Genomic DNA, 135999 nt, shown 5'->3' on the forward strand with positions numbered 1-135999 from the left:
ATTAAAGGGCTTGAAAGGGCTGCTCCAGTGGCTCCACGTGCCTATTGTCTGCAGCCTCCGTCACTCTTTGGTCCTGCGGGCTCTTGCAGGCACCCACAGTCCCTCTGGTCAACCCCAAATCTCCTGTATGGGCCGCCCCTACCTGGCAGTCTGAGATTGGCCACTGGCCACTTTGTACATCTGGGATGTGTTAATTGGTGGCTCGAAAAATAAGAAGGGTAATCGCATTTCTGGTAAAGAGGCTTCACTAGGTACCCTTTGGGAGCCAGATGACTGGGGCCACGCCTGGTGGTGTGTGGTCTAGGAGCCTCTGGCTACCTTGCCCTTTCGAGACTCTGCCCAGAAACTGCTGGCAGTGCTGTGGGCTGATTTATGGTGGTTTCCTGTGGAGCCCGTGGCCCCCCTGTCTGCGGCCTCTTCGCCACCTTCTCATCAGACACAGCTAGCCGTGGGTCCGTATGAGTTCCCTGTGGTTGCTATAACAAATGACCACAAGCTGAGTCGCTTTCAACAGTAGAAACTTATTTGGTCTCAGAGGTTAGAAGTCTCAGATCTGTCTCCGTTGGGAAGGGAAGGTCTAGGTGTGGCAGGCTCCTGAAGTTCAGGCGTGAGTTCCTTTATCTTCCTTTTCCGGCTTCTGGAGGTGCTACCAGTAGCTCCTTCTCTCCCTTCAGCATGTTTTCCTCAAGCCCCTGTTTCTGCCATCACATCCTTCCCCCTGACTTTTCCCTCACACTCCCCTCTTAGAGGTGATGTGTATGAGATTCCATGTGACCCACTGTCTCCTTCAGGTCAGTCCTTACGATCCGCAGTCACCGTGCACGGAACAGCATCTCCAAACACTTGCATCCGGCAGGCACACAGCATAAGCTCTGTACATGTGACGTGCCTTTGTGTCCAAAGCTTTTCTATTGTGTGTCTGTCTGTATGTGCGTGCCCTTGTGCATGTGTGAAAACATCAGTGTGTGTGTGTGTGTGTGTGTCTGTGTGTGTGCATGCTATTGTAGCACAGTGCATATGTGGAGGGCCACCTTGGTGGTGAGGTTGGGGGTGGGGTGGGGGTCTGGTGGATGCGTCTTTCTTGTGTCTGCTGCCACGTTGCCTACTCTCCGCTAGCCAGCCCTTGAGCTTCTGGCTGATTCTGTCTCCACTTCCCATTCTTTCCATAGGAATTCTGGGATTATAGATGTGTGGGATTCAGGGTCAAATGTATGTCATCAGGCTTTCATAGCTACATCTGGAATTCTTCTACCCGGTGAGTCATCTCTCCGGCCCTCAGACATTTTCCTTTAGCTTTCATGCGTATATATGTGTTATAGGCACACAAATAAAGTATACTGACAAAAGTTTTCATAAAGAAAATAATTTTGAAACAAGTTTTTAAATTATTTGCTTATTTTATGAACATTGGTGTTTTGCCTGCATGTATGTCTGTGTGAGGGTGTCAGATCCCCTGGAACGGGAGTTACAGACACCAGTGAGCTGCCATGTCGATGCTGGAAATTGAACCCAGGTCCTCTAGAACAGCAGCCAGTGTTCTTAACTGCTGAGCCATCTCTCCAACCCTTTTAAAACAAGTTTATACATACGGCAGGGTGGCTCAGCAGGTAGGGTATTTGCAGTGCAAGACTTGCGTCCTGGGCCCAATCCCTGGAACACGCCTGGAAAAGGTGGAAGGGGAGCACTGACTCCACAGAGCTGTCCTCTGACTGCGCCACAACCCCTTTCCATTGCCCTCACACTGACAAGTAAAATTAGAAATTAAAACAAGCCGGGCGGTGGTGGCACACACCTTTAATCCCAGCCCTCCGGAGGCAGAGGCAGGTGGATCGCTGTGTGTTCGAGGCCAGCCTGGTCTACAAAGTGAGTCCAGGACAGTCAAGGCTACACAGAGAGACCCTGTCTTGAAAAACCAAAAAAAAAAAAAAAAAAGAAATTAAAAGAATTCTTTGGTATATGCATATACATACATAGTTTTACCAAACACGATATATGTGTGTGTGTCTGTGTGTGTAGTTTTATCATTGTAGACTAAGGTAAATTTGCATACTCATGAGACAGATGGGTTTGTTTTGCATAAAGCATTAAATCTTAGCTGAAAACTCAACACTGCAGCACAGGCCTCCAAAACATCCTCCATTGTCTCCCGGGCCTCAGACTGGCCTCTTCAGAGGCTGAGCCTCCTGTCCTGGCTCAGTTTCCTGATGGCCATGATAAGATATCCCAAGGAAAGCAACTTGAGGGGGTGAAAGGGTTGTTCTGCCTCACATTTCTTGGTATTGTCTGTCACGGACAGACGGGAAGTCCAGGTGTCAGGCAGGAAGTCAAGGAGGGAGGAGCTGGAGGCAGCGAGTGCAAACCAGGCCTCTGTTCTTTGTGTTATTAGCCCACGGTGGGCTAGCCTGTGAACCCACCCGCAACCCCACACACCCCGCCCCAAATGGCCAGAGGCTTATCTCCCACGTGGTCCTGGATTCTGTACATCCGACAGCACCATCATACCCCTTCTCAGTTCTGGGGAGCAGAAGTCTGCAGTGGGGTGCAGGCAGGAAGACACCCACCTAGGCTTGCTGGTAGCCTGTCCTTGCCTGTCTCCATCCCCTGCCGTGGGTTTGAATCCTTTATAAGACACTGGGCAGTTCAGGCCAGGAGCCCACATATGACTTCCTCTGGCCTTGTGCCTCTCTGTGCAAACAGCCACGTCCTGAGCTCCTGAGATCGGACAGGAGATTTGAGAACTCAAAGTCAGGGACAACAGAAGTCTAGCATGTTCTCCACTGTGTGTGTGTGTGTATGTGTGTATGCGGTGTCTGTGGGTGCCCATGTGGGTGTGGGGCACATTCATGAGTATACATGTATGTGTAGAGGCCCCAGGTTGACCCCAGGTGTCTTCCGCCATTACCTTACATTATTTAATGAGGACAGTGACATTAAACTATGACCCTGGAACTGGCTGATGGCACTAGTCTAAAATGGGGTTCCCTGTCTCATCCTCTCCAGTGCTGGGATTACAAGCAAGCTAGTGGCCATGCCAGCCTGGCTCCCACGGAGTCTAGGGATCGGAGTTCAGTCCCTGTTCTTGTACGGCAAGTCCTGCCTCGCCGAGCCATCTTCTCACACCTTCCTCAGAGCTTTAAGTGCAGAATTGGCTGTGCTGGAAGGGACATGTAGCTTCCAGAGAAGTCTGTCCTTAGTGTGGTTTGTGGTCACGTGTTATGGTCTCGGTTCCCAGATTGAACACACTGAAACCACACGTCCTCATGTTCTGAGGCTGGCGTCCTGGTAGTCCCCCTGCTGGTCTCACCGGGGCTCCTTCATGCTGCTGCCAGTTAGCTGACGTCTCAGCCGGGGGCGGGGACCGGGGTCCAAGGCGGCTCCTTGGACACAGACATTGGTTCTGGCTGTCAGTCCAGGGAGCGTGTTGGCTAGATGGGCGCAGAGGTCCCTTGAGAGCTTGAGCCAAGGCGCAAGTGCTCCTGCTCCAAGCTGAGAACTGACGCATGGTTTGTCCCGTTGCATTCCGTGGGCCAAAGTCACACGGCCTTTGTGGGCACGGTGGGGGTGGGGGTGGGTGTTCACACAGCAAAGGACGTTGCAGAGTAGAGGCAGAGGCAGAATCTCCCAGGGCTCTCTGATGTGTCACGTGATCACTACTCTCTGATGGGCCATGTGATCACTATTTTCTGGAAGAGCCATCACCAGCCTCAGTGAGCACGACCCATCCTACATGACTGATGGTGGCAATCTAGAGTCAATGCACAGGAAGAGTCAGGTGATGTCATCTTATATTCTCCAGGCCAGGTCTGTGGCCTCAGGTCATTTACTCACTCCACCTGTCTGAAAGCCGAGCCACCTTAGTTTGTCCTGACTTAAGACGGAAGGGGAGATGGAGCAGGAAGTTTGTGTGGAGGTCAGGGGACGACAACCTATGGAAATAAGTTCTCTCCTTTTACCATGTGGTTCTAGGGCAGTGGTTGGCCTCATGCTGCGGCCCTTTAATACCTCATCTTGTGGTGACCCTCAACCGTGCAATTACTCTGTTGCTGCTTTGCTACTCTTATGAATTGTAACATAAATATCTGAAATGCAGGACATCCTCTCTGTGCCTCCCGTGCAAGGGTCATTCAACCCCCAAAGGGGGCATGACCCACAAACTGAGAACTGCTCTTCTAGGGGCTTGAACTCAGGGTGTCAGGCTTGGCAGCAAGCGCTCACACTCCTGTCAGCCATCCTGCTGCGCACACTTCCTACAACAGAAAATCAGTTTTGCCTTTCTAGGTTTGGCTTATTTCCCTTACCTTGGTGATTTCTGGTTCCATCCATTTTCCGGGAAATGACAGGATTTTTCTTGAATCAGACTCCATTGTGGGGCCCGGTGGTGGTGGCACATGCCTTTAATCCCAGCACTTGGGAGGCAGAGGCAGAGGCGGGTAGATTGCTGTGAGTTTGAGGCCAGCCTGGTCTACAAAGTGAGTCCAGAACAGCCAAGGCTACACAGAGAAACCCTGTCTCAAAAAAAAAAAAAAAAAAAAAAAAAAAAAAAGATTCCATTGTGGCACTGGAGAGTGCTCAGAGGTAAAGAGCACTGACTGCTCTTCCATAGGTCCTGTGTTCAATTTCCAGCAACCACATGGCTCACAACCATCTATAATGTGATCTTGATGCTTTCTTCTGGCCTGCAGGTGTACATGCAGCCAGAGCACTGTATACTAATAAATCTTTAAAAAAAAAACTCCATTGGGAGTTGGGTGCAGTGGCGCAGGCCTGTAGTCCTAGCACTCAGAGAGGCAGAGGCAGGCAGGCAGATCTCTGTGAGTTCAAGGCCAGCTTGGTCTACAAAGGGAGATCCAGGAGAGCCAAGGCTATGCAGAGAAACTCTGTCTTGGAAAACAAAAACAAACAAACAAACAAATAAAACTCCATTGAGTACACATTCTTACTCTTTGTCCAGTCACCTGTTGAAAAGCGTCTAGGCCAGTCCCACTTCCCTACTCCCACGCATGCTGCAGCAGCCGGCACATAGGGTGTGAAGGGTGCCTGTGGCCTGTTGACACGGCTCCTTTGGGTACTTGGCAGCACTGGTAGCTGGGCCAGGGGTGGTTCTATTTTTAGTTATGTTTTCTTTTGGAATCTCCACACTGATTTCTGTAGTGGCTGTATCAGCCTACATTCTGAGGCCATTTTGTTTGTTTGTTTAACTTAAAAGTATTATTTTATATTTATATCTTATGTATAGGTGGTTTTTTTTTGCCTGTGTGTTACATGTGTGTAATGCTCAGAGACCTGAGGAGGACATTGGATCTCCTGGAACTGGAGTTACAGAAGGTTCTAGGTCACCATCTGGGTGCTAGGACTAGCACCCTAGACCTCTGCAAGAGCAGCTAGCACTCTGGACCTCTGTTCCATCTCCCCAGTCCCTCTGGCCATTAAAAAAAAAAAAAAAGACTTCAACATGTGGGCTAACCAAGCTGTCTCAGTAACCCCACACAACTGAAGGAGGCTAAGGGAGGCCTGGGCCCTGGACACTGGGCTGGGAGACCCTAGTGCTCTCCTCGGATCTGCTTCTGCAGTGGGAGTTCCCTCCCCCATTGTCCTATCCAGCCCTGTGCTCCATCCTGTCCTGGTGAGGTCCTCTCCGTGCTGGAAGAAGCCACCTGCAGCTGTGGGGTGCAGGTACTCTGTCCTTTCTGCCCAGGCCACACATTCCTTCGTCTCCCCTTGTCCCAATGCCTGCTCCACTGTCAAGTTCCAAGCCAGGGGAACATGAGGGCCACTTTCTTACTGCAGATGGTCCCTGCTGGCTAGCCCTAAAGCCCTAGTCACAGCAGTTCCCTGCTGTGGAAGTTTTGGTTTATATTATGTAAACATGTTTTTGTTTTAATCCCAGGTGTGGGACATGGGGGCTGCGCCAGTTTGTCCACAGCTGATAACAGCCTCCTGAGAGGGCGAGTGATGTTTGCCAGCTGTGAGGGGGGTGGGGGGCTGGGGAGCTGGGGAGCTGGGGGGGCTGTGGTCTTTGTCAGTGGGGATAAAAGCCAGACCCAAAGAGAGACTGGGGGCTCTGAGAAGGAAGAAGGCTGCTCGTGCTTCTCTCTGCTGCTCCTGGTTGCTGCTTATGCAGTATGAGGAGAAATCGGAGTTATCTTGAACTGAGGATTCGACTTTCCCCAAGGAACCCTGTGACTCAAAACAGCAGAAAGTAGCTAAGGAAAACTACACCCCCTCTCCCCACTAACCTTCCTTCTCCACTACCTGGTGTTGGGGTGTTGCAAGGGATTTGGGTGGATATGGAGAAAGAGATTTAAGAAACCCAAAATAAAAATAGTTTAAAAGAAGCTGGGCAGTGGTGGCGCACGCCTCTAATCCCAGCACTTGGAAGGCAGAGGCAGGTGGATTGCTGTGAGTTCAAGGCCCGCCTAGTCTACAAAGCGAGTCCAGGATAGTCAAGGCTACACAGAAACCCTGTCTCGAAAAACCAAAAAAAAAAAAAAAAAAAAAAAAAAAAAAAAAAATAATAATAATAATAAATAAATAAAAGGATGACAACAATGTTGGACAGACGGCTCAGCAGTTAAGAGCACTGTCTGTTCATCCAGAGGTCCTGAGTTCAATTCCCAGCAACCACATGGTGGCTCACAACCATCTATACCCTCTAACGCCCTCTTCTGGAGTGCAGGTGTACATGCAGATACAGCGCTTATATACATAAAGTAAATAAATAAAATCTGTAAAAAAAAAATAAAAAGTATGACAGCCGCGCGAGGTGGCCCACGCCTTTAATCCCAGCACTTGGGAGGCAGAGGCAGGCGGGTCGCTGTGAGTTCAAGGCCCGCCTGGTCTACAAAGTGAGTCTAGGACAGCCAAGGCCACACAGAGAAACCTTGTCTCAAAACAAACAAACACAAGCTCCCCCCCCACCCCCAATTACAACAATTTCCTTCTGCCAAGCCCTTGGCACAAGTTAACTTGGGTTGGGTTGGGTGGTAAAGTCTCTCCCCTCCCCCATAACCAGTTCCTGCTGACACCTGTCCATAACGTGGCCTTATTCAGACAGTATCTTCACAGGTGGAAGGGGCTGAGGTAAATAGGTTCATGCTGAGTCAGGCCTGAAGTTGGTGGGGTATGGGGCATGACAGGTGTCCTTGCAAAGTAACAGGGGATGCAAGGCCCCCACTCTGTGATAAAAAATTTAAAGGACTTTAAGTTGTGAAACGTGAGTTTTATTTTTGGTTCTGTGGAAGCTGGGGTCAGCCTGGGCAATAGGCAGAAACGGCTGGGGAGCCCTAGTGACCCGACCTTAACGGCATGTCCCTACCTCCTGTTAGTTCAGGGAGGTACAGTCTTCCCTGTGTCCAGGTCTCTCCTCCCCCAACTCCCATCCTAATGGTTCAGGATACAAAGCTTTATCTAATATGTATCCTGGACCTCAAGAGTCCCTCCTTTTCTGAAACATGGGCTCAGTCACAGAACTGCCTTTAACTTCCCTATTGTTTTTGAGACAGGGTCTCTCTATGTGCCTGTTTCTGCCACCCCACGCACTATCCTGCCTGGCCTTGTCCATAACTTTTCAACTTCAGGATGTCCTGAGAGGCCTAGTTACACAAGCAGGCATTGGCTGCCAGCGAAGTCCAGTGCTTCCTGCTTCTCTGTGATTCTCTAATGAGCTCTTAAATTTACTTCATTATTAAAGATGGGCTGTGATGATTTTTTTTCTTGCTTGCTTGATTATTTGAAAAAAATTTAAATTAATCCCACTCATTTTATTTTTATGTGTATTTGCCTATAAGCATGACCATATACTACATGCATGCCTGGTGTCCTTGAGGGGGGTCATCAAATCCCCCAGAACTAGAGTTATGGATGGTTGTGACACCACACCACCAGGTGGGTACTGAGAATCAGACCCAAGTCCTCTGCAAGAGCAACAAACGCTCCTAACCACTGAGCCATCTCTCTGCCCTTGACAATTTCTTACCGGTGAGAAGACCAAACAGAAAAGCCATTGGACCACCTGGCCAAAATTGGGGTGATACAGACACTAGCTGAGATGTGTCAGGACTGTAATTCCACCACCAGGACTGAGAGCTGCCCAGGCAGGCTCTGCCTGGGAACCCTCTCAGTGTGATCCCACTATGACCCCACCCACAGCTGGAGGGCAGACCTCTGGTCCCAGAAGCTGGAAGGAAGCACCCGAGTGCTGCATTTTGGGTATGGGGTGTGTACCCCAGCATGGATGCTGCGGCAATCTCAGAGCACAGGCTCTCTGTGGTGGGATGGTCTGGTGACCCACAAGAGATCATGCTTGGTAATTAGTCCTAGACAATGCTCAAAGTGAGGCTCGAACCCACGACCCTGAGATTAAGAGTTCCATGCTTTACTGACTGGGCTAGCCCAGCTGGCAGCTGTGGTACTTAGGCCTAGAGCTTTGACCACTCAGGGGTGAAGGAGGAAGGAGACATACCAGTGCTGAAGAATTCTCAGAGCTAACTCACATAGTACCTGGCTTTGGGTGTTGCATTCTTTTGTTTGTTTGTTTGTTGAGACAATGTCTCATTATGAAGCTAGGGCTAGCCTGGTACTCATTATGTAGCTCAGGCTGGCCTCAAACTCAGAGCTCCACCCCTCATGCCGAGATTAGAAGTGTGTACGCCAATGCACCTAGCTTTTGGGATTCACATACTAACACTCTGTCCATTTTCTAGATTCAGGGGGGCCTAGGATAGGTCAGTGTGTTAAGCCTGGAAGTGACCAAACTGTCTCTAGGCCTTAAGGGACTTGGGGACTGATTCCTAGTTGACAGCTTGAGGGAGGCCTTCTTTCTCACCCCTAAGATGGGATCGAAGTCAGAAATGCAGTGTTATGGGTTTGGGTCTGTAATCTAGAAATACAAGGTCAATGTGAAATCTAGGGCCATCCCCTGCCCCCCTCAGCTGCGCACCCTGCTGGTCCCAGGCAGGGCTGCAACAATTACACTGTCTCACCAGAGAGGCCCACAGTGGGGCGCCTTCCAGTGGACTCTGGTCCTGTCACCATCCTGCTGGACAGGTGTTGGGGTTCAAGAGCTAGAAACGGGGAGCTTTTGGGAAGACATGAGTCCAGGTGCATTTTCTGTAGGAGTTGAAGCTGTGCCAGAGGCAGCATGAGCTAGAAGCCTGGGATTTCCCAAGCCACCACCCCTTTCTGTGGAGATAAAATCAGATTTCCGTTTTGTGATTTTCCCCTTGAGGATGGAAAGGCAGAATGAGGAGTCAAAGGGAAAACCCAGAAGCAGGAAAAGAAAATTACTGCTCAAACACAAGACAGTTTTCCACTTTAAAAAAATCATTTGTAAGTTTTTATTTATATGTGTATATGTGTAGGTAAGTGTATGCCAGGTATGTGGGTGCCACAGAAAAAAGTGTTGGATCCCCTGAACCCGGGGTTACAGGTAGTCATGAGCTGCTATGTTGACGCCAGGAACCAAATCTGGGTCCTTTGCAAGAACAAGGGTTCTTAACTGCTGAGCTATCTCGAGCCCCAATTATCACTCTTTTGAAGACAGGGTCTTCATAGGTGATGAGGCTTCAAGGGGAGCCAAGGCTATCCAAGTCCAAGCTGGTTTTAGAGTCGTGGAGATCCACCTGCCTCAGCCTCTTGAGAGCTGAGGTCACAGGAATGTGGTCTGTGCGGTGCTAAAGATCAAACTCAGTTTCATGTACACCAGACCAACACTTAGCAGACCATGCCCCGGAGCAGCCCATTCTCACCTCTAACAGCTTACCAGGATTAGCCAGGCTGAGTACGAAAGCGCACCCCCACCCCCACCCCCCCACCCCCCCGCCACCATACACTCCTCTCCACCTGACTAGGGGTAGACATTTTCTCTCCTCATTGGCCCACACCACAATCGGTGGGGCAGATCCAAAGAACAAGAATGTTAGGGACTTAAAACTTCCTTTTCATAGCCGGGTGTGGTGGCGCACGCCTTGAATCCCAGCACTCGGGAGGCAGAGGCAGGTGGATCACTGTGAGTTCAAAGCCAGCCTGGTCTACAAAGAGAGTCTAGGACAGCCAAGGCTACACAGAGAAACCCTGTCTCAAAACAAAAACAAACAAACAAAAACCCCAAAACCTCCCTCTTTATGACTTCTAGTTCCCTAGCTCCTCATGGACCAATGTGGTTGCTCAGCTTCATCCCTCACAAATGTATCCCAGGTATTTAGGAAGCAATGAAGGCCGTGTCACCTGTCTTTCAAAGAGAAATCCCTGTGCTGGTGAGATGGCTCTGAGGTTAAGGGGGCTTGCCACCACACATGATGACCTGAGTTCAATCCTTGGGAACTCACATGGTAGAAGGAGCAACATTATTTCCTGCAGGTTGTTCTCTGATCTCCACATGAGCACCATTGCATGTGTGTGTGCACACACCGCCACACAAAATGTGATGATAACTTTTGTTTGTTTGTTTTTCGAGACAGGGCTTCTCCATGTAACCTTGACTGTCCTGTCCTGGACTCACTTTGCAGACCAGGCTGGCCTCGAACTCACAGCGTTCTGCCTGCCTCTGCCTCCCAAGTGCTGGGATTAAAGGCGTGCGCCACCACCACCTGACAATGATAACATTTTAAAAAAACTAGACACAGGGTGTATCCTCTATTCCTGGCACACATAGTGAGTTCCAAGGCAGCCAGAGCTACACAGTGAAATCCTGTCTATAAATGTAGATAAATAAGATGTATCCCAGTCCCGAGAGATGACTCAGCTGGAGTTTGGCTCCTCAGAACTCAAAAGCTAGATGGGTGTGCAGGCCACATCCCAGCACTTCAGGACAGAGAGAAAAGAGATCCCCAAGCAAGCTGGCCAACCAGACCCACCAAGCCTTTGAGCTCCAGGTTCAAGTGAGAGACCTATTTTTTTTTAATTTATTTATTTATTTATGGGGCTGGAGAGATGGCTCAGAGGTTAAGAGCATTGCCTGCACTTCCGAAGGTCCCGAGTTCAATTCCCAGCAACCACATGGTGGTTCACAACCATCTATCATGAGATCTGGTGCCCTCCTCTTCTGGCATGCAGGCACACATGGAGGCAGAATACTGTATAAATAATAAATAAATAAAATCTAAAAAAAAAAAACAAAAAACCTTCATATTTATTTATTTGTTTGTTTTTTTTGTTTTGTTTTTGTTTGTTTGTTTTGTTTTTTGAGAGACCTATTAAGGAAGACACCTGGCACCATCAACTTCTGGCCTTCACCACACACATGTACACACATGTGCCCTAACATATTTGAGCATGCATGCACATTACACAGACATGCACACTGCACAACGCAAAACAAAACACACAACTGTTTCATTCTCTCTTTTGCACTAAAACTTAGTTGCAGAGATGGGAGCAGCTGGAAAGGTCAGCGAGTGACCAGGTGTGAGTGAGTGAGTGAGTGAGTGAGTGAGTGAGTCAGGAAACAGGCAGAATATGCTAATGCAGCCCTCAAAGCCTCACACTCATTCTGCAGTTGACTCACTTTGGGGGGGGCAGGGTATTGGGGAGATCACAATTTTTATGTAGCTGCAAAACCCTAAGTCTCGCTCTCGTCTTTCTGGTGTCCTTTGTAAGAAGCCAGCCAACCTCTCTGTGTGACTGCTGACGCTTTCCTCCGGGCCTTTCTCAGTTCTGCCTTGTATAGAGCATCACCCTGCAGGCAGGACACACAAATGCATGCTGAGGTGTCCTCAGAGCATGCCTGGACTTCTGGGGTCCCGTCTTCAAGCTTTGGGGTTTTTTTTTGTTGTTGTTGTTCTAATTCCAGTAGCAGCCCCTGATCTGAGGATGTGCGGTCACTGGAGAGAGGCACATGGAATAGGGGATGTGGGTAGTGATATGGGGGTGGGGCGGGGTGGTGAGCAAGAGCTGACATGATGGGGTGCCTGCTCTGGAATCTAAGCTGTGGACGAGGTACAGCCCAGTGTTGCTGGACCGCTGTTAACTAAGGCGCTAGGGAAAATGAAGCCCAGGTCCCTGGGGCCACCGTGCTATGGGTTTGCCCTCTTCTGTCTGTTCTGTTAAAACAAAAGTACCAGCGACTAGACACTTAAAATGCTCTCAGGATTTATTTATTTTTACTAATAATGTATGTCTGTGCGTGTGCACATGCTTGCATGAGCGTGCCTGCTGAGACTGGAAGAGGACGTCCGATTCCCTTGGAACTAGAATTACTGGTGTTTATGAGCCACCGGATGTGGGTGCCTGGAACTGAACTCAAGTCCTCCACAAAAAGCAGCTGAGTATTCAATCTCTGAGCCATTTCTCCAGCTCCCAGAAGCTTTTTTTTGGGGGGGGGGCGGTTCAAGACAGGGTTTCTCCATGGTGTTACCCTTGGCTGTCCTGGACTCGCTTTGTAGATCAGGCTGACCTTGGATTCACAGCAATCCGCCTACCTCTGCCTCCCGAATGCTGGGATTAAAGGCATGTGCCGCCACGCCGAAGCTTATTTTTTTTTATTAAAAAATGTTTAGTGGTATTAGAATGCTAGAGTACACATACTAGGCAAATGTTTTCCCACTGAACTCCACTCCCCAGCCCCCAACAAACAGGACACGTGTATTTCTCATAGTTCTGAGGTCCAGGAAGGCCCAGCCAAGGCTATTTGGCAAGGGCTGCATGTGGCTTCCAAGGTGACACCTTGTTGCTGTGTCCTTTCTCGTGGTGGATGACAAAAGAAGTGAACTTTCTTCCTCAGCCCTTTTGGATGGTCTCTGCTCCCACCCCTGATGACTCCTGCCTCCCAATGCTCCCCCCCCCCCCCCTTGCTCCCGTCCTTGGCATCTGGAAGGATTTCAGGGCCTCTGGCACCTATCTGGGACCACCTCTAGTCCTTGGAGTGTCTTGGTGGGCTGGGGCCCCCTGCTATCCTATGTCTTCCCTGTGGCCCCACTGTGAAGCTTACTCGAGGGTTTCCAGCTCTTGAAAGTTTGATTTCATACGGTCTTGGTCCTAGTGTCTTCAGAGCTCCTGTCAAGGTGAGCTGTGGACCCCAACATGCACCCTCCTCTCCACCCAGCCAGTATCAGGGTTACCCAGAGGAACAAGCTCCGTGGATGTGGAAGCTCACCATCTCATCATCTTGGTCACTCTTCCTGAGTCATGCCCATCACAAAGTGGTACCCCATGTCTCTTTAACGCCAATCGTTGGTGGCTTTTGACGCAGTTGCGGCCTGGTGACGTCCTGCAGCTGCTCGGAGGCACACAGGGAGCAGTGGAACTCCCTGGCCTTGGTGCTCTGCATCCAGCTCAAAAACTCTGATAAAAATAGCTGGTAAACCAGAACTCAATTGAACGTGAGCCAGCAGGCAGAGGGTCAGGAGAGCCTGCGTCTTTGCACTGAAGTATCAGTCATTGACCACAGCCCATCTCTGTCTTACAGCCTCATGTGGCCCTTCATCGGCTCACTTGGTCCCTCGGAGGAGAGAGTGGGCTCAGGGTGGCCCCACATGTCTCTTCAGGCCTGAGCAGACTTTTCCAGATTCAGCTCCCTCAGGCTAGGAAGGACTTTCCCTTTGTCTCAACTTCCGCAGAAGCCAGCCCTCCCCCAGTCACAAGGGCACTCCTGCTAGGATTTCCCAGGATGTCCGGCCAGTCCCTCCCCTGGGGCCAGTTACATGTATCTTGGCCCTTTCTCTTCTGGGACCTTCCAGGCACCCACAACACCCACGTTACTATTATTCAAGTACAAAGGCTGTTAAGTTTTCTCTTTTCCTTTTTAAAGAAATTACATCCTGAGATTGCAAAATGATGGGAAATTTGGTTAGAGCCGAACTGCAGAGAGCCTTGTGGGCCTGGCAGCACCTGTGTTAATCCTTGATGTATGTGTGTGTGTGTGTGTGTGTGCCATTGGACAGATGGGGCCCTTAGCACAGAAGTTAACAACTTTCTCAATGCAACAGATGGGAGCTGCTGGGGTTTGAACTCAACTCTGACTGACTCAGGATGACACCAGCGAGCAAGCCAAAGACACCATTTGCGCGATGGGTGTTCCTCAGACAGGTCAGGTGACTTGAGCTGCCACACACAGCTGAGGTACGTGCTTGAGAGCTGATGCTCAGATCTGCCATGACTCAGAGATGGTACTCATTCCTAGCTCAAGTGCTCAGCCCCTTGGACTGACAGCTTGTTTTTAACTGAGCAGCCTATGGTGTCTGGTCATCTATGGAGGGTTCTCTTAAAAGCGCTGCGATTGCTAGGCGGGCGTGGTGGCACACGCTTTTAATCCCAGCACTCAGGAGGCAGAGGCAGGCGGATCACTGTGAGTTTGAGGTCAGCTTGGTCTACAAAGTGAGTCCAGGACAGCCAAGGCTACACAGAGAGACCCTGTCTCAAAAATCCAAAACCAAAACCAAAACCAAACCAAACCAAAACCAAAACCAAAACAAATCCGCTGCAAATGCCTTCATCTCCACTTGTGTAGGTGGTCTGTGCCCCACTCCTTGAAGCTGATTAGGCTCTGTGGTTTCAGCAAACCACAGAGTGAGGCGTGCCTCTAACACCAGGGCATCACAGGTTCTCTCAAGCCACCTGGCTCTCAAGGATGCTTGCTTTAGGGGCAGTTAGAAACCTCGGGAAAAGTCTGACCACCTAACACTGTCCACTGAAAAGGGCTGCAGCTACCACAACCAGCAGCCCGGCTGGGCTCCCTCCCATCCTACAGCCAGTGTCAAATACCATCCTCAGAGTCTAGCTCCAGTCAACAGCTGACTGCAGTCAATGAGGCCCCGAAGGAAGAAACCAATGGCATCTTCCCAGATTTCTTCATCTAGTACATATAGGCCAAAAAGGACTGCTAAAGATGTGTGTGTGTGTGTGTGTGTGTGTGTGTGTGTGTGTGTGCGCATGCGCGTGTGACTCACAATGCTGGGTATCAAAACATATACATGAGCACACACACATATGTCATTAGCACTAATAAATCACTATACAACCGGCCCATCCCTCACCAGGCCACTATAATATAGGACAGTTTGTTACACAGCAGTGCAAACTGTGGCATTCCATTTGAGAAATTTGTTTAGCTTCCTCGATAAATTAACAGGAAATGAAATAGTTCTGAAGTATCCAACGTGTTCATCTTGTACAAACACAAACTCCCTAATCTGCTCCAGCCACATGACTTAGATGCCAAGGTCATAGGCTGTTCTTGTCCGCTTGGGCTGCTCAGACAAAATACCACCGGCTGATGGGGTTATACACAGTGGATCCTGGGAAGTGAGGCTGTCAAAGGCTGCTTCTCAGTTAGTTCATAGACAGCCTTGCCTGGTGCGCTCACAAGTGGAAGGAGCAATGGAGCTCTCAGGTCGTCTTTACAAGTCCTGGGCATCTCACCACATCCCAACTCCTTTCCTCATATTTTCCCTGGGTAATTAGGTCTTGATGGAGTAATCTTGGGGAGATACATTAAGACATAGAGGCTTTGGCACAGGCTGCCTGGCTTGGGGTCCCAGCTCCACCAATGGAACAACTAGGTGACCCTAGTTGGACAAGTGCCTTCGCCTATGTGTTCTTAGTGTCCCCATCTGTAAGCAGAGCGCCTCTTTCCTTTGGGCTGTGAGAAGCTGACCAGAAGATGCCCTTGACGTTTCCGTGCATAGCTCCTGACACACAGAAATGATTTTTGATGAAGGAAAGAGGAGAAATGGGGAAGTTAGGAGAGAAGGCCATGGAGGGAAAGGAAAGGGGAAACTGAGGGATAGCGGATCTGAAGGTTCTAGAGCTGGGGCAAGGATGGGCAGGCGGAGGGAGACTTGGTATGGCAATTTGACCTGAAGATGACAGCTTGTAGGATGCTTGGGTGGGGAGGGGATGTCTAAGAGCCACACCATGCCATCAAGGAGCTTTGCAAGGTTGCCGTGAACTGCATCTGTAGGGAGGTGTGGTGGGGCCTGGCCAGCGCCTGGCACTTCTTATTAACAAGCTCCTCCCACACAAATGTTGGGTCCCAGAAGAACCCTGTCCCTCATCATTTCCTGTTCCTGGGTGAGTATGGAACCAGGACCCAGTTTATCCTGTTCTGCTGCACCCAAGGCTTAATGATCACAGGCAATGGCAGCAGAGTGAGCACGCGTACTTTGCAGGTCTGTGACTCAGGGATGCGCCAGAGATCTCTGTGCTGGCCAGTCCTTTTGTTTGGGATGCTGGCAACAGCACCAGGGTTCGAGGGTGGTCAAGCAGGGTGGGGGTTGGGGGGACCCTCCGTGTCTGAGAACAGGGTGTGGCACACAGCTCTGCTCTCACTGGCCGTGTTATTCAGCATGGATTCCTCAGGTACTTGGAAGAGAGCCCAAGATGTAGGTAGCATCAGGTGTTTACTAAGTATTGAGTGGGTGAGTGGGGGTGAGACAACAACGCTTCCAAAACTGAGAGCAGAAAGAGAAGGAATTAAAAAAAAAAAAGATATTAATGTATATCTAAATCTTTATCTGCACAATGCTGCATCAAGTACTTGGGAAAGAATCTCTGGTGGGAATCCAGGTTCCCCTGAGGGTCCCAGATCTGAGGACAGATCTGAGGGTCCCAGATCTGTCCTCTGCACCTGCTCCTGGCTGTACTTGTGGAGGTGTCAGTAGGGGTAAATGCTCCTAGTGGACACCTAGTGGACGGTGGTCCCTTCCAGCCTTGCTTTATGCGACTGAGTGTGCTCTTGGACGTCTCTTAGCTCTTCTGGTCCATTTCTTCACTTACCCTTGAGGATCTGGAACTCAGCCATTCCTAATGTAATTTCCCGGATTTCTGACCTCTGAAGATTTGCCCCAGGTAGGTGCCAAATGCCCTGGGGCACATGGTAATAAGCTTGCTGGAACCTGCCCCTGGGGGCTCTTGAGGAGGCGGGACAACCTCTGCACAAGTGAGATGTTGCCTCCTCCCTGGGTTGCTGGGAACCCCGAGATCCTGTGTTTCTGTCTCCTACTCTCCTAGCCTGGAAACTGGTTGTGGTGGATAAATGCGCACACCCGGGTTCAACATGCACCTCCCGGTGGTCCGTCCTGTCCTTCACTTGAGTGGCAGAGCGGGGTGGGGTCCGCGGGCCATCGCTTGCCCGAGAGTGCCCAGGCCGCCGCGCACAGAAAGCACCTAATGAAAACGACTTTTATGGTCACGGCTAGGGGCCGCGCGCTCCTTGCAAGCACCGTGGTCCTCCTGCCCGAAAGCAGCGGGGTGGGGCGGGGCGGGGCTAGTGCCGCGCAGCCCAATCAGCGCTGCCAGTGGGCCTGGGGGCGTGGTCCAGGATGCTTCAAGAAGTTACTAGGGGCCGAGCGCCTAGTCCCCGACCCACTCGCAGCGTCCACCACCCACAGGCTCCCAGCGCCGCAATTTGCTCGTCCAGCGCTGCTTAGGTTGAGACCAGAGTCCCGCGCAGGTGAGAGGGACTCTGTCCCGCTGCTCTTTTGTTTGTATGAGAATAAGTTTCGCCGCGTAGCCTAGGCTGTCCTTGAACTCTTGGCCATACCCCTACCTCAGCTGCCATGTACCCTTTCTGTCGTTTGCGATGCTCTTTCCCTGATTAGAGCAGATGCGGTGCTTCAGAGCTGCAGTGCCGGCGTTCTGTCGAGCTCATAACTGTATAGCCCCTTTTCAGAGAAGAAACTAAGGCTCAGCCCGGGAACCTTTTGACCTGGACTGATTCAAGGTTAGGAAGTCAGAGAGTTAAAAGTCAGAGGTTAGGAAGTCCCTAGCCTGGCTGCGCACAGCTCCGCGCTCCACGGAGGCGCGCGCTCTTTTGCCCTCCCGGTGCAATTTGGCACCATTTGGGGAGATAGTGTGGTGGCAGCGGGCATCAAAAGCTGGAACACTGATGGCTTGGTTGCCTTTGAGAAGTGTTTGTACCTTGTGTAGAGAGCGCCCAAGTGATCACAGGTGCAGTTAAGTGCCTTTTGTTCCTAGTTACAGAGCCACGCCCCTTCAAGTTTCATCTGCATCAGGCAGAGGCGGTCTGGAAGTCTCCTTCTTCTATTTCAGATAAAATACTGAGGGTCAGGGAGGTAAAGTGATCTGTCCAGCAGAAACAGGACTGGAACTCACCGCAGACTGCCTCCAACTCAAAGTTACCCTCCTCTCTCCGTCTCCCCGGTGTTGGGCAACTATTCTAGAGAACATTTTAGGGACCACAATCCAGGGTTTTTCCCTAGAGTGGGCATCTTGAATAAATCTTCCTGCCAGGAGAATTGGCCCCAGATGAGGAAAGTCAAGGCCTTATGGGGTACAGACCCAGCACCAGCTGCCAGCTACTGCAGTCCAACTCCAACTGTCCATCTTTCCAGGGAAAGGTGAGTTGCTAGGGTAACTAAGACTGTGTGAGAGGCTGTCTGGATGCCCAGCTCTCCCGGAGCCAAGAATAGGCTGGGAATGTCCACTGTTCGTCCTGGACTCCTTGCCCTGGTGAAGTAGGGTAGGCTTGCCTTCTCCAGACGATGCTACTACACTGCACACAGCATGGATGGAGTCTGACAGAGTAAGGCTGGACACCCCTTCCCCTATCCCCCACCCCCAATCCCTGCCAAGCCCTGGCCCAAACAGATTGAGGGAGTGTAGCATGCATCTGGCATTCGGCTTCTGTCCTTCTGTCATCATCTCCATCCCGTCCCCAGGAGGAATAGCAGGTGTGGGGCTATACTGCCTGCCCTGGGGGCTATGTCTGGGGACCTGGGTCAGTGCCTTAGAGTCCTGACTCTGGGCTGGAAGTGGAGAGTGGCTTGTAATATTGCCATCCTAGGCTGGCTCCAGCCTCTTAACACTCACGACTTGTAGGTCCTGTCTTTTTATGGACAGCTGTCTGTCCACTGCTGCCTCTGCCTCTCAGTTTGACCTTTACAGGGGTGGAGGTCTAAAGGGTCCAGGAAAAACAAGGCTCCCAGAGAGGAGGAATAAAGGGGGAGGCTTTGATTCTTACACAGAATGGCAGTGACAGTTTTGATAAGGCTGGCTGTCACCTGACACTTCTCTGGAGCATCTTATGGCTAGTTAGGTCCAGGGCTTCCTCTAGCAATCTCTCAGATTGCCTTGTGAGCAGGCATGCTCTACCCACTGGCTCTCAAAGAGCACACATTTGCAGAACATGGAACAGCTGGGCCCCCATCCTAGGTTCGGAGGAAGGTGCTGTACCAGGTGACAAATGTGACTGTCACAGCAGAGTGTGCCACAAGACTTCTCTCAAGCCATAGGGTGCTTTTTTAGCATCTCCAGGTGCCTGGCCCCAGGTGGGGTGTGTGTGTAGGGGTATAGGGCAAGAAAGGGCTGTACTGACAGGGTTTTTCACTGGGGCGTGGGTCAGTCAGTACCTCCAAAGGCCTTGCCTGGTGACCTAGGTCAGTGAGGCTCCCAGAGCCTGACTACTGTGCTACAGAGGGGTGGGGTTGATCTGAAGGAGCAAGGTTGGGGGGGAGGTGAGGAAGGGGAGGGGGAGGACATGGATGGAGCAGGGGAACCGTGAGGCCCTTCCAAGCCCCCACATGGCATCCTTCTAGCATGGATCATACTGCAGCGTCTGCAGGCAGGACCCTGGTGCTGACCTTCGCCTTGTGGGAGCTGGCGTGAGGCTCTTCTCTTGTCACCAGTATAATTTGTGAGTAGGGGAGGTGCCTCTGTGTCTGCTACTCTGGGAGCTGCAAGCTTTAAAAAAAAATTTTTTTTTTTAAAACTCACTGCATTTGATGAGTCCCAGATGTGCAGAGCCAGCGTCAGTCAAAGGGGTTGATGGTTTGATGGCTCCTCAGGATGGAAACCTCAGTGCCACCGGGATGCCGTCATTTTACTGCGTGGAGAGTTCCTTTAGCTGGGGGATGTAGGGCACCTTATGATGTCCCCAACAGAGCACCCTGCAAGCAGAGCAGGCAAGGGCAGCTCATGAGTGGGTACTGAGTCCAGGGTGTTTAGACCAGTCATGTTGTTTTTGTTTCACTTTGTTTTCTTGAAAAAGTATAAAATATACATACAAATAAAATGTGCCATTTTATCTTTTAATTTTTTAATTTTTGAGGCAAGGTTTCTCTGTGTAGCCTTGGCTGTCCTAGACTCGCTTTGTAGACCAGGCTGGCCTCGAACTCACAGCAATCCACTCTGTCTCCTGAGTGCTGGGATTAAAAGCATGTGCCACCGTGCCCGGCTTATCTCTTAATTTAAAAATCATATTTATTTTTTTTTGAGTGTGTATGTGCGCCTGTGTGCATGTGCACGCAGGTATGTATGCATGTGGGTATGCACATGCCATGGTGCGTGCGCAGGAGTCAGAGGACAGCGCATAGGAACCTTTTGTCATTGTGTGTCTAAGGAAGTGACTGAATTCAGGTTTTCAGGCTCGGCAGCAAGTACTTTTACTCAATGAGTCATTTCAGTGCCCCCTAATGTACTACTTTAAAAATACTTATTTAGTTAGCTATTTTATATGTCTGTGTCTGTCTGCATTGGGTCTGTGCATGTGACTGTACTGTACAAGGAGGACAGAGAAGTGTCAGATACTCACCCCCCACCCCCCTTCCCCCCACTGGAGTCACCGATGGCGGTGAACCACCCCATGAAGGTGCTGGGAACCAAACCTGGGTCCTCTGCAAGAACTGCTGAGCCATCTCCTCAGTCCTCCCAAAATTCACCATTTTAAAGTACACAATTGAGGGGCATTTAGTACATACACAGTATTGTATGGCCAATGCAACCATTTAGTTCCAGAACATTCTCACCATCCTGTGTTCACCGGCAGTTAGGCCTCAGGCTCCTCCAGCCCCAGGCACTGGTCATCTTACTGATGCCTTTGGACACTCTCATTCTAGATGTTTCTCACAGGTGGAATCCTGCAGCATGTGATCTTTGTGCCTGGATGTTTTCAAGATCCATCCATTTGGTAGCATATATCTGAATATTTGTACTGCATTTCCTTTTCTTTTTCTTTTCTTCTTCTTCTTCTTCTTCTTCTTCTTCTTCTTCTTCTTCTTCTTCTTCTTCTTCTTCTTCTTTTTTTTGAGACAAGGTATCACAATGTAGCCTTGCTTGTCCTGGAACTTGCTCGGTAGACCAGGCTGGTCTCGAACTCAGAGATTGCCTGCCTCTGCTTCCTGATTTCTGGGATTAAAGCGATATACCAACAAGCTGGCTTTATGGTTATTTTATTTTAGTAAAATGATGGTTTCATTATGGCATTTTCTTTGCTTTTTGTTTTGAGATAGGGTCTCACTGTGCAGCCCTGGCTGGCCTGGAACTCACAATGTAACCCACCCTGGCTTCCATCCTCTTATTTCTTGGATTATAGTTGTGCCATCACTGTGCCTGGCTCATTTTTGTGCTGGGGATGGAACAGGCTATTGTTCGTGAAAGGCAGGCACTGTACTTACCAAGCCATGCCCCAGCTCCTGACTGGGGGATTCTAGGCAGGTGGTTTACCTCTGACTTGTAGATCCCACTCTCTGTAGAGCACAGTTTCCTTCTCATAGGCCTACAAATCCTGCTTAGTGTTTTGGGGACACTGTGCATGTGGCCCCGCGGGTGTGTGCACAGAAGAGACAGCAGGTCACGTGATCGTGGGATGTTTAAGGGTGGGAAAGCTGGCTCCTTCATCCTCTTGTGAGGAAGCGTCCTATGGGCTGCTCTTCTCCAGATGGCTCTTCCGTGGTGCGTACAGACAGACGCTGTTGCCTGGGGAATTTGTGGCAGGGCTGACGTCTTGTCCTGAGTCACAGAAACCCACTGAGAATCCTGTCTGAGACATTGCCCTGGGGGAGCCCTGCTCTGTCCCCCACCCCCAGCTTGCAACTGTGGTACTTTCGGGTAGACACCCCCCCCCCCTTTTCCAGGCCATGGGGACATGATGATCCAGCCAGAAGGAGGTTTGCCTGGCCTCTAGTGCTGCGTCAGCTTAGGGAAAACCCACAAAATTGGGGGGGGGCGGTGGCTAATGAGGGATTTTGCAACTTTTGGCCCATTATATAATTTTTTTTTTTTTTTTTTTTTTTTTTACAAACTATGAAAACCCACATTTTCAATCCGGTTTCTGGAATGTGTCATGTCTTGATGCTGAATGATGGTGTTCCAGAAGAAGAGGCAGTCGTGCTTTCATTTTGCTTGTAGGTCAGAGATCCCAGAGCTAACCTTGTCCCAAATTCCTTCAGGCAGGAAAGAGTGCCACTTGCTCTCAAGGACTGGGAGCTGGCATCAAGCCTGTGTCTTCTGACCTTTCACGGAGTGGACCCAGAATGCCAGACCAAAGAGACATGTTTCAGCTGCACAGAAAAGGAAAAGTGGGCTGAGGGAGCTGCTGACTGTGGCAGGCAGAGCTCTATATTGGCTCCACAGGCCTGGGGTGGGATGGGTCAGCTCAGGGTAGCAGGGTCGATCTTGCTGTCGTGGGTTGCGCTACTAAACAGCTACTATCTGGAATCAAGGCATGCTAGAGATAGAGCCATTTGCGCTGGGATGTGGCTTGTTCTAGTTGCATTGCCAAAGTGAGGGTTCCCCAGGGACGCTGGGGATTCGAAAACTACTCATAGGGTTTTCTTGAGTCCTGTGCTTGTGGGGGCAGGGAAGTGGGGGGTAAAAGCACCACGTGGGGCCATCTGGGCCTCACACTGTGCCATGCTCTGATCTCCTTTGCCAACAGAGAGCAAACCCTGTGTAACTGACCTTTAACCTAAATTATGCCCGGCTGCCCTAAGGCCACCATATGGTCTGATTTTTAGTCCCAATCTATTCATGGCAGAGTTCATCAGAGTCTTCATGAGTGGCAGGAATAAGAAAGAAAGAAAGAAAGAAAATGACTTGAAAATATAAATTTCCTCAAACACTTAAAGCAATCCTTCCTATTTAAAATATAAAGTACATTCTAGTACAGGTAGGGTGGTAAGAAGGTGAACCTAACTATGGAAGAGGTGGGGTCTGGGAAATGTTGGGTTAAGGAACGGAGAGCACTTGCTAGGCATGCATGAAACCCTGGGTTCCATTTCCAGCACCCCACAAACAGGGCATGGTGGCCCACACCTCTAATCCTAGTGCTGGAGGTGGAGGCAGGAGGATCAGGAGTTCAAGGTCATCCTCAACTACGTGACAAGTTCTAGGCTAGCCTGGGCTATGTGAGATCCTGCCCCAAGAAAATAATTAACAAACGGAAGGTGGGGAATGAGGGGAGAGGCAGGCTCTTTACAACAGGGCTTCTCAGGGCTTCTCTGAGTGGGGTCCTCGGCCCTGCAGCAGCAGTCCCTGCGACTTCAATAGAAATGTAAGCGACCAGGTCCCACCCGAACCAGGGAGTGCATCCTATTCCTGTCTTCGAAATAGCTATTGCTATGTAGCTGAGGCTGGCCCTGTATCTGCCAGCCCTCCTGCCTCTGGAGGAGCTTGGTTGCTGAAACATTCCTGTAATCCCAAGCCAAGGAGCAGAGTGTTTGAGGCCGGGGTTCCCCGGAGCTGTACAGCATGTGGGAGGCCTGGTTTAATAGCAACCAATAAGCCAAAATCAAAACCTTTCTTGGGAAGCAAGCCCCGCCTGGTGGTGCTCCATGCGCAGGACTGATTCCAGATGCTCTGGAACCCCAGCAAGTGGCACACGGATCTTCGCATCCTTCTGGAACACATGTAGTGCCTCTGAGTGACAGGGACCTGCTCTGGAGCCAGCTCTGCACTAACTACGAGCTGCTCCACTGTAGGGCTGTGGAGGTGGCTCGGTTGGCAAAGTGCTCGTCGCATAAGCCCAAGGACCTGAGTTCAGTCCCTGGAGCCCATGTAAAGAGGCTGGTGTAGTGGCACATGGATGTGACTCCAGCACTGCAGCTTGCTGGTCAGCCAGCCTCACTGAGCCTGCAAGTCACAGGCCAGTGAGAAACCCTGTTTCAAAAATGTAAATAAATAAATCAGGTATATGACTCCCAAAGAGCATCAGCATACACACAGAAGACAGACACAGACATGACAGACAGACAACACACACACACACATACACACACCCCATACACACAGATACATACAGACACATACACATCATACACAGTAACATGTACACACCACACACAGACACACACACATCACATATAAAGACATATACACCACACACACAGTGACACACAATGTACCACACACATAGACACACAGAGATATACACACCACACACAGATACACACATATCACACACATAGTGACACATAGACACAGACACATAACAGACATACATACACACACACACACCACAGAGACATATACACACCACACACACAGTGACACATAATCCACCATACATGGACACACACAGACACACACACGACACAGATGCACACACATCACACACTAGTGACACACATCGACACACACACACACACACACACACACACCACAGACATATATACACCACATACACAGTGTCACACACAGATACCATATACACAGACACACACAGAGACACACAGAGATACAGATACACACACTCTCTCTCACACTCTCTCTCACACACACACACACACACACACCCCACATACACAGCTCCCCACACATCCTGGCTGTCCTCCTCCACGGGTGAACACACTATTTATTTCCAGGACCTTGGCAGTCTGGCTAACACTAAGAAGAGATATTTTCATCAGAGCCTTGGCAATGTGGGACAAAGTGCCCTGCCAGCTGGGGGATGAACCCGGCCCTGTCTGAGTGAGGTTCCACTCCGCCTGGCTGACCCTTATCTGGACTTCTTCCTCTTAGTTTACTTTGCAGGGCTGTTGGGGCCAGTCTGAGCCTAGAGACTCTTGAGGGGCCAGCCTTGGGTGGGCGCGATTCTCTCCTGTGTGCTGGTGAGGTTCTTGAGTGCCATTCATGCCTCTTGTAATGCACGCTTCCCACGGTCTGAGCAATTTCAAACTTAAAATAATCCCAGCTTTCGCTGAAGCTCAACAAGTAAGAAAGGACGAACCATCACTCGTCCGCTCTGAGGTAAATCTCCTCTCAGATGGGGCTACAGAGGCCAGCCAGCCTACCGAGGTCCCTCAGGCCCTCTTGCCACCCACCCTCAGGGTTCTAATGGTGCAGGCCAGGCTTGAACTGCCCGTTTAATTCTCAGAGTCTGGCTGGCTTTGTGCCACACGCAAAGGTGAGGCTTAACTGGCCTATTGCACATTGACAGGCTTTCGAAGTTAAGCCAGACCTGAGCCAGCACTGCCTTCAGAGGCTCTTCTCTGCACTGGATGGAAAACAGGACTCCTCACACTGGCCTTCCAAACCCCTGACCACCTGTCCCTGGCTACCCATGACCTATACTCCTTTTCCATGCTTGACTTTGGTACGTGCAGATGGCGCCACCTCAACCACGGGGGCCACGGCCTCACCGCCACAGGGCCTTTTCCAGTCTAGCTCAAGGTCCCAGTGTGTTGGCTGCGTGTTACCTCCCCTCCTGGGCATGCTCCCAGGACTTCCTGCTTCTCGGTGGAGCCCTACAGAGGAGACTCCACAGCCACGTCCTGGTTCTGCCTTCCTGAAGCTGTTCTCTGCCTTCTAGGGGCATTGCCCTGGGGCTGAGCAGCTAGGCTAGATTGCAGCCTGTCTCTCAGAGCGGAGGCCATCTGGGATTCCATGTCCGCCCAGAAGAAAAAGGGAGAGATATATTGTGGGCATTGGCCAGATAGGCAGTGGTTTGTGTGGCCTTTATACCTGTCCTGGCCCAGCCCTGCCATGTCCCCGAGGAACTAGAGCTGTGGCGAGGTGATGACCCCTTGGTAGCCCGCAGCTCTGGCAGAGGGTAGGATTTGAACCCAGGCCTGACACAGACAGGTTCCCGCACTGCTCGTGACTCTGGCAACAGTCATTTCCTTTTTCCACGGAGGTGGGGGGTTCCTCTCCTTTACCCAGAGTTTGATGTGAATTGTTGCCAGGGAAACCTTCCCACATCAGCAGGACGAAGTCAGGCCTTGGAGTTACGCATGGGTTATTTTAAGAATACATTAATTTGTTATCCAGGCACTTAATTTGGCTTTAAAAAAAAAACCATATTATCTTGGCCTGCATGAAATATGCTTTAGTTTTAGCCCAGAGTGGTTTAAATGTTTGTTGCCTGAGTATTCTGTCTAGAATTAGTCTAGCATAGTATTTGGGCCTTTGATCCCATCCACTGGGAAGACAGAGGTAGGAAGATCACAAGTTCAAGGCCAGCCTAGGTGTCTTAGTGAGACCCCCCCTCGGTTCAAAATAAAAAGTGAAGACCAGGCGAGAGATGAAGCTCAGTGGCAAAACGCTTGACCAATGTGAGAGAGGCCTTGCTTGAATTTGATCCCCAGGACCATACGCACCATCAAATTGGCCTAGCCTGAGTTTGTTACAAGGGCCCTCTAAGGACTGTGTCTCCTGTGAGGGCCCTGCTGGCCAGCACCTGGGTGTAGGGAGCTTGGTGATGTGGGGTGGCCAGCAGGGACAGAGCCAGCCTCTCACTTCTCTTGGGTCTGACCTTGATCCTGTGAAAAAAGCGGACAGGATCCAGAGAGGAGGGGAGATGCCACTGGCTGCTGTCTGCTGCTCACCCGGTGTCTGTAACGGGACGGGACGTTCTCTGCCCTGCCCTGGGATCACTGAGATCTGCTTGCGGGTGAGGGTGAGGGTGAGGGTGAGGGTGTCCCTCCTCCCAGAATCACTTCATTCCCGGGATTTCTGGGTGGTTTGTGGGTATGACTCTGATCTGTCCTTGGCTTCTTACTCAGACTTAAGCTCTCCCTTGTTATATTGGAGGAGGAGAAGAGTCTAGGAAGCATGGCTGTGTGGGGTCAGTGGCTGTCCAGTGAGCAGGGCTCCAGGTGGAGGCATCACACCAGTGTGGGGCGATTGGGGCAGAGTTGCTGCCTGGATCAGGTAGACAGATGGAAGGCTGGGGTATATGGAGACCATTGTCCCCGTCCCCCCCCCCCCCAGGCCTTCTCTGTGACCCTGACTAAGCTGCTTACTCTTCTTGTTTACTGTCTTCCATTTCCTCATCTGTGAAATGGGGCTAATAAAACCAGTGAACCCATGCATTGTGGCGATGACGACACAGGAGGTTCCAGGAACGAAGGCATCAGCACACGGTTGGGCCATCCCCGCTTGTCACACCTCAGCTGGGTCATCCCTTTGTGCTGGAGCTGGCACATCAGCTTGTGGGGACTGATAGGTCAATTGTCTGATAGGTCCCAAACTGGAAAGCAGAACCTCTGTTAAGGTCACATCAGACAAACTTGAAGAAAGGAAGTCACATTTAAACGGACGCCTGAGACCTTCCAGACTGCTTCTCAAGTCTGTCTGTGCCCTGAGATGGCTGGTGGCCAGTGGGCAATTGCAGTGGTTTTTCCTACAGACACTGTCTTTAGTGGCTTCCCATGGGTTGGTGGCTTGGAGTTGGCCACAGTGGGACGTGCACACCAGGGGAATGGGTGAGCGCCACAGGACAGACTGTTTGCTTGGGTGTCAGTCATCCAAGTTCAAATGCACAAGGGAGCTCATTGTGAGCAGCTAGCAGGAGAGAGCAGGGTCTGCAAAGGGACCAGACCCAGGACTAGGTGCCAACTCCCAGACAGACAGGCCTGGGATGCTGAGGAGAGGGGTTCTTAAAGGAAGATGAGCTTTATATCTATGCAGAGTTGTCTGGGTGGTTGCCAGCAACAGGGTTAGCATTGACCCTCCAGCCTGATGTCCTGGAACCTTCTTCTCTATGAAGCCAAGTGACCCAGGCTAAAGGCCTCCGAGTCAAGTCTCCTGTGGCTTCATTCTCTCAAGTGCCAGATGTTTAACAGGATTTTAAAGTTCTATATTGCTAAGGCAAAGGGGAGAGGAGACTTTGCATTAAGAGCTGCAGGGAGATCGGTCCTCCTCTTAGCTCCATGCCCTTGGTCCCAGGTCCCCCTCTTTTATTTGTTTGTTTGAGATTGGGGTCTCAGGTAGCCCAGGCTAGCCTCAGGCTCACTATGTAGCTGAGGATGGCCTTGAACTTCTGATCTTCCTGCCTCACTTCCTGAGTGGTGGGATGGGACCGAGAGCTCTGTGCACGCTAGGCACTCTACCAGCTGACCTGAGCCCCAAGCCCCGGCTCCAGCCTTTGAAACCATGTTGCATCCTCATTTCCGGTAGGATTAATTCATTGTCTTGAGTGATGATGGTCAGTCAAAACTATGGGGCTTAGAGCACCCCCACCCCCCGGGCATGAGGAGAAGCCGAATGCTCTGTCTGAGGCCACACAGCTGGTGGTAAGGGGCAATGTCAGGGACCAAACCCAGGTTCTGTTTCCCTGAAAGCCCAGGATGCAGCCGACAGAGAGGCCACCATGGACCACAGCCCTTATATGGCTCTCCTCATCCAGAACAGAGGAGGTATGCCCCTCCCCGTTCATTCCATAAATATTTATCGAGCAGAGATGTGTCAGACAGATGCTGGGACTCAGTGGTGAGTGGGCTGACAGGTCTGTGGAGTGATTAATTTCCTACAAGGCTTTCCAGGAAGGGGAGTCCATGGTGAGCAGAGGTTCACTGGCGGGCTTGGCAGCGGGCACTCTGGGGTCAGGGGCTGGGCTGCAGGAACAGCGTGTGCGGAGGCCGGGCCAGCAGCTGGTGTCTTAGCCCTGACATCTTGGCAGGCTTCCGCAAACACAGAGCAGCTGGGCCACATGATGCAACAACCTTCCCCATTGGCCCCTTCTTTTTCTGGACCAGGAGCTTTGCTTGCTTTGTAACAAATCTGCTTCTGGACCCCTGACTGGCACCGAGTGCTGTCTGGTACCAGTGGGATCACTCGGAGGACTAAGATGATGGCGGCTGTGTTAAGTCCTCGAGCCTTCAGAAAGCTGGGCTTCCTTTCTTGGCTCACCCTAAAATTTCTAAGCCTGTAAATATGTACAGGGCTCAGTCTTGTCTGCTGTAAAATGGGGCCGCAGAATCTTCTGTCCACAGTCATGTCCCAATGCATGCCGCAGTCCTAGCAATGTAGGCACTCATTCCACTGATTTCACAATCAGAGTCTCACCATTGACTCTGGGTCCAAGAGCATTTTTCTAAGCTTCCTGTGCCCCTCCTGGCTGGTTCTTGTGGGAGCTGCATGTTCTAGCTGACTGGGGTCTCCTGGGTTCTGTTCTGTAACTCTGGCAAGAGGGAACCCTCTGGGCTGTGTGGCCCTGCAGCCTGTGGGGGACAATGCAGGTTGGCAACTGATGGAGTATCAGAAGGTTGGTTAGAGGAAGGCTACTTTAGAAATGGTGTTGAGAGGCCGGGCGTGGTGGCGCATGCCTTTAATCTCAGCAATCGGGAGGCAGGTTGATCTGAGTTCGAGGCCAGCCTGGTCTACAAAGCAAGTCCAGGACAGCCAGGGCTACACAGAGAAACCCTGTCTCGAAACAAAACAAAACAAAAACAAAACAGAAATGGTGTTGAGGGTCAGAGAGGTGGCTCAGTGTGTGAACAGATTCCTGTGTAAGTGTCAGGGCCAGGAACCCCTGTTCTAGGCGGTTGTGGTGGCCACCTGAAATGCCAGCACACAGGAGACAGAGGCAGGATCCTTGGAACAAGTTGGCTCCCCAGACTAGGTGGAACAGTGAAAGATTCTGCCTCAATATATAAGGCACAGAGTAATTGAGGCTGCAATCTGACATCAACCTCTGGTTTCCACATGCATGTGCACACCTGTGGGCTGAATCGCAGACATTCGGGGACATGCATATTCATGCATGTATACCATACATGGAAAAGAAAAGCAAAGAAAGAAGCAAGGGTTTTTAATTTGGTAAGGCACGAAGAACCAAGCGAGAGGGGAGAGCCCGGGAGTGCGGGTCTAGTTCCAGAAACTAGGGAGAGCTGGGGCCCAGGCCCCCCACTGTGAGCAGCTGAAAGATGGAGGAAACTGAGGACGGGGCTGCAGCTGTAGAGGGCAGCTTACACAGGTGTCACAGACACAGACAGATGGCACTGCGCATGTGTTTGCCAAGGAGGGGCACATCCCGGGTAAATATCCTAGCGGCTTTGTCTCCCTGAGTGACACATTAGGGAGTCCTCATCTACAGAATCACCACCTGACCAGGCTCCCAGCATCCTTCCCAAAGTGTCCTTGTCCCTAAGGCGTGTGTGCTGGTATTCTCAAGTCAAAGGGAAGTCAATGAAGAGTGTCACGAAACAGAGGGGGAACACCCCACTAACCCCAAGAATACCCCTCTAGTCCCAGCTCCTGTCTCTGGCTGTCCAGTGTTGGGCAGCGACCTTAACTCAAGCTCAGTCCATTTGCAGAATAGCCGTCATAGGATCACATCTCTGTGTAATGGAGAGCCATGGCAGCCAGGTGCTCACCTGAAGACTAGAGCAGGGTAGGACTCCTTCTAGAAGCCCCCCACCCCTCACCCCCGCAAGGCTCTCTGTCAGGGTCAGCTCAGTCATCACTAAGCTCTGTGCAACATGTATGACTCCTTCACAAAAGGGGCTGGTGAGATGACTCACTAAGCAAGTAAAGGTGCCTGCCACTAAGCTTTATGACCTACGTTTGATGCCCGGAACCCACACTGATTCCAGGAAGTTGTCCTCTGACATCCATGTGGATCCCATACCACCCACAAATTAAAATGGCAGAAAAGGCAGGCACATATATGTAGTGGTGAGGACTAAGCTTGGTCCCATGCCTTCCAGCCCTTTGCAATCTTTGTTAAAAATTTCACATTTAGGTTTGTATAGGTGTGTGAGTGTTTCGCCTCCGTGTATGTTTGTGCACCATGCACATGCGTGGTGTCCACGGAGGTCAGAAGAGGACATCAGATCACCTGGAGCTGCAGTTGTGGATGAAGCATACGTCACCACACAGGTGCTAGAACCTAACCTCGGTCCTCAGCGAGAGCAGCAAGTGCTCTTAACTAATGGTCCATCTCTCCAGCACCTTAATATTTTATTTTGACACAAGATCTTGCCAAGTTGTGTAGGCTGGCCTTGAACTCACCTTGTGCTCCAGGCTGGCCTTGATCTTGTGATCTTCTGGCCTCAGCCTCAGAAGACAGATATGTGCCAGCACAGCTGGCCCTGACTCTGGTTTTGATACAGCTGTTTGGGCCGTGGATGGTGAACGGTCCCCTCAGGCTGGGATGCTGGACATGTCCCTGTGAGCCATGCTTGTGGCTTACTGCTTTGACAGCAAGCACCACGTCCTACGGGCTCTTGTCTCTCTCCATCCCTTCTTGTTACTTTAACATGCTACATCCCAGGAACACCTGAGATGAGACCCTCTTCCGCTCGCTCCTGTATTGCCTTGCTGTGTAGTGGTTCTGCTGTGGCCTGGCCCTACAGTGGCAGCCACAGTGCCAGAGTCCTGGAGTCCAGAGGTGGAGCTGTGGGTAGGGCTGGCTCCTCCCGAGGGCTCCCCTGGCTTGCAGGTGGCATTATCTCCCTGTGCCCCCTCATGCTTGTCTCTCTGCTTATGCTTGTCTCATGACCTCTTCTTTAAAAAAAAAAAAAAAAAAAAAAGCTTATTTATAGCATGGTGTGTGTGTTTTCTGTATGTGTGTGTGTGCATCTGTGCATGTGTGTGTACAAATGTATGTGTGTTTATGTGTACATGTCTCTGTGTGTACGTGTATCCTGTGTGTATGTCTGTCTGTGTGTCTATGTGTACCTGTGTGTGTGTGTCTGTGTGTACATGTTGTGTGTGTGTGTGTGCCTCTGTGTGTGTGTGTGTGTGTATGGGTGTGTATGTCGTCTCTTTCTGTGTATCCTTTTCCAGGTCTAGGAATGGAAGGTGGCCAGGTGGCCCACTGACGAACTGTAGCCCCAGTCCCACATTTCAAACACACATACAGTGCCATTAGTGTCATCTTCTACCAGTTTTTAAACTAGCCACCGTGCTATATGTATTAAGACCAAATCACAGCCCTAGTTGACTCTTTTCACCGGCAGTTTAATGCTCTACCCCATTTTTCCTCTCCGGCCACCAACTCGTTTACCATTTTCCCTACCGATTGCACTCTGATTGTGTTTTAGTTAGGCCTAGGTTTTCTCATTGGGTTGGTCATAGTAGAGTCACCTGACAGTTAATGCCTTGGGCCTTCGGGCCCCGCCCTTCATGCTACTCAAGCACAAAGTAACAGAGGTGGGGCCTTGTCATGATCCCAGGGTGGAGAGGCAGTGACATGTTTTTTGGTGTGTCACTTTGACCTGACGCTGCAGCATACATATGGTAGTTTGACTGACCCAAGAGAACTCGGGCACCCTGAATGTTCTGCATTCTTGGTGTGCTTTCTGGCTGGGCCGTTGCACACAGTGGGCATTCCATGGTCCCCTGGGCTCTGCCCCTGCAGCCTTGGAGCAGGGCAGAGCTTGGCTATGGCATGCTGGAGAGCACTTGAGCCTCGCCTCTATGTTGTGCCTTTGGTCTTACACAGGCTTGCTTGGGACCCTGGAGGGTTTCCAGGGCAGAGAGTGAGAATTGTGGCTTTCTCAAGGCACCCTGGCTCTGCCCTGCCTCTTGGGACAGCAAGCAGCTCTCTCTAGAACTCTGCCTCATCTTCTACCCCCTCCCTGCCTCTGTCCACCTTGCCCCTGACTGTCTCAAACCCATGTGACAATTACACACCTGTCATCTCTGTGTGGGCAAAGACTAAGGGAGACTTTGGCTAAAGGGACAGAACCCTCCCTGTCCTGGTGAGGTGCCATTGGATATAGCTGGCTTAGTTCTAACTTGCTGTCTCCTACTTCCTCTTTTCTTCCAGAACCTTCCGGTGCCCAGCCCCACTTCAGGAGCCCAGGCTGTCCCATCCCCTTAGCTGTGGCCACAGGCTCAGGGCCATGAGGTGCCTTCTGAACAGTGTGGTCCCAATGGGGCTGGCTTTGCTGGTCTGCGGAGCGCAGGCCTTTTTTCTTCCCAACATCACGAGCCTGGAGAAGCTGCTGAGCAAGTACCAGCAGGCAGAGCCACACTCACGAGTGCGCAGAGCCATCCCCATGTCCGATCGCCAGGAAATCCTCATGCTGCACAACAAGCTGCGAGGCCAGGTGTACCCCCCTGCCTCCAACATGGAGTACATGGTGAGTGTTCCAGGGGGGTGATGGCAGGCCCAGGAACAGTGCAGTGGCTGGTGATTTTTTTTTTTTTTTTGGAGCGGTCTCAGGTAGCCCAGGCTATCTTTGAACCCACTGTGTAGTTTAGGATGTCTCTGACCCCTGTGCATCCAACCTCCTAAGTGTTGGGGTTACAAATATGCCTGACTTCCTCTCTGACAGCTTAGGCTGGCTCCAAACTCACTATGTAATCAAGGATGGCTTTGAACTTCTGATCTTCCATTCCAGCTCCCACATGCTGGGACTGCCGGTATCCATCACCATGCCCAGTTATGCACGTTGGGGATGGAGTCCGGGGTTCTGTGCATGCTGGGCAAGCAGTCTGCCGACTGAGCTACAAACCCTCTACCCACTCAGCTACCAGCTCTCTTCCAACTAAGATGCAAGGGCTCGACTCAGAGTCACACCCCCACCTCGCGCAATCTCTTCTGATCCCTCATTTCTCTCTTTCCTTCAGTGCAGCCAAGGTCTGGTTCTCTCTTGGTTCAGCCCCGTTTCTGTTCTTGTCCCCCATCCAGGTCACAGGCCCATCTGGAAAACTGGACTTTCTATGTCTGCCCCAGCTCTGAATAATGACACGGGGACTTATATGTATTTATACTAGCTTTAGGCCTCAGCTCACTGTTGTTCACAACTAGCTCTTATAACCTAAGTTCTGCCATGTGGTTCTTTCTCTCTCCTTAGTTTCATATGTTCAGCTTCTTCTGTGTCTGTTGGCAAATCTTTTCATTCCTATTTCTTTCCCAGGCCCCTGTCTCTCCAGAAGTCCTGCCTACTGTCCTCTGCCTTTACTATAGGCTGTTCAGCTCTTTATTCAACCAAGCCGAAGGCGATGGAGAACAATGTTTAGAAAACATCAAGACAGGTGTTGTTTAACAATATACCAAAGCCTGGTCTGCACTCAGCTCTCTGCTGGTACAGAAACCAGCATTTGAATATACAAGGATAGCCTTTGCACAGTGCACAAAAACATCACTCCAACATCTCCCTCTTTTAGTCCATTAAAAGGCCTTTTCTCTTACATTAATAAACTATATCCAATAAGAACAATTATGAGACCTATCAGGTAAGAATTATAATCATGGGGGCTGGAGAGTTGGCTCAGTGGTTAAGAGCACTGTCTGCTCTTCCAAAGGACCTGGGTTCAATTCCCAGCACCCACATGGCAGCTCACAACTGTCTGTAACTCCAGTTCCAAGGCATCTGATACCTACATACCAGTGCACATAAAATAAAACTAAATAAAAATTATTTTAATAAAAGACTTATACTCACAAAAGCTGGGCATGGTGGCGCACTCCTTTAATCTCAGGACTTGAGAAACACAGGCAGGCAGATCTCTGTGAGTTCGAGGCCAGCTTGGTCTACAAAGCAAGTCCAGGACATCCAGGTCTACACAGAGAAACACTGTCTTAAAAAAACCAAAAAATGAAAAAAAAAATTAAATTCACAATGTCCAGTTCATTTATATTTGGCAACTGTGGGGAAAGTGTTCAATTCTCTAGCCTATCTTTGTGAGTTTAAAGTTCTATTATCTAAATACTTTCTATCCTACCTTGTTTTTATCAACTTAAAAAACATCTTTTTAAACATTAAAACATTTATTTAAATCCTAAACAACTTAAGCTTAATTGTGAGACTATAGCTATTTAGTCTTCAACCCCATCAGAGACCCAAGAAAGATAAATTTTATCTGAGTCAACAGGAAGTGCAGAGCACGCAGCTTCCAAAACTGTAGGAATGACAGAGGTTGCTGCCTGCCTGGTCAATCACCCAAGATTCTTAAACAATGTTGGAGCACCCATTTCTTCGGCCCACTGGCCCGGAATATCTGACCTTCCTATGAAGCAGGGATTTGTTAAGGACATGCTTACCTTGTCCTGGCTAAGCTTAGCAGTCGACTTGTTCTGTGTCCTGCTTGTCCACAGCTTGGACAGCATGCTGTCAGAGGTTGAGGCAAGGACAGTTTTATGCCCAGTGGTTAGCTTTGTCACATTTGAAGCAAACTCCATAAAAGGAGGTTCTTTGATACCCATTATCTTCTTTGAAATAGTATGAGATGCTGCCAGGAACAGTTATGTTTCACTGTCAAAAAAAGCCTATAGTCTGTAGATCTCTGAGGTTTTTGAGGCCTATCTATCTATCTATAGTATATCTGAATAGGCAAACATTATTTGTTTCTAGCTATTTACGATCTGATTAACATCTATAGAAGGCTAAATAAAGCTTATTTATGTGATTAACTAAACTAGTACCTAATACAAGTTTGACTGACTGACTGACTACTAACTTGCGTTTCTTAGTTGTCCTAAGCGGTTTGTAAAATGACTAGAACTTCACATTACATTTAAAAATGAGTTGCAAAAAAATAAAATAAAATAAAATAAAAAATAAAAATGAGTTGCAAAAAAATAAAATAAAATAAAATAAAAATAAAAATGAGTTGCAAAAAAATAAAATAAAATAAAATAAAAATGAGTTGCATAGGTACAATACTTTAAACAATAGTTTAATTAATTATAGTATGTTAATTAATATACAGTATGTTGTAGCAAAAACATAACCTTAAAGTTATATCAATATACAAAAATCTATACCAATGTAAAATATTTGGCTTTTTGTTGCTTTCTAATCTAAAAGTAGATTCAATAATCTACCTTTTTGTCCTATGATTCCTATATCTCTCTTTTTTCTTTTTATCACTTCTCCCACCTCTCCCCCCTAACACTAGATAGGAGAGAGAGAAAAGGAAAGAGAGAAAGAAATCCCTGAACCTAACTTCCTTCGTCTCCTCCCTGACCAAGACCATTTTAACAACTTGCAACCAGCCCCCTACCCCCTTAAATGATGACAAACATCCATCACCCATCAAACAACCAAAACCTACCCACCCCATCTCTGGGGAATGGGCGTCATTCTCTTAAAATTGCTTCTTTCTGTCTAGGGGTAATGGCATCTTTTGGGGGCCCTAAAACTTGGGACAATGGCCAAGTTCTGAGAAAGCTAGCTGTATCATTTGTTGTGTAGTCTTTGTGCGATGGGAAAGTGCAGGGCCTAACTGGAGTCCTGGACGGAACAGTCTGTGAGGCTGGACCATCTTGCCTAGCCATTTTCCAATTGTGTTAGATGTAGATTTTTTTAAGGAAACAGCTACTGAGGCAGTCTGTGAGGTCGGATCACGCGGGCTACTTGTTTCATCTTTGGTGTCTGGTCCTTTTGCTCTGTAAACATACAAGCTTTCAAAGGTAATATTCATTTCTGCATTAACATATGTATGGAATATGTGGTGTGCATAAATCAACTAAAGTCGATTCGCTGCTCTATGTTTGATCAGGAAAGGCATCAAACTTTATAAGTCTGTTTGGACTGGATAACCAAAGTGTAATAAAAATCTCCTTCCATGCCATATGACAGGATGGCATGTAAAAGTAAGTCATCAGGACTCTGTAGCCAACAGGATTATTGGCTACATAGAGAGATTTTCATGTCTCAGCCAGTCTCAGAGCTGTTCCCATGTTGAGCCATCAGCACATATGTCACCTGTTTTGCTGTTCTTGTTTTTTTTTTTTTTTTTTCCTTCATATCTGCAGCCAAGATTTTCAGGAGGTCTTCCAGGTGAAATCTGAGCTTTATTAATTTGGAAGGAACCCATAGCTTTCCTTTTTCTGTTGAAACAAAGGCAAAAACCTCTCCCCCCCAACACATTTTTCTGCCTTCCATTCTACAGGTAAGACATCCTTAATATGTAGACTGGTCTAACTCAGCAGTCTTTCCCACAATCCCACGTCTCTCAGCAGTTGTGCTATTTGTCTCGTTGGCACTTAAAAAAAAAATTAAAGTCAATAAAGCACAATTTAATCTATCTCTGGGACACGCCATATCCCCCTCCTGTTCCATGAGCATTTCCTTCTCTCCATAATTGCTTGTCCTGTAGGATTGTAAGATATGTCTGTGGCATGTCCTATGTGCAGGCATTTCCAAGACAGGCATCACCTCTAATAAATGTGCAATCTCAGAACCATCCTTTCCAGAGCTCAAGGCAAAAGTCCATTGGAATTCTGAATATGTATCTGTGGTGCAGCTCACATACTTTATTTTTTCTTTCTTTCTTTTTTTTTTTTGATATTTCACACATTTTATTATTTACTCAAAGAATCCAATCTTTTAGTATCTTTATACTTATAACCATCACCACAAACAGGTTTACAGCATGCTGCCTTCGTAAACAGAATGCCATTATCACTAGCAGGCATTTCCTACCTCTCTCCTCATTCTTCTTTCTGCTGTTCCCCCAACCTATGCTTCCAAATCACATACCTACTTTCTCTCCCTGTGTATTTGCTGATTATGGGCACTTCATGTAGCATGCTTTCAGGGATCATCTGTGTTAAAGCATATATCAATTCTTTGTTATTTTTCTTGCTAAATGGCATCATTAAGCAGGATCTGTAATTTTTTTCTATGACTCTAAGTTCACTTTCTTTACTTTCTTTAGCACCCGTGCACCTTTCAAAATACTTCTATTTTTCTTTCTCTCCTTCCTTCAGAGACTTTACTTTCTATGCATATTTATTTATTTTTCTTTTACTGCTTTCTAACTTAATGTCTTTCTTTTTCTATTTAATTTTCTCTAAATGCATTTCCATCCTTAGATGGCTTATTCTTTTTATACTATTTAACTCTCTTTTAAGGACTTCCCAGGTGTCTTACCAAATCTGATTACTTCTCAGCTTTTCGTGCCATTTCTGTGTCTGCAGCAGCTAGTGTGATTTTTTTTTTTTTCCTGCGTGGTGGCTGTTGGCTCCACCTCCCTAAGGTTGGTACAGCCTTCTGCCCAAGGATACAGGTCCCGCCACCCCCCAGCCACCCAGCGCTCTCTACCTCACTCCAGCACACCCTCTCCTCTCAAGCAGCCTCTGACTTTCTTCCAGCGACCACTCTGGTACTAATGCGTCCTTCATAATCTCATGGGCTAGAATGAGTGGCCACTATGTGAGCCCTAAGCCAGGTTTTTCCCTTTTCCCTCTGGAAAGCTGTGTGCTTTCCCTAGATGTCAGCCCATGGGATGGCTGTGGGATTTTTTGGGGTTGGGGGATTAGAAACATAAAAACTCATGGCAGAGTTCTTAGGTAGGCTCCTTTTTCAGCTCCTTGGAATGTGTCTGATGCCCGCCTTTGCCAAGGATGATAGAAGCCAGAGAGGCCAGTCTCCTGAGCTCTTGCTACCAGCTGGTTGGGGTAGCCAGGTGAAGTGGCCATTTGTCCTGAGTTTCAGGACAGAAATGACCCCCTTGTCTGGTTTTCCAGAATTGGGGTGGGGGGTGGGGGTGAGGATGGGGCTAGGCACAAACCACAGGGTCACTTGTGGCCTAGAACCTCACCTTTAAAACCTACAGAGATGGGTGCCTACTGCTTCCCGGGTGCTGCCCAGAGTGGCTGGGTACCACTCACACAGGAATGGAGCCTCCTGGGACTGCTCGGGGAGGCCGTGTTGTCAGTGGCTTCAGACTATCCTCGTACCCCTCTTGCTGGGGGACTATGTCCCAGCAGCGCCCCCTGGGAAGGTGGGCAGTGTGGTGCATCTTCCCACCTGAAATGCCACGGAGAACCGGGTTGGGGACAGGAGCACCAGGACCTGTGGGACCATGCTGGGACCCCAGGAGAACAGGAAGTATCACCCTCAATCTGCAGATGGGAAACTAGACTCAGAGAGGCTCATCCGGAAGGGACTGGCTCTTGACACACCGGGTGAACCTCCCTGTCCCCGTGCCTGTAGCTTAGAGGAGGTGGTGGTAAACATGAAAATGTGAGGGGACCGAGGTCTCTCTCCTATCTTTCACCCTTCTGGTAAGTTCTGTGGAGTGGCTGAGCATGTGTTGTATGCACACGTGGTGTGTGTGTGTGTGTGTGTGTGTGTGTGTGTGTGTGTGTGTGTGTGTGTGTGTTGTCTTCCAATAAAGAGGAGAAGGTGGGTGAAACCTGTCTTCATGGGGCTGCTGGCCAGAAAAGTGACACCCTTCCCCTTTCTACCCTGGCCAGTAGGCTTCTAGAGGCCGAGGAGACACTGTGACAAGTTGAGTAGATTAGGAGGTAAGGGGAACCCCAAAAGCTGATGAGGGACTCAAGGCAGCTGGAGAAGCGAAAGGCTGAGGTGGTCATGAGTTTTGGGAGTAGGAAGAGTGAGCCCACGTGCAGGGATAGATGTGAAGAAACAGAATGGTGAAACCTCACCGCCTTCCACTGGGGCGAGGCGGGGTGGGGAGCTCTGAGGAGCTAGGTAGTGCTTGGATTTCTGCATTTTCTGGCAACATATCATGGTGCTCCTGGAAAGTCAGGTATCCCCAGAGGGTCCCACAGGCCTACAGTCAGAGCCTGGCTCTAGACTATCCGGGTATGAGACTGTGAGCCAGTGACCTGGCTTCTCACAGCTTCAGCTGGAGACAGGCACTTCCTGGGACTGTGCCAGGAAGCCAGGGAGAGACTCTGATCCATCCGGGCTGACACTGGGGGTGTGGGTGTCTCCTGGCACCTAAGAGTGGCCTGTGAGTGACCAGGAGCTTGCCTGCCCTCTGTATGTCTGATTATTTATCATTTGTCATCCCCCCACCCCCGCCCCATTCCCCAGTTTTGCACGCATGGAGATTTCTCCCAGGTTAGAGGCACAGGCAGAGCTCTGGTGTCCCTGGGGCTGGGCTTTCTGCTTCGTCTTCCTGACGTCTGCTGCTGTCTCTCTCCCCTGCAGACTTGGGATGAAGAGCTGGAGAGGTCCGCAGCAGCGTGGGCACAGGAGTGCCTGTGGGAGCATGGGCCTGCCAGCCTACTGGTGTCCATCGGGCAGAACCTGGGTGTGCACTGGGGCAGGTAAGATCAGCTGGCACCCCCCAGCTGCAGCTGGGTGCCTGCCACAGAGGGTTTGGCGTTCCTGTGCGTTATCAAGGTGCAGAGTGGTAAAATGCTTGCCCGATCAGTTCGAGGCTCTGGGTTCTGCTCCTGGCACCAAAAACAAACAAACAAACAACAAACCACCTAATAGGACTATTTGCTTATTTATAACCAGGCACCAATGTATTTTTTACAAAATCCAACTGCAGCCCAGACTGCCATCCTGGCTGGCATCCTTTTTCCATCAGCCCATTTTCTTCTAGCATCATGGTGTCTCTTTGTGTGAAGAGGGCCTGTCCATTTGATAGCCCCACAGGCAGTCTTTTGGTCCCAATGGCTTGCCTTTCATCTGGTGATTGTCTCTGTTCTAAGGCCCTCGGGTCATCCCTCCAGGGGCCCTGCGACAGGGATGGGATCAGAAGCTCAGGCTGTCCCCTTCTTGATGGGTAGGATCCTCCTCTGAGGCGTGTTGGCATGGGTACAGTGTTCCTAGGAGTGACAGGCAGGCCCCCTTCTGCCCCAGCCCCCCTCATCATGGCACGTGCCTTCGAGGGGCTGACCAGGGTGGGAGGCCATGTTTCGGGCCTTGCTGACCTTGGCTGCTGGTGCTGGGCCCAGGAAGTAATTGTTACAAGACCTCAAACTGCCTGGCTGACCGCAGTGCTGTCACCAATGGTCATTTTGTCCAAGACGTCATTCTCTAAGAAGCACTCTGTTTATACTTGCTGGTGACCAAAGGACCTCGGGTTCACAGGCAAGCTACTATTTTCCTTCGTGATTGAAACAAAATAGAACAGCAAGTGCATGGTGGCTCACACCTAGAATCCCAGCACCCAGGAAGAGGAGGCCAGAGAATCTTGAGTTCAGGACCCAGCTGGGGCAGTGGTGGACGATCAATGAATGACCCCACCGCAGTGTCATGGCAGTGTGACAGTCTTTAGCCATTTACTCAATGCCTGCTGGTCTTTATATCAGCTTTAAGTGAATCTATTGCATATGTCTACCCCTTCCCCTCTGTCTCCTTGCCCAATTCATCTGCTTGTCCCTGGCTGGTTCTCTCCCTTGTTCCCCTCTCTCCCCCCCCCTCCCTCCTTCCCTCCCTCCCTCCCTCCCTCCTTCCCCCCCTCCCCTCTTTCCCTCTCTCAGGGTCCTCCCATGTGCAAATACTACTGCTGAGCCTCACCCTGCCTCTCTTTTTCAAGTTATGAGTTGTCCAGTGAATTCACTCCCAAGCTCAGCCTGGCTTTGAACTTGGCATCCTCCTCCCTTAACCTCCTCTTCACCTCCTAGCTAAGCTGACAGGCCCGCAGCCCCCCCCCCCCCCCCCCCCGCACATATTCACATCTTGAGTCAACATGACGTGACATTGGCTGCAGTGTCCGAAACCTTGGGTTCTTGAGTTGCTTGCATTTCTGTGCACGGAAAACCAATACATAATTAAGGTGGCCAAAGTAAATGTCCCCTGCACACACAAATAGCTTGAAGGCGTCCCCCCCCCCCGCAGGATGGGGTAGTTTCAGGCAGGTGCTGGTGGGGCTGGGAGCCTGGGTCCCGATCTGGGGACCACCTACCGCTTCTGTCCCTATAGGTACCGCTCTCCTGCGTTCCATGTGCAGTCCTGGTATGACGAAGTGAAGGACTATACTTACCCCTACCCCCAAGAGTGCAACCCATGGTGCCCGGAGCGCTGCTCAGGGCCTATGTGCACCCACTACACACAGGTAATTTGGGGGCTGGACTCTCTTCAGCCTGTGCCCAGACCTGGGGAGTGTGTTTGGACATGAGTGTGGCCTTTGCTTTAACTCGGAACATCTCAGAGCACATTGGTTGGGTCCTGCTGTTTGCTGTGTCCACAGGATGAGGTACTTAGAGTGAGCTCAGCTCTGGAAACTTCTATGGCAATTTTATATCCCTGAGGTCTTTCTTCCACCATTTGTGTGCATATAATTTGTTCTTAAAAGACATGTGCACTCCCCCAGTGGGTTGCCCTTCTCTGGTGCCCTACCTACCTGAGTTGCCATGGGGTACCCTACATACCCTACTGCTGAGCTACAAAACAGTGCTGTCTTTTCAGATAGTCTGGGCCACCACCAACAAGGTTGGCTGTGCTGTGCACACCTGTCGGAGCATGAACGTCTGGGGAGACATTTGGGAGAACGCCGTGTATCTCGTCTGCAATTATTCTCCAAAGTAAGACTATGTTGTCTCGGTCACACAAACCAGGCTGGGATATGTTTGCTTGCCACAGGGGGGGCTAGCTAAAACTGGTCACTAACAAAGAGTCTAGAAATTACTGCCTCTAGGTGAGCAAATGACTCGGGGAGTCAGCAAAGACTTGGGTCCTTCTTACGGTCCTCTTGGCCCCAAAGTGGCTGTAGAGTTCCAGCACTGTGTCCTCACATGCAATTCTACTTTACACAGTAGAACTGTAAGAATGGGTTGTCTCCTTTGGAATTTCCACACAAAATGTCATTGGCCAGAATCAGACCAATCAGACAGGGTATGAGGGGGGAGCACAATTGCTCCAACTGGTTTTATGAGTCATCTCCCCAAAGCCACTTGTGGAGGTAAGGAGGGAGGGTAGAAAATGGGGGAGGGGCAAGGATACTAGTAGTGCTATTTTCTCTGAAACGGAGCCACAGATGGAGTCCTAGAAGTCACGACCTCTCGCCAGACTGTCTGGTTTGTACTGGCTTTTATTCCCTCCCTGAACAGGCCACACCAGGTCTGCCCAGAGTAGCTGCTTTCTCCTCAGAGCATCCCTGTCAGAGTGCGTCACTCACCCGATGGCTCACTGCACAGATATGTACAGAGCACAGAGTCACCTACCCGTTTGCAGCCTGTGGTTTGAACAAGGATGCTGGCCGCCAACCCGGCACGGGCCCAGGCGCTATGGTGGGCTCTCCGACATGCTTAATTTCTGGAGAAATAAAGCGCGTCAGAGGAGGTGGAGTGAGGTGGGGGTGGGGAGAGAAAAAAGATTGTGGAGAAGCCACACTCCAGCAGGCTCTGGTCCCGAGGCAATTCCTAGCTTGGCTGAAGGTGGAGAGTTGAGGGACAACTTGGATTAAATCTTTATGTTTTAAAAAAAAATGCTGTGCAGCTCTAATCAGAAACATAATAAGTCTTGGGGCCAGTGAGATGGCTCAGCAGGAAAAAGAGGGCTTGCCGCCAAGCCTGATGACCTGAGTTCAATCCCCAGGACCCATGTAGTGGAAAGCGAAAACCAACTCCCACATACGCGTGCGTGTGTGCACACACACACTCACACACACTAAATAATGAATACAAAAAGATTTTTTTTAACAGAAATAATACCCTTCCATTCCCTGGCGCCTTTCTCTCCCCTTTCTTGGTAAAGGCACCACATCGTCACCGCCTTCGGCTTGACTAGCCTAGGACCTATAGTGAACACTTCAGGCTAGGGCCTAATGGCAGACACTTGCTCCTGTCTTGTTTGGGAGGTAGACATCTATAATGAAGGCCCGGAGGCACTGATTCTAGGGAGATCGCTCCTGGTTTGCAGTCACCATCTTCCTGCTGTGTGCCCATGTGCCCAGGAGAGAGCAGAAAGTGAGCGTGTGCTTTGGGACTCTTCTCATGACAGGGGCCCTACTTAATCACCTTCCTAAAGGTGCATATTGAAATGTGGCCACAGGGGAGGTTGGGCCTCAGTGCGAATGGGCATGGGGTGGGCACTGCCTATGAGATCTACCTATGGTCAGTTTGTTTGCTAGTTCCTTTTGACTGCTGTATACTATTCCATGCTTCCCATGGCTCTTCCCTTCAAGAGGTATTCCCAGCCTCTTGTCGGGTCAGGACGCCATCACGGAGTGGGAGAGGGAAAAATGAGCGAGGCTGGGAATGCTGCAAGCTGTGCCTGACTCTTGTCCTTATGACCTCATGTATGAAGAAGAATTCCATCCGTGGACTGGGCAGAGGTTTGGGAGCCTAGCCATCTGCTTCCCAGCTAGAGAGGCCAGCCAGCTCAGTGAACACTGGTCTCTGCTCTTATGGGCCTGGAAGCCTGGAGGTGGGAGGTTTATCTTTAAGGAAACAGAGTGTGGTATGCTGAGGAGAACTGGGCTTGGAGAGCAGGACAAACCCCTGTGGGGCCTCAGTTGTCTGAGGAGACCATCAAGCTCGCTCATGACCAGCTCGGGGCATTTCAGTCCATGTCTGATGTCCCACTGCTGTTCATCTCGGTGTCCCCCCCACTGTGGTCCTCAGCCCAACTACTCGAGAGGTTAGAACGGTGAGGTCACAGCAACACCCAGAGATTATTCCAACTGACCAGGTGAGGCTCTGGAGAGGATGGTACACTGTGGTAGTGACAGAGGAGGCGCGACCCTCTCCTTCAATACAGGCCACCTCCCTCCCTGGCTCAGTGTCATTGCTCTTTTGCCATTGGAATGGGCCACAGGGTGCATAGAGGTGTCTGTGCAGTGTCTTGATGGCCCTAGCAGGAGCCTCTGCCTTCCTAGGAAGCCACCATAGGCCACCCTGGTGGCCCTCTTTGCTTTATAGATACTATCAAGAGCCTTGACCAAGGGTTTTCCTGGTGGCTAACCGCTGAATGAACAATGTGCCAAGGCTCAGGGTAGGGGACACTGGCTGAGGTTGCTTTGATGGATCTGTAGCTTCATATGTCAGCCTGGGAGGCATTCCTTACACGGTGCTCAACAGTGGGGTCTTGTCATAATACCCAGAGCCCCCTGGCTGACTGGCACTGGAGGGGTAGGCCAAGCAGCTGCCTTGCCCTCCCCCAGGCCATGCCTTTCTCCCAATGTCAGGGTCTGTGTTTGGAGTTCCCTGGTGACTTCCTTCATGGTGTTTCTGATCTGTCTCCAGGGGAAACTGGATTGGCGAGGCCCCCTACAAGCATGGCCAGCCCTGTTCTGAGTGCCCGCCCATCTATGGAGGTGGCTGCCGAAACAACCTGTGTTACCGAGGTAGGTGGTGCGAAGGCCCCAGCCCTGGTGTGCCTTACAGCCCTCTGAGCCACAGATAGTGATGGATGATGTGGAAATGTCGTCAGATCCAGATTCACCCCTGCAGCCACCCACTTTAGGCCTGCGCCCCTCTGCTCTCTACACTCAGCTCCTGCCATCTGCAGACCCCACTATCCTGAGAAGCACTCCCAGGCAGCTCCTTGGCCTGGTCCCAGTGCACAGTGGACATGGCCCTGACCCGAGAATCCCCTCCTCTCCTTCCTTAGCATGTGCAGTCTGTTGAAAACATATGGCTGTTAGTCAGAGCTGGTGACTCATACCTACCATCCTGGCACTTGGGTAGTTGAGGCAGGAGGATTGCCATGAATTTGAGATCAGCATAGGCTACATAGCACGACTTTCACCTCCTTGGCTCACCCCCAAACAAAACCTGCACACACACACACACACACACACACACACACACACACACACACACACACACAAATCCAGGTGATTACACATGAGATTCAAAGCAAACAGTCTCCAATCAGTCACAGGCACTGGCACCCTGGTCCTGAACACGTTCTCTAAGACTGCCTGGAGCTAGAACAGCTGCGGGACAGTCTGCTTTCTGCCTGTGGCTCCATTGGCTCACACTGGCCTGCTTAGAAAGCATCAATTTTTCTCTCCACTGTAAACACCGCATGTTCTCTCATGCCTGACACACTATTCACACAGCTCTGGCTCTCAGAAGTTGTATCTCAGAAGAGAGGTGCACGGTCCCCAGCTGAGCAGACGTCTATGTTCTGGGTGGTTCCAACAGCTGTCCGGGGCTGGCTAGGTAGGGAATGGGCTTTGCCACAGGGCAGAGTGGGCATACAGTCATGACCCTCTTGCCTGTACTGTCCCTGAGATGGATATGGGGTCAGTCTATTGGACCCTGTGATGTGGAACAGCTATGGTCCTAGTTCACAGAAGGCCAGGCTCTCTGCTACTCCAGCTAGCTGGTGTGAGGGACACTACCAGAGGGCTGGGATAGAACCAGAGACAATTTAGACTCGGCCTGCCGTCTATCCCATGAACTGCCTGTGCTGAGTCCCCATGACACTCTTCCCTGGGGACAAGTCTTATCTCCGTCCTCAGGTTGTCTCTGGATGTCAGACAGATATAGATATACACCTGCCACCGTGTTCTCATGACCCCCAAACTCCTCAAGGACCTAGTTGCCCTGTTATTACAGCTGCTGGTGCACACTAGGGCACTGGGCAGGTGTGTCCTGCGTGTTGCTGAATAAACAGACCCTCACCTCCACAGAGGGCTCTTTCAAGCAGCCAGGGCACACAGAGAGGCCCCAGACACGGGCTTACCCATCCCACGGTGCCCGTGTGCTTATTGCTTTATTTGTGGTGGAAAACACCCAACTTTGCTTGGCAGGCACTGCCGTCTTCTGAGCTACCCATGCAGAAAACCTCCCCCAACCCAGCTTATCTGCACAAGCCACTAAATAAGGGTGTGCCGTGGCACCCTGAAGGCCGTGACCTATAATGGGGACACAAGGATTTAAGGATAAGGATAGAAGTTTCCTTTTATCCGACACCTCCCTGTTGGGGATAACAGGCTGGGGGTGGGGGGTGGGGTGGGGTGAGGAGCCCAACTTCCTGTTCAGCTACACCCCAGCTCCATGAGCTCGGATGGGTCTTTCACGTCTCTCCATCTCTCTCAACTTCAGTGTCCTCCTGTACGAAGTAGTTTTGCCATGTTTCTTACAGCAGAAAAATGAGGATCTGGGGGAGAGCCTGAATGCTCAGTTGTCATCAGCCAAAAAAGGGAGCCTACTGTGTGTTGAATATCCCAGGAGTAAACAGAGCCTGCTCTTTGCAGGAATGGTCACCAGGGAGTGCCCAAGTCCCTTTGGGTCACACATCCCTAAGGCATCTCTGGGAAGGGATTGGTATAGCTCTCTAGGTTTATGTGTGGTCCCAGAGGCGCTAGGGACCAGGACTGCTCAGCTTTGTTCTGAAGAAGTGAGCCAGCCCCCTCAGACCCTTCCAAACCAGATTTGGCTCAATAAAGCTGGGCTTTTGAGTCACCAGGTCTTAATGCCAATGGAAGAAACCCAGCCCGTGCGCAAACAGCACGGCCGTCAGCGAGGGGCCTGTGAATGGCCACATTGATGGAATAGGCATGGAGGCTGCTTATGCAGCCCAGGGGCTCTGTGGGGGTTCAGTCCAGAGCTGGGTCTACTATGCTTTGGGAACCTTAGACCTTGCTGCTGGGAGTGAGTTCTTTTTCCTTGGCTGTCAGGGGGTGGGGGTGGGGGTGGGGTCAAGTCACTTGTTCACTTGGGAGCTTCTCCTGTGTATGGAGTGTCGGAGCTTTGGTGAGCCCTGAAGCTAGGGCTCCTGGTAGCAAAGACGAAATTGCAGCCAGCCATATGCATGGCATTTCACCTTTGCCTTCCTCGTCCTTCTCCTCCCAGGCCAGGGCTAGCTTGGGCTGAGTCACTCCCCACCCGCTGCCCAGTGCCCCACCTAGAACCATAGGGGTGCCTCACTCGTTGACCCTTCATTTGGATTCCTGTCGTGGTGGTGGGGGGTGGTTGGAGAGGAAACGACACCAAGACCCAGGCTACCACTCTGTGAAGACAGCTCATGGGGATGATGGGCCTCTGTGGCATCAGAGAGGCCTGTGGGTGCTTCATTTTTTCCTTCTGGAAATAGTCTTGGCCCAAACACATTTTGCCTTGACAGTCTGACTCTGGCACCGGAGACAGCATTTTCTTCTGCAGCAGACTGCCAGCTCTAGGGGCAGAATTTGTCCCCCTCATTGGCCCACGGGAGTGTCAATCAGCAAGGTTAAGGTGGATGGGCTGAGCTGCAAAGGGCCAGTGAGGGAAGTGTGTTCAGTGGGTCCGTTGGACATCAGGGAGCCTCTGTGCATTCTCCTGTGAGGTGTGTTTCTGGAACGAGCGCTTCCTGGCTCTGCCATAAAGACTCTTGTGGAGAGCCATGGTCCTCAGTGGGGCCGCCTGGGGCTCACAATGGGTAAGATAACACAGGAGGCCAGCCCACCCTCAGGCTCTGTGTGTCCTGGTGGTCCACTGTCCCAAATGAGAGTGGAGATTAGTGACCTGAGGCTAAGGGGGACCATTTAGCCCATGAACTGAAGTGCTCTGAAGGGAGGGCAGGGGTGTGTGTCATGGTAACAGAGAAGGGATATTATAGGATGCCCTCCGGTGGAAAAATAAGACCAAGACCAAATAAGCTGTAATCTTTTAAATCAATCTTTTAAACTTGCATAGTTCTAATTAGTACCAGGTCTAATGCTTTTGAGAGAGTGTACTGGATAGGTTTTTTGGTTTTTTGGTTTTGTTTTTGTTTTTTGTGGGAGGGTCATCTTGACACAAACTAGTGTCATCTGGGAAGAGGGGAACTCAACTGGGAAAATGCTTCCATTAGCATGGCCAGTAGGCGTGTCCATGGGGACATTTTCTTGATTAATGATTGGTGTGGGATGGCCCAGCCCACTGTGGGTAGTGTCTACCCTGGACAGGCGGTCTTGAGTTCTATTAAAAAGCAGGCTGAGCAAGCCAGGGAGAGCAAGGCAGTGCACAGTGCTCCTCCATGGCCTCGGCTTTAGTTCCTGCCTCCAGGTTCCTGCTTTGGTCTCCCACACTGAACTGCACGCAACCTGTAAGCCGGACCAACTCTTTCCTCCCTGCATCCCTTTCGGCCATGGTGTTTATCACATCAATAGAAAGCCATCTGGGGCCTAGGGTCTCGTAATTTAGCCAAGGTGGTCATGTTGTTCACTGTATAGCCAGGCTGGCCTTGAACTTGAAGCAACCCTCCTGCTTTAAGCTGAGATTATAGGCACGAGCCACTGTGCCCAGCCAGGTCCAATGTGAAGACAGCGAAGCTCCATTGCTGAGCCACCTCTTGAGCCAGGCGAGTGGTCCCTGTCACTAGGGGTAGAAGGGTGGCAGGAGTTGTTGTAACTGTGCCCCCCAACAAAACCAGGAGGCAGAGGGACGTCAATCAGCAAGAGGTACAACTCTGAGGGAATGGTTAGGGACGAGGTCAGACAGTTGTATGGAAGAGCAGGTGGGGCAAGTGGCCATTCTGCCATCCAGGTATGGCTGCTACACCTCACCCCCACCTGGGGCTACTTCTCTGAGGTCCAAAAAAAAAAAAAAACAAAAAACAAAAAACAAAAAAAACCATGGGGGTGAGCAGCCCTCTCAGGGCTGGTAGAATTCCACTTAGGGAATGGCTGTGTGGCTGAAATGACTCTATGTGAAACCAAATCTCAAACCAGTTTGGTCTGCGGTCTGCTTTTCCAAAGAACATTTTAGCGATGGATCTGGTGATGCAAACCTAGCATTTGGGACGCTGAGGCAAGTGGATCGCTATGAGTTCGAGGCCAGCCTGGTCTATACAGTAAGAGCCTGTCTCAAAAAACGAAACAAAGGGCATTGTACTGGCTGGTTTTGTGTGTCAACTTGACACAAGCTAGAGTCACCAGAGAGGAAGGAGCCTCTGTTGAGGGAATGCCTCCATAACATCCAGCTGTGAGGCATCTTCTCAATTAGTGATCCTTAGGGGGAGGGCCTAGTTCATGGTGGGTGGGGCCATCCCTGGCCTGGGTTTTATAAGAAAGCAGGCTGAGCAAGCCAGTAAGCAGTACCCCTCCATGGCCTCTGCATCAGCTCCTGCCTTTAGGTTCCAGCCCTGTTTGAGTTCCTGTCCTGAGATCCTCCAATGATGGACAGTATAAGTCAAATAAACCCTTTCCTCCCAAATTGCTTCCTGGTCGTGGTGCTTCATCACAGCAAATAGAAACCCTAACCAAGGAGGCATTTTGGTTGAATCCAGGACATTCTCTTCCTTCCTTACCACCCACTAGAAGAGCCTTACAAGCAGAAAACGGAGGTGGACGAGACCAATGAGGTGGAATCGCCCTCTGCTCCCAAGGAAACACATGTCTGGGTCCAGCCCAGGGTTGTCAAGCCCTCGAAGCCCAAGAAGACCCCAGTCGTCAACTTCATGAGTGAGTTGATGTCCCACACTCTGGGGTACCTGCCCCTCCCCCCAGCCACCTGTGATGGGGGCTGGTGGAAAAGGGGAGCTGGGTACCTGGCATCAGGGAGAGGGTGGGGTGGAGCTGGCTGGCACGCATCTCCAAGTCTTATTTGAAATTGATGCTTTTAAGTCATAGAAGTGAGCCTTACTAGAGGGTGCTGGGTGGGTCTTTTCTCTAGCAGGTTGTTCGTTTGTTTGAAGGCAGAATCTCCCGGAGCCCAGAATGCTCTTGCCCTTGGTGTGTAGCCAAGGATGACCTTGAACTCCTCATTCTCGCACTTCCAAATGCACCATACCTAGTTTGGGTGGTACCCATGACAGAACCCAGGGCTTCCTGCATGCTAGCTAGGTAAAATGCTCTACCCACTGAGCTGCACTCCCCATCCCAAGGCAGGTATTTTAATGTTACAGACTTTCCCCCTGAGGCTTTGAAAGGGAATCAAACAACCTTCATGGTCACACTTTTTTTTTTTAATCCAATGCTCACAAGAATCTTTTGAGGTGGGCACTGCCCCTGTCTACCTTGCTTGAGGGTGATAGTTAGATTTCAACAGAAAATAACGTGTCCAAGGCCACAACCACCTCTGTCTAACGTGGTAAGTAAGGCTGGAGCTGGGCATAGCAATGGAGCCTTGTCACCCCAGCATTCTGGAGGCGGAGGCAGGAGGATTTCAAGTAAGGCCAGCCTGGGCTGAGAGTAAAAACCTGTTTTAAAAATGGCAAGAAGCTGGCCAGTGGTGGTGCATGCCTCTAATCCCAGCATTCAGGAGACTGAGGCAGGCAGATCTTCAAGAACATTCCAGAATGTCCCTTGGAGTGGAGAAGGGATCCTCTAATCCTCCTGGTCTCATAGTCCCATTCCCATGTCTCTTGTAGCCCAAGTGGTCCACTGTGACACCAAGATGAAGGACACATGCAAGGGATCCACGTGTAACAGGTGAGCCCACTAGGCTAGACTAGGCTGGGCTGAGCTGGGTGACTGTCACTCCTGGGGTTCATGAAGCATTGAGGTGGGGCACCAAGTATATTATGGAATGTTGAGCAACCTCCCAGATCTTGATCTCTACTGAATGCCAGTGGGGACAACCAAAACTGTCCCCAGACACTGGCTGGCGTATCCTAAAATAACCCTGCTGGGCACATATTACTGCCAAGTGTTTTGTTTCTGGCCCAAAGAGGGCTACACCTGCAGGGCCCCCACGAAGTGCATTACGGGAATGAGAGACATGAAACCTCTTATTGTAACCAGTGTGTCTCAACCCGGGTGGGTAACTGGCAGGCCAGCTCTCACTTCAGTTTGTGGCATGTGCCCCACCCCCACTCCCACCCCCCACCCAACCTCGCTTCTTTATCTGTGTGGCTGAAGCCAGTCCTCATATTTTCATTGATGATTCTCCAAAGTCTATCAGTGTTCCTCTCACCCTTTGTTGGCTTTTTTGTTTTGTTTTGTTTTGTTTTTACTAGTTACGTAACAAGCTGTTACGTTATGGTAGCACAAAGTATATTTGGCTGCCAGGTGTGGTGGCACATGCCTTTAATCCCAGCATTTGAGAGACCGAGGCAGGTGGATCTCTCTGAGTTCAAGACCAGCCTGGTCTACAAATTGAGTCCAGGACAGCCAGGGCTACCCAGAGAAAACCCTGTCTCAAAAAAACCAAAACCAAACCAAACCAAACAAACAAAAAAGTTACATTTGGCTGTGCCTTTGTCCTAGTACACTTAGTGTGCAGTTGAGGTAACTTGTTGGCTTTTTACTGGGCATGCACATATTTACAAAGGAAGTTGGAGGGTCTGTGGACATGAACTCGAAGGCTCTCCTACAGGTTAGTTTTTGGTCCATGGTGAGCAAGAGCCTCTATGTCAACCTCGTTAAACAATAGCAGGCCTTGGGCTGGGGAGACGGCTCACTGTAGGTAAAGGCTCACTATAGGTGAAGGCTCGCTATAGGTGAACACTTGTTGTGCAAGTGTTGAGAACCACAGCTTGGATCCCCCATCATCCATGTAAAATCTGGGTGTGGGTCTGTACCCCAGCTCTGGAGGGAAGAAACAGAGGCAGGTGGATTCCAAAGATTTACCAGCCAGTCGGCCTAACCTAATCAGTGAGCTCCAGGTTCAAAGAGAGACGTATCTTAAAAAATAAGGTGAAGAGTGATTAAGGAAGGTGACCTTTGGCCACCATAATCATTCACCATATATGTACACACACACACACACACACACACACACACACACACACACACACACACACATGCTGGGTAGTGTACACCTGTCATCCTAACACCAAGGAGACAGAGGCAGGAAGACTGTCACAAATTTAAAGTCAGTCTCAACTACAGAATTAGTTCCAGGTCAACCTGGACCACAAAGTAAGATTCAGTCTCAAAACAAACAAATAGGCTAGAGAGATGGCTTGACAGTTCAGAACAATTGTCACTGTATATGAAGACCAGGGCTTGAGTCCCAGCACTCACAAATGCCTGTAATTGCCTCTCCAAGGCCTCTAACTAGCTCTTCTGGCACCTGCAAGCACCCACACTTATACATGCACTTACACCCACACGTCCACGTGGAAGTACAGACAATTGTTCATAGCAGTGGGTCCATCAGGGAAATGCTTCTGAATTCATGAGGGAACATGACAATGTCACTGGAAAATTTCCCTAGCAGGCTTTTCTTTATTTGCTCATCAGGTACCAGTGCCCCGCAGGCTGTCTGAACAACAAAGCCAAGGTTTTTGGATCTCTGTTTTATGAAAGTGTGAGTATGACCAGTGTTTTGGTACGTGGCCAATGGGAAACCCCACCAGGTAGCTTAAAGCAGTGGGGTTCATGGAGACGGGCTCTCTCACTGGCTCAACCTAGGATGCTGGCATGGACCGAGCTGAATGGCCTCTTGGCTCAAATACTGCTAAAACCACTTCCAGGAACTGGGACTGAACATCACTGTAGGACTGGGGTCAACATGCTCAGCTGGAAGGGCTTAAGCACCTAGGATGAATTCTTAAGCCATCCAGGAAAAGGATGTGGCCAAGGGTGGCCATGAATGGTCGGGTAGGGTGTGTTTTGGCTTTTTGGTTTTGGTTGGCCGGAGACAGGTGCCTCAGATGGCTCTGGGAAAGGAACTCTGTCCATTTGTGGTCTCTTTTCTGCTCTGTAGTCTTCTAGCATATGTCGAGCTGCTATCCACCATGGCGTCATCGATGATCGAGGTGGCCTGGTGGATGTCACCAGGAATGGGATGGTACCCTTCTTTGTCAAATCTCCAAAAAATGGCATGGAGTCCCTGAGGTAACTAACTGTCTTGTAGGGCAGGGGAGATTCTGACAGGGTTTTCTTATTGAAGAGGCATTTTTGAGGGCTGGAGATATGACTCTGTTGTCAAAGTGCTTGCTGTGCAGATAAAAGGAGCGGGGTTTGAGCTCCAGGGACTGTGTAAGGAGCCATGGGGGAGGGTGTGTGTGTGTGTGTGTGTGTTTGGAATCCTGGCACTGGGGAGACAGAGACAGGAGGATCCCCAGAACTCAGTGGCAACTTAACTTACTTGTTGAGTTTCAGGCTAGTAAGAAATCCTGTTCCTATCACCCTTCCCTCCCAAAAAAGGTGGATGGCGCCTGAGGTTGGTTTCTGCCCTTCATACATATATGCATACACTTGCATATGCTCCCCCCACCCCAAGCATATACTCCCTCACATCCACCATTATTGATACTTTGGGAAACATCTAAGAAAATAGGAAAACCAAAGACAACTCGTGTCCCACAGTTGACTCTCTCCTGTGGGCCACCAGCTGATCCAGTCCAGGGTCTCCTAGAGTTGGGCCAGCTGGTTGAATTCTATATCTTAACCTGCTTCATCTTGTGCATTTAAAAGCCTTTATTCTGGCTGAAGCAGGATCACCATGAGTTTGAGGCTAGCCTGTGCTACGGTGAGTTCCAGCCCCGTTGGAACACATATCAAGAAGCCAGAAAGGAAATGTTATTATCCTAAGAAGGGGTCTGAAGACTTCCCTAGGCTGCTGAGAGAGCCCTTAGTGACAAAAGGTTATGCAGCTCCACTCTAGAATAGTCTAAGCTTTTCAGGTCCCCTGTTTCGGGCAGGGCGTGTAGGCTGTTAGGAGTACAGTATGCACTGACTTATGTCTTCCTTTCCAGCAAATACAAGCCTTCTAGCTCCTTTACCGTGTCAAAAGTGAAAGGTAAGCTGGCCAGGCCCCAAGGGAGCAGAATGTGATGGCCAACCTGAGATTGCCCAGGAAACCCCTCTTCCGTTGATCTTTGCTTTACGGTTAATTTTGGCCTGAGACGTTGTTCCCAGAAAGGCTCCGTCTGGAGGGTCCCAAAGAGGTCCTTCTCCCAATGGCTTCTAAGCATATCTAGATTTGGATTTGGCTGTAAATGGCTGAGTCGGAAGCCCCGGGGGCATGGCTGCCATCTGAATACCACAGACCCAGTCAGTGTAGCTCTGCAGTTTAAAGGCCTTGGTGGGCGGAGATCAGCAATGGAAGCAGGAGTCGCTATGGTTCCACGGCTTGACTTCTCCACCTGGGATGGTCAGAGACTGCAGAGCAGGTGACAAGCTTTTAAAGCAAGCATTGGTATTCAAATGGCGAGTATGAGAGTCCCGTGGGGAGACCAAGGGAGATGTGTGCATCTGCAGACACACCAGGCTGGCTATGGGCCTGTCTGCACCCTGTGAGGGTAAGCACCCAGCCTGAACATGACCTGACATTTTCTGTCTCTTGTTCTCAGAGACAGCTGTGGACTGCTATACCACAGTCGCGCAGCTCTGCCCCTTCGAGAAGCCTGCCACCCACTGCCCGAGGTAAGAGGAAACGAGGCTTCTCTCCTGCGATGTTGTCTTTTTGCAGGCCTGCCTGGGTCTGGCTCTGTCTAGGCATGAACAGAAGGTCTGTGCTGGCCTGTACTGACACCCGCCCCCCCATCAGCGCAGAACTCAGCCGCACTGTGACTATGTTGTGGTGCACCCCCCAGCACCCTGAGCTAGACAGCCTCTGGTGTTCAGTGATTGTGCTTTCCCAGGAGCCCTGGGGCCTGGAGACTAGATTCTGGAAGGAACAGACAGTGGAGTCCCCTGCCCCCCCCCAAGTGTGTTGTCTGCCCCCACCCCATCTGCATAGGAGGAAGCCTACAAAGACACCGTTAGGAAGATGAGACTGGCTTGGGTGAGCAGTCAAGGAGATGTCACGGCAAATTAGTGGATTTCTTGAGTGTCATAGAGAAGCAGAAGGGAAGTGGCAGGGGACACAAATGAAGAAAAACTTGGTCAGGGTCCACCTGTCCATGCAACTTTCTGACCTGCCCCCTACCAGGAGTCGGGCTGAGAGTTCTTAGACTCACAGATTGTCTTCTTAAACCTACCCCACATGAACCACATTCCACATATGTACACAGCACACACCACACATACACACCACATAATACACACACATACACACATCACACACATACCATGCATATTTACCACATATGCACATAAACACACGTACCACAAATGCCACACACACACCATACTTACATACACACACCACACATACCATACATAACACAGACACACATATATAATTACACACGTACTATAATACACACCGTATCACAAAACACACACACCACAAATACTACGTACACATCACACTCCTGTACACACACACACACACACACACACACACACACACACACACACACATTCTTCCCTTGTCTGCTCCTTCCATTCCTCCTCAAAGCTGCCTCAGCCTGGCTGATTGGTTTCCTTCCTGCCAAGCATCCTGTCTGTCTCTGGGCCAGGTGGCTTGCAGCCGCCATCTCGGCTTCGCAGTCCCCGGGCTCGGCCAGTGGTAAACTGTTCCAGACGGACACAAAAACCTTTTCTTAGGCAAAGCTCTTGCTTTTCTTCCTGGCGTGGGGCTTGCCAGCCACCTAGGGCCCACCTATTTCCAGTCTAAGGAGCCCTCTCCAGCCCTGGGGCCATCAGTTGGGCTGAGGCCAGGATTCCAGGGTAATCTAACCCTTCCCACCTCAAGTTATCTGTGCCCTTCTCGAACATTCTGAGTCACCGAGGTGCGAGCTCTCCACCCTTCCTCTCCACCTAGGGAAGTGGCCTTAAAAGCTCTATTGATAACAATCTACACTCTGCACCCATAGCATACCCTGCCAACACCCAGGTAAGGAAGGCCCAATCCCACAGCTCAGCGCACCTCCCCTGAGGCCTTATTCATTTTTGCTTTATTTCTCTGTGACCTTTTCGATGGTCTATATGGTTCAAGTTCTAAATGATAGATAAAGACAAGGATGTGTTTGCCATGGCCACCGTGGGCGACAGTTGCCTCCTCTCCTTCTGCCTGTGCTGGTCTAGATCCTGGGCCCGTGTGTGCTCCACCCCTGAACTTTGATTCTCAGGCCTCAGTGCTGTCTTTTTTTTTAAAGAGCAAGTTGCAGACTAGCAAGATAGTGCAGTGGGCAGAGCACTTGGTGCCAAACCTGACAACCTGAGTTCAATCCCTAGGCCCCATGTGCTGAGAGAAGCAACTCTTGTTGTAGGTTGTCCTCCGACCTGTGCACATAAGCCATGGCATGTATGAGTTCACATACACACACACACATACACACACACCACACACACACACACACACACAGAGGCATGCACTAAACAAATAAAAATGTGATAATGAGAAAGAGCAAGATAGTATGGAGGTTTTGTTTCCACTGAAACTCAGATGAGGAGTAAGTCCAGGGTGCCACCTCCTTCCTGCTGGTCCTCCTTACTATAATTACTTCTCATTTCTAGAGTCCAGTGTCCTGCACGCTGCGGAGAGGAACCGTCCTATTGGGCCCCTGTATTTGGATCCAACATCTACGCTGATGTGAGTAGGCCAACTTCCTCAGTGGCCACCTCAGAAACCCAGTCCCATGCCACAGCCTCTGGCTACACTGAGCCTACCTGTTTCTGCAGCCATGGCCCCAGTGTCTCATTCATAGATGCCTCTGACTCCCATTTGTCTGTCTGTCTGTCTCTCTGTCTGTCTTTGTAAATGGAAGCTCTAGTGTGTCTCCTCTTAACCTAGGGTTTGAAGGTCTTTGTGTTTCACGGGCTTCATTTTCTTAGGTATTTCATCACTGCCATAGTTACAGTTTCTATTGCTGTGATAAGCACCTTGGCCAAAAGGAACTTTTGGAGGAAAGGATTTATTTCAACTTGCAATTCTCAGGACACAGTTCATCACTGAGGAAAGTCAGGGCAGGAACCTGGAGGCAGGAATTGACTGAGCATGCTTACTGGCTGCTCCTCATCATGGGATGCTCAGGACCACTTGCCTGGGAGTGGCACTGACCCTAGTGGGCTGGGTCCTCCCTCATTAATTTGAACCAAGAAAATGCTCTACAGACTTGCTCACAGGCCAATCTGATGGAGGCATTTTCTCATTTGAAAGTGTCCAGCACCATCTGCTCAGACGATACTAGCTTGCATCAAATTGACAGAGAACTGGCCAGCACACTCACCTTTCTGTGTCTCTGTACTTTTTCTATGGGTGTGGGTCAGTTTACTTACTGTTTCTTTTTGCCTTGCATGGTCTTAGCTATAAGCACATAGAAAAACAACAAAACAAAACAAATTCTCTATGGCCAGACCCCGGTATTCCTATCAGCCCCTGTCTCCCTATCTTCCCTCCTAACTCAGACATGAAAGCCAAGTTTTCCTTTGTTGATTTTCAGGGTTTAGCCTGTTCCCTCCAGCGTCCAGAGCTTAGGGACGCAGTGACCCAGAAGGTGTAAGCCCATGCTCCAGCTGCCCACAGCATATGCAATCCCTCTGGTTCTTCTTTGTGAGTGGAAATCCCAGAGCTAGCCAGGCTTGTCCAGCCCAGGGTATCTTCTAGCTGAACCTTGCCAGATGCTCGTATTCTTTGTCTCCAGCATCACTCACACTTTCCCCACCTCTGCAAATGGTCCTCTCCCCTCACCACCACCATCCTTGCTCCCATCTGCCTTCAATTGTCCCAGATTCCTGTAGCCATGAAGTCACTTAGTTCCATAAGGCCAAAGTGGCCTTCATGACTAAGCTTTTTTCCTTGTCCTTTTTCTTTATGAGACTAAAAAGTAAAAAAAAAAAAAAAAAAAAAAAAAAAAAAAAAAAAAAAAGCTTCCGGAAAGCTGTTTAGCTGAAATTAAGTTCTAAATGTTAGAGCTTTTATGAAGAAATAAAATACCACAGATTGATTGTTATAGTTCACCTAATATGAAGTCCCAAGTTCTATCCTCAGAATTAAAAGAAGAAGAAGAAAAAGAAGAAGAAGAAGAAGAAGAAGAAGAAGAAGAAGAAGAAGAAGAAAGAAGAAGAAGAAGAAGAAGAAGAAGAAGAAGAAGAAGAAGAAGAAGAAGAAGAAGAAGAAGAAGAAGAAGAAGAGAAGAAGAAGAGAGAGCCAGGCAGTGGTGGTGCACACCTTTAATCCCAGCACTTGGGAGGTAGAGGCGGATCAATGTGAGTTCGAGGCTGGCCTGGTCTACAAAGTGAGTCCAAGACAGCCAGGGCTACACAGAGAAACCTTGTCTCAAAAAAAAAAAAAAAAAAAAAAAAAAAAAAAAAAAAGTTACAATGTTACTACAGGATAAACTAAAACTCAAATTTAAATGTGCTGAATGGAACAAAAACAATTCTTCATGCAAGAGCATATATACATATACACATAAAAAAACAAATTCTCATACAAAGATATGAAAATCAAATCTGTATGCACCAAATAACATAACAACTAAACATAGAAAGCAAAAGTTAGAAATTAAAAACAAGGATGCGCTACTCTTTTCTCCCTCACATGGGGCTGTGTGATAGTAATGCTATAAAGCTTTTTAGTCAGTATCTGTATCTGCTGTGTTTCAAGTTATAAAAACAAAAACCTTGTTTAGGAATCCTTATCATTTTGCTAAGGGGGAAATAAGGCTCAGAAGAATCTGATCCATGGGCCACAGTGAACACATTGGAGAAGTGAGATGGGTTTACACTGTTCCCTTCCTCTTATTCTGCCTCCTTTCTGCCTATGTGTGCCTGTGCCGACAGGAGCAGGCATGTAGGTGAACGAAGCCTTTAATGAATGCATCTACTTGGGCTTTGAGCCTTGGATTGGCAAGGCTTTTGTCTGGGCCCGGCATACAGTAATGGCTCAGTGTTTGTTGGACAAAAAGACACTGCAGTTGTTGATACTAAAAATCCTTCAAAAAGAAGGAGTGAGGAAGAGGAAGGGGCTCAGGCGAGAGGAGGGAGTAAGAATGTGTGTCCATCTCTAGGCTCCGCTGGCCTGTGTTTCTAGGTCACTTTGTATTCTGGGAAATGATGCTGCCTCTTGGAAAATGTCTGTTTAGCTAAGAGATTTATTTTGGGAGCGTAGTCTCCAGACCTTTGACGGGCCTCCGAGTGCCACGGATACACAGCTCTTTGCAGAGTGCCTGTCCTGGCGGCAGCTCCCTTTGTGGTGAGCTGCAGGCAGGATTGTCTGGGCGTGGCTCAGACAGCAGAGCCAAGGTCAGGAGGCCCGAGCTTGCCCCAGCCAGGGGAATTACCCATGTGGATTTCTTTCCCCAGATGAGACTCAGTTTCCTTGCTCATCCTCCTGGCCTCATTTGATGCTCAAACTCTTGTTGTGTGTCATGGGGATCCTAGGGAGGAGTGGTGTTTACATGGGCCCTCTGCAGCCTTCCTGAGCCAGTGGACCTGACTGGGGCTGCATTTGAACATGGTCCCAGGGGGCATGGCTGTTGGTGGTTGTGGGTTACTGCTGAACATCCTTTGTAGCCAAGGAAAGTCCTTGAGAGTTTGGGGTCCTGGTGATGGCAACAGTGGCTTTGGCAGTTGGTGGCCTTTGTCTATGGCAGTTACCCTGTACCAGGTCATGGGCAGCCCTGGACCTTGCTTTGTACTTCTTCATTATTGCTGTCTGTGGAAGTGTGGCTCAGCTGTCCTTCTTGAGTGACTATGGGCAAGCTGTTTAGCTCCTGACCCCCCACCCCCATATCCCATTTGCCAAGGGGGATTAATAGTGACCAATGACCCCAATAACCTTGTGGGCTCACAGTGCCAGAGTAAGTGACAGGCTGGGCACAGTGAACCATGGGTACAGGTCGTCTGGGTCCCATAGCTACCGAATGCCAGGGCTGGCTGGCTGATGAGCCTCAAGGCTCATAGGACTTTGTTTTGAAATGGCTCTGCGTTAATGTTGAACCGGCATGAACAGATAGTGAGTACCCCCTACGTGTGGCAGGAGGGGCAGGGGAAGGAAAGAAGAGAGAATGTGTCTTATCAGTTGTCGGAGATTTGAGAGCAGCCTGCCGTGCCTGAATGTTTCATCCAGGAAATGTGGGTGTCGTGGTATCTGGGTCCCCTCCAGGGAGGGGATGGAGGATGCAACCACAGCCTCTTGGCCTCTGGAGCAGATGCACCTCCCATGGGATGAGTGTGTGTGTGTGTGTGTAACCCCAGGGGACTTGAGGAATACTAGGAAGCCTTTCCTGGCACTTGCCCTGGCGGAAACTGGTGCCTTGCTTCTGGAAATGGCAGTCCCTAGACAGGAGAAGCATCACTGAGGGACAGACACAGCGACTGGCCTGTTGCCCGTCGGCATAATAAACGCCTGGTGTCTGCACACAGTGGGCCTCCGAGAATTCGTTTCTGGGAATTCTGAAACTGAATGATGGTTTGATGTCGTCGGTGTCCCCTCCCATCTTAGAGACAAATGAGGGTCTGTTGCCTCTTAACCTTTTGAAGGACAAACCTCTTTGAGAATTGGAAGTTGTGGGTCTCCAGGGGAAGAAAAAAAAATGCTTCTCCGCAAAGACAGGGTGACTAGCCATCCTGCTGTACTCGGGATTGGAACCAGATGCTGCCAGTCACCACCAGCCTTTCCTAGCCTCGCAGGCCACTGTCCAGGACCACTTGGCATAAATTTTTGACTGAAGAAGACAAGCTGTGTCCCCGCGGAATTAAAGACAAGGCCTTCAGTTTTTGAGCCTTGGGGGTGGGAGTGTTGGAGTGGCTCCTGGACTCTCCAGCCTTTGACAACAGTTCTAACTGCCCAGGGTGCAAGGCGACTTTCCCCCCCAGCTAGAGAAGGCACCCAGAGACCAAAGAAAGAATTCCATGTAGGCTCAGCTTGGTGAGCCAGTGAGTTTATTGGGGCTACTTACGAGACTGTGGGTGATTCACAGGCCACCAGGAAGTCCCAGGGATGGCGTTTATGCAGCCATACCACCAAAGAGTCCCCCTGAGTGACTCACATTATACAGGAAGAGACCCCCCACCCAGTCAACTCCTTATCTTCTAAATTACCTCAAGAAGCAAGGGGGTCGCTAAGGATCCTGGGAGCCTGCCTCCCTAAGGATCCTGGGAGCCTCCCTCCCTTATCCGGATCACGTGAGGCTCTCATGTAATGACCACAGCTGCTGACGATGGTCACGGTCAGTCCAACCTGAAGGAAATGGTCGCACACCTTCTTAGGTATCAGTGACTCTTGAGTGTCATGGCTTTGAAGGATGGGCATCAACTAGCCTTGAAGGAGGCTCTCCAGGGAGTGCCTTGGCCACTGTTCTGGGATGTAGCACTCAAGGCTCTGGAGAGGCCCCTGCCCTCTTCTAGTCTCCACAGGCTGCCTGCATGCCTTGGCTCCCAGCCTATTCAATGTCAGCAGTGGCCAGGAGAGTCTTATGTGTTCCAGCTCTGAGCCCCTCCCTGTTACAGGACACTGTGATGTCACTGGGCCACGGGGATAAGCCTGGTAATCTCCTGCCCCAACATCCTTAACTTAATCCCATCTGCAAAACCCCTTCTGCCTTTCACAGGTCTGAGGATTAAGCTGTGGTCATCTCTAGGTACCGTTGATATGCTGGCCTTGCCCTCACCCTGGCTTCAGTTGGCGTCGACAATTCTTAAGTGGCTTTAGCAAAGTGACTGACCCTGTGTGCCCAGCTTGTTGGCCTGAGAAGTGGGAATAATGGTTACTACCCACCTCATTAGCTCAAATGGGATCATAGGGCCCCAGCTGGGACTAAGATTCAGTTAGAGCCAGCATGTGCTTATACTGGGCAGGGGATGGGTCCCCCCCATGCCGATCAACCCAGCTCCAGTGTGTGCAGCTGAGACCTCCAGGAAGGTTAAGACACTTGGACGTTATCTTCACAAAAAGACTGCAGCTGGTCCCATGGTGCAGCAGAGATGGAGACCACAATCAGGGGGTGCAGTTCCAAGGCAAGCCACTGGCTGGCATCCATAAAGCTTCAGGGTCCATCTTCAGCACACAGGAAACAAAGGTGGAATCCACAGTCTAAGCTACAAAGCTGACACTGCCTGAGGATAGCACCATGGACATGGCCAGGGAGGTGACTCAGCAGCTCTCAGTCTTAAATAGATACCAGATGCCCTGGTCCTTGCCCGGGACTGCTCTGGATGGTCCTACTTCTGGATGAAAAGTACACAGATGTGCCCTGCCCATCTTCTATTCGATGAGCCTTGAACTCAGTCTCATCACGCAGGCCCTGAACTACCTGAGGTCTAGGAAACAGCACACCTGACGCCAGCCTGAACTGTGGTATGCGCTAGACATCTGAGAGTGCCCACCTGTGTCCACGCTGGCCCAAGTTGCTGTATCCCAGCCACTGTAGCCTGCTTTCTCCTCCTGGGACACAATGTGTTCCCTCCTACATCAGGGCCTCTGCACAGTCTTCTCCCATTAACTGGAATGCTCTCCACTTACAAACATCAACATGGGTGTGGCTGGAACATCTCTATCAGTAGTCTGCCCACCACTGCTCTAAAGCAGCCTCTTCTGGCTACTTCAATCTCATAGACCTTGTTTGTATGTCTGTGTATTTGCCCCCTTGACTCCATGGAAGCGTTTGGTCTTCCTTTGCCTCTGCTAAATCCCCCAGGGTCAGACACACAGTGTGGCTGCTCCGAAAGCTATTTGTGGGACGACAGGGATTTGTGGATAGGTGATGATGGCAAGTTCTCTGAGGGACATTCAGGAGCTGAGGTGGTGGCGGGCTGTTTCCTGGGGTCAGTGTGGACAGCAGCACACCAGGGCCTGGGACCTGGCACTGACCCACAGCCTTCTGTCTTTGCAGACTTCCAGCATTTGCAAGGCTGCTGTGCACGCAGGTGTCATCAGCAACGAGAACGGTGGCTATGCTGATGTGATGCCTGTGGGCAAAAAGAAGAGCTACGTGGGCTCGCTCAGGAACGGAGTGCAGTCAGAGAGGTAGGGCTGGCCCTTGGGCGTGGCGGCTTCTTACTTTTCAAAGCTGGCTTGTTCATTGTCGCCATAGCGTCCAGGTCAAGCCTGTGATCTTTTCCTTTGATCCTTTTGTTTTTCAAGGAGTTTTCTTTTTCTATTTCTGACACTTGCTTTGTGGAAAATGTAGACATATTAGCTATGCCCAGGGTATAGCATTTGCCTGCTATCCATCACCTGGGAAAACTGCTGTGATTTTATTTCTTTTTGGGCATTTAGTCTCCTAGCTCTTTTTCTTCATGTGTGCACATATGTGTGCATACGTGTCTGTGTGTATAGGTGCACACATGTGCATGCATATGTATGTGGGAGTGTGGATATGTACAGATGTGGGTGTGGGTGTAGGTATGTGCACACATGTGCTTGGCATATGTGTGTATGAGCGAGTGTGTGTGCATGTGTGTGTGCATTTATTCCATAAGGCATGGAGGACCAAGCTAGTACCCCAACAGCTCTGAAAGCTGCACACAAACTATAGAAATGATCCCTGAAATCATAGTGTTGAGAGCTGCCCACAAATGCAGAACCCTGTGGGCTTTCACTGTCTCCAGGGGTGTCTGCAACTGGCACCTGCCTCTGCTTTGGGCACTTGTCATCTCAGTCTGGAGGCTACGTTGTTTTTCTCTCCGTGAAGTGAGCACAACAGGACCAGGAGACTGGGACACCCTCTCCTCCAGCAGCTGCATCTATGCTTGGTAGTTTCGCCAGCTTCCCCGACCTCATGGGATTGATGACAAGAGTCACTGGTGGTGACAGGCAGGAAGTAAGAGTCGTGATGACAGCTCTGGGGTTTCTCTTATGCAATCCCAAGGCTAGCTTCCTGTCCCTGCTGTGTCTGATGGCTGCAGTGTGGGGCAGCGTTGGGTGCATATGGCTCTGGGCACTTTACCACTTTGGGGCCTGAGCCACAGTGATGAGCATCCTTCGTGTACGCTCAGATCCCCAGCTGACCTCTGAGGCCTTAGTATGGCTTTCTAGAGTGTTCTCTGCTGCAGCCTCTGTTCAGGGCCGCTAGGCTGTTTCATTCAAGTGACCCTATTCTGTGGAGATGAATTGCAAAGACTCATTTCCCCTGTGGTTTCCTCCTGAGGGTACACACTTCAGAGAAGGCCCTGCTTTCAACCCCACCCCCAGTCTTGGCCTATAAGGTGTGAGGGATTGTCAAGAGACCTTCCTGGGACAGAGAGAGCCTGGCTCACACTAGTGCACGCTTGCTGTCATGACCTTTCTTTCTCATGACTCTGGAGGCCACAGAGATGTGATTATTCACTATATCTTGGGAAGCTGTGGGCAGCTGCTTTCTTCGGTTCTCACAGGTCCCAGATCTGTCTGTCTCTCTCAGGCTGTGGGAGGGGCCTAGTGAATCCCATAGCCCTCAGGAGCTTCCCGAGCCTAATGAGGCTTATTCCTCCCTCCAGGAGGGAAAGTTCTGAGTGGGAATCAAAAGCTATAAGAGTGTGGCTCCCCCTAAGTGGATGATGGGGCTGTGCTGTCCAGGTTTCCCAAAACCCTGAAAAACAGGCTCTTTTTACAGGACTATGTGGCCACACTTCTAGGGTCACATGACTTGGCTCTCAGAGGCCTTACACAGATTCCTTCCTCCTGATACCAGCAGGCTCTTTAATCCCTACTCTTCCATGTGGGCTCCCCCACATGGGAAGCCCTCACATTCCCAGGCACTGTGTCCCTCAAGGACCATGATGCTGGACCTCCATCCCGTGGTGTGGGCCTGGCCACCCGGTAGGGACAGACAGAGGTGAGATCCAGGGGCCGCGCAGGGCATTGAAGCCTGGGCCATGAGGCTCCAGCAGAAATGCTGTGAGCATGGCGGTGCCCTGGCCTCCTCTTGTGTCACATGACCTCAGCCATCCTCGATGCGTCAGAGATGGTCCCAACAGTCATTAGATATGGGGCATTCTGTAGCCAGTGTTTTCAAATAGCATTTTATTTCTTTTTATTTTATTTTTTTAATTTTGAAGTTTTTTTTTTAAAGATTCATTTATTATACAACATCCTGCTTGCACACATGTCTGCCCGCCAGAAGAGGGCACCAGATCTCATTCTAGATGGTTGTGAGCCACCATGTGGTTGCTGGGAATTGAACTCAGGACCTCTGGAAGAGCAGCCAGTGCTCTTAACCTCTGAACCATCTCTCCAGCCCAGCATTTTATTTCTAATTCAAGTACTTTTTTTTTTTTTTTTATTCTTACATTTATTGTGTGGGCACACATGTACCACAACAGCATGTAGAGGTCAGAGGGTAACTTGCAAGAGTCAGTTTTCTCCTCCACCATGTGGGCACCAGGGATTAGAACTCCCACTGTTGGCCTTGACATGCAGCAAGAACTTTTACCTGCTGAGCCGTCTCATAGGGAGACCAGGCTGGCCTCCAAGTCGCTGTGTAGCTGAAGATGACCTTGAAGTTCCAATCATCCTGGCCCTGCTTCCCAAGTATTGGGATTCTGTAGGCCCATGCCACCGCTCTTAGCCTGGAAAATGACATTTTAAATCCTGAGTGGCGTGGGGTGTTGCCTACACTGGCTGATGTGATAGCTTTGATTTCACAACGTCTTCTTGGGGGAGGAGGTTTCCTGGAAGTTATGAAAGGTGGGCGTATAGAAGTGAGGCTCTCTAGGGCAACCTGTTCTCTCCCAGACGTGGGGCTTAGACTAACTAAGCAGCGTCCTCACAGAGAGCAGGCACCCAGAGAGAGATGCCAGTCAACCTAGGGCTTCTTAGACCGTGGTGACAGGAGCATTCTGTCATCGTCATGAATAGTAAACTGTCGGTATGGGGTGTATTCAGGCAGGCTTTTATCTGCCTGCAGAACCATCCAGAGAATATGAGGGACTCTCTGTGCTGGGCACTGACCTGGGGCTAAGGAAGGGGATGGAAGTAGAGATAGTTAGAGATCTCCATCCTAAGGACCGACATCATTGTGAGCCACTCAGAGGCCAGCAGCTCCAAGAGCCACAGTAAAAAGTAAAGGAGAGAGATGTTCGCTCGCATTTGATTTTTAAGCCTAGTGCTCAGGATGGAGTATTTTTGACAAACTTGGCTTTTCAAAAGTGGAAACTGAGGCCCAGAAAAGGGGTTACAAATGAAGGCCGAGTCTGGGTCTGCTTCAGTTTTGTTTGTTTCCCTGAGGCTGGGCCTTTGTATGAAAGACTAGCCTTGAATTTATGATCCCCCTGCCTCAGCCTCCCAAGTGCAGACTCTGGCAGGTCCCATCAGTACTAGGGTGAGACTTGGCAGAGCGGGGCTAGAACACATGTCTGCCCAGAGGAGAGCTGCATATGTATATACAGAGACAGCCAGGGCTTCCTCCCTCCTTCCCTTACCACACTGGGATTGAACCCAGGGGCTCACCATGCTAGATCAGCGCTCCTGTTACTGATCCACAGCTCTAGCCCCTCTTTTTGCATTTTAGTTTTGAGAAAGAGTATCACTAAGTTTCACGGGCTGAGCTCGAATACACTCTGTAGCCCAGACAGGGCTTGAACCAAGCACCCAGGCCTGCACAAAGTAGCCCAACTTCAGCACCTCTTGGCAACAAGAATGCAGTCTCTCCTCTCTGAGGCCAGAGTCCTAGATCCCTCTGTGTCCCAGGACTCCATGACTCCCTGAGGCCAGCATCCAACTTTGCAGGCACAGGTCATGCTGCTCCGGAACTAGCTGTCCTCTCTCTCTTACTCTATGCTGTGCTGGAAGGTCCCAGATGGCAGGAGGTCTTCCTTTCAGATGGAAGCTCTGCTGGGCTGCCCCTCCTGTCTTGAGGGAGGCCTGATTCCAAGAGCCTCTGCGAATCCCCAGACCAGCTGTGCCCTGGCCTTCAAGAGGGCCTCCCTGCCCCCTCCTGCCTCCTCTTTTGTCCTTCTTAGCATTTGAGAGTCTTTAAAGAGGTAGTACAAATAGGGTGTGTGTTGGTGTGAGGGTGTATGTTTGTGTGTGTGAGTGTGTGTTTGTGGGTGTGGGTGTGTATATGTTTGTGCCTGTGAGTGTGTATGTAAGTGTGTATCTTTGTCTATGTGTGAGTGTGTGTGTTTGTATGTGTGAGTGTGTCTGTCTCTCTGTGTGTGTTTGTATGTGTGTATCTGTGTCTATATGTTTGTGCCTGTGAATGTGTGTGTAAGTGTATGTCTGTGTCTATGTATGAATGAGTGTGTGTGTTCAGAGAACAGATGTATGGAATCAGTTCTTACCTTCCACCGTGTTAAGGTAGCATCTCCCCTGTTTCTGTTACGTAGCAGACTCTGGACTAGCTGGCCTGTGAGCTTCCAGAGAATTCCTGTCTCTACCTCCTGTGTAGCTACAGAGGTGCTGGGGCTATAAATTGAGTTCACTGGCCTCTTACTTGGGTTCTGGGATCAACCTCAGGTCATCAGGCCCGTGCAGCTAGCTCTTTTACCCGCTGAGCCACCTCCTGGGCCCTGGTAGTGAAAATATTTTTTACGTTTCAGACAGGGTCTCACTGTATAGCCCTGGCTGGCCTAGAACTCTCTGTATAGATCAAGTTGGCTTCATATTCAGAAATCAGCCCATCTTTGCTAAGGTTAAAAGGGTATGCCTCTATACCCAGCCTGGTTCTGAGAGGGCACTGCACTGCACTGGCAGCATGGCTGAGCACACTGTGGGGCATGTTTCACCGTGCTGCCTTCTGGGTGGCCCACGGTCCTCATGCAGTGGACAGATTGCTGCGTGTTTACGGTGGCATCATATCCAGCTGTTTCCTTCCTCGTTCAGTTTTCTGCACTACATAGATGAGGAACATCTTTGTGTAATTCCCACCCCACCCCAGCAGGTCCCTCAGGTAACTTCCTCTTAGAGAAAGGCCGCAGCCTCTCTGGTTCCCTCTTCATGTCTGTACGCAACTCTGGTGGAGCCCTTCCCGCCAATGACTTCCTGCTGCCCACCTGCCAGTGCCCAGAAACACCTGCTCCACCCTGAAGCATCGCCTCCCCCCCCCCCCCAGCACCTCACCACCACACTTCCACCTCCTGTTTTCCCCACCCTGGCTCCATCCCACCCCTGTTTCTGGAGCATGTGGAGGCACTTGCTGTCTTCTGACCTGGAGCCTTCTCAGCTCCCTGTGTGGCTGTTGGCTGAGCCTTCCTGCCATCCACACCCGAAGACAGGCGCTGCCTCCCTGGGAGGCACCCTTCCCCACTCCCGATGTTGCCCTCCTACAGACCCAGCCTGCCTGTTTCTTTCCCAAGTCATCACTCTGTGGAATTTCCTTGCATGTGTTTGTCTGGTGTGGGCTCCTTGAAGGCCAGAATCCATCTGTCTCGCTACCACCCCACCCCCAACATGCTGAACCCGGAGCCTGGCGTGTACCGTGTGCAGTAAACAGTAGTTGAATGGTAGGCAAACTGTTGAGTCATTTAGAACTAGCTGGGAGATTTTTGATGCCTTTTTAAAACATCAATTTATTTAGTGCCCTTTATGATAGCCAAGTATCCCAAGGGCTTAGGAGATGGCCAGGTAGGTTAAGTGTGCAAGTGTGAGGACCTGAGTTCAGATCCCAGCACCCACATGAAGCTTGGCATGGTGGTACTTGTTATGAAGAAGGTGGGGAGAGGCATGTCCTGGAGGCTTGCTGGCCATCTAGCCTAGCCAAAAGGCTAACCTCAGCTTCAGTAAGAGATCCTGTCTCAAAGAGCAATTGAGGGAGACACCTGATATTGACTTCTGGTTCATGCTTACACCGTACCCCAATTTCACAGAAACAACCTAGAGGGGCTTCAGCTAAACTTTCTCCATATATATGTGGGGGTCATGAGCTGACCCATCAAGAGCATCTGAGGGCTGGGTTTGGGAAAGGCAGGGGTGGGGAGAGACAACTTGCCATGTATAATACCCTGCAAACCTTTCTCAGACAGACACAGCGGGCTAGTGACCTGCATGATAAGCTTAGTGAGTGTGTGGCTGCCGGAAGAGAGCATGCATGGACCCCTCTGCTCAGCTCCCTGCTGCAAAGTGTGCAGAGGACTTTCAGGCAAGATGTTGGGTGCTCCAGCCTTGGAGCCAGCCAGCCTCGGGGCTTCCTTGCCAGAGTTGCATGTGCCAGCACCCAGCATCCTACCAGGACTCTTTCCCTTGTTCCTTCCCCCGACATGGCTTGCTCACGTGCAGGGCAGGCAGGGAGCACGTGGCCCTGGGTGGTTCTCCTGGCTCCTTAGTGGACAGAGAGCCCTGGGAGTTCTTCAGCCCCAAACCCGAGGAGCAGAAGGCACGTTACAGAAACCAGCCCAGCTGCCAGGTGAGCCTGGCCCCACGGAGCTGCCCCTTTCCCTCTGCTTGGCTTTGGCAACTTCTGGGAGCACCCCACCATGTCCCGGTTTTACACCTCTGTGCGGCACCCTGTCACTGAGCAGGTCTAGCTGATACGTTTCTCGAAGGTTCAACCCCGGGGTAGCCAAGAGCATGAGGCTGCCACGGGGAAGGCAGAAAAACAAGCTGGAATTCCAAGCAGCTGGATCCCGCAGGACTGTAGCTCCCTGGGCCGCCCAGGGCCTGGCCAGCTGTCAGGTCCAGGGGTTTGGTCCAATCTGGGTTCCTCTGCTCCCGGCAGAGACCCTGCAGGAAATGGCGTTGATAAACTATGGCCAGGCTGTCCAGGCATTTTCATAAGATGCAGTGTGTATGCTGTAGCTATGGACACCCTTCCCCGCTGAGACCAGGGCCTCTCAGGTCAACTGGCCACCCTGCATGCCTCCTCCTGGAGATATCAGTGCAATGTTTACGAGAAACATTTTGGCAGTTCTCACAATCTCAGATGTATCCATGCTTTATGTTGTTGTTGTTGTTGTGGTGGTGAGGATGGAACCCAGAGTCTTGTGCATAGTAAGCCCTTTGTCACTAACTGTATTGCCATGTCCCCAGTACTTGTGCCTTCTTTACCCCCTTGGGGACAGAGTCTTACTCTATAGCCCGTGCTAGCCTGGAATTTGTTATCCTTCTGCCTCAGCCTCCCGAGTTATAGGCTGTAGGGACATGCCACCACATTGAGCTCACATCCAAATTTTGACCCAACAACCCTGTACCCAGAGGCCCCAGGACTCACACTTGGGTGCATGAAACCTCTGGACAGGGATGACTGCCAACGACATGACAACTACAAAGAATGCTGCCTCCATTTTGAGAGTCCCAGATCAATATAACTTAAACCTATCAGAGTGCCCTGCAGCTGGGGAAACGGAATAAGAACATACCAGCAAGGTATGGTGGTCCGTTCTTGTGTTCCTAGTACACAGGAGGCTGAGGTAAGAGGGTGGCCACAGGTGTGAGGCCAGCCTGGGCTACACAGCCAGATTCCCATTTCCAAAAACAAATTAACAAAGTTAAAATTCCAGGTTATGTCACTAAGTGAAGAAAAGAAGAGTCGTGCTTGTGTGTGGTTTGTATGTGGTCTCATCCACATGATGGCTGAGCAGAAGGTAGTGTGTGGGATACAGGAACCCAAACAGCACAGGCCGTAGGGGAGCAGAGCTAACTGCAGAACAGCGAGATTCCAAAGGAAGCAAATCCCGCCTGCACAGCTTATAGTTGTGTACAGGGTGTCCCACGCAACAGCCAGGACTCCACTTTTCCTTTAAATAGTTTATTTCACGTGTGTGTATGTGTGTGTGTGTGTGTGTGTGTGTGTGTGTGTGTGTGTGTGTGTGTACATGGAGTCTAGAAGACTCCTAGCTGAAAATTGACACACAAAATTGTGAACTTGGGCCAGGCCTCCTACCATGTATAAAACAAACTCAAATGGATGTAAGACCTAAAACGTAAAAGCTCTCAAAAGAAGGTAAGCTTAAGCTACTGTGACCACGAAATAGGCATTGCTTTCTTACATATAGCACCAAAAGCATAATTGTAAAAATAAATAAATAAATAACTAAATTGGGTAATTTTAAACTTTTGTAGACACCATTAAGGAAATGAAGAGAAGGGGGCTGGAGAGAGGGCTCAGTGGTTAGGAGCACTCAGCACTCTTGCAGAAGACCGGGTTTGGTTCCCAGCACCTAAACTGAGCAGTTCACAGCTGCCTGTAACTCCATCCAGCTATAGGGGTTCTGACTCCTCTTCTGTCCTCCACGGACACCACATGCACATGGCGCACAAACATACACTCAGGAACACACATGCAATAAATCTTAAGAGAGCAAAGAAAAGTAGACACCAAGTGTGTATGCTCAGCGACTAAGCCATACGGCAGCCAAGAAGCCTGGCTAGCAGCTGGGTGTGTGTCACACATCTTTAATGTCAGCACTCTGGTGGCAGAGATGGGCGCATCTCTGAACTATAAGCTATCCTGGCATACAGAAAGAGTTCCAGGACAGCCAGGGCTATACACGGAAACCCTGTCTCAGAAAACAACGACAATGAAAATCCTGGCTGTCTGCAGCCAAAAAGAGTGGCCTTTCGGGAGAGCTCCGTGACTGGGCCCTAGAGCTGGTGAGAAGATAAACTTACTGTCAAAGGAGGCAAGGAGAGGAAGGGAGAGGAGAAGAGGTAAAGGTAGGGTTCCAAATGGAGGGAGGGAGGCAGGAAAGCTAGCTACAGAATGGGAGACCAAACTTGCAAATTCTATATGTACAAAAAGATTTCACACTGCAAGTGTAGATGTTTGTGTGTATGTGTGTGTGAGCATGTGTGTGCCTACACACAGGCATACCTGTGTATACAGTCTTACAACTCAACCTTAAGATGACCCAGTTGAGGACTTGGAAGGTGGAGCCCCGGGCTGCAGCTCAGTGGTAGAGCACTTGCCTGACATGCACAGGGGCTCAGGTTCCATCCCCCCCTCCACATTAAAAAGAATTGCCAGGGCTGGAGAGATGGCTCAGTGGTTAAGAGCACTGACTGCTCTTCCAGAGGTCCTGAGTTCAATTCCCAGCAACCACATGGTGGCTCCCAACCATCTACAGTGTAATCTGATGCTCTCTTCTGGCCTGTGAGTGTATATGCAGGCAGAGCACTGTATATATAATTAATAAATAAGTCTTAAAAAAAAAAAAAAAGAATTGCCAGCATTAGGAAAGCCATCTGCCTAGCCATGTTCCAGGCACAGCTGCTGAGCTTGGGAGGGTCACTCAGCACACTGAATCACTGGAGATGCAGGTTCAGGCCAGAGTTCCCAGAACGCGCATATGAAAGCCACAAGACAGTAGCGGATGTCAGAGGGGGCTGTGAGCCTCCAAAATCCTCAATGTATTATGAATGGGCATGGATACAATGTGACCACAGGAGAAGCTGGTTTTGAAGTTTTTAAAATGTGGATGTAGTTTAACAGCAGTCCACCTCCCAAGCATGTGCCCCTATGGGTAGAAAGCGTGGGTCTTCCAGAAGGGGCAAATCCACAGGGGCAGTGGTGCCGGTACAGAAGGGAGGGGAGGCTGGAAGGACCTCTGTGAGCATTTATTCATCTTGTGTGTACATACTATGGTGCTGGTGTAGAAGTCGGAGAACACGGCTGAATTTCACCGGTCGTTATATTGCTGTAAAGCTGTTTTTAAAATCTGGTTGAGGGATGGGAATGCAACTCAAGGTGAGAGCACCTGCCCAGCTTGCCTAGCAAGCCTGCAGCCCCGGGGCTCAATCCCCAGCACTGCATAAATTAGGTGTAGTAGCACTTAGGAGGTGAAGCCAGCACGATTAGGAGTTCAGGGGCACCCTACTCTGTATGAAAAGTTCGAGGTCAGCCTAGGATGCCTCAAACCCTGTCTCTCAAGACAAACAAAAATCCCTGGAGGATTTGACTCATCCGAAGAGCCTGGTTTTGATTAACTGTGTGATTCCAGTTGGTCTCTTGATTCCTTGTTGTCTGTTTTCCCCCTTTATGTACGGACAATAACAATAGCCCTGCCTTGGAAAGGACAGTGGACCCAGGGCAGCATTGGGTAGCATTTGGGTATAAGTGCCCCTCTTGCATTCCTTTAAAGCATCTGTCAACCAGGTGTCAACAAACGCCGTGTGTGTGTGTGTGTGTGTGTGTGTGTGTGTGTGTGTGTGTGTGTGTGCATGGTGTGTGGTGTGTGTGTGTGTGTGGTGTGTGTGTGTGTGTGTGGTGTGTGTGTGTGGTGTATGTGGTGTGTGTGGTGTGTGCGTGGTATGTGTGTGTGTGCATGGTGTGTGTGTGTGTGTGCATGGTGTGTGTGTGTGTGTGCATGGTGTGTGTGTGTGTGTGGTGTATGTGGTGTGTGTGGTGTGTGCGTGGTATGTGTGTGTGGTGTGTGTGTGTGGTGTATGTGGTGTGTGTGGTGTGTGTGTGGTGTGTGTGTGTGGTGTGTGTGGTGTGTGTATGTGGTGTATGTGGTGTGTGTGGTGTGTGTGTGTGGTGTGTGTGTGTGGTGTGTGTGGTGTGGTGTATGTGTGTGTGATGTATATGTGTGGTGTGTGTGGTGTGTGTGTTTGTGTGGTATGTGTGTGTGGTATGTGTGTTGTGTGGTGTGTGTGTGTGGTGTGTGTGTGTGTTATATGTGGGGTGTGTGGGGGGGGGGCCCAGATCCAAGGCCCAGGGCCCAGAAAGCCTTGAGTCAGAATATCATTTTGCAGCCCCAGCTGGACTCACAGTGCAGCTTCCGGTCACTGTGAACGGGCTTGTCCAGCTGGGTGTGACTTCTGTGGGTTCTGCCCTCACCATCCTGTCCATCCTGTCATCCACCCCCCTGTAACCTCTCACTCCCCCCCCCCCCCTCTTGCAGCCTGAATACGCCTCAAGACGGGAATGCCTTCCGGATCTTCGCCATCAGACAGTGAATGTGGAGACCTGGGGAGAAGGGGGTGTCATCTACTGGGTTTTGGGGTCCTGCTTTTTATCTGTACTCTGTCCTTTGGGGGTGGGATGAGGGATTACGGAGAGTCAGGAATCTTCCTTTTAGCGTCATTGAATGTCCTGTCCCTCCATGGCCTTTGGCAAGGGTGACAGAGCACCATGTTTCATGAGCAGCAAGCCCTGGCTGGACAGCCAGTGCCCAGACCGGCTAGGCCGCTGTCTGCCCCATCCCGTCGTTCATCTCCTCTCAAGAGCTGCTCACGGAGACACTCCTTGCCACTTTTTCTTTGGTGGGTAGAGGGGGGAGGCTTTCAAACCCTTGAGGATACAGGTTTGAGATGTGTCGTGAATGGGACTCTTGTCTGGATGATGAGACCCGGCAGCCCTAAGGTTATGGTCCGCCCTACCAACAGAGAAATAGGTTCTGTGTTTGCTGGTCAGACAGATGGGCCACAGGGAGAGGCCCAGGGCAAAACCTGGGCTCTATCCTGTTGGTGTCCTTGCTCCATGTCCCCAACCCTCTTGGCAGTCACATGCTTATGTGTCCAGCAGAGCTGGTCTATTTAAAGTTGGGAGCATCCAGAGGTTTGTCTTGTCTTTGTCTTTGTCCTTGTCTGTGTGGCCTGTTTTCACATGACCTTTGGTCTCATGGAGGACCAATGCATCAGGAGCCTTGCCCCCATCGCGTGACCCTGTGGCTTCTGTCCCACCCAGGCTGATCTAAGTGTCTTCCTCTGGGGCTTGGCTTTGCAAAAGGCTCCAGGGTTAGGCATCTGCTCCCTTCTTAGAACAAGGGCTCTCTCACTGCTGCTGTTTGAGTGACACCTCAGTGTCGCCTTCCCCCTGGTTTGGATGACCTAGTTTTCAGCTGTGGGAGAAACAGATTCCTGGCACATTCCTCGTGGAGGTTAATGGAGTGGCCTGTGGTTGTAAAACCACCCATGACACCACTAGGGAGAGGAGCCGGGACACACAGGAAAGACTCCTGTTCCCATTGGTGCAGCTCGGCTCTTGCCAGCATCCCTGGGCTCCAAGCCCTGGCTTCCATCACTTAGGAGCCCAGCCCAAACCCACTGTAAAATGAAACGTGCTTTTGTAAACAGCTTACTCTAGAGAAGGTGAAATCCCACTCCAGTCCTGGGGGTGTTGCAGAGTGCCCGTGAGTGCTGGCCTCAAATGAGGTTTCATGTTCCAGCCAAATATTTCCTAGACAAAAAAAAAAAAAAAAAAAAACCACCACCCCTAAGCAAAGGGCTGGGGAGATGGCTTGGTGGTTAACAGCTCTTGTTGCTCTACCAGAAGACCTGAGTTTAGTTCCTACCACTCACAGGCTGTTCATAGTCACCGCTAACTCACTCCAGGGCGGGGGGTAGGGGGGGCAGGGTCTATGCTCTCCACAGGCACTGCACACACACCCATGAGTAAAAGTACAAATAGTTCTTTAAAAACAAAACAAAACCCTAAGGGAGTCTGAACAAGCCCTCCCATGGGGAGCCACACAGACTTAGTTGAGTTAAATGGTTGCTTATTTGTTTGAGGCAGAGTTTCACTCTGTCGTCCAGGCTAGGCCTTGACTCAATATGTAGCCCAGGCTGGCCTCCTAAATGCTGAGATAGCTTCCCCTGGACCTATCTCTCCTGGGGAATTTATAAAAAGCATTAAACCTTGAACCAGCCCTAGTTAGTTAGCCTCTCAGCAGCTGTTTCCGCCTCACATGTGGGGGGGTGGGGTGGTGGTGGTGGTGGTGGTAGTGCATCTTTGCAGGCACAAACTGTTTGACCCAGATGTGGGAGCAGACATCTGCTCAGCCTGTGGAGGGGGGTTCTGTAGAATAAGCAACCAGTCCCATCTCCAGGGAAACTTGCTGTGTGAGCACTGGGGTCCTTCGCGCTTCCCAGCTGCCCTCCCACCAGCCACAAGAGCCTCGCTCAGAGCCTGGCCTCTTCTTCACCAATAGTTTGAAACTGGAAGCCCTCTACTTTAGAAAAATGGAAACAAAACTACAAACTACAAAACCTTGATGTGGGAAGGCAGGGGGCCCTTCTGACCTGCAGGTCCAGCGGCTCTCTGAAGTTTAAAGTGACCACTCCCTCACCAGCTGTATACCAACTCTGCCCTGTGGTAGTTTCCATTTGCTTCCAAGCTGTGCCCGGTCTGCTCAGAGGGAGTGCTAACTCTCCATGATCTGTAGGCTCTCTTGGCCCACAGTTTACTGTGTGCTTTTTTTCTATGAAAAATTAAGTATTTTACAACTTTCTATGTACAAAAGTTTATTGTAAGTTTTTGTGCTTCTCATGTTAACAGGGCCACACTGGTTGTTGCTATGGTTTCAATAAAACTGATTTGATTTCTAACACATCCCAGTAGCTCATCTTTTCTAGATAACATCACTTGGGAGCTCATTTGCCTTGACTTACAAACTCCAAGCAGCTGGGAGGCCCAGGTGGCATTGTGGGGGACCTCAGAGCATAGTCAAGAGACCGGTGACTTAAAAAATGTAGGTTCTGGCATGCAAAGCGAGTGTGGGACTCGAGATGCTGTGTTTTCCACAACCCGAGACTTCACTTTGAGCAGTGAGGACCACTGGGTCTTTTGCCAAGGACTTGTCAAGTGAGAGCTAGAGTGACAAGATTAAAGACTGAGTGGGTGGCTTTGATAACAGAATGGGGGTGGGCATCCAAAGTCAAGGTGCAGGTAGGGCTGGCTCCCTGGAAACCTCAGTTCATGGTTTGTATCCTCTCACTATTTCCCCCATGGCAGGGCCTCGGTGTGTGCCCCTGAAGTCATACCATGGCCCCACACCCCAATATGCCCACTTCAGAGGTTAAAAAGCCAGCATAGGAATCTAGAACAGGACTGTTCTTCAGAGGCTGACCCCAGGGGCAGCTCTGCCACTGTACTACTTGGAGGGCATGGTCTTCTCATCCAGGGACCCTGCCACCTCACGCTCTTCCAGAAACACCCATGGGGGGAACTGTTGCATATGGACTGTGCTCACCGCTGCACAGGATCAGAAAGCGAAGGTGGTGGCGTCCAGGGATCAACTAGTGGGCCAAGATGCCTGCCAGCCTCTCACCCTCTGCCCTTTACCAGAGGACACTGGTCAGATCACCTGAGCCAGAGGCAAGAGCAAAGTGGAAGGACCACCTGACCTCCACCCATGGCATCTTTGTCAGGGAAGAAAAGGTCCCTGGCTTCCTCCAGGAGCCTGCTTTTGTTTGCTGTGTTTAATATTTGCATAGTCTGATTAGTGTTTTGGTAACTTGTTGATTGATTGCTTGGTTATTTGATTGTTTGGTGGGTTTGGCTGATTGGTTGTTGGACCAGTTGGTTAGTTGATTGGTTGGTTGGTTGCTTGGTAGATGAGTGGGAGGGTTTGGTTGACTGACTACTTGGTTAGTTGATTGATTTGTTAGTTGTTTGGTTGACTGGTTGGTTGGTTGTGTGGTGGGTTTGGTTGACTGCTTAGTTAGTTGCTGGATTGATTGTTTAGTTGGTTGATTGGTTGCATGGTAGGTCCGAGGTACTGGAGATTGAGCCAGGAACTCTGTACATGGCACACAAGCACTTGCCCTAGGAGCCACATCCCATCTCTCAGCTTTAATGAACCTTTATAAATGGACCGTATGCCTGTTTCTAGAGCCATATTAAGGGGTCAGAGGTCAGAGAAGGAAAGACTTGCCCCAGGTCCTGGTTAGGGAGCTGAGACTCCAATGTCCCACTTTGCAGGCCTGACACTACTCAGTGCCCACCGTGGGACATGGGAAAACAGCTGCAACCCTCTGAGCATATGCCACCTTGCCAGTCAGGGGCAGAAACAATAGTGTCTTGTTGCCTGCGGTCTTGTGAGGTTATGGCAGAGATGAGGGTGACATGAGTGTCACTGAGCACATGGTAGAGTGTGACTCTAGCTGTCACATGCAGGTGCTAACATCATTCTGCTGTGAGTGGCTGCTTCCGGTGGGTGTGTATCCCAGGAAGACACTTCCCCAAGCACAGGGAAGAGAGTTCTAATGAGAAGAACCATCACACACAAGCCCCATCCCCAGCAGAGGAGAGATTAGCTAGAAGAGCCTGGCCTCAGTTGGAGTCCATTCTGCAGTTCCCCCTCTCCCTCCTGGCCCTGCTTCAGCACTTTTGTCACCATTGTGCCATGAATGGCAGGTCTCCACAGAGAGCCCTGTGTGGTTCACATGTCTTAGACGTCCTAGCATCTGGATGAGTGTGCTTGGCTTCTCTGTTCATGCTGTTGGCATGGTACAGAATACTGGCAGATGGCTTGTAGAATGTGCCTCCAGTGAGATGGCCAGTGTGTGTTCATAGTGAGACACAGGGTGTGGGTGCTGGGCAGGGGCATGATGGAAGGGACACTCTGTCCTTCTCATGTGTCATACTGGAGGCCGAGTAGGTATCTATTCTATTCACTTGTTAAGAAATCCCAGATGGTCAGGCATGGTGGTGCACGCCTTTAATCCAAGCATTCGGGAGGCAAAGGCAGGCAGATTGCTATGAGTTCAAGGCCCGCCTGGTGTACAAAGTGACTCCAGGCCAGCTAAGACTACACAGAGAAACCCTGTCTCGAAAAACCAAAAAATAAAATAAAATAAAATAAATAAAAAGAAATCCCAGACGGCTGGGCGTGGTGGCACATACCTTTAATCCCAGGCAGGAGGTAGAGGCAGCCGGATCACTGCAAGTTCGAGGCCAGCCTGGTCTACAAAGTGAGTCTAGGACAGCCAAGGCTACACAGAGAAACCCTGTCCTGAAAAAACAAAACAAAACAAAAAATAAATAAATAAACTGCCGGGAGTGATGGTGCACACCTTTAATCCCAGCACTTGGGAGGCAGAGGCAGGGGGATCACTGTGCGTTTGAGACCAGCCTGGCCTACAAATAGAGTCCAGGACAGCCAAGCCTACACAGAGAAACCCTGTCTTGAAAAACCAAAAAATAAAATAAATAAATAAAAATAAAAATAAAAGAAATCGCAGATGAGAGAAAAAAAAATCCCAGATGTGGGCCTGGAAAGATGGCTCAGTAGTTAAAAGCACTGGCTGCTCTTCCAAAGGACCTGGGTTCAATTCCCAGCACCCATATGGCAGCTCACAACTGTCTGTAACTCAGGTTCCAGGGAATCTGACACAGATATACGTGCAGACAGAATATTAGTGTGCATAAAATTTAAAGATAAATAGACTATCTTAAAAAAGAAAGAAAGAAAGAAATCCCAGATGTGAGACTTCTTCTTCTTCTTCTTTTTTTTTTTAACAGTATCTCACTTTGTAGCTCAGGCTGGCCTCCAACTTGCTCATAGCTCAGGCTGGCCTGGAACTTTCAATTCTGCCAGCTTGGGTCACATAGTAAGTTTGAGGCCAGCCTGGAAAATATGAGACCCTATTTCAAAAAAGCAAAATGAAACAAAACTAAATGTACAAACAAATAGTATATATAGAAAAAGCTTGCGGCTGGGCATCCTGGTCTCTAGAAAACCCTCACTCACTGGTTTCAGCTTTTGTTGTCTCTTCCTTGAAACAAACATCTAGCTATGACTACAGAGCAGTGGCCTTTTTTTTAAAAGCAGGTTATTTCAGTTCACATTTGTTGTTGTTGTTGTTATGTAAGAACCCTCTGTGGCCAGGCATGATGGCACACGCCTTTAATCCCAGAATTTACAAGTGGAGGTAAGAGGACCTCTATGAGTTTGAGGCCAGTTGGTCTACATTGTACAATCCCATGTCACATAAGCAAGTAAATAAATAGATAATATTTTAAAATCCCTATGTGGTAGCCATAGCTAGAGTCTCGGTCCTTTGCATGGACATTCCAGTCTGGATTTTCATAAGATGTCTGGTGAGTGCCTGATAGGGAGAGTTGGTGGGTGTGGTCTTTTTCCAAAGGTCAGAGGTCAGATAACTGCTGGTCTCGATGGTATCTGTGATGGTTTGAATGAGAACGTTCCTCGTAGGCTCACTATTTGAATGTTTAGTCTCCAGGGAGTGGAACTCTTTGAAAGGATTAGAAGGATGAGGAGGTGTGGCCTTATTGGAGGAAGTGTGTCATTGGGGGTGGGCTTTGAGGTTTCAAAAGCCCATGCCAGGCCCAGTCTTTCTCTGTCTCTGCCTGTGGATGGAGCTTTCAGCTAATTCTCCAGCACCATGTATGCCTGCTGTGCTCCCCATCATGTTCCCTAATGATAATGAACTAGCTCTCTGAATTGTTTTTTTTTTTTTAAGATTTATTTTATATATATATAATATATATATATATATAATATATATATATATATATATATATATATATATATATATATAGTTTCTGTCTGCATGTACACCTACATGCCGGAAAAGGGCATCATATCACATTACAGATGGTTGTGAGCCATCATGTGTTGCTGGGAATTGAATTCAGAACCTTTGGAAGAGCAGACAGTACTCTTAACCTCTGAGCCATCCGTCCAGCCCAACTCTCTGAATTTGTAAGGAAGGCCCCCAATTAATGCTTCTAAGTTGCCTTGGTCTTGATGTCTCTTCTCAGCAACAGGACAGTGACTAAGACAGCATCCAAGATAGTCTTGGTAAAGTTGTCCAGGGTCACTGACATGTAGCAGCCATTAGTGACCATCAATACAGGCCAGGGGCAGCAGCTCTGGGATATAGGAACAGTGACAATGCCATTGCTTCTGGGGTAGCACACCAACATAGAGACCCAGGGCCCTTCACCTTGTATAGGACTGTGTGGGGCTTGCCAGTCTTGCTCTCCAAGTAGCCTCTCTGCATGGGGACAGTGGAAAGCCTGGCAAGTGATGGTCCTTCAGATGGCAGAGGCTACATCCTTGGGGCACTTACTACCCAGGCCAACATGACCTTGTCGCAAAAGCTTTAAGCCTGGTTGGCCCACAGATGTTCCATACACTCATTCAAGACACGAGGTTTCTGCTAGTATTCTCCTGACCTTTGAGGTCCAGCAAAAACTTGTGAGGCTGGACTGGCCCTGCCCTGACCAGGAAACAGAGTTCTCAGTCTGCCCTTGGCCCCTGAACTGACCATCTTCCAAACTCCAAACCTCCCCTTCCAACAGTTATGTAAGTGTTCCTTGAGGCCTGGAAACTTCCAGATGGCTTTGAAGCCCGCCCCGCCAGCTGCTATGGGGATGTCAGTGCTGGCTACTTCCTGGAGACACGGACCAGCTGTCAAGGATGATCAATCGTGCTGAGGGTGGACCTAGCTCAACCCCACAACAGTCTTTGTATCTTCGTGGCCCCTTGTGAAAGCCACAAGGCCAAAGGACAGAGCCAGGACTGTGTGACCCCAACATCTGGGCCACAGCCCCTACCAGCTGCCCATCGGCCTCAGAGGAAGGTGCGTGGGCGACTTCTGCACAGCCCAAACAATGGGTCTCTTGTCCCTATAAGTCCTGGGCCCCGAGCCATCATCATCACTGTGACTAGGAGCCACAAGGCTCCCAGGCCCCAGTGAGGCAGTCACCTGGAAAGCTTGCAGAAGTTCTCATTTGGGGACAGCACTTATAGTGGGGCTACGGAAGGATAGGTATGGGGATACTTGCCTAGCATGCACAAGACCTTGAATTTGATCCCCAGCATCAAAAAGCCAAACCAAAACAAACAAAAAACTCCAAAAACACAAAAAGGGAGGCACTCCATCCAGAAACACCTTCAGGTAGATGGGGAACCTAAAATTTGACAAAGGTCCAGGCAATTTGTCCGTAGCTCTCCATGGCTTTTGGGAGGACCCTCCCTTTCTCTACCTGGTAGGTGAAGTATAAAGGTAAGGACAGAGCTTTCCTATCCTGTAGGCATGAGCTTGGGATGAAAATGGCAGTCTCCCCCAGAAGAGGAGGATCAAAGATTCTGAGCTTATTTTTACTAAAGTGCAAAGGGCTGACAGTACACCAGTTTTCAAAAGAAAACAAATATGAGCACCCGGCTTTGAGTTCCAGCATGCAGGGCCCCTCGGCTTTGAGGGTATCATACCTCCTAAGTGGAGTCAGTCTGTATAGGTGTCGTGGCTAGGAGGCAGCAGAGCACCTAGGAAAGTGTGCGAGAACCAACAGAGAGGGCGGAGATGCCTCCATCTGGGCAGCTCCCTCTTCTTTTCCTCCTCGCAACTCATGGCAAGCTCCATCCAGGTGTCTGGATAGAAGACCAAGGAGAGCTGCGGGGATTCCCAGGAAGTGGCACCTTCAGTTCAGGAAGACAGGATGTGTGCTGGCTGATTTTATGTCAACTCAACACAAACTAGACATCAGAGAGGACGGAACCTTAGTTAAGAAAATGCCTCCAGAAGACTAGGCTATAAGCCAGGCACAGTGGTGGCGCACACCTGTAATCCCAGCACTTGGGAGGCAGAGGCAGGCAGTTCTCTGTGAGTTTGAGGCCAGCCTGGTCTACAGAGTGAGTCCAGAAACCAAGGCTACACAGAGAAATTCTGTCTCGAAAAAAACCAAAGGGAGGGAGAAAGACTAGGCTACAGACAAACCTGTAGGACATTTTCTTAATTAGTGAGTGGTGGCATCCCCGGGCTGGTGTTCTTGGGTTCCATAAGAAAGCAGGCTGAGGGGCTAGAGAGATAGCTCAGTGGTTGAGGGCACTGGCTGCTCTTCCAGAAGACCCGAGTTCAAATCCCAGCACCCACATGGCAGACCAGAACTGTCTGTAATTCCAAGAACTGACACACTCACATAGACATACTTGTTTGCAAAACACCAATGCACATAAAGTAAAGGTAAAAAAAAAAAAAAAGAACCATTTAAGAAAGAAAGAAAGAACAAAAGCAGGCTGAGCAAGCTATGAGAAGCAAGCCAGTAAACAGCATCCGTCCATGGCCTCTGCATCGGCTCCTGCCTCCAGGTTCCTGGCCTATGTGAGTTCCTGTCCTGACTTCCTTTGGTGATGGACTATGGATATGCAAGTGTAAGCTGAATAAGCCCTTTCCTCCCCAGCTTGCTTTTGGTCATGGTGTTTCTTCATAGCAACAGTAACCCAAACTAAGACATCAGGCGGATGGGGCAGTGCTGTGACAGACCTGATCGTGTTGTTTTGGGGGAGGATTGTGGAAGAACTTTCAAAGTTCTTTGAACTAAAAAGACCATTGAATGTTGAGAGTCAAGGGGCTGATCTGTGGGAGCTTGGAAGATAAAAGTGTTGAAAGCAGTGCATGGGGACCTGGCTTGGAAAGTTTCAAAGGGAAGTAAGGATTCTACCAGGCCATTTGTGTGAAGACTCAGGTTCCGGTCAGCTGGGGCTGAGGAATAATCAGCTGTAACTGAGAAGACACCAGCATGATTAAGGCGAAGTCTTCTGGGAAGTGTTTCCTCAGGGTCAGTCAGTACACAGAAGACGTGGTCCAGGGCTAGCCAAAGTTGTACCTCGTGTTGGCAGCCAAACTTGGTAATGTATAAGCGTTGCCCAAGGGGTACTAGTGTGAAGGTATGAAGGGACCAGGAAGAGCAGCTGAGGTTTGGCACTGTGAGAGGCCAGGAGAGGCCACTGGTGACGGTGCAGCTGGAGCCGCAGGAATGAAGGGGTCGTGCAGAGAAGTTGAAGCTTGGCACTATGAAGAAGGTCAAGGAAAGGCTATTGGTGGAAGTGCGGCCCAGTTGTAACAGAAGACCCCAGCATTTTGGGGATGCCGGGCAGAGCCTGGAAGTCAACCTGTGTGTGCTGCAGAGGGCGGAGCTGGAGAAGTGACCCAAGCCTTTCAGAGGAGCACAGAGGATTCTAAGTGAGTCCCAGATACTGAGCATTGAGCTACCTAAACTGCTGGAGTTTGGCTTTGCTTTGTTCAGACTGTGACCATGCGCTGGTTCTTCCTTCTTGATTAATTTTTTTTCTAGGAGCCTACAATTGAGAAACTTTGAATTTTTAAAAGAGATTTTGGGATTTTTAGAGACTGAACTTTTAAAGTGTTTGAATTGGTAACGACTATGGGACTTTCATTTTATGTTTGTAATATGTCTTAACTCTGTGATATTTATTAATCTGAGATCTTGGGAATGAACCCAAAAGGGGAGGAATGGTGTCTTGAAGTATTGTGTGTCAAGCTGACAAGGAGTCAATTGCGCTGATTAATTTTATGTCATCTTGACACAGGCTAGAGTCACTCGAGAGGAGGGAACTCTACTTGAGAAAATAGCTCCACAAGATTGGGCTGTAGGCGAGTCTATAGGGAATTTCTTAATTAGTGATTGATGGGGGTGGCCCAACCCATTGTGGGTCATGTCATCCCTGGGCTAATGGTCCTGGGTTCTATAAGAAAGCAGGCTGAGCAAGCCATAGGGAGCAAGCCAGTAAGCAGCACCCCTCCATGGCCTCTGCATCAGCTCCTGCCTCCAGGTTCCAGCCCTGTTTCAGTTCTTGCCTTGGCTTCCTCCAAGGATGGACAATGCCGTGGAAACATAAACAAATAAACCCTTTCCTCCCCAAGTTGCCTTTGGTTATGGTGTTTCATCATAGCAAAGTACAACATGGGCCTTCTTAACTTCTTCCACTCCCAGCTTCCTTTTGCCCCTCCCCCATAGTCACGTGCAACCCAGGCATATTAGGTGCATGAAATGGGCAGAAACGAAACCCTTACTGGCAGAATATGATATTTTAAATAGTTCTTTGAGTTGAACTGTTGAAGCGTGGGTCTATAATCTCAGCACTCCTATACCAAGGTGAAAGTGGAGACAGGAGTCCCTGAAGATCATAGGCCGGCTAGCCTGGCTGGCCTGCACAATCGGAACTAGAGACTGTGTCTCAAACAAGGTAGAAGGTGAGGACCAATACCCAGGGTTGTCCTCTGTCCTCGAGAGAGAGAGAGAGAGAGAAAACCAAAATAAAGACCGTGGTTCAGCGATAGCTCAGTGGTTAAGAACACTTACTGTTCTTTCAGAGGATCCAAATATAGTTCACAGCACCCACATTGGGTGACTCCTAACCACCTCTCCAGGGAATCCCACTCTGGAGAACCTGACACCCTGCCTGGTAGAGAGGGGTTAGTTAGAACTATCCCATGGTCACCAATCAATATGTCAGCACGTTTGCTTAACGAGCAGCTGACATGAGTTGTGAAAAAGCTGTGTTTTCTCAACCTGGCTAGAGGTTATGTATTTGGCAGCCCCCTTTATCAGTATCCACCCGTGAGAAATGAGAAGCTGTGTTCACACAAAAGCTTGCAGAAGGATGCTCACCACAGCCCTAGTCACAAAAGCCAAGTGGTTGCTGCCCAGATGCCTGGCAACAATGGTGGCTATAAACAAGGTGTGGAATATTACACTGGCCACGAAAAGGGAAGGATGACTGTCACAAGCTACCACACGATGACTCTCAAAGACACTGTGCAGTAGGAAGCCAGACCCGACCCAGGTGGTACAGTTTATATGAAGTCTCCAAGGCAGGCAAAGTTGGATCTCTGAAGCCAAGCAGAGCAGAGCGCAGCCATCAATCAAGTTGGGGATTTTTCTCAGGCCCTTGGATGCTCAACAGTCTACAATTACCTAGGAGACAGAGGTCAGTCATGTCTAGATTAGGTCAGTTGATCAGGGATTAAGTCTTTGGGCGGAGCCCATCAGCCATGGTGTGGGGGAATGACACCTGACTGGAAGAAAAGGCCACAAGAGTCTGCCAGAATTCAGGGTGTTGGGCAGGTTTAGGGGAGCAGGTAACTTGTGAGTCAGAGCTGGTCCACCCAAGTTGGATGACTCCAGTAGCCACCAGGAAAAGAGAGCTATGGCTGATCCCCAGAGTCAGTCTGTCAGCAAGGACATGGTGAGGGCCACCTGGTCAGTTTGTCACCCACCCTATTCAAGTCTTCTTCATCTAGGAAAAGGTGCTGAGGATGGCTGCTTGTGCCTGACCAGCAGGCAGTGACAAGGAGGACCTCTGGCTGGCTGTGCTCCTACTCAGGAGAACCCCACAGTCCCACTCAGGGCCTCTGTTTTCCCTTTCACTCTTGGGGTCCAGCCAAGTCCTCCATGGTCTCCCTGACTAAAGAAGAGCTCAGGGATGGCCCTGGTTTCAAAGCAGAGTGCATTCTGTGTCATTTCCAGCTCCTCAGAGGCTGCCTGCTCTTCCCTGCTTACGGTACGTTTCACCTAGGAGATGAGCATCTGAGCACACCAGTGAGCCATTTCTAGATCCAATTAACTGAGGTGGACGATCCGCCCTGAATGTGGGCTGCACCACCACCCATGAACTGGGGGCCTCAGCGGCATCAGAAAGAGAAGGCGAGCTGAGCACCAGCATGCATTTCTCTCTGCTTCCTGACTGTGGATGCCATGTGACCAGCTGCCGCAAGCTCCTGCTGTCCAGCCTTCTCGCCACGATGGACTGTATCCCTTCCAACTGTGAGCCAAAACAAACTCTTTCTTCCTTCACTTGCTTGTATGGAGGATTTTGCCACAGCATGGAGGAAGGTGACAAAGATAGCCATTCCACCATCTTCACCTCCATCGTCTGTCACCATAGTTGTCTCATTGACTCTGTCCTTCTGTCACCTCATACAAAGATCCTTTTGATGACTCTTCCCCCCACCCACCCACAGCACAGGCTCCTCACCTCTCTCAAGGTCCTCACTTGGGCCGCTGCTCTGCACACCATGTTTCTGATGCCAAAGTGGGAAGTCTTGGCAGGTAGGAGGAGGAGTCTTACAACCTTGGCTTTGGGTATGAATCTAGAAGCCTGTCTTCCTGCAGCATCCTGGCTTCCTTGTGTCATGGTGGAATACCTCAGTTATGGACTACATTTTCTCAGGCTCCTTTGCAACTAGGCACAAGCATATGATGGTGACTGGCAGGCTGCTTGTAAGCAGAAGTCGTTTTCTCCCCTTTTGCTGTCTAGGATGTACATGTGAGGGCAGGAGCTAGAGCAACTACTTTAAGTCAAAAAATGAAACTCATGGGACTGCCTGGCATCTGTCTTGCTCAAACTAGTTTGTTAGGGTGACTCTTTGTCAACTGGACTAACATTGTGCCACAACTCAGACACACGGGTCCAGGGGTATCTGCCTCGATTCCTGCCTGGTCTTGGGGAAACTGCTGAAAGCACTGCCCTGGGCAGGCTTTGTTCTCATCCACCCCTGGGGCTTCATGCCAGTTTAAGACTTCTGCACCAGAGTCTGTGCTCCCACAAGACCCCAGCCACCAGGCCACCTCACATTCAAGCCTCTGCCCTGCCTGCCCCACAACCCCAGGCTGGCCTGTGCTTCCTAGGAAAACTTCTCCATCCCCTTCAACTGTATGCACTCGGATCCTTGCTTCAGGCTCCCACTTCTGGGACCACAAATCGCCACATCACTGAGCTGTCCTTGACACCTCATGGAATGGCTAGGATGTTGGAGTGTCCCAACCCTGAGGTCCATCCAAGCCTGTGCTCAATCCAGTGACAGGCCCAGACACCTCCCCAACACTTAGCTCACACTGTTCCACTCTGGTCCTGTCCCCCTCCAGCCCCTCCAGCTGCCAAAGTCACAGCCAGGGTGAGCAGCTGTGCCTCAGGTGTACTGCTGGGAACCCCTGGGCAGGTGCCCATTCCATGCCCAATGCCAGTACTGACTCAGCCTGCCTGCCTGGCCTGGCTTGGTCTGGAGTTGCTTGGTTTGGAACCCAGGCACTGATCCTGGGCACTGGTCCTTGCCTGCACTTGCCCCAGTGGCTTTGCTTGGCTCTGTCAATACTGACCTCAAATCACTTTCTTGGCCTCCAGCTCCAACTTCCTTCCTTTCACTGCTACGGTGCCCTGACGAGGTAATGGGCTTACCAGGGCAGCCCAGCATCCAGCCCTGAGTTCAAATCTGGCAGAAGCTAGAGCTCAGCCAGACAGGCTCAGGTCGGTGTGGACTTCCCTGCCCGGCCAGCTGGCCTGTCCCTTGGTTGCTCCATGACAACCCCAGGGGCACCACTGGCACTTGACTCCCAGAGCCCTCGAAGGGTACAAGGCAGATGACCCACTTACCGTCACATGTCAGGCCCACAGAGCATCCTGGCTTTCAGGAGACCTGTGGCTGGCTGCCTCAGGCTAACCAGCTCTCTCAGCATTGGCTCCAGTGAGCATGCCTTCCAGAAACCGCACTCCCTGGGCCTGAATCTTACCCCACTCCAGTCCTGAGTTGCAGAAGCCTCTTTGGTCTATAACTTCCTAGAACTGACAGAAGATGTTTGGGGCATGAGGGACAATATGGTGGGCTGTGAGAACAAAAGGTATCCCAACCATCTGTGTATGTGTGTATATGCACACATGTACCTGTGGAGGGGGGGGCAAAGGTCAACCTTAGGTATCATTCTTCGGATACCACTGGTCCCCATTTTTTTTTTTTTAGAGAGAGAAGTAGTCTTACTAGCCTGGAACTAGGCTAGCTGGCTGCCCAGGGAACCTCTGCCTCTGTTGCCCCACTACTGGGATTACTGGTGTGGGCCACCAGTGGGCGCTAGAGAGTAAACTCAAACCCTCATGTTTGCATGACATATGCCTCAGAACTTTGCTGACCTTCATCCCCTCAGCCCCAAAGCTATTTCCCCCCTAAGAAAGAAATCATTTGTCAGATGAAAAGATTCTTCTGAATTAGATGCCAACCTTGTTCATAGTTGAGAGAACCCTTGAGTATTTCTAGACAGTCTCATATAGGCCCAGGCTGGCTTTGAACCCACTATATAGTCGAGGATGACCTTGAACCCCTGATCCTCCTACCTCTACCCTTAGTGTGGGATGGCAGACATGGCCCACATGGTATGGTCCCTTCTCTGTCCGAGGTTCATCTGTAATTGCCACTATCCACCTCCCTGACCCCACCCTTTGTGTGAGTGTCCCCTGCCCTGCAGTTTCCAGTTTAGTGGACTGTTAGCTGCTGCTTGGTTGTAGGAGCTTACAATACATGGAGCCCAATCTCAGCGGATACCTCACCCCCACAAAGGGAGCTGACTTCGGTCCCCATTTATAGACTACAGCATGGCACTCAGAGAGGTTGAGCCAGTGTCCCAAGTATGCACAGCAGGGCTTATACTAGCTCTCTCAGGAAAAACAGAGGTGTCCTGGTGACTCATTCAGGAATGTCTGTCTTCCTTTGGGTTTTGTTTTTTCTAAATGAGAACCAGTTGTTGTTGTTTTGGCTTGGGCTGGGTGCTGGTGACCTCTTAAATGGAAGCCAGGGACTTCCAGCGTGAATGGAAATGTTGACCCCATGTTTCCTCAAATGCACTCGCAGGAAATAAAATCATTAGAAATAGCGTTAGAGAGACCGGCTGGGTTAACCCCCAAATTGCTTCCAGCCCTTCGGAAGACAGTTTTTTCTCTTGTTTGTTTATTTCAACATTCTTTTCCTCTTGTGCAGATGTTCTAGATCTGCCTTGTGAGATTGGTGACTGGGTATGTGAATCTACACTGTGCTCACAGGGCCAACCGGCTCACACCTGGCAGCATCACGCAGGGGTACAGAGTTTCATCCAAATGTCCCAGAGGTCTTGGGGGCCTCTGTGTCAGTGTCCACGGTAATTCTGTCACCCTAACCCTACAAACCCTCCCTGTCAGAGTTTCCTAATGCAGCCTTCCAGGTCAGAGTGTCTCTGCTCCCCACCTCTGCTCTCTTAAGGAAGTCCTGGATGGGTGGATCCCCAAGTTCCCATTCAAGTTGAGTCCTGTGATTTTACTGCAAACCATCCCCCCAGTGGGGCTCCAGTAACACCCCTATTACTGATTGGCCCATCTAATCACCCTGCCTAACCAGCTGCAGACCTTCGAAGGTTCTTGGGAACTGTATCGTTGGCCCTCGATGCTGTGCTTGCTGCCTTTGGTAGACAACTGTCACTTGTTTCAGCTTCCATTTCCCTGAAACATCAAGAGCACTCTGCAAGAAGGAGGGCAACTCCATCCAGTACATGTCCCCAAGCATACACACTCCAGGTGAGACCCAGAGAAAAACTGTTTTCCCTGGCTTGACTTTTACCCCAAATTCCTTCCCAGTTTCTGCTGAATTCCAGGTAGGGATAACAGAAAGCCAGACAAATAACCCTGCCTCCCCAGAGTTCGACATCAGACAGACAGACAGGGCTGGATGACGGGTCATAAAAGCAGGAGGATTCAGGTACCCTGGGGCAGGGCAGGGATACCCGTCCAGTTCCCACCAACGAAGACAGAAGCAGACTGCAGGCCTGGGAGCGTGCCAGTGGGAGTTCCTGGGGACTGTGGCCAGGGTGGTCAGATCTCATCTGGACACGGGGACCTGTCAGACAGAACAGTGCGCATGTGAAGTGGGGCTCACATTGGCTAATGGATAGGGAGCCCACTAAAGCTAGGGGCTGTAGACTTTAGCTCAGACAACCAAATGGGTGAAGCCCAGTTGGAAGTGAGTGAGCAGGAACTGGCAGAGTTTTGTCAAGGCAGTCTTTTTCGTCACAGTGGTTAACTGGCGCCCAGGAATGCCCTCATGAGGCTCTGACCCCAGTTTGGGAAGAGGATGTGCATTTCTGGAAAAATCTGAGGGTTATCAGGGCACCTATCTTCCAGAAAGCTTAGAGCGGTATTGCAGACAAAAGCAACAGCCCAGGAGGAGGACCCAGGGCAATCCCACGGAAGGTTCTAGAATCCCCCATCCATCAACAGTATCCAACCTTGGGAATGCATGGAATGACCAGCTCTCTGTCAGCATTCAGAAGGCTTCGGTGGAACCCTCATGGCTCTGAAACTGTGGGGCATCACCATTTCCGTTCCACAGGGTAGATATGAGGAATCCTGCCTTACTTACCCCCAAAATGGCTAGATTCTAGTCCCTAGAGATACCAACAGTGGAATCCTGGAGATTTTGAAGAGGCTCAGCAGTGTGACCCTACCCCAGTGCATCATGGAACACAGATCCCTGCTCCTTGTATCCCAAATGCATGGGCCCCATCAGGCACCCCTACCACCCACAGGCTGTGCTAAAATACTGCTATCAGACGTGCTGGCTTGGCCCTGGGAAGGCAGGTGAGGAGGCTGGGAAATGCCATATTCCTCCCCCCATGACTCATGTGGGGGACATGATCACATGAGCAGCACCCCCCTCTGAGGGAGGCACCAGCTCCCCGGCCTGACACACAAACAGCTCATTTCTCTTTCCAGAAGCTTCTAGAAGCCTGCCCTTTGTACTTCTGACCCTAACACATGCCACCAACAAATAAACAAATTAGGAATGGGGGGGAATGGGAGGAGGTGAAACTCAAAACTACAGAGCATCCAGTTTTCAAACAATAGGATATTTATAGACTCAAAGTGCCTCTTCACCAATTATTTCTTATTAAAAAGAGGAGAATTGGAAGTCATCAGGAGACAAACATGGCCCACCCCAGCTCTATCAGTGAAAATACTGGTACTAGGTACTAGAACAAACCCACACTACATGTCACCTCACACGACGGCCTAGAAGAACCCCATGACACTTCTGTGCTGGCCTTTCTGAATGCGTAAGTCAAAGCTCAGCTTGAAGGCTGGGCGTGGTGGTGCATACCTTTAATGCCAGTGCTCGGAAGGAAGAGGCTGGCGGATTTCTGTGAGTTCGAGGCAGCCTGGTCTAAAGAAGGAGTTCCAGGACAGCCAGGGCTGCACAGAGAAACCCTGTCTCAAAAAGCAAACAAAACAAAAAGCTGAGCTTGAGAGGTCTCGGTCTGAAGGCACACTGGTGGATGCCTTGTCCAGATGTCAGTATCCCAAAAGTCCAAGAGGGGACATGATGGGCCAGTGAGCTGACTCAATGCATAAGGTGCTTGCTGCCAAGCCTGATGACTGAGTTCGATTCCCAGGACCTGCCTAGCAGAATGAGGGAACGAAATGTCTTAGCTTGGGTTTTTATTGCTGTGAAGAGACACCATGACGAAGGCAACTCTTATAAAGGAGAACATTTAACTGGAGCTGGCTCACAGTTCAGAGGTTTAGTCCATTATCATCATGGCATAGTCCAGGCAGACATGGTGCTGGAGAAGGAGTAGAGAGTTCTACATCTGACCCACTGGCAACAGAAAGGGACTTGTGTCTCACACTGGGCATAGCTTGAACATAGGAGGACTTCAAAGCCCACCCCTCACAGTGACACACTTCCTCCAACAAGGCCACACCTACTCCAACAAGGCCACACCTCCTAATAGTGCCACTCCCCACGGGCCAAGCATTTAAATACATGAAAGAGTCTATGGGACATTCCTATTCAAACCACACCACATGCCGGGCTTGGTGGTGCACACGCCTTGAATCCCAGCACTTGGGAGGCAGAGGCAGGTGGATCACTGTGAGTTCAAGAGCCAGTCTGCTCTACAAAGTAAGTCCAGGACAGCCAAAGCTACACAGAAAAACCCTGTCTCAAAAAAAAAAAAAAAAAAAAAAAAAAAAAATCAGATCACCACACTAAATGGCTTCCAAAATTGTCTCCTGACTTCTACAAGCAGACCCAGTCACTTCTACATGCATATAAGTGATGGAAAAAAAAAAAAACAACACACACAACAACAATAAACGAAAACCATTTCAGAATAGAGGAGGAGAGAACCATATTATACCTAAATGCAAAGTGTTAGGTTAGGACCGAAAACACAACTCTTAAGGCCACTTGACATAGTCGTCACACTTGAGTTGAAACTAGAACTACAAGGCTTTGATAATGGAAACTAAGTGTAGCAGGGTTGACCCCAGTTGGTCAGTCAGCTGGGGTTATGGGATCATTTCACTTCTAGGAATTGCTCATAGACATGGCTATGATGTGCCATCCAGTGGCTTGAGAAAAGTCAATGCATGTGTACATGTGGTCAAAGAATGTGGACGATGCTGCTGCTGAGGGACACAAGTTACCCTTTGATGAGTCTGCGTGAGGCTGACTGGCCAGTTTCTACATGTTTGCTGTGGATTTGAATTTTATCTGCTGCATAAGCTTTTTTCCTCAGAAAGGAAGCACTTTTTCCTCCAGGGAGGATGGAGTCTCCTAAGTCTCAATGAAAGAAGCTCAGAAAGTTCCAAGATGTCTGAGTTCTGTCTCCATAATTATATGAGCAAGAAACAGTTGCTGGAGGACATAGGGTACCCCAACCCCAGGATTTGGTTGGAGGTGTCACCCATGCTGGTTGTTCAATGGGGCAGCTGCCTGAGCCACCTGGGCTCCCATGACCCCAATAAACTCACTGCTTCCACAGACTGGACTTCGGGGGATCTATGCCAAATCTGGGTGAATGGGCGTTTGCTCACATCTCCCCAGAAAAAGTCCACACAATATCAAAGTGTAACACTACTGTTTGGTTTGAACCTGAAATGTGTTCTCACCGTGTTCTGAGTGCTGGGTCCCCAGCTAGTAACACTAATTTGGGGAGGCAGTAGAATCTTTGGGACCAGCGTAACTGGAAAAAGTGGGTCAGGTAGTAGGCTCTTGAAAGCAAGCCACCTGCCTGCTTCCTGTCCCCTCTATTCATGGTCACTGTAATGTGAACCAGCTTGTCATGGACTCCCACAGCCATGGTCCAAGCATGCCTTCGCACTGTGATGGATGGAAGTCCTTGGAAAGCCTTCGTAAGCCAAATCAACCATTCCTTCCTTGATTCTGTCAGGCACTGTGGTCACAGAGATTTTAAAAAAAAAAAATTAACTAATGCACTTACCAAAAAAAAAAAAAAAAAAAAAAAAAAAAAAAAAGGAAGAAAGGAGGAAGGGAAAGGAAGCCAATGTCCTGCTGCCTCCTGGCCTGCATAAGGTCTAGAAGCTTCTCAGGCCCAGCATTCACTACAGCCCTGTCTCCTGTGGTTCTGGTTGGGTCAGGCCATATGCAGCCAGAGCCACTTGGCTAGAGACCTGGCCTCTGTGAAAATGCTGTGTCTTCTTCACCAAGTGGATTGGGAGTTCCATTTGGGAAGACACTGTCCAGCCTGGAACAACACGGATCGCTTCCTGCCTGCTGCTCACTCAGCTGTGGCCCAGGTCCAACCTGGTCTCCATCCCACACATCTGTCTAAATGAGGCCCTGGCCCCACTGGCCCATCTTAGCTGCTTTGGCCCCTTTGCCATCTGTAAGCAATCTCCCACCTTCCACTCAGATCTCATTAACAAGAGGCAACAGGAGGCTGGGCTGCAGGCCAGGGCCTGGGAGGACCTTCCAGAACTGCTGGTCTCCGGCAAGGGCTTCTTTGTCTCCATCACATTCGAACTCTGCCTCACCTACCTTGGCCAGAAAGGCATGTGGCTAACAAGATGCTGTGGTGTCCCGATCCCACCTGTGTACCACAGGGCCTCTGTGCCGGGCGTGGGCGGGGAATTGTGCCATCTCATTCATCTGCAGCACAGCAGGCTAGCAGGCCAGACTATGCTCCTGTGACATTTACCGAGGGGAAACTGACACCTCAGGGTCATCCAGAGGCAGCAAGCTGTTTTCCTCTCCCTTCTGTTGTCAGGAATGAACGTAAGAAGGTGCTTTCCTTTCTTTTTCTTCCTTCTGTGGCCTCAGAATGGGACCGCAGAGCTTCCCCCCACCAGTGAGTCCACCTTTGATGTGATTGCTTTCCTCAAAGCATCTGGAGTGGGTAGCACACACATTGCAGAGGTCAAAGACCACAGGGATGTCCACAGGTGCTCAGCAGCTGCGATGCAACTGCTAGACACTGTTATCAGCTAAGGGGGCGGGGAGGGATCAGGGCAGTATCCCCATGAGCGCCTTGGGTTTCAGAGACTGAACTGAGACACTCAGTTCCCAGGCTGAAGCCAGTGATCCAGTGATGCTGAGATGGGGAGGGTGAGGCTGGGGTGCAGGGATCGGGATGTTGGAATAAAGAATTCTAAGTGGTCCAGCATCAGGTGAGATCAGTGCAGACCGTGTCCTATCTTCAGCCAGATTTTTATCCCATCATCCTCTCACCAAGGAATGAGCAGACAGTGAAGAGTACAAACAGGAAGCACTTTATTGTCAGTTCATCCTTCTTGGCCATTTTGGATTTAAATAAAACAATGTGAACCATCAGTAGCAGTGGGATACTAGCCAAGAGCGGTCACCAGTTGCCACGCTGAGAAGTGCTGTAGCTTGGGAAGTGCAACAGCTCAGGTTCTATAGAAAGAAGAAGAAGAAGAAGAGAAGAAGAAGAAGAGAAGAAGAAGAAGAAGAAGATAGAAGAAGAAGAAGAAGAAGAAAGGCTGGTATGGAGCCAACATGGCTACCTCATAACACTAGATCTGCCATCTGGGTGAAAAGGCACTTGGCTGGGAAAGCATGAAAGTAGGGAGGCAGGTTTTTTGGACTCGGTTTAAAAAAAAAAAAAAAAAGAACTGATCTGAGCTACTTGAGACCTCCATCTGGACTGACTCCCCCCATAATTTCCTCCCCCCTGCCCCATGTTTCCCCTTCAAGGCCTGCCATGCCTCCTGGGGCTTTCCTAGCCAGGAAGCTCCTGCCTCAGGTTTGGTGCACTGTGGTTCTAAATTTATACCCAGCACAGTGTTCACTCTGTTCTAAATTTACCCAGCACAGCTTTCCCTAGCCTCTCCTTTGCTATCCATCTCTTACTTTCCTTGCCCTGTTCAAATGCTACGCTGGGGCCAACAAGGGAGGCCAAACCTAGCTGGAGGTGGTGCACACACACTGCCCTTTCTCCATTGCTTTGACTATGCTTCTGCTTCCTACAATTCAGAAAAATACAGTGTGCGTGAGGGGCCTTCTCCAACCCCCTCAGTCATCCATTTGTAGTTGTTAATTTATTATATGAAATGATCAACTGATATAAGGCCATTAGTTCTCAGGTTAATAGAAATTATATTTTATATAAGTCAGTATCATCTTTCATGGGTGGAAAACACACCTGCAGTCCTGTACTTGGGAGGTAGAGACAGGAGGATCAGGAGTTCAAGGCCAGCCTCAGCTACATAAAGGCGGTCTCATAATAAAACATCAAAACAATAAATCAAATTATCTTCTTTTTTAATTTTTAAAAATTTTATTAATTTATTCATATTACATCTCAATGGTTATTTTAATTTTTAAAATTTTATTAATTTATTCATACAAATTATCTTCTTAATGAATATTTAATAGTGGTTCCACCAATCCCAGCCCTGTGTCAAGCATGGTGGGAACACTGTACACGTACGTAAGTCCCCTTGACCTCTGTGGGCCCAACCCCAGCTGCTGTTTATACCAGGTCTAACTGTCCTTAGACCATGGTACCCCAGCAGCCTTCCTTAGCCTAGGCTCCTGGGCCCTCAATTTCATTATTCTTGCCTCAACTGAAAGTTTGCTCATTCCCTGTGGCTGAAGACAGTAAAGAGCTGTCTGTCCTGTGTGCCTCTTCATCTTGGGGCAGGCCAGCAGAGGACATAAGCTCTTCATCTTGGGGCAGGCCAGCAGAGGACATAAGCCAGGTGATGTGACTTCACTGGGGGTGTTTTGAAGAAACTTCCTTTGGGTGCTGATATAAAGTAGTAACAGCTAAAGGAGACCCAGTGTCCCGTGGGCAAAGGGACACTATATTCAAGAGTCCCATGGCTGCCAAAAGCCAGTGTTGCTACAGCACAGAACATGGAGGGAGCTGAGGAGGAAAGACTACAGGTCAGCATTTCTAAATTTCTGCTCCCCACACTCATCCCACCCCACTGCTAGCCAGGGAAGGCTTCCCCAAGGACTAGGACCTGTAATTTTTTTGAACCACGACCTCTGGCGGCTGTGTGTGGCAAAGGCACCACACAGGAAGTTGCTGGATGGGGACTAGCCTTCACTGCTACAGTCCCCAGAGATGGTGCTCCCAGGATGCCACAGGAGCAGCCCACATGGCAATACCTGCCTTACCTGCAGAAGAGACTGAGAGAGCTGTGCCAACCTATTCCCCAGGCAGTCCCAGTACCCCAGCTGCCCTGCGCATTTCCCAGACAGAAGGTCTGGCTGCTCCGTAGTTTTTTCTTGGGTCTGCTCTCTGGAGTTAAGCAAGGGAATGACTGGAATGCGATTACCTTCCAAACAGATCTTGAGTTGCGTAAATGGTGCTTATTTTGTTGAGGCAGAGTTTCACTCTGTCGTCAGGCTAGGCCTGACTCCAGTAGCCCAGGCTGGCCTCCTAAATGCTGAGATAAGCTTCCGGGGACCTATCTCTCTGGGGAATTTTAAAAAGCATATAATACCTTGAACCAGCCCTAGAGTTAGTTCGCTCTCCGCAAGTGTTTCGCCTCACATGTGGGGTCTGGGTGGGGTGGGTGTGGTGTGGTGGTTAGTGCATCTTTGCAGCACACCACTGTTTGACCAGATGTGGGAGCAGACATCTGCTCAGGCCTGTGGAGGGGGGGTCTGTAGAAAAGCAACCAGTCCCATCTCCAGGGAACACTTGCTGTCGTGAGCACTGGGGTCTTCGCGCTTTCCCAGCTGCCCTCCCACGAGCCCACAAGAGCTCGGATCAGAGCTGGCCGCTTCTTCACACTAGTTTTGAAACTGGAAAGCCTCTACTTTAGAAAATGGAAACACACTACAAATCCAAAACCTTGATGTGGGAAGGCAGGGGGCCCCTTTGACCCTGCAGGTACAGCGGCTCTCTGCTGCGTTAAAGTGACCACTCCCTACCAGTGTTCTTACCAACTCTGCCCTGTGGTAGTTTCCATTTGCTTCAAGTGTGCCCGATCTGTCAGCGGGAGTGCCAACATCTCATGCTCTGTAGCTTCTTGCCACAGTTTACTGTGTGCCTTTTTTTCTATGGAAAACTTAGTATTTACAATTCTAGTCCAAAAGTTATTGTACGTTTTTGTGTTCTCATGTTAACCGGGGCCACACTGGTTGTTGCTATTGTTTCACTAAACTGATTTGATTTCTAAAATCACCAGTAGCTCATCTTTTCTAGTATAACATCATTGGGAGGTCCTTTGCCTTGACTTACAAATCCCAAGCAGCTGGGATGCCCAGGTGCCTTGTGGGGACCCAGACGCATAGTCCAAGATACCGGTGACTTAAAAAGTAGGTTCTGGCCATGCAAGCGGCGTGTGGGACTCTAGAGCTGTGTTTTCCACAAACCGAGACTTCACTTTGGCAGTGAGGCCCACTGGGTTCTTTCGCCACGGACTTGTCAAGTGAGAGCTAGAGTGACAAGATAAGATTGAGTGGGTTGCTTTGATTTGATTAACAGGAAGGGGTTGCATCCAAAGTCAAGGTGCAGGTAGTGCTGGCTCCCTTGGAGACCTCAGTTCCTGGTTTGTTCCTTTCACTTTTTCCCCCATGGCAGGGCCTCGGTGTGTGCCCCTGAAGTCCATTATACCCTGGCCCCCAACCAATATGCCCACTTCAGAGGGTTAACAAAGCCAGCATAGGAAATCTAGGACATGATCTTGTCTCTTCAGCGGCTGACCCCTAGGTGGCAGCTCTGCCACTTTATAATGGGAGGCGGCATGGTCTTCTCATCCCGGGCCCCGCCACCATCACGCTCTCCCAGAAACACCAGGGGGGGAATGTTGCATCTGGACTGTGCTCACCGCTGCACTGATCAGAAAGCGAAGGGGTGGCGTCCACGGATCAACTTAGTGGGCCAAGATGCCTGCGCCCTCTCACCTCTGCACTTTACAGAGGGACACTGGTAGATTCACCTGAGCCCGAGGCAAGAGCAAAGTGAAGGACCCACCTGACCTCCACCCATGATCTTGTAGGGAGAAAAGGTCCCTTGGCCTTCTCCAGGCGCCTGCTTTTGTTTGCTGGTGTTTACTACTTGTGCTAGTCTGATTAGTGTTGGTAACTTTGTTGTGATTGATTGCTTGGTTTATTTGATTGTTGGTGGGTTTGCTGATTGGTTGTTGGACAGTTGGTTAGTTGGATGGTTGGTTGTTTGACTTGGTAGATGAGTGAGGAGGGTTTGGTTGACGACTACTTGGTTAGTTGCCTTGATTTGTTCAGTTGTTTGGTGACGGTTGGTTGGTTGTGTGGTGGTTTTGTTCTGACTGACTTAGTTAGTGCTGGATTGATGTTTAGTGTTTTTTCGGTTGATTGGTTGCATGGTCGGTCCGAGGTGGTACTGAGATTGAGCCAGGAACTTGTACTGTCACACAAGCACTTGCCCTAGGAGCCACATCCCATCTCTCAGCTTTTATGAACCTTATAAATGGACATATGCCTGTTTCTCGAGCCCCTATTAAGAGGTCAGAGTCAGGAGAAGCGTAAAGAAAGACTGCCCCAGGTCCTGGTAGGGAGCCTGAGACTCCAATGTCCCACTTTGCAGGCCTGGACACTATTCAGCTGCCCACCGTGGGGAATGGGAAAAAGCTGCAACCCCTCTGAGCAGCATACGCCACATTTGCCAGTCAGGGGCAAGAAACAATAGTGTCTTGATTGCCTGTGGTTCTTGTGAGGGTATGGAAGAGATGAGGCTGACCTGGTTGAGTGTCACTGGCAACCCAATTGGTTAGAGTGTGACTCTAGCTGTCACATGCAGGTGCTAACATCATCTGCTGTGCGTGGCGCTTCCGGTGGTGTGTATTCCCGGCCAGGACCACTTCCCCAAGAAGGGAAGAGTAGTTTATGAGAAGAAACCATCAACACAAGCCCCATCCCCCAGCGAGGAGAGATTTTACAGCTAGAAGAGCCTGGCCTAGTTGGGAGTCCATTCTGATTTCCCCCTCCCCTCCTGGGCCCTGCCTCAGCATTTTGTTTGTCACCCTTGTGCCATGATGGCAGGTCTCCGCAGAGAAGAGCCTGTGTGGTTCACATGTTTAGAGTCCTAGCATTGGCTGCGTGCTTGGCTTCTCTGTCATGTGTTGGCCTGGTACAGAATACTGGCAGATGGGGCTTTGAGGAATGTGCCTCCCGTGAGATGGCAGGTGTGTTCTAGTGAGACACGTGGGGGGGTGCTGGGCAGGGGCATGATGGAAGGAACTCTGTCCCTCTCATGTCGTAATACATGGACCGGCCGAGTAGGTTATCTATTCTATTTCACTCGTAGAAATACCAGATGGTCGGCATGGTGGTGCACGCCCTTAATCAAAGCATTCGGGAGGCAAAGGCAGGCAGATTGCTATGAGGCTTCAAGGCCCGCCTGGTGTACAAAGTGCTCCAGGCCAGCTACGACTACACAGAGAAACCCTGTCTCGAAAAACAAAATAAAATAAAATCAAAATAAATAAAAAGAAATCCCAGACGGTGGGCGTGGTGCACATACCTTTATCCCAGCAGGCAGGGGTCGAGCAGCCCGGATCACTGCAAGTTTCGCAGGCCAGCCTGGTCTACAAAGTGAGTCTAGGACAGCAAGGTACACATAGAAACCGTCCTGACAAAAACACAAACAAAACAAAAAATAAATAAATAAACAAACTGCCGGAGATTGATGGTGCACAACTTTAATCCAGCAATTGGGAGCGCCGAGGCAGGGGGGGATCACTGTGCGTTTGAGACCAGCTGGCCTACCAATAGGTCCAGGAAGCCAAGCTACACACGAGAAACCCGTCTTGAAAAACCAAAAAATTAAAATCAATACATAAAAATTAATAACAGCAAAAAAGAAATCGCAGCTGGAGAGAAAAAAAATCCCAGATGTGGGGCTGGAGCGATGGCTCAAGTAGTTAAAAAGCACTGGCTGCTTTCCAAAGGACCTGGGTTCAATTCCCAAGCACCATTTATGGAATCTCAAATGTCTTTAACTCTAGGTTCCAGGGATCTGACACAGACTATCCGTGAGGCAGAATATTAGTGTGCATAAAATTTAAAGCTAACTAGACTATCTTAACATAAGAAAGAAAGCAAGAAATCCCAGATGTGAGACTTCTTCTTCTCTTCTTTTTTTTTTTAACAGATCTCATTTGTAGCTCAGGCTGGCCTCCAACTTGCTCATAGCTCAGCGCTGGCCTGGAACTTTCAATTCTGACAGCTTGGGTTCACATAGTAAGTTTGAGGCCAGCCTGGAAAACTATGAGACCCTATTTCCTAAAAAGCAAAAGAAACAAAAACTAAATGTACAAACAATAGTTATAATTAGAAAAAGCTTGCGGCTGGGCTCCTGGTCTCTAGAAACCCCTCACTCACTGGTTTCAGCTTTTGTTTGTTTCTTCCTTGACAACACCATCTCGCTATGACTACAGCGCAGTGGCCCTTTTTTTTAAAAGCAGGTTATTTCAGTACATCTGTTGTTTGTTGTTGTTAGTAAGAACCCTCTGTGCCAGGCATGATGGCACACGCCTTTAATCCAGCATTTACAAGTGGAGGAAGAGGACCTCTATGAGTTTCGAGGCCAGTCGGGTCTACATTGTACAATCCCCATGTCCATAAGCAAGTAAGTAAATCAACTAGATATATTTTAAAATCTATGTGGTAGCCATAGTAGAGCCTCGGTCCTTTGCATGGACATTCCGGTTGGATTTTCATAGATGTCTGGTTGGTGAGTGCGATAGGTAGAGTTGGTTGGGTGTGGTCTTTTTCAAAGGTCAGAGGTCAGATCATTGCTGGTCTCGATGGGGGTTTTTTTCTTTTTGGTATCTGCTGATGGTTTGAATGAGACGTTCCTGTGGCTCCACTATCTTGATATGGTTAGTCTCCAGGAGGGAAACTCTTGCACGGATTGAAGGGATGCGGAGGTGTGGCCTTATTGGAGGAATCGAGTGTCATTGCGGGGTGGCTTTGAGGTTTCAAAAGCCCATGCCAAGGCCCAGTCTTTCTCTTCTCTCGCCTGTGGATGGAGCTTTCAGCTAATTCTCCAGACCTGTATGCCTGCTGTGCTCCCCATCATGTTCCTATTAATGAACTAGCTCTCTGAATTTGTTTTTTTTTTTTTCTAGATTTATTATTATATGTATATATTATAGTGTTGTCTTGCAGTTACATCTCCATGCCGGAAAGGTGCATCATATCACATTACAGATGGTGTGTCCATCATGTTGTCTGGGAATTGAATTCAGAACCTTGTAAGAGCGACCGTACTCTTAACTCTGAGCCATCTGTCCATCCCAAACTCTCTGACTTTGTAAACGAAGGCCCCCCAATTAATGCTTTCTAAGACGTTGCCTTGGTCTTGATGTTCTTTCTCAGCAAAACCGGGACAGCGACTAAGACAGACTCCAAGTAGTCTTGGTAAGTTGTCCAGGGTCGCTGACATGTAGAGCCATTAGCGGCATCAAACAGGCCAGGCGGCAGCAGCTCTGGGCTATAGGAACAGTGACAATGGCCATGCTCCTGGGGTAGCAACCAACCTTAGAGACCAGGGCCCTTCACCTTGTATGGATGTGTGGGGCCTGCCAGTCTGCTATCCAAGTAGCCTCTCTGCCTGGGTACAGTGGAAAGCCTGGCAAGTGATGGTCCTTAGTGGAGAGGCTTGGCATAGGCTACATGCCTTGTGGCACTTACTACCCAGGCCAACATTGACTGTGCAAAAGCTTTAAGCCTGGTTGCCCACAGATGTTCATACACCCATTCAAGACACGAGGTTTCTGCTTAGTATTCTCGACCTTTGCAGGTCCAGCAAAAAACTTGTGAGGCTTGACTGGCCCTGCCCCTGACCAGGGAAACAGGAGTTCTCAGTCTCCCTTGGCCCCTGAATGACCATCTTACAAACTCCAAACTCCCTTCCAAAACAGTTATGGAAGTGTTCCTTGAGGCCTGGAAACTTCCAGATGCTTTGAAGCCCGCCCCGCCAGCTGCTAGGGGATTGTCCGTGCTTGGCTACTTCCGCGAACACGGACCAGCTGTCAAGGATGATCAAATCGTGCTGAGTTGACCTAGCCCAACCCCACAACAGTCTTGTATCTTGTGGCCCCTTTGAAAGCCACAAGGCCAAAGGGCAGACGCCATGCCTGTGTGACCCAACATCTGGCCACAGCCCCTACCAGCGCCCATCGGCTCAGAGGAAGTTGCGTGGGCGACTTCTGCAAGCCAAACAATGGGTCCTCTTTTCCTATAAGTCCTGGGCCCGAGCCATATATCACTGTGACTAGAGCCACAAGGGCGGCTCCCAGGCCCCAGTGAGGCAGTACCTGGAAGCTTGCAGAAGTTCTCATTTGGGGACAGCACTTTATAGTGGGGCTACGGAAGGATAGGTACTGGGGATACTTGCCCAGCCTGCACAAGACCTGAATTTATCCCCCGCATCAAAAGCCAACCAAAACAAACAAAAAAACTCCAAAAACAAAAAAAGGGCGGCACTCATCCAGAAACACCTTCAGGTAGATGGGGAACCTAAAATTTGCCAGGTCCAGGCAATTTGTCCGTAGCTCTCCCTGGCTTTGGGGCGGACCCCCCTTTCTTAATGGTAGGTAAGTATACAGGTAAGGACCAGAGCTTTCCTATCCTGTAGGCATGAGCTTGGGATGAAAATGGCAGTTTCCCCCAGAAGAGGAGGATCAAAGATTCTGAGCTATTTTTATAAAAGTGCAAAGGGCTGACCAGTACACCAGTTTTCAAAAGAAAACAAATCTGGGCACCCGGCTTTGAGTTCCAGCAGCAGGGGCCCCCTCGGCTTTTGAGGGTATCATACTCCTAAGTGGAGTCAGTCTGTATAGTTTCGTGGCTAGGAGGCAGCCAGCGCACCTAGGAAAGTGTGCGAGAACCAACAGAGAGGGCGGGCGATTGCCTCATTGGGCAGCTCCCTCTCTTTTCCTCCTGCAACTCATGGCCAGCTCTCGCCAGGTGTCTGATAGACGACCAAAGGCGCGCTGCGGGGATTCAGGGAAGTGGACCATCATGTTCAGGAGACAGGATGGTGCATGGCTGATTTTATGTCAAATCAACACAAACTAGAACTAAGAGATTGGACGAACCTTAGTTCTAAAAAGCCTCCAGAAAAGACTAGGCTATAAGAACAGGAAAGTTGTTGGCGCAACCTGTAATCCCAGCCTGGGAGGCAGAGGCAGGCAGTTCTCGGAGTTTGAGGCCGCCTGGTCTACAGCGTGAGTCAGAAACAGCTACACAGAGACATTTCTGTCTCGAAAAAAATCCAAAGGGAGGAGAAGACTAGGCTAAGACAAACTGTAGGACATTTTCTTTAATTAGGATGGTGGTATCCCGGGTGGTGTTCTTGGGTCATAGAAAGCAGGCTGGGGGCTGGCTAGAGAGATAGCTCAGGGGTTGAGGGCACGGCTGCTCTTCCAGAAGACCCGAGTTTCAAAATCCAAGCACCCACATGGCAGACCAGAACGTGTCTGTAATTCCAAGAACTGACACATATCACATATAGAACATACTTGTTTGCAAAACACAATGCACATAAAGTAAAGGTTAAAAAAAAAAAAAAAAAAGAACCATTAAGAAAGAAAGAAAGAACAAAAGCAGGGAGCAAGCATAATGAGAAGCAAGCCAGTAAACAGCATCGTTCATGGCCTCTGAATCGGATCTGCCTCAGGTTCCTGGCCTATGTGAGTTCCGTCCTGACTTATTCTGGTGATGGATTCATGGATATGAAGTGTAAGCTGAAAAGCCTTTCCTCCAAAGTTGCTTTTTGGTCATGGTGTTTATTCATAGCAACAGTAACCCAAACTAATACATTCAGGCGGATGGGGCAGTGCTTGTGACAGACCTATCGTGTTGTTTTGGGGGAGGATTGTTGAAGCACTTTTCACAGTTCTTTGAACTAAAAGCCCACTTGACTGTTGAGAGTCAAAGTGGCTGATCTTGTGGAGCTTGGAGATAAAAGTGTTGAAAGCAGTGCATGGGACTGGCTTGGAAAGTTTCAACGGGACTTAAGGCTTTACCAGGCCATTCGTGTCTGAAGACTCAGTTTGGTCAGCTGGGGCCTGAGGAATAATCAGCTGTAACTGAGAAGACACAGATGATTAAGGAAGTCTTCTGGGAAGGTTTCTCAGGGGTCAGTCAGTACAAGAGAGTGGTCCAGGGGTAGCCAAAGTTGTTACCTCGTGTTGGCGCCAACCTGGTAATGTATACGCGTTGACCAAGTGGTACTAGTGTGAAGGTATGAAGGGACAGAAGAGCAGTGAGTTTGCACTGTGAGAGGCCAGAGAGGGCCACTGGTGACGGTCGAGGCTGGCGCGCAGGAAGAAGGGTCGGGCAGAGACGTTGACGCTTGGACAGAAGAAGGTCAAGGAACTGCTATTGGTGGAAAAGTGCGGCCCAGGTTTAAACAGAAGACCCAGCATTTTGGGGATGCTGGGCAGAGCCTGGACGTCAACCTGTGTGTGCTGCAAGAGGGCGGAGCTGTGAGACGTGACCCACGCCTTCAGAGAGCAAGCGGATTCTAAGTGAGTCCCAGATACTGAGCATTGAGCTACCTAAACTGGCTGGCGTTTGCTTTTGCTTGTTTCAGCTGTGACCATGGGTGGTTCATTCCTTCTTGATTATTTTTTTTTTCTAGGAGGCCTACAATTGAGACACTTTGAGAAGCTTTGAATTTTAAAGAGGACTTGGGATTTTCGAAAACTGAACCTTTTAAAGTGTTTGAATTGTAACGACATGGGACTTTATTTTATGTTCGTAATCTGTCTTAACTCTGTGTATTTCTTTAATCTGCGATCTTGGGACTAACCCACAAAGGGGAGGAATGGTATGTCTTGAAGTATTGCGTGTCACGCTGACAAGGAGTCAATGCGTGATTAATTTTAGTCATCTTGACACATGCTAGAGTCACTCGAGAGGAGGGACACTCTACTTGAGAAACTAGCTCCACAAGATGGGCTGTAGGCGAGTCCTCCTAGGGCAATTCTTTAATTAGTGATTGATGGGGGTGGCCAACACATTGCGGGTCATGTCCATCCATGGGCTATGGTCCTGGGTTTATATAAAGCAGGCTGAAGGCAAGCCATAGGGAGCAAGCCCGTAAGCCGCACCCCTCCCATGGCTCTCGATTCAGCTCCTGCCTCAGGTTCCAGCCCTGTTTTCAGTTCTTTGCCTGGGCTTCCTCCAAGGATGGAACAATGCCGTGGAAACATAAACAATTAAACCTTTCCTCCCCAAGTTTGCACTTTGGTTTGGTTGTTTCATCATGCAAAGTACAACATTGGGCCTTCTTAACTTCTTTCATTCCCAGCTTCCTTTTGCCCCTCCCCCCATAGTCACGTGCAACCCAGCATATTAGGGCATGAAATGGGCCAGAAACGAAACCCTCCTGGCAGACGAATATGATATTTTAAAGAGTTCTTTGAGTTGAAACTGTTGAAGCGTGGGTTAAATATCTGCACTCCTATACCAAGGTGAAAGTGGAGACAGGACGGGGGAGTCCCTGAAGCTCATATGCCGGGCTAGTGGCTGGCTGCCAATCGGACACTCGAGACTGTGTCTCAAACAAGGTAGAAGTTGAGAAACCAATACCCAGGGCTTGTCCTCTGTCCTCGAGAGGAGAGAGAGAGAGAAACCAAAATAAAGGACGTGGTTCAGCATTAGCCTCGTGGTTAAGAACACTTACTGTTCTTTCAGAGGATCCAAATATAGTTCACAGCCCCCCACATTGGGTGACTCTTAACACTCTACAGGGAATCCCACTCTGGAGAACCTGACACCCTGCCTGGAGAGCGGGGTAGTTAGAACTATCCATGGTCACCAATCAACATCGTCAGCACGTTTGCTTAAACGCGCAGTGACATAGCGTGTGAAACAGCTGTGTTTTCTAAACTGGGCTAGAGGTTATGTATTTGGCAGCCACCTTTCTCCGTATCCACCCGTGCGGAAATGAGAAGCTGTGTTCACACAAAAAGCTGGCAGAAGGATGCCTCACCACAGCCCTAGTCACAAAAGCCAAGTGGTGCTGCCCAGGATGCTGGCAAACAATGTTTGCTATAAAACAAGGTGTGGAATATTACACTGGCACGAAAAGTACGGATGATGTCACAAGCTACCACACGAGACTCTCACGACACGTGCAGAGAGGAAAGCCAGACCCGACCAGGGTGGTAAGTTATATGAAGTCTCAAGCATGCAAAGTTGGATCTCTTAAGCCAGCAGAGCAGCAGAGCGCAGCCAATCAATCAAGTGGGGATTATTCTCAGGCCCTTGGATGCTCAACAGTCTACATTACATAGGAGACAGCGGTCAGTCCTGTTAGATTAGGTCAGTTGATCAGGGATTAAGTCTTTGGGCGGAGCCCATCAGCATTGTGTGGGGAATGACACCTGATGGAAAGAAACGGCCACAAGAGTCTGCCAGAATTCAGGTGTTGGGCAGGTTTAGGAGCAGGTACTTGTGAAGTCAGAGTGGTCCACCCAAGTTGGCATATGATCCAGTAGCCCACCAGGAAAAGAGAGCTATGGCTTGATCACCAGAGTCAGTATGTCAGCAAGGACATTGGTGAGGGCCACCTGCGTTTAGTTTTCACCCCCCTATTCAAGTCTTCTTCCTCTAGATACAGGTGCCTGAGGATGGCTGCTTGTGCCTGACCAGCAGGCAGTGACCAGGAGGACCTTCTGGGGCTGTGCTCCTACTCAGGGAACCCCACAAGTCCCACTCAGGGCCTCTGTTTCCCTTTCACTCTTGGGGTCCAGCAAGTCTCCATGGTCTCCTGTACTAAAGCAAGAGTCAGGGATGGCCCTGTTTCAAAGCAGATTGCATTCTGTGTCATTTCCAGCTCCTAGAGGCTCTGCCTGCTCTTCCTTGCTTACGGTACGGTTTACCTAGGAGATGAGCATCTGATCACACCAGTGAGCCATTTCTAGATCCATTAACTGAGCTTGGCGACTATCGCCCTGAATCGTGGGCTTGCACACCCATGAACTGGGGGCTCAGCGGCATCAGAAAGAGAAGGCGAGAGGCGCACCAGATGCATTTTCTCTCTGCTTCCTGACTGTGGATGCATGAGACCCGATGCCGCAAGCTCCTGTGTTCCAGCCTTCTCGCCACCGATGTACTTTATCCCTTCAACTGTAGCAAACAAACTCTTTCTTCCTTCACTTGCTGTATGGAGGAGATTTTGCCACAGCATGGGGAAGGTGACAAATGATAGACATTCCCACTCTTCACCCACTCCATCGTCTGTCCCCATAGTTGTCTCATGACTCTGTCCTTCTGCACCTATTACAAAGATCCCTTTTGATGATCTTCCCCCACCACCCACAGCAAGGCTCCTCACTCTCTCAAGGTCCTCCACTTGGGCCGCTGCTCTGCACCCATGTTTCTGATGCCAAAGTGGGAAGTCTTGCGCAGGTAGGAGGAGGAGTCATACACCTTGGCTTTGGGTTTGGTTATGAATCTAGCAGCCTTGGTCTTCCTGCAGCTCTGGCTTCTTGTGTATGGTGGAAACCCAGTTATCGGGACCACATTTTCTCAGGTTCTTTGCAACTAGGCCCAAGATATGATGTGACTGGCAGGTGCTTGTAAGGGCAAAAGAAGTCGTTTTCTCCCCTTTTGCTGTCTAGGATGTACATGTGAGGGCAGGGAGCAGAGCAACCTACTTTACGTCAAAAAATGAAACTCATGGGGATTCCTCTTTCTGCCTGGCATCGTCTTGCTCAAACTAGTTTGTTAGGGGACTCTTTGTCAACGGACCTAACATTGTCACAACTCAGGAACAGGGTCCACGGGGTTTCTGCCTAGATTCTGCCTGTCTTGGGGAAATGCTGAAAGGCCACTGCCCGGGCAGGCTTTGTTCTCATCCACCCCCTGTGGCTTCTGGCCAGTTAAGACTTCTGCACCAGAGGCGTGCTCCCACAAGACCCAGCACACAGGCACCTCAAATTTCAAGCCTCTGCCCTGCTTCCCCACAACCCCAGGTGGCCTGTGCTTCCTAGGAAAACTTCTCCATCCCTTCAAGTGTAGCACTCGGTCCTTGCTTCAGGCTCACTCTGGGACACAACAATCAACACTCACTGAGCTGTCCTTGACACCTCATGGAATGGCTAGGATGTGGAGTGTCCCAACTGAGGTCCATCCAAGGCTGTGCTCACTCCAGTGACAGCCCAGGACACCTCCCCAACACTTAGCTCATGCTGTTCCACTCTGGTACTGTCCCCCTCAAGCACACTACAGCTGCACAAAGTAAAGCCAGGGTGAGAAAGCTGTGTCCCTCAGGTGTACTGTGGGAACCCCTGGCAGGTGCCCATTCCATGACAACTGCAGTACTGACTCAGCCTGCCCTGCCCGACTTGCTTGGTCTGGAGTTGCTTTGTTTGGAACCCAGGCATGGATCCGGGCACGGTTCCTGACCTGCACTGCACCAGTGGCTTTGCTTGGCTCTGTCAATATGACCTCAAATCACTTTCTGGCCTCCAGCTCCAAACTTCCTTCCTTCACTGCTACGGTGCCCTGACGACGGTGGTAATGGCTTACCAGGGCAGTCCAGCACTCAGCCCTGGAGTTCAAATCTGGCAGACAGCCTAGAGCTCAGCCAGGACAGTCAGGTCGGTGGGACTTCCCTGGCCAGATGTGGCCTGTTCCCTTGGTTGCTCCATGACAACCCAGGGGACATGGCACTTGACTCCCAGCGCCCTCGAAGGGTGCAAGCAGATGACCCCCATCTTACCGTCACATGTTAGGCCACAGAGCATCCTGGCTTTCAGGGCCCTGTGCTGGCTGATCAGGCTAAACAGCTCTCTCGCATTGGCTCCGTGAGCAGCCTTCAGACACCGCAATTCTCTGGGCCTGAATCTTACCCCCTCCAGTCTGAGTAGCAGCCGAAGCTCTTTGGTTCATAAACTTCCTAGAACTGACAGAAGATTGTTTGGGGCATTGAGGACAATTATGGTGGGTGTGGAGAAACAAAAGGTATCCAACACTCTGTGTATGTGTGTATATCACACATGGTACTGTGGAGCGTGGGGGGCAAGGTACCTTAGGTATAATCTCGGATACCCTGTCCATTTTTTTTTTTTTCGAGAGAGGAAGTAGTCTTACTAGCCTTGGAAACTAGGCCGCTGGCTGCCAGGGACCTCCTGCCTCCTGTTGCCCACTACTTGGATTTTACTGGTGTGGGACCCCCAGTGGGCGCTAGAGAGGTAAACTAAACCCTCCTTTTGCATGACATTGCCTCAAGAAACTTTGCCTGACTTTCATCCCTCAGCCCCAAAGGCTATTTCTCCCCCTCAGAAAGAAACTCATTTGTCGATGAAAAGATTCTTCTGAATTAGCTGCCAACCTTGCTTCATAGTTGAGAGAAAACCCTTGGCGTTAGTATTTCTAGACGTCTAATATAGCCCAGGCTGGCTTTGACCAATATATAGCGAGATGACCGTGAACCTGATCTATACCTATACCATTTGTGGGGATGGCCCGACATGGCCCACATGGTATGGTACCTCTCTGTACGGGTCCATCTGCTAATTGCCACTATCACCTCCCTGACCCCACCCTTTGTGTGAGTGTCCCCTTCCTGCAGTTTCCGCTTAGTGGACGTTAGCTGCTGCTGCGTTGTAGGAGCTTACCATACATGAGAGCCCAATTCAGCGGTACCTCACCCCCACACAGGGAGCTGACTTCGGTCCCCATTTTATAGATACAGCACTGCACTCGAGAGGTTGAGCCAGTGTCCAAGTATGAAGCAGGGCTTCTACTGCTCTCTCAGGAAAACCAGAGAGTGTCCTGGGACTCATTCAGGACTGCTGTCTTCCTTTTGGTTTTGGTTTTTCTACATGAGAACCCGTGGTGTTGTTTTGGTTTGGGCGGGTGCTGGTGACTTTAAAATGGAAGCAGGGCCTTTCCAGCTGTGAATGGAAATGTTGACCCCCGGTTTCAAATGCATCGCAGGAAAAAATATTATTATAGAATAGCGTTAGGAGACCGCTGTGTATTAACCCCCAAATTGCTTCCCGCCCTTCGGAAGACAGTTTTCTCTTGTTGTTATTTTCAACATTCTTTTCCTCTTGTGCAGAGGTTTAGATCTGCCTTTGTGGTTGGTGATGGGGTAGTGAATCTCCCCTGTGTCACAGGGCCCCGGCTCACACCTGGCCGCATCCGCAGGGTACAGAGGTTTCATCAAATGTCCCAGAGGTCTTGGGCTCTGTTGTCAGTGTCCACGGGTTAATTCTGTCACCTCAAAACCCTACAACCCTCTGTCAGTGTTCCTAATGCAGCCTCCAGGTCAAGGTCTTCTGCTCCCCACCTATGTCTCTAAGGAAGTCTGGATGGTCGGATCCCAAGTTCCATTCAAGTTGAGTCCTGTGACTTTTACTGCAAACATCCCCCAGTGTGCTCCAGTAACACCCCTCTTACTGGATTGGCCATCTAATACCCTGCTAACCAGCTGCAAGACCTTCGAAGGTTTTGGGCACTGTATCGTTGGCCTCGATAGCTGTGCTTGCTGCCTTGGTAGAAAACTGTCACTTGTTTCAGCTTCATTTCCCTGAAACATCCGAGCACTCTGCAGAAGGACGGGCACTCAATCCAGTAATGTCCCCCAAGCTACACACTCAGTGTGCGAACCAGCGCCAAACGTTTTTCCCTGCTTGACTTTACCCTCAAATTTCCTTCCCCGTTTAGTTCTGCTCGCATTGCCAGGTAGGGATAAAAGAAAGCCAGACAAATAACCCTGCCTCCCCAGAGTTGCATCAGACCAGACAGACAGGGCTGGCTGAGGGTATAAAAGCAGGAGGCATTTTTACCCTGGGCAGGGAAGGGTTGTCCCGTCAGTTCCCACCAACGAAGGACAGACGCAGCCTGCCGGCTGGTGAGGCAGGCCAGGGGGAGTTCCTGGGGAACTGTGGCCAGGGTGGCGATCTCATTCTGACACGGGGACGTGGTAAGACGAAAAAACAGTGCGCCTGTGAATGGGTCTCACATTTGCATAATGGATAGGGAAGCACACTAAAGATAGGCGGCTGTAGACTTTAGCTCCGACACCAAATGGGTGAAGCCAGTTGGAAGTGAGTGCGCGGGAACTGGCAGAGTTTCTGTCCAAAAACAGGCAGTCTTTTGTCACAGTGGTTTAACTGGCGCCCAGAAGCCCTCATGGGCTCTGACCCCAGTCTGGGAAGAGGATGTGCATTTATGGAAAATCTGAGGGTATCAAGGGCACCTATCTTCCAGAAAGCTGATCGGTATTGCCAGCCAACAGCAACAGCCAGGGAGGTGACCCAGGGCACAATCCCACGGAAGGTTCCTAGAATCCCCCATCCATTCACAGTATCCAACCTGGGGAATGCATGAGACCAGCTCTCTGTCAGAATTAGAAGCTCTGGGAACCCTCATGCTTCTGAAACTGTGGTGCATCCCACTTTCCGTTCCAAGGGTAGATATGAGGCAATCTGCCTTACTTTACCCCCAACAATGGCTAGATTCGTCCTAGCGATATCCAAAAAGGGTATCCTGGAGATTTGAAGCGGCTCAGCAGTGTTGAACCTACCCCAGTGCTACTGGAACACAGATCCCTGCTCCTTGATCCCAACTGCATGGGCCCCATCAGCCCCCCTACACACCCCAGGCTGTGCTAACATACTCGCTTACAGAAGTGCTGTTGGCCCTGGGAAGGAGGTGAGGAGGATGGGAATGCCCATATTCCTCCCCATTGATCTCATGTGGGGGACATGATCACATGAGCAGCAACCCCCCTCTGAGGGAGGCACCAGTCCCGGCCTGACACACAAAACAGCTATTTCTTTCAGGAAGCTTTAGGCTGCCTTTTTACTTCTGACCCTAACATATGCACCAACAATATAACAAATTAGGAATGGGGTGGAATGGGCGGAGTTGAACTCAAAAACCACAGAGCATCCAGTTTTCAACAATAGGATATTTCTAGACCAAAGTGCCTTTCACCAATTATTTTTATTTAACAAGAGGAGAATGGATTCATCAGGAGACAAAACATGGACTCACCCCAGCTTCTATCGTCTGACACACTACTGTTACTAGGTACTAGAACAAACCAACCAACATGTACACCTACACGCACGGCCTAGAAGAACCCATGACCTCTTGCTGGCCTTTCTGAATGCGTAAGTCAAAGCTCAGCTTGAAGGGTGGGCGTGGTGGTGCATACCTTTAATGCCAGTGCTGGAGGAAGAGGCTGGGGGATTTTCTGTGAGTTCGAGGCCAGCCTGGTCTAACGAGCAGTCTTCCAGGACTACCAGGGCTGCACCAGAGAAACCCTGTCTCAAAAGCAAAAAACACAAAAAGTGATGAGATTGAGAGGTGGTCTCGTCTGAAGCAACACTGGGGGGGATGCCTTGTCCAGATGTCAGTTACCCAAAACGTCCAAGAGGGGTGGGAACTGATGGGCCATGAGTGACTCACGATAAGGTGCTTGCTGCCAAGCTGAGGAACTGAGTTCGATTTTTTTTCCCCAGGACTGCCTAGCAGACGAGGACCGAAATGTCTTAGCTTGGGTTTTATTGCTGTGAAGAGACACCATGACGAAGGCAACTTTAAAAGGAGACCATTAATGGAGCGGATCACAGTTCAGCGTTAGTCCATTCTCATAGGCATCGCACGGCAGAACATGGTGCTGGAGAAGGAGTAGGAGTTCTACATTGACCCACTGGCACAGGAAAGGGACTGGTCTCACATGGGCATGCTTTGAAATAGGAGCCTTCAAAAGCCCACCCCCTCCCAGGGCACACTTTTTCCGGCAACCAAGGCCACACCTACTCAACAATGCGCCAGCACCTCTAATAGTGCATCCCCTACGGGCAAGCATTTACCTACCTGAAAAGAGAAAAGAGTTATGGGGACCGGGACATTTTTCCTATTCCAACCACACCACATGCCGGGCGTGGTGGTGCAACGCCTTTAATCCCAGCACTGGGAGGAGAGGCAGGTGGATCACTGTGAGTCAAGGCCAGTCTGTTACAAAGTGTAAGTCCTGGACAGCCAAAGCTAACACAGAAACACCTGCTCAAAAAACAAAAAAAAAAAAAAAAAAAAAAAATCAGCTCACCACACTAAATGGCTTCCAAAATTGTCTCCTACTTCTACAAGCAGACCCCCGTCACTTCACCTGCAATACGTGCATGGAAAAAAAAAAAAAAAAAACAACCACAACAAAAACTAAACGAAACCATTTCAGAATAGCGGAGAGCGAGAACATTATTATCCCTCAATGCAAAGTGTTAGGTTATGGACCGAAAACACAACTCTTAATGCCACTTGACATAGTCGTTCCCCCACTGCGTTGAATAGAACTACCGCTTTGATAATGGAACCTACGTGTAGCAGGCGTTGACCCCCGTTGGTCAGGTCACTGGGGGTTATGGGATCATTTCACTTTCTCGGAATTGCTCATGACATGGCTATGAGTGCCATCCAGTGGCTTTGACGAACGTCAATGCATGTTTACATGTGGGTCAAAGGGAGGAATGTGGACGAGCTGCTTGCTGAGCGGACCACAAGTTCAACCTTTGATGAGTCTGCGTGAGTGACTGGCCAGTTCTAAATGTTTGCTTTGGATTTGAATTTATCTGCTGCATAACTTTTTCCTAGAAAGGAAGCACTTTGTTCATCACGGGAGGCTGGAGTCTCCTAAGTTCAATGACAAGGAACGCTCAGAACGTTACCAAGCTCGTGATGTCTGTCTCCATAATTATATGAGCAAGAAACAGTTGCTGGGGGAGGACATAGGGTACCCCAACCCCGGATTTGGTTGGAGGTGTCACCATGCTGGGTTGTTTCAATGGGGCAGCTGCTGAGCCCCTGGGCTCCCATGGGACCCCAATAAACTTCCATGCTTCCACAGACTTGGACTTCGGGGGATCTATGCCACATCTGTTTTAATGGGGCGTTTGCTACATCCCCAGAAAAAAGTCCACACAATATCACAAGGTAACCACTATTGTTGGTTTGAACCTGATGAATGTGTTCTCACCGTTGTTCTGCAGTGTGGGTCCCCAGCAAGTAACCACTAATTGGGGTGAGGCAGTAGAATCGTTGGGACAGTGTAACTGGAAAAAGTGGGTCCAGGTAGTCGGCTCTTGAAAGCAAGCCACTGCCTGCTTCCGTCCCCTCTATTTCCTGGTCAACTGTATGTGAACAGTTTCCTGGACCCCAAGCCATGGTCCAAGATGGCCTTCGCACTGTGATGGGATGGAAGTCCTTGGAAAGCTTCGTTTTTTTACGCCAAATCAACCATTCCTTCTTGATCTGTCAGCACTGTGGTCAAAGAGATTTAAAAAAAAACATTAACTAATGCAATACCAAAAAAAAAAAAAAAAAAAAAAAAAAAAAAAAAAAAGGAAGAAAGGAAGGAGGGAACGGAGCCATGTACTGTGCCTCCTGGCCTGATAAGGTTTCTAGACGCTTCTCAGGCCCAGCATCACTAACCCTGTCTTCCTGTGGTTCTTGGTTGGGTCAGGCCATATGCAGCCCCGAGCCCATTGGCTAGAGACCTGGGCCTCTGTGAACATGCTGTGTGTCTTCTAACCAAGTGTATTGGAAGTTCCATTTGGGAAGCACACTTCCAGCCCTGGATACAACACGGCATCCAGCTCCTCCTGCTGCTCCACTCCGCTGTGGCCCAGGGCCAATTGGTTCTCCATCCCACTCATTGTCTAAATGAGGCCCTGCGCCCAACTGGCCAATCTAGCTGCCTTTGGCCCTTGCATCGTAAGCAATCTCCACCTTCCACTCAGCTCTCATTCAACCAGAGGCAAAAGGCGCTGGGCTGCCGGCCAGGGGCCTGGAGGGACCTTCCAGGAATGTCTGGTCTCCGGCAGGGCTCTCTGTATACATCACATTCGAACCTCTGCCTCCCCTACCATTGGCCAGAAAGGCTGTGGCTCACAAGATGCTGTGGTGGTCCCGCTCCCACCTGTGTACACAGGGCCTCTGTGCTGGGCGTGGGCGGGGAATTGGCCATCTCATTCATCGCAGCACAGCAGGCTGAAGGACAGACTTTATGCTCCTGTGACATTTACGAGGGGCACCTGACCCTCCGGGTCATCCAGAGGCAGCACAGCTGTTTCTTCTCCCTTTCTGTTGTCAGGCAGGAACTTAAGAAGGTGCTTCCTTTCTTTTCTTCCTTCTTGTGGCCTCAGAATGGGACCGCCCGCCCTGGTTTTGATTAACTGTGTGATTCCAGTTGGTCTCTTGATTCCTTGTTGTCTGTTTTCCCCCTTTATGTACGGACAATAACAATAGCCCTGCCTTGGAAAGGACAGTGGACCCAGGGCAGCATTGGGTAGCATTTGGGTATAAGTGCCCCTCTTGCATTCCTTTAAAGCATCTGTCAACCAGGTGTCAACAAACGCCGTGTGTGTGTGTGTGTGTGTGTGTGTTGTGTGTGTGTGTGTGTGCATGGTGTGTGGTGTGGTGTGTGTGGTGTGTGTGTGTGTGTGTGGTGTGGGTGTGTGTGTGGTGTGTGGTGTGTGTGGTGTGTGCGTGGTATGTGTGTGTGCATGGTGTGTGTGTGTGTGCATGGTGTGTGTGTGTGTGTGCATGGTGTGTGTGTGTGTGGTGTATGTGGTGTGTGTGGTGTGCGTGGTATGGTGTGTTGTGGTGTGTGTGATGTGGTGTATGTGTGTGTGGTGTGTGTGTGGTGGTGTGTGTGGTGTGTGTGGTGTGTGTGGTGTATGTGGTGTGTGTGGTGTGTGTGTGTGTGTGTGTGTGGTGTGTGTGGTGTGGTGTGTTGTGTGATGTATATGTGTGGTGTGTGTGTTTGTGTGGTATGTGTGTGTGGTATGTGTGTTGTGTGGTGTGTGTGTGTGGTGTGTGTGTGTGTTATATGTGGGGTGTGTGGGGGGGGGGCCCCAGATCCAAGGCCCAGGGCCCAGAAAGCCTTGAGTCAGAATATCATTTTGCAGCCCCAGCATGGACTCACAGTGCAGCTTCCGGTCACTGTGAACGGGCTTGTCCAGCTGGGTGTGACTTCTGTGGGTTCTGCCCTCACCATCCTGTCCATCCTGTCATCCACCCCCCTGTAACCTCTCACTCCCCCCCCCCCCCTCTCTTGCAGCCTGAATACACCTCAAGACGGGAATGCCTTCCGGATCTTCGCCATCAGACAGTGAATGTGGAGACCTGGGGAGAAGGGGGTGTCATCTACTGGGTTTTGGGGTCCTGCTTTTTATCTGTACTCTGTCCTTTGGGGGTGGGATGAGGGATTACGGAGAGTCAGGAATCTTCCTTTTAGCGTCATTGAATGTCCTGTCCCTCCATGGCCTTTGGCAAGGGTGACAGAGCACCATGTTTCATGAGCAGCAAGCCCTGGCTGGACAGCCAGTGCCCAGACCGGCTAGGCCGCTGTCTGCCCCATCCCGTCGTTCATCTCCTCTCAAGAGCTGCTCACGGAGACACTCCTTGCCACTTTTTCTTTGGTGGGTAGAGGGGGGAGGCTTTCAAACCCTTGAGGATACAGGTTTGAGATGTGTCGTGAATGGGACTCTTGTCTGGATGATGAGACCCGGCAGCCCTAAGGTTATGGTCCGCCCTACCAACAGAGAAATAGGTTCTGTGTTTGCTGGTCAGACAGATGGGCCACAGGGAGAGGCCCAGGGCAAAACCTGGGCTCTATCCTGTTGGTGTCCTTGCTCCATGTCCCCAACCCTCTTGGCAGTCACATGCTTATGTGTCCAGCAGAGCTGGTCTATTTAAAGTTGGGAGCATCCAGAGGTTTGTCTTGTCTTTGTCTTTGTCCTTGTCTGTGTGGCCTGTTTTCACATGACCTTTGGTCTCATGGAGGACCAATGCATCAGGAGCCTTGCCCCCATCGCGTGACCCTGTGGCTTCTGTCCCACCCCAGGCTGATCTAAGTGTCTTCCTCTGGGGCTTGGCTTTGCAAAAGGCTCCAGGGTTAGGCATCTGCTCCCTTCTTAGAACAAGGGCTCTCTCACTGCTGCTGTTTGAGTGACACCTCAGTGTCGCCTTCCCCCTGGTTTGGATGACCTAGTTTTCAGCTGTGGGAGAAACGGATTCCTGGCACATTCCTCGTGGAGGTTAATGGAGTGGCCTGTGGTTGTAAAACCACCCATGACACCACTAGGGAGAGGAGCCGGGACACACAGGAAAGACTCCTGTTCCCATTGGTGCAGCTCGGCTCTTGCCAGCATCCCTGGGCTCCAAGCCCTGGCTTCCATCACTTAGGAGCCCAGCCCAAACCCACTGTAAAATGAAACGTGCTTTTGTAAACAGCTTACTCTAGAGAAGGTGAAATCCCACTCCAGTCCTGGGGGTGTTGCAGAGTGCCCGTGAGTGCTGGCCTCAAATGAGGTTTCATGTTCCAGCCAAATATTTCCTAGACAAAAAAAAAAAAAAAAAAAAAAAACACCACCCCTAAGCAAAGGGCTGGGGAGATGGCTTGGTGGTTAACAGCTCTTGTTGCTCTACCAGAAGACCTGAGTTTAGTTCCTACCACTCACAGGCTGTTCATAGTCACCGCTAACTCACTCCAGGGCGGGGGGCAGGGGGGGCAGGGTCTATGCTCTCCACAGGCACTGCACACACACCCATGAGTAAAAGTACAAATAGTTCTTTAAAAACAAAACAAAACCCTAAGGGAGTCTGAACAAAGCCCTCCCCATGGGGAGCCACACAGACTTAGTTGAGTTAAATGGTTGCTTATTTGTTTGAGGCAGAGTTTCACTCTGTCGTCCAGGCTAGGCCTTGACTCAATATGTAGCCCAGGCTGGCCTCCTAAATGCTGAGATAGCTTCCCCTGGACCTATCTCTCCTGGGGAATTTATAAAAAGCATTAAACCTTGAACCAGCCCTAGTTAGTTAGCCTCTCAGCAGCTGTTTTCCGCCTCACATGTGGGGGGGTGGTGGGTGGGGTAGTGCATCTTTGCAGGCACAAACTGTTTGACCCAGATGTGGGAGCAGACATCTGCTCAGCCTGTGGAGGGGGGTTCTGTAGAATAAGCAACCAGTCCCATCTCCAGGGAAACTTGCTGTGTGAGCACTGGGGTCCTTCGCGCTTCCCAGCTGCCCTCCCACCAGCCACAAGAGCCTCGCTCAGAGCCTGGCCTCTTCTTCACCAATAGTTTGAAACTGGAAGCCCTCTACTTTAGAAAAATGGAAACAAAACTACAAACTACAAACCTTGATGTGGGAAGGCAGGGGGCCCTTCTGACCCTGCAGGTCCAGCGGCTCTCTGAAGTTTAAAGTGACCACTCCCTCACCAGCTGTATACCAACTCTGCCCTGTGGTAGTTTCCATTTGCTTCCAAGCTGTGCCCGGTCTGCTCAGAGGGAGTGCTAACTCTCCATGATCTGTAGGCTCTCTTGGCCCACAGTTTACTGTGTGCTTTTTTTCTATGAAAAATTAAGTATTTTACAACTTTCTATGTACAAAAGTTTATTGTAAGTTTTTGTGCTCTCATGTTAACAGGGCCACACTGGTTGTTGCTATGGTTTCAATAAAACTGATTTGATTTCTAACACATCCCAGTAGCTCATCTTTTCTAGATAACATCACTTGGGAGCTCATTTGCCTTGACTTACAAACTCCAAGCAGCTGGGAGGCCCAGGTGGCATTGTGGGGGACCTCAGAGCATAGTCAAGAGACCGGTGACTTAAAAAATGTAGGTTCTGGCATGCAAAGCGAGTGTGGGACTCGAGATGCTGTGTTTTCCACAACCCGAGACTTCACTTTGAGCAGTGAGGACCACTGGGTCTTTTGCCAAGGACTTGTCAAGTGAGAGCTAGAGTGACAAGATTAAAGACTGAGTGGGTGGCTTTGATAACAGAATGGGGGTGGGCATCCAAAGTCAAGGTGCAGGTAGGGCTGGCTCCCTGGAAACCTCAGTTCATGGTTTGTATCCTCTCACTATTTCCCCCATGGCAGGGCCTCGGTGTGTGCCCCTGAAGTCATACCATGGCCCCACACCCCAATATGCCCACTTCAGAGGTTAAAAAGCCAGCATAGGAATCTAGAACAGGACTGTTCTTCAGAGGCTGACCCCAGGGGCAGCTCTGCCACTGTACTACTTGGAGGGCATGGTCTTCTCATCCAGGGACCCTGCCACCTCACGCTCTTCCAGAAACACCCATGGGGGGAACTGTTGCATATGGACTGTGCTCACCGCTGCACAGGATCAGAAAGCGAAGGTGGTGGCGTCCAGGGATCAACTAGTGGGCCAAGATGCCTGCCAGCCTCTCACCCTCTGCCCTTTACCAGAGGACACTGGTCAGATCACCTGAGCCAGAGGCAAGAGCAAAGTGGAAGGACCACCTGACCTCCACCCATGGCATCTTTGTCAGGGAAGAAAAGGTCCCTGGCTTCCTCCAGGAGCCTGCTTTTGTTTGCTGATGTTTAATATTTGTGCATAGTCTGATTAGTTGTTTGGTAACTTTGTTGATTGATTGCTTGGTTATTTGATTGTTTGGTGGGTTTGGCTGATTGGTTGTTGGACCAGTTGGTTAGTTGATTGGTTGGTTGGTTGCTTGGTAGGTGAGTGGGAGGGTTTGGTTGACTGACTACTTGGTTAGTTGATTGATTTGTTAGTTGTTTGGTTGACTGGTTGGTTGGGTGTGGTGGTTTGGTTGACTGCTTAGTTAGTTGCTGGATTGATTGTTTAGTTGGTTGATTGGTTGCATGGTAGGTCCGAGGTACTGGAGATTGAGCCAGGAACTCTGTACATGGCACACAAGCACTTGCCCTAGGAGCCACATCCCATCTCTCAGCTTTAATGAACCTTTATAAATGGACCGTATGCCTGTTTCTAGAGCCATATTAAGGGGTCAGAGGTCAGAGAAGGAAAGACTTGCCCCAGGTCCTGGTTAGGGAGCTGAGACTCCAATGTCCCACTTTGCAGGCCTGACACTACTCAGTGCCCACTGTGGGACATGGGAAAACAGCTGCAACCCTCTGAGCATATGCCACCTTGCCAGTCAGGGGCAGAAACAATAGTGTCTTGTTGCCTGTGGTCTTGTGAGGTTATGGCAGAGATGAGGGTGACATGAGTGTCACTGAGCACATGGTAGAGTGTGACTCTAGCTGTCACATGCAGGTGCTAACATCATTCTGCTGTGAGTGGCTGCTTCCGGTGGGTGTGTATCCCAGGAAGACACTTCCCCAAGCACAGGGAAGAGAGTTCTAATGAGAAGAACCATCACACACAAGCCCCATCCCCAGCAGAGGAGAGATTAGCTAGAAGAGCCTGGCCTCAGTTGGAGTCCATTCTGCAGTTCCCCCTCTCCCTCCTGGCCCTGCTTCAGCACTTTTGTCACCATTGTGCCATGAATGGCAGGTCTCCACAGAGAGCCCTGTGTGGTTCACATGTCTTAGACGTCCTAGCATCTGGATGAGTGTGCTTGGCTTCTCTGTTCATGCTGTTGGCATGGTACAGAATACTGGCAGATGGCTTGTAGAATGTGCCTCCAGTGAGATGGCCAGTGTGTGTTCATAGTGAGACACAGGGTGTGGGTGCTGGGCAGGGGCATGATGGAAGGGACACTCTGTCCTTCTCATGTGTCATACTGGAGGCCGAGTAGGTATCTATTCTATTCACTTGTTAAGAAATCCCAGATGGTCAGGCATGGTGGTGCACGCCTTTAATCCAAGCATTCGGGAGGCAAAGGCAGGCAGATTGCTATGAGTTCAAGGCCCGCCTGGTGTACAAAGTGACTCCAGGCCAGCTAAGACTACACAGAGAAACCCTGTCTCGAAAAACCAAAAAATAAAATAAAATAAAATAAATAAAAAGAAATCCCAGACGGCTGGGCGTGGTGGCACATACCTTTAATCCCAGCAGGCAGGAGGTAGAGGCAGCCGGATCACTGCAAGTTCGAGGCCAGCCTGGTCTACAAAGTGAGTCTAGGACAGCCAAGGCTACACAGAGAAACCCTGTCCTGAAAAAACAAAACAAAACAAAAAATAAATAAATAAACTGCCGGGAGTGATGGTGCACACCTTTAATCCCAGCACTTGGGAGGCAGAGGCAGGGGGATCACTGTGCGTTTGAGACCAGCCTGGCCTACAAATAGAGTCCAGGACAGCCAAGCCTACACAGAGAAACCCTGTCTTGAAAAACCAAAAAATAAAATAAATAAATAAAAATAAAAATAAAAGAAATCGCAGATGAGAGAAAAAAAATCCCAGATGTGGGCCTGGAGAGATGGCTCAGTAGTTAAAAGCACTGGCTGCTCTTCCAAAGGACCTGGGTTCAATTCCCAGCACCCATATGGCAGCTCACAACTGTCTGTAACTCAGGTTCCAGGGAATCTGACACAGATATACGTGCAGGCAGAATATTAGTGTGCATAAAATTTAAAGATAAATAGACTATCTTAAAAAAGAAAGAAAGAAAGAAATCCCAGATGTGAGACTTCTTCTTCTTCTTCTTTTTTTTTTTAACAGTATCTCACTTTGTAGCTCAGGCTGGCCTCCAACTTGCTCATAGCTCAGGCTGGCCTGGAACTTTCAATTCTGCCAGCTTGGGTCACATAGTAAGTTTGAGGCCAGCCTGGAAAATATGAGACCCTATTTCAAAAAAGCAAAATGAAACAAAACTAAATGTACAAACAAATAGTATATATAGAAAAAGCTTGCGGCTGGGCATCCTGGTCTCTAGAAAACCCTCACTCACTGGTTTCAGCTTTTGTTGTTTCTTCCTTGAAACACATCTAGCTATGACTACAGAGCAGTGGCCTTTTTTTTAAAAGCAGGTTATTTCAGTTCACATTTGTTGTTGTTGTTGTTATGAAAGAACCCTCTGTGGCCAGGCATGATGGCACACGCCTTTAATCCCAGAATTTACAAGTGGAGGTAAGAGGACCTCTATGAGTTTGAGGCCAGTCGGGTCTACATTGTACAATCCCATGTCACATAAGCAAGTAAATAAATAGATAATATTTTAAAATCCCTATGTGGTAGCCATAGCTAGAGCCTCGGTCCTTTGCATGGACATTCCAGTCTGGATTTTCATAAGATGTCTGGTGAGTGCCTGATAGGGAGAGTTGGTGGGTGTGGTCTTTTTCCAAAGGTCAGAGGTCAGATAATTGCTGGTCTCGATGGTATCTGTGATGGTTTGAATGAGAACGTTCCTCGTAGGCTCACTATTTGAATGTTTAGTCTCCAGGGAGTGGAACTCTTTGAAAGGATTAGAAGGATGAGGAGGTGTGGCCTTATTGGAGGAAGTGTGTCATTGGGGGTGGGCTTTGAGGTTTCAAAAGCCCATGCCAGGCCCAGTCTTTCTCTGTCTCTGCCTGTGGATGGAGCTTTCAGCTAATTCTCCAGCACCATGTATGCCTGCTGTGCTCCCCATCATGTTCCCTAATGATAATGAACTAGCTCTCTGAATTTGTTTTTTTTTTTTTAGATTTATTTATTATATATATATATATAGTGTTCTGTCTGCATGTACATCTACATGCCGGAAAGGGGCATCATATCACATTACAGATGGTTGTGAGCCATCATGTGTTGCTGGGAATTGAATTCAGAACCTTTGTAAGAGCAGACAGTACTCTTAACCTCTGAGCCATCTGTCCAGCCCAACTCTCTGAATTTGTAAAGAAGGCCCCCAATTAATGCTTTCTAAGAGTTGCCTTGGTCTTGATGTCTCTTCTCAGCAACAGGACAGTGACTAAGACAGCATCCAAGATAGTCTTGGTAAAGTTGTCCAGGGTCGCTGACATGTAGCAGCCATTAGCGGCCATCAATACAGGCCAGGGGCAGCAGCTCTGGGATATAGGAACAGTGACAATGCCATTGCTTCTGGGGTAGCACACCAACATAGAGACCCAGGCCCTTCACCTTGTATAGGACTGTGTGGGGCTGCCAGTCTTGCTCTCCAAGTAGCCTCTCTGCATGGGGACAGTGGAAAGCCTGGCAAGTGATGGTCCTTCAGATGGCAGAGGCTACATCCTTGGGGCACTTACTACCCAGGCCAACATGACCTTGTCGCAAAAGCTTTAAGCCTGGTTGGCCCACAGATGTTCCATACAATCATTCAAGACCACGAGGTTTCTGCTAGTATTCTCCTGACCTTTGAGGTCCAGCAAAAACTTGGTGAGGCTGGACTGGCCCTGCCCTGACCAGGAAACAGGAGTTCTCAGTCTGCCCTTGGCCCCTGACTGACCATCTTCCAAACTCCAAACCTCCCCTTCCAACAGTTATTGTAAAGTGTTCCTTGAGGCCTGGAAACTTCCAGATGGCTTTGAAGCCCGCCCCGCCAGCTGCTATGGGGATGTCAGTGCTGGCTACTTCCTGGAGACACGGACCAGCTGTCAAGGATGATCAATCGTGCTGAGGTTGACCTAGCTCAACCCCACAACAGTCTTGTATCTTCGTGGCCCCTTGTGAAAGCCACAAGGCCAAAGGACAGAGCCAGGACTGTGTGACCCCAACATCTGGGCCACAGCCCCTACCAGCTGCCCATCGGCCTCAGAGGAAGGTGCGTGGGCGACTTCTGCACAGCCCAAACAATGGGTCTCTTGTCCCTATAAGTCCTGGGCCCCGAGCCATCATCATCACTGTGACTAGGAGCCACAAGGGCTCCCAGGCCCCAGTGAGGCAGTCACCTGGAAAGCTTGCAGAGTTCTCATTTGGGGACAGCACTTTATAGTGGGGCTACGGAAGGATAGGTATGGGGATACTTGCCTAGCATGCACAAGACCTTGAATTTGATCCCCAGCATCAAAAGCCAAACCAAACAAACAAAAAACTCCAAAAACACAAAAAGGGAGGCACTCCATCCAGAAACACCTTCAGGTAGATGGGGAACCTAAAATTTGACAAAGGTCCAGGCAATTTGTCCGTAGCTCTCCATGGCTTTTGGGAGGACCCTCCCTTTCTCTAACTGGTAGGTGAAGTATAAAGGTAAGGACAGAGCTTTCCTATCCTGTAGGCATGAGCTTGGATGAAAATGGCAGTCTCCCCAGAAGAGGAGGATCAAAGATTCTGAGCTATTTTTACTAAAGTGCAAAGGGCTGACAGTACACCAGTTTTTCAAAAGAAAACAAATATGAGCACCCCGGCTTTGAGTTCCAGCATGCAGGGCCCCTCGGCTTTGAGGGTATCATACCTCCTAAGTGGAGTCAGTCTGTATAGGTGTCGTGGCTAGGAGGCAGCAGAGCACCTAGGAAAGTGTGCGAGAACCAACAGAGAGGGCGGAGATGCCTCCATCTGGGCAGCTCCCTCTTCTTTTCCTCCTCGCAACACATGGCAAGCTCCATCCAGGTGTCTGGATAGAAGACCAAGGAGAGCTGCGGGGATTCCCAGGAAGTGGCACCTTCAGTTCAGGAAGACAGGATGTGTGCTGGCTGATTTTATGTCAACTCAACACAAACTAGAACATCAGAGAGGACGGAACCTTAGTTAAGAAAATGCCTCCAGAAGGACTAGGCTATAAGCCAGCACAGTGGTGGCGCACACCTGTAATCCCAGCACTTGGGAGGCAGAGGCAGGCAGTTCTCTGTGAGTTTGAGGCCAGCCTGGTCTACAGAGTGAGTCCAGAAACCAAGGCTACACAGAGAAATTCTGTCTCGAAAAAAACCAAAGGGAGGGAGAAAGACTAGGCTACAGACAACCTGTAGGACATTTTCTTAATTAGTGAGTGGTGGCATCCCCGGGCTGGTGTTCTTGGGTTCCATAAGAAAGCAGGCTGAGGGGCTAGAGAGATAGCTCAGTGGTTGAGGGCACTGGCTGCTCTTCCAGAAGACCCGAGTTCAAATCCCAGCACCCACATGGCAGACCAGAACTGTCTGTAATTCCAAGAACTGACACACTCACATAGACATACTTGTTTGCAAAACACCAATGCACATAAAGTAAAGGTAAAAAAAAAAAAAGAACCATTTAAGAAAGAAAGAAAGAACAAAAGCAGGCTGAGCAAGCTATGAGAAGCAAGCCAGTAAACAGCATCCGTCCATGGCCTCTGCATCGGCTCCTGCCTCCAGGTTCCTGGCCTATGTGAGTTCCTGTCCTGACTTCCTTTGGTGATGGACTATGGATATGCAAGTGTAAGCTAAATAAGCCCTTTCCTCCCCAGCTTGCTTTTGGTCATGGTGTTTCTTCATAGCAACAGTAACCCAAACTAAGACATCAGGCGGATGGGGCAGTGCTGTGACAGACCTGATCGTGTTGTTTTGGGGGAGGATTGTGGAAGAACTTTCAAAGTTCTTTGAACTAAAAGACCATTGAATGTTGAGAGTCAAGGGGCTGATCTGTGGAGCTTGGAAGATAAAAGTGTTGAAAGCAGTGCATGGGACCCTGGCTTGGAAAGTTTTCAAAGGGAATTAAGGATTCTACCAGGCCATTTGTGTGAAGACTCAGGTTCTGGTCAGCTGGGGCTGAGGAATAATCAGCTGTAACTGAGAAGACACCAGCATGATTAAGGCGAAGTCTTCTGGGAAGTGTTTCCTCAGGGTCAGTCAGTACACAGAAGACGTGGTCCAGGGCTAGCCAAAGTTGTACCTCGTGTTGGCAGCCAAACTTGGTAATGTATAAGCGTTGCCCAAGGGGTACTAGTGTGAAGGTATGAAGGGACCAGGAAGAGCAGCTGAGGTTTGGCACTGTGAGAGGCCAGGAGAGGCCACTGGTGACGGTGCAGCTGGAGCCGCAGGAATGAAGGGTCGTGCAGAGAAGTTGAAGCTTGGCACTATGAAGAAGGTCAAGGAAAGGCTATTGGTGGAAGTGCGGCCCAGTTGTAACAGAAGACCCCAGCATTTTGGGGATGCTGGGCAGAGCCTGGAAGTCAACCTGTGTGTGCTGCAGAGGGCGGAGCTGTGAGACGTGACCCAGCCTTCAGAGGAGCAAGAGGATTCTAAGTGAGTCCCAGATACTGAGCATTGAGCTACCTAAACTGCTGGAGTTTGGCTTTGCTTTGTTCAGACTGTGACCATGCGCTGGTTCTTCCTTCTTGATTAATTTTTTTTTTCTAGGAGCCTACAATTGAGAAACTTTGAATTTTTAAAAGAGACTTTGGGATTTTTAGAAACTGAACTTTTAAAGTGTTTGAATTGGTAACGACTATGGGACTTTCATTTTATGTTTGTAATATGTCTTAACTCTGTGATATTTATTAATCTGAGATCTTGGGAATGAACCCAAAAGGGGAGGAATGGTGTCTTGAAGTATTGTGTGTCAAGCTGACAAGGAGTCAATTGCGCTGATTAATTTTATGTCATCTTGACACAGGCTAGAGTCACTCGAGAGGAGGGAACTCTACTTGAGAAAATAGCTCCACAAGATTGGGCTGTAGGCGAGTCTATAGGGAATTTCTTAATTAGTGATTGATGGGGGTGGCCCAACCCATTGTGGGTCATGTCATCCCTGGGCTAATGGTCCTGGGTTCTATAAGAAAGCAGGCTGAGCAAGCCATAGGGAGCAAGCCAGTAAGCAGCACCCCTCCATGGCCTCTGCATCAGCTCCTGCCTCCAGGTTCCAGCCCTGTTTCAGTTCTTGCCTTGGCTTCCTCCAAGGATGGACAATGCCGTGGAAACATAAACAAATAAACCCTTTCCTCCCCAAGTTGCCTTTGGTTATGGTGTTTCATCATAGCAAAGTACAACATGGGCCTTCTTAACTTCTTCCACTCCCAGCTTCCTTTTGCCCCTCCCCCATAGTCACGTGCAACCCAGGCATATTAGGTGCATGAAAATGGGCAGAAACGAAACCCTTACTGGCAGAATATGATATTTTAAATAGTTCTTTGAGTTGAACTGTTGAAGCGTGGGTCTATATCTCAGCACTCCTATACCAAGGTGAAAGTGGAGACAGGAGTCCCTGAAGATCATAGGCCGGCTAGCCTGGCTGGCCCTGCACATCGGAACTAGAGACTGTGTCTCAAACAAGGTAGAAGGTGAGGACCAATACCCAGGGTTGTCCTCTGTCCTCGAGAGAGAGAGAGAGAGAACCAAAATAAAGACCGTGGTTCAGCGATAGCTCAGTGGTTAAGAACACTTACTGTTCTTTCAGAGGATCCAAATATAGTTCACAGCACCCACATTGGGTGACTCCTAACCACCTCTCCAGGGAATCCCACTCTGGAGAACCTGACACCCTGCCTGGTAGAGAGGGGTTAGTTAGAACTATCCCATGGTCACCAATCAATATGTCAGCACGTTTGCTTAACGAGCAGCTGACATGAGTTGTGAAAAAGCTGTGTTTTCTCAACCTGGCTAGAGGTTATGTATTTGGCAGCCCCCTTTATCAGTATCCACCCGTGAGAAATGAGAAGCTGTGTTCACACAAAAGCTTGCAGAAGGATGCTCACCACAGCCCTAGTCACAAAAGCCAAGTGGTTGCTGCCCAGATGCCTGGCAACAATGGTGGCTATAAACAAGGTGTGGAATATTACACTGGCCACGAAAAGGGAAGGATGTCTGTCACAAGCTACCACACGATGACTCTCAAAGACACTGTGCAGTAGGAAGCCAGACCCGACCCAGGTGGTACAGTTTATATGAAGTCTCCAAGGCAGGCAAAGTTGGATCTCTGAAGCCAAGCAGAGCAGAGCGCAGCCATCAATCAAGTTGGGGATTTTTCTCAGGCCCTTGGATGCTCAACAGTCTACAATTACCTAGGAGACAGAGGTCAGTCATGTCTAGATTAGGTCAGTTGATCAGGGATTAAGTCTTTGGGCGGAGCCCATCAGCCATGGTGTGGGGAATGACACCTGACTGGAAGAAAAGGCCACAAGAGTCTGCCAGAATTCAGGGTGTTGGGCAGGTTTAGGGGAGCAGGTAACTTGTGAGTCAGAGCTGGTCCACCCAAGTTGGATGACTCCAGTAGCCACCAGGAAAAGAGAGCTATGGCTGATCCCCAGAGTCAGTCTGTCAGCAAGGACATGGTGAGGGCCACCTGGTCAGTTTGTCACCCACCCTATTCAAGTCTTCTTCATCTAGGAAACAGGTGCTGAGGATGGCTGCTTGTGCCTGACCAGCAGGCAGTGACAAGGAGGACCTCTGGCTGGCTGTGCTCCTACTCAGGAGAACCCCACAGTCCCACTCAGGGCCTCTGTTTTCCCTTTCACTCTTGGGGTCCAGCCAAGTCCTCCATGGTCTCCCTGACTAAAGAAGAGCTCAGGGATGGCCCTGGTTTCAAAGCAGAGTGCATTCTGTGTCATTTCCAGCTCCTCAGAGGCTGCCTGCTCTTCCCTGCTTACGGTACGTTTCACCTAGGAGATGAGCATCTGAGCACACCAGTGAGCCATTTCTAGATCCAATTAACTGAGGTGGGACGATCCGCCCTGAATGTGGGCTGCACCACCCCATGAACTGGGGGCCTCAGCGGCATCAGAAAGAGAAGGCGAGCTGAGCACCAGCATGCATTTCTCTCTGCTTCCTGACTGTGGATGCCATGTGACCAGCTGCCGCAAGCTCCTGCTGTCCAGCCTTCTCGCCACGATGGACTGTATCCCTTCCAACTGTGAGCCAAAACAAACTCTTTCTTCCTTCACTTGCTTGTATGGAGGATTTTGCCACAGCATGGAGGAAGGTGACAAAGATAGCCATTCCACCATCTTCAACCTCCATCGTCTGTCACCATAGTTGTCTCATTGACTCTGTCCTTCTGTCACCTCATACAAAGATCCTTTTGATGACTCTTCCCCCCACCCACCCACAGCACAGGCTCCTCACCTCTCTCAAGGTCCTCACTTGGGCCGCTGCTCTGCACACCATGTTTCTGATGCCAAAGTGGGAAGTCTTGGCAGGTAGGAGGAGGAGTCATACAACCTTGGCTTTGGGTATGAATCTAGAAGCCTGTCTTCCTGCAGCATCCTGGCTTCCTTGTGTCATGGTGGAATACCTCAGTTATGGACTACATTTTCTCAGGCTCCTTTGCAACTAGGCACAAGCATATGATGGTGACTGGCAGGCTGCTTGTAAGCAGAAGTCGTTTTCTCCCCTTTTGCTGTCTAGGATGTACATGTGAGGGCAGGAGCTAGAGCAACTACTTTAAGTCAAAAAATGAAACTCATGGGACTGCCTGGCATCTGTCTTGCTCAAACTAGTTTGTTAGGGTGACTCTTTGTCAACTGGACTAACATTGTGCCACAACTCAGACACACGGGTCCAGGGGTATCTGCCTCGATTCCTGCCTGGTCTTGGGGAAACTGCTGAAAGCACTGCCCTGGGCAGGCTTTGTTCTCATCCACCCCCTGGGGCTTCATGCCAGTTTAAGACTTCTGCACCAGAGTCTGTGCTCCCACAAGACCCCAGCCACCAGGCCACCTCACATTCAAGCCTCTGCCCTGCCTGCCCCACAACCCCAGGCTGGCCTGTGCTTCCTAGGAAAACTTCTCCATCCCCTTCAACTGTATGCACTCGGATCCTTGCTTCAGGCTCCACTTCTGGGACCACAAATCGCCACATCACTGAGCTGTCCTTGACACCTCATGGAATGGCTAGGATGTTGGAGTGTCCCAACCCTGAGGTCCATCCAAGCCTGTGCTCAATCCAGTGACAGGCCCAGACACCTCCCCAACACTTAGCTCACACTGTTCCACTCTGGTCCTGTCCCCCTCCAGCCCCTCCAGCTGCCAAAGTCACAGCCAGGGTGAGCAGCTGTGTCCTCAGGTGTACTGCTGGGAACCCCTGGGCAGGTGCCCATTCCATGCCCAATGCCAGTACTGACTCAGCCTGCCTGCCTGGCCTGGCTTGGTCTGGAGTTGCTTGGTTTGGAACCCAGGCACTGATCCTGGGCACTGGTCCTTGCCTGCACTTGCCCCAGTGGCTTTGCTTGGCTCTGTCAATACTGACCTCAAATCACTTTCTTGGCCTCCAGCTCCAACTTCCTTCCTTTCACTGCTACGGTGCCCTGACGAGGTAATGGGCTTACCAGGGCAGCCCAGCATCCAGCCCTGAGTTCAAATCTGGCAGAAGCTAGAGCTCAGCCAGACAGGCTCAGGTCGGTGTGGACTTCCCTGGCCAGCTGGCCTGTCCCTTGGTTGCTCCATGACAACCCCAGGGGCACCACTGGCACTTGACTCCCAGAGCCCTCGAAGGGTACAAGGCAGATGACCCCATCTTACCGTCACATGTCAGGCCCACAGAGCATCCTGGCTTTCAGGAGACCTGTGGCTGGCTGCCTCAGGCTAACCAGCTCTCTCAGCATTGGCTCCAGTGAGCATGCCTTCCAGAAACCGCACTCCCTGGGCCTGAATCTTACCCCACTCCAGTCCTGAGTTGCAGAAGCCTCTTTGGTCTATAACTTCCTAGAACTGACAGAAGATGTTTGGGGCATGAGGGACAATATGGTGGGCTGTGAGAACAAAAGGTATCCCAACCATCTGTGTATGTGTGTATATGCACACATGTGTACCTGTGGAGGGGGGGGGCAAAGGTCAACCTTAGGTATCATTCTCGGATACCACTGTCCCCATTTTTTTTTTTTTTAGAGAGAGAAGTAGTCTTACTAGCCTGGAACTAGGCTAGCTGGCTGCCCCAGGGAACCTCCTGCCTCTGTTGCCCCACTACTGGGATTACTGGTGTGGGCCACCAGTGGGCACTAGAGAGTAAACTCAAACCCTCATGTTTGCATGACATATGCCTCAAGAACTTTGCTGACCTTCATCCCCTCAGCCCCAAAGCTATTTTCCCCCCTAAGAAAGAAAATCATTTGTCAGATGAAAAGATTCTTCTGAATTAGATGCCAACCTTGTTCATAGTTGAGAGAACCCTTGAGTATTTCTAGACAGTCTCATATAGCCCAGGCTGGCTTTGAACCCACTATATAGTCGAGGATGACCTTGAACCCCTGATCCTCCTACCTCTACCCTTAGTGTGGGGATGGCAGACATGGCCCACATGGTATGGTCCCTTCTCTGTCCGAGGTTCATCTGTAATTGCCACTATCCACCTCCCTGACCCCACCCTTTGTGTGAGTGTCCCCTGCCCTGCAGTTTCCAGTTTAGTGGACTGTTAGCTGCTGCTGGTTGTAGGAGCTTACAATACATGGAGCCCAATCTCAGCGGATACCTCACCCCCACAAAGGGAGCTGACTTCGGTCCCCATTTATAGACTACAGCATGGCACTCAGAGAGGTTGAGCCAGTGTCCCAAGTATGCACAGCAGGGCTTATACTAGCTCTCTCAGGAAAAACAGAGGTGTCCTGGTGACTCATTCAGGAATGTCTGTCTTCCTTTGGGTTTTGTTTTTCTAAATGAGAACCAGTTGTTGTTGTTTTGGCTTGGGCTGGGTGCTGGTGACCTCTTAAAATGGAAGCCAGGGCCTTTCCAGCGTGAATGGAAATGTTGACCCCATGTTTCTCAAATGCACTCGCAGGAAATAAATCATATAGAATAGCGTTAGAGAGACCGGCTGGGTTAACCCCCAAATTGCTTCCAGCCCTTCGGAAGACAGTTTTTCTCTTGTTTGTTTATTTCAACATTCTTTTCCTCTTGTGCAGATGTTCTAGATCTGCCTTTGTGAGATTGGTGACTGGGGTATGTGAATCTACACTGTGCTCACAGGGGCCACCGGCTCACACCTGGCAGCATCACGCAGGGGTACAGAGTTTCATCCAAATGTCCCAGAGGTCTTGGGGCTCTGTGTCAGTGTCCACGGTAATTCTGTCACCCTAAACCCTACAACCCTCCCTGTCAGAGTTCCTAATGCAGCCTTCCAGGTCAGAGTGTCTCTGCTCCCCACCTCTGCTCTCTTAAGGAAGTCCTGGATGGGTGGATCCCCAAGTTCCCATTCAAGTTGAGTCCTGTGATTTTACTGCAAACCATCCCCCCAGTGGGGCTCCAGTAACACCCCTATTACTGGATTGGCCCATCTAATCACCCTGCCTAACCAGCTGCAGACCTTCGAAGGTTCTTGGGAACTGTATCGTTGGCCCTCGATGCTGTGCTTGCTGCCTTTGGTAGACAACTGTCACTTGTTTCAGCTTCCATTTCCCTGAAACATCAAGAGCACTCTGCAAGAAGGAAGGGCACTCCATCCAGTACATGTCCCCAAGCATACACACTCCAGGTGAGACCCAGAGAAAAACTGTTTTCCCTGGCTTGACTTTTACCCTCAAATTCCTTCCCCAGTTTCTGCTGAATTCCAGGTAGGGATAACAGAAAGCCAGACAAATAACCCTGCCTCCCCAGAGTCGACATCAGACAGACAGACAGGGCTGGATGACGGGTCATAAAAGCAGGAGGATTTCAGGTACCCTGGGGCAGGGCAGGGATCCCGTCCAGTTCCCACCAACGAAGACAGAAGCAGACTGCAGGCCTGGGAGGCAGTGCCAGGTGGGAGTTCCTGGGGACTGTGGCCAGGGTGGTCAGATCTCATCTGGACACGGGGACCTGGTCAGACAGAACAGTGCGCATGTGAAGTGGGGCTCACATTGGCATAATGGATAGGGAGCCCACTAAAGCTAGGGGCTGTAGACTTTAGCTCAGACACCCAAATGGGTGAAGCCCAGTTGGAAGTGAGTGAGCAGGAACTGGCAGAGTTTTGTCAAGGCAGTCTTTTTCGTCACAGTGGTTTAACTGGCGCCCAGGAAGCCCTCATGAGGCTCTGACCCAGTTTGGGAAGAGGATGTGCATTTCTGGAAAATCTGAGGGTATCAGGGCACCTATCTTCCCAGAAAGCTAGAGCGGTATTGCAGACAAAAGCAACAGCCCAGGGAGGGACCCAGGGCAATCCCACGGAAGGTTCTAGAATCCCCCATCCATCAACAGTATCCAACCTTGGGAATGCATGGAATGACCAGCTCTCTGTCAGCATTCAGAAGGCTTCTGTGGAACCCTCATGGCTTCTGAAACTGTGGGGCATCACCATTTCCGTTCCACAGGGTAGATATGAGGAATCTGCCTTACTTTACCCCCAAAATGGCTAGATTCTAGTCCCAGAGATACCAACAGTGGATCCTGGAGATTTGAAGAGGCTCAGCAGTGTGACCCTACCCCAGTGCATCATGGAACACAGATCCCTGCTCCTTGTATCCCAAATGCATGGGCCCCATCAGGCACCCCTACCACCCACAGGCTGTGCTAAAATACTGCTTACAGACGTGCTGGCTTGGCCCTGGGAAGGAGGTGAGGAGGCTGGGAAATGCCATATTCCTCCCCCATGACTCATGTGGGGGACATGATCACATGAGCAGCACCCCCCTCTGAGGGAGGCACCAGCTCCCCGGCCTGACACACAAACAGCTCATTTCTCTTTCCAGAAGCTTCTAGAAGCCTGCCTTTGTACTTCTGACCCTAACACATGCCACCAACAAATAAACAAATTAGGAATGGGGGGGAATGGGAGGAGGTGAACTCAAAACTACAGAGCATCCAGTTTTCAAACAATAGGATATTTATAGACTCAAAGTGCCTCGTCACCAATTATTTCTTATTTAAAAAGAGGAGAATTGGAAGTCATCAGGAGACAAACATGGCCCACCCCAGCTCTATCAGTGAAAATACTGGTACTAGGTACTAGAACAAACCCACACTACATGTCACCTCACACGACGGCCTAGAAGAACCCCATGACACTCTGTGCTGGCCTTTCTGAATGCGTAAGTCAAAGCTCAGCTTGAAGGCTGGGCGTGGTGGTGCATACCTTTAATGCCAGTGCTCGGAAGGAAGAGGCTGGCGGATTTCTGTGAGTTCGAGGCCAGCCTGGTCTAAAGAAGGAGTTCCAGGACAGCCAGGGCTGCACAGAGAAACCCTGTCTCAAAAAGCAAACAAACAAAAAGCTGAGCTTGAGAGGTCTCGGTCTGAAGGCACACTGGGGGATGCCTTGTCCAGATGTCAGTATCCCAAAAGTCCAAGAGGGGACATGATGGGCCAGTGAGCTGACTCAATGCATAAGGTGCTTGCTGCCAAGCCTGATGACCTGAGTTCGATTCCCAGGACCTGCCTAGCAGAATGAGGGAACGAAATGTCTTAGCTTGGGTTTTATTGCTGTGAAGAGACACCATGACGAAGGCAACTCTTATAAAGGAGAACATTTAACTGGAGCTGGCTCACAGTTCAGAGGTTTAGTCCATTATCATCATGGCATAGTCCAGGCAGACATGGTGCTGGAGAAGGAGCAGAGAGTTCTACATCTGACCCACTGGCAACAGAAAGGGACTGTGTCTCACACTGGGCATAGCTTGAACATAGGAGACTTCAAAGCCCACCCCTCACAGTGACACACTTCCTCCAACAAGGCCACACCTACTCCAACAAGGCCACACCTCCTAATAGTGCCACTCCCCACGGGCCAAGCATTTAAATACATGAAAGAGTCTATGGGGACATTCCTATTCAAACCACACCACATGCCGGGCTTGGTGGTGCACACGCCTTTAATCCCAGCACTTGGGAGGCAGAGGCAGGTGGATCACTGTGAGTTCAAGCCCAGTCTGGTCTACAAAGTAAGTCCAGGACAGCCAAAGCTACACAGAAAAACCCTGTCTCAAAAAAAAAAAAAAAAAAAAAAAAAAAAAATCAGATCACCACACTAAATGGCTTCCAAAATTGTCTCCTGACTTCTACAAGCAGACCCCAGTCACTTCTACATGCATATAAGTGAATGGAAACAACAACAACAAAACAACAACAACAACTAAACGAAAACCATTTCAGAATAGAGGAGGAGAGAACCACATTATACCTAAATGCAAAGTGTTAGGTTAGGACCGAAAACACAACTCTTAAGGCCACTTGACATAGTCGTTCACACTTGAGTTTGAACTAGAACTACAAGGCTTTGATAATGGAACTAAGTGTAGCAGGGTTGACCCCCAGTTGGTCAGTCAGCTGGGGTTATGGGATCATTTCACTTCTAGGAATTGCTCATAGACATGGCTATGATGTGCCATCCAGTGGCTTGAGAAAAGTCAATGCATGTGTACATGTGGTCAAAGAAATGTGGACGATGCTGCTGCTGAGGGACACAAGTTAACCCTTTGATGAGTCTGCGTGAGGCTGACTGGCCAGTTCTACATGTTTGCTGTGGATTTGAATTTTATCTGCTGCATAGCTTTTTTCCTCAGAAAGGAAGCACTTTTTCCTCCAGGGAGGATGGAGTCTCCTAAGTCTCAATGAAAGAAGCTCAGAAAGTTCCAAGATGTCTGATGTCTGTCTCCATAATTATATGAGCAAGAAACAGTTGCTGGAGGACATAGGGTACCCCAACCCCAGGATTTGGTTTGGAGGTGTCACCCATGCTGGGTTGTTCAATGGGGCAGCTGCCTGAGCCACCTGGGCTCCCATGACCCCAATAAACTCACTGCTTCCACAGACTGGACTTCGGGGGATCTATGCCAAATCTGGGTGAATGGGCGTTTGCTCACATCTCCCCAGAAAAAGTCCACACAATATCAAAGTGTAACACTACTGTTTGGTTTGAACCTGAAATGTGTTCTCACCGTGTTCTGAGTGCTGGGTCCCCAGCTAGTAACACTAATTTGGGGAGGCAGTAGAATCTTTGGGACCAGCGTAACTGGAA

The 135999-nt window shown here is 49.9% G+C and overlaps 1 protein-coding gene across 2 annotated transcripts; it reads left to right on the plus strand.

Moving 5' to 3' along the window:
* Nucleotides 1-17261: 17261 nt before the first annotated feature.
* Nucleotides 17262-116930, plus strand: Crispld2 (cysteine rich secretory protein LCCL domain containing 2). 2 transcript variants are annotated; one of them, XM_051168886.1, is made up of 15 exons: nucleotides 17262-17386; nucleotides 32666-32981; nucleotides 39756-39874; nucleotides 41484-41616; nucleotides 41970-42085; nucleotides 44747-44847; nucleotides 49735-49878; nucleotides 50787-50847; nucleotides 52603-52669; nucleotides 53069-53199; nucleotides 54063-54106; nucleotides 54660-54732; nucleotides 56713-56788; nucleotides 63033-63166; nucleotides 116643-116930. In XM_051168886.1, the coding sequence occupies exons 2-15, from the start codon at nucleotides 32742-32744 to the stop codon at nucleotides 116695-116697; spliced, it is 1494 nt and encodes a 497-aa protein (XP_051024843.1). In that variant the 5' UTR covers nucleotides 17262-17386; nucleotides 32666-32741; the 3' UTR covers nucleotides 116698-116930. The 2 variants fall into 2 exon arrangements, with proteins under 2 accessions (XP_051024843.1, XP_051024842.1); XM_051168885.1 differs by lacking the exon at nucleotides 116643-116930 and adding an exon at nucleotides 73897-74184.
* Nucleotides 116931-135999: the final 19069 nt, after the last annotated feature.

The sequence above is a fragment of the Acomys russatus genome, chromosome 26 (assembly GCF_903995435.1).
Source record: "Acomys russatus chromosome 26, mAcoRus1.1, whole genome shotgun sequence".
In the NCBI taxonomy this organism is placed as follows: Eukaryota; Metazoa; Chordata; class Mammalia; order Rodentia; family Muridae; genus Acomys; species Acomys russatus.

What these genes read in the sequence shown, in the direction of transcription:
- Crispld2 (XM_051168886.1), top strand. Translation starts at nt 32,742, where the DNA reads ATGAGGTGCCTTCTGAACAGTGTGGTCCCAATGGGGCTGGCTTTGCTG. An exon ending in AAGGGATCCACGTGTAACAG is followed by an intron (nt 50,848 to 52,602) that starts GTGAGCCCACTA and finishes TTTGCTCATCAG; the next exon opens with GTACCAGTGCCCCGCAGGCT. An exon ending in AACGGAGTGCAGTCAGAGAG is followed by an intron (nt 63,167 to 116,642) that starts GTAGGGCTGGCC and finishes CCTCTCTTGCAG; the next exon opens with CCTGAATACACCTCAAGACG.